The following is a 144,179-nucleotide window of genomic DNA, read 5'->3' on the forward strand; positions in this document are numbered from 1 at the left end:
ATTCTAACTGAAAGCAGATGCCCATAATAAAGTGCGAGATAAATTATATTACCTTTCCATAAACTTGACACATAATGTGCTCATTAAAAAACGTTTAACTTGAAAGAGATACACAATCACTCAACAATCTTGGCTGTTCATAAGCCCATAGAGTGAAGGAAAGAAATTAGAACTGACATTAAGTATTTGTCAGTATTCTGTTAACAGAATAAAATAATATACGAGGATTTGAAATGAGATTAGAGGTTATATGATATATTATACACCAACAGAAGGAGGTATATATATAAAGCTACTTCAGCCGACAAGTGATTCGATGGGCTAACAACATTATAATAGGAGATTTGACAACTTCTTTATCTATGTTAGTGAATTACTGTCAATCTCATTTTAATGTTATAATTGATATCTTTTTCCTATGTATATCTTAGACAATTCTGTCAGTATAAAAGCCTTGGGCATTCCTCGATCGTCACTGGTCCGGAACGGGAACTTACAGCGATCAGCTGTTTAACCACAGAAGGGAAACATGGAACAGATTTCTTTCTTTTGTTTTAGATGTTTAACTTTATCCGTTCTGTTTAAATTATATTTTTGCAATCCTGCTCGAGTGGATTTGAGAGACCATGATTTAAGTCATATATCTAGCGAGCAGCTGAGGCGAGTTGTGCATCAAAACGAGAACCAAGACATTACAACAGATGACGATAATTTATTAGAAAAATTATACAATCAAACACAGTACCACCCGACGAACGACGAATCGCGATGTATTTCATGCACGATTCGAGAGGATCAGAAAAAACACAGAATTGAATCCATTAAAAATCGGATTTCACATGCACTTCGTATTGACGTTTTGGGAAAACCTAATATGACAAATACTAAGCTCCCTAAAATACCACAATTTCAAAAATTAAAGGAGCGTTACGAGATACGTGAGGCACTTGATATGCAAAATGACCAGTACCGTGGTGAACGGGAAGACTATGAGGATGAGTTTGGGCAATCACACAGGACTTTTACATTTGCGCAAAATCGTAAGTACAATGTTTTCACTTTACGTAAGATGAGTACCATGTATCTTAAATTACAGGATTGTACTCAGTTTCAATACGACTGAGTGCTACTGGCGGAGCACCTGATGTCCCTATCAGTTACTGCATAATTTCATGTTGCTACTGCTTTTTTTTTTGTGCGATATATTTGTCTCCCTTATCTCCACTTTTCATTATTTTTAAGCTACGTATATCAAATTTTCGCTACAAGTTGCATTTTAAAAAACTTCTCTTAAAGTAATGGAAATCTTTAATAATCAGAAATTTTGTTAAATAGTCAACGCTGTATTCAGTGATGTTATTTGAAACAAAGTTTTAAATGTTAGTGGTGTTAAGTACAGTTAAAAATCTGTACATTTTTCAAAGATCGGGTTTGGAAAAAAACTAACACCATTTAAAACGGTGATTTTTTTGTTACAATTTTCCGATTATTGATATGTTTTGTAATAAAAAAAAATATATTGCCTTCCGAAATCTATCTCATTCAAATAAATAATAAGACCAATCAATAGCTGTGGTAGTATTTCTACACGAAAAAATGTTTTTACCTAGATCTGTTTTTTTTCCCGTAATGTACAATAATAAGTTAAAAGCATTTCTTTTATGTTCATTATTCAAAAAATATAAGAACTTTAAAAATCGTAAATTCCATAATGTGACTCAGTTATCAAGTTATTCCCCCTGAATCCACTTCTGCATATTCGGATCTTTTGAAAAAAAACAATCGGGTTTTCTCGAAATGAAACTTAGCTTTACATGATACGAATATCTTTTGCAAATCTCGATTCGATGTATACGTGTATCAAGGAGTCACATCAGTAGCATCGTATTTATACATATAGAAGATCTAAATCCAAAAAATAGTTGTATACAAGTGGTGTTCAAGATCAAAACTATCGAAATAGGAAGCCAAATCCACCACCGTTTCTAACATGTGCTTTACAAGAAATTAAGTCTCAGTGTTAGTTAATTTTTTTTAATTAGTAAAATACTGCACCACAGTGACGGAACATGATGTTAAACAATAGATACAAAAACCACAGAGTGTCAAAGGAAAATATTAAAACACAACAAGCAAAAACAAATGAAACAACATCCTTCCTACTCTTGAACGTTCTATTTTATCTAGTTACAAGAACTTGATTAGAAAAGTCTATAATTAAACCAATTAACATTATGTTACTGTTCAAGCAATAATATCCTTTTGGGGAAACCCGATTTTCTACACAACTGTATATACACAAGTGGATTCAAGAGGAGAAACTTGATTGCCAGCCCCTTATAGAAAAAAATGTAAAATTGATATTTAAAACTAAAATCAGTTTCATTTACAGTCACATACTACAATGTACTTAAATCATTTGGTGAAGGACTGAAAAACTCAAGGCATTTGATTATTTTCTTGATTCTTCGTCATATATAAATGTTGTTTTTTTTCCCCGTTGAACCGCTCAATGTCATATCTAATATCGTTTCCATAACTGGAAACTTTATATTTGAATTGCCTGTCCACATGCACGTTTATATTAAATTACACTAAAAGAAAACTTTGCTAAGGAAATCACAATCCTCAACATATATGATATTATTTATTGTGTTTTTTTTTAATCGTAACAGAAATTGGAGTTCATTTATACAATCACATCTAACATTTTGCAATAATGAACCTATTTATATTAGAAAAAAAAACAACTGTGTGGACTCTAGGCCTTAGTTATCGATTTACACCGAAAAAAAGACCGTAGCTTAACCTTGGACATACTTATATGTTTGAGACTTGTATTAGTCTTAAATTCGGTTATTTCTTTTTTGTTTGCTTCATAGTAGCCGACAGTTCTCCTCGATTGTCATGGTTATAACCCATCAAATATGTCACAGAAGTTTCTCTTGTACCTATACAAAATTGACGTGGATTAACAACACAAAAATATTCAAATTATAAAACTAATAATAGGCATATGAACGAACGTTGAACTTAAGAACGTACTTTATCTGCAAAAAATCTAAATTAAATTGAATTACTGCTTTAAGGGAAACATCTGTTTCCGTACATAATAATTTTGGACAAGATGATATCTGCAAAATGTCAAAATTCTTGTATTACTTGTTAAAATTGTGTTCTAATTAAGAGTTCTGTGGCTTTATCAACAACATAATTACATCACAAAAGCCTCTAGAGTGCAGAGTAATTGTTCACCAAATGAAAGTTAAAAACAAGGCCTTGTTATGGTATTCATCAGTTGGTACATATACGCATGTATGCCATGTATGTCCTTGCACAGATTACACATGTATCAGTACAAACAAATTAAAGTAATAATTGATAATGTCGGCATATCTTTTGGCAGGTGTGTCATATTAAACACCTTAAATATTGCCTAAGCTAGTTACCTTTGGTATTGTAAAAAATAAATTCGTAACGTTTTGGTTTGCCTGGTAGATTAGTTTTCAAAACAATTTTTTCTCAATTCTATACCACGTCCTACATAACCAAATTACAACAGTATGTAAAATTAAATTATAAAATTGTACAATATATATTTTCATAGTATGTGGAATAGAAATTTCACTCCATTATCTGACTTAATTTAAAAAAAAGTCAATTTAAGCAATCGGCTTTTTCTTGTTTTTCTCGAGGAACTTTTTATTCAAAACCATACCAAACCATGTCATAACCTATACATGAACTACAATTGCACTTCAAACTCTTAAACAAAGTACGTATTCATTTAATCGTTTAAGAAGCAAGATGATTTCGTTATTATAAACAACAATTATCATAACAAACGTGAATTAGCGTTACACTACCCTCCGGCAGAGATATGACGCTTAGGCAACAGCTATACTATTGTAAAAATTAATGATATCACCTAATCAAAGAAGATAATATTATCAGTTGTCATGTAGCATTATACAACTGGGATTGTAGTGTTATTATAACGTCATTATCGCTGTTAATGCTTGACGTTGGTTGGAAAATCCTTAACATCATCACCGGAAAATACAACAGTCAGAAAAGTGTCAATGTGTCTTTTTTAAAAATAAAAATGTAAATATTTCGTTACGATAGTGACTTGGACGTCGAAATCGGAGTTATTGATTTTTCATGCATGTGAAGATATCCGAAAAATAATATTTGAAGTATATTTGTAGATAAAAAGTAATAGATAAAGCAACTGCTCAGCGGTTAGAAAGATTGATTCCGTGTTTGGAAATTTTATTTATCTAAAGTAAAGAATCATAATAATTTTTTTTAAATGAATTAAGCCGAAATTGAAACATTAATTATAATACACCAAAATATATAAATATACCAAAAAGATTTTACTAATGAATTTTGTTCACTATTTAAACAGCCATTATTTTCTCTTCTTTTACTGGGTTTACAATAATTGACAGTAATTTTGATCATTTCTAACAAGAAAGCAGGCCGTGACATGAAACAACATGTGTTAACCTGACAAGGACACGATCATTAGAATATAGCCTCACACCCGTCAAATTAGGGACACGAATCTTGTTGATAGCAAGTTAACTCCCATATTCTTGTCGCAATTAAATTCAATAAAATATGTGATTCACTTTAAACATTTCAAACTTTGTCATCTCTAAAGCAATACATCTAAGACAGTTATGATAATGTCTAAATTAAAGGTATATTAATTAACTAAATTACCCCCGGTAAAAGACATACAGTAAAATCCGTAAAAAGTTCAGCTGTAATTATTTGGTTTCGTGATTCGAACATCAAAATTAACAATGAATTAGTAAACCGGTCTAAATATACCACTACGTTAAAACGTCTGTTGTTCTGTCCAATATATTCGCCATACATGTGATGTGAAGCAGAGCTGTCAACATGTTAGAAATACATGTTAATAATTACTTGCATAAAATAAAATAAAATATTTTTTGTAGCATACCCTATAATGGCATATAGGTATTACAATTCATGCATGTACTACAATTACTGATATCAATAATGCATTTGTAACATATGTTAATAAAAGACGCATATTAGGTCGAAATGATTTATAAAAAAGCAAACTTTCGCCGAGTATATGTAGTAATACAGCATTTGTATCGGGTAAACTATATATATTTATATATTGTATATTGAAGTGCATATGGGGAATGATGATAGTTATTGAGGAATGGGATAGTTCAAATTTTTACGACGGTAAAAATATTTGATCATTGAAATATTTGACGTTTTAAGAAAATGGATTCTATAGTGACGGGTGTGGGGATAAGGACAATGGGGGAGGGATGGCTGGTGTATAGTACGAATGGGAAGTTTATACCATTCAAGGACTGTATGCAATTTTCAATTTTCTTTGTCGCTACTGTTATCATTGGTGATACCAACTTATTCGTACAATATATATTTACAGCACCGGAGGAACTCGGAATACAACAGCCTAACGCAATATACTTCGATATGCCAGATCAAACCGACAGATCTCTACAAAAAGCTACTTTATGGGTTTATGTTACACCTTCCGATCAGCAGCATGTCACAGAAATATACCTTTACACGCTTGTAAAACGATCAAAATCTAGCGACACTATAATAAAACAGTTTCTTTACCGCAAAAAGAGGACAAGCCGCGGTTGGCAACAATTTAACCTACTGAATGAGGTTGAGAAATGGACCGAGGATCCATCATACAACAGAGGATTGGTTGTAGAGGCTGTAGATGAGCAAGGGAGGAATGTGGTGGTTATGCCGTCGTCGGATGACAATGGATATGTAAGTTTTAAATTAAATGTTAAACAGGAAATGTAAATTACAATGTCACATTAAACAGGGTCATGATGAAAGTAGTATCACACTCTGAACATTGAGCATTATACAAACCACAAGCAATTGCATTGAATTGGTCCAACAAAGATTGATTACTTTTTGACCTCATAAAATTCACATCAGATATTACTTTCGTAAGATCGGTGAGGTCAGCAACTTGGTCTTTAAACATACCAACAAATAAGGTACAGCAAATAGCAAAAGACAACCAAATTATATAATGGTTTTAGTATAATCAGAAAAGCAAATGACAAAAAGTAAGAACATTTTAAACTCGCAAAATGTTGTATGTTTCCTTTCATCTGTGGCAACATCCCTTCAGCACCTGCGTATGGAGTGTTCATATCACAACTCATACGTTATGTCAGAGCTTGCTGAAACTACGCCGACTTTTTATATCGCGCTAGAACTCTAACAAATAGGCTTCTGGAACAGGGTTATGTTGCTACAAGATTAAAGTCATCACTACAGAAGTTTTATGGTCGTCATCATGAACTCGTGGATCGTTATGGTGTATCCATCTGCACCATGAAAACTGATTTATTCAACGGGTCATTGTTTTCCTTTCCTCGTTTGTCTACCCCGGACTTGACTTTTTATGAGCAACTGGGTGGGTGTTTTTAGAAAAACAGAGGACGCTTACCCTATCGGTGCACCTGGTCCATGCTCCCAGTTTTTAGTGGAATCCGAGTTGCTCATTTGCTTGTGTTACTTTGTAAATATGATTTTAGTTACTGCATGTTCTTTGTTGTGTATGTCTGTTTTCCATGTCTGGTCTTTGTCACTGGAATACTCTTTTTACATTATTTTGATTACCGCTATAACCTTGGTTCCCTTGGTTACTCTTTGACTATAAATAACAAATCAGAAATTCCTATTTTTTTTATCATGATTCACTGCAGAATTCATGCATCTGTCCCCATTCAGAACTGTTGGTCATTAATGTGCCTTTTCAGTTTGATTTTGAAAAATTGTAATCGTCCTGTTACCGTTGATTTTATTACTTTAGTTGCCGGGGTATTGGCTATATAAAGGTCTGTTTACACTTGTTGAAGACCTTTAATGATATTTGAAAGTACTATTTGCTATTAATGTTACACGATGGTGCATTTGTTACGTTTTACCATATCCAATCTTTCTTCTAATGTTGATGAATGGATATTGGCTTAACCATGGGTTTTTTTAGTGGTGTATATGTAAACTTAAAAGTGAAATTCAAAAATGGGACAAAAAAATAAACGTTTGTATCTAAATACAACAAATGAACATTATTACCAGCATGGCATATAAATAAACTGATACTTTGGAACATGTACAAATTTACTAATTTTGCACCTGCAGGTCAAAAGTATAAAATTTATATCATACGGTTAAATCAACAATCTTTTATTCGAATGTTACTTTTCTTAATACAAAATATGTGCATTCAAAGTGATATATTGTACAACAATTTATAAAAGACTGAAAGTAGAACTACATGTTCTGTTTGCATAAACCTGGTACTGGTTTTCACGTGAATAATATTACCTTTTAAAATTCTTAATTGCATGATATAAATCACATACAGAGGAAATATTATTTTTTGGTAAGCAAAAAGTGGAAGCATTAATAATAATAATAATAATAATAATAATAATAATAATAATAATAATAATAATAATAATAAAATTAATAATGATTATAATAATGATATACATGTGAGAATAAAACGTGTACTTTACTACGGTATTACGGATAAAAGTTTAAATTTTAATATCAGGTCGCACATTCGGAAGAATGTCGCATACAATTATATATATCAGTACATATTGCAAATGTATATATGCTTTACACGTGTCTAATCACGTGTCTAAGGAGTCTAATCACGGTGAAATAATTGTTGAATTATGTAATTTATCTTTCCCAACACGGTGCACCACTATGGTTTGCGGTCAGGTTTTCCGTATTATAGCCTGACAACCCCAGCATGTAACATGCCAGGGGTACCCCATTCCACCACCTGGGGCACACATCCCAGTTGCTCTGTGGGCAGAGCGCCTAGCCCCCGGATAGGTTTCTGAGCACTATTTAGTCGCCTTTTACGACAAGCTTAGCGCTGCTGCAGGCCTATTCTTTTGACACCCGGACCTGCACGGGGCAATTTGTCCGGTAAAGACACGTGTTTGGTTTACAGCGGTTCAAACTACATAATCAATGACAGAAAGTGACTACAGAAATTGTCTTGCTATACTGGTGTTGGATTTATTCTGGGTTTGGACAGTACACTGTACAGCTAAATGCCAATATAGATTTTAAAAGAGTAATCAAGGGAACCAAGGTTATAGAGTAATCAATAGAATGTAATCCAGGGACAAAGACCAGGCATGGAGAACAGACATACACAACAAAGAAAATAAAGTAACTAAAATCATTCATACAAAGTAACAAAAGCAAATGAGCAAATCGGAACTGGGAGCATGGACCTGGTACACCGGTAGGGTACGCTTCCTCTGCTTTTCTAGCATTTATATTATTATATTAAATTATATTAATTGCATTGCAATTGGCTACTGAAATTGAAATTGTAGTTATCAGAGTGCTTTTTAGAAAAAAAGTGTCCCAACTATCAAATATAAGTACAAATGCATCTTCATATGATAGTAAATGACAGAAGTATTACTTATTTTGTTGAAGATATTTAATACAAAAATGTCAAATGATGCATTTGGTATAAATACCAGGTATCAAACATTTCTTTGACACAGAAAAGGGTGCATTAAAATATTTTACACATAATAGTATAGGGCATAATCGCATTTAAATGCGTCTTGCGTTCCATACATCAACCTACACATAGTCAATCCTTTTCTAGATATGGTTTTGACATGGATATATAAAACCTAAACTCTAGGAATGTGTCAAAACGGTAGAACAATATAAAAGATACGGAAATCTGAAGATCAGTTGAAATACAAAACATGAATACAGCGTTCGATTGATCTCTACATCGTATGATATGTATTATTCAAAGGTATAACATATGCGAAGTCGATTATCCCATACTATAACACATTTATAACTGTCAAAACAGTCGTTAAGAAATTTGATTTTACATTTAAAAGTTGAATTCACGTCATATTAAATTGACATCAGCTTTGGTTTTTTATTTGACAGGAAGATGAAAATTTCCTACAGCTAAGTAAATATGAACAGCTTTACTCAATACATATTAGTGATCTTTTATTTGAGGTACAAGCATTCTTATTACTTTTTATATCTTTGAAGAAAAAACACGTTCTTTTTATTTGTGTAATTGATAACTTCTTTTTGTTATTACAGCAACCAGTATTAGAAACACGAACGTCTCCTCACCATCAACACAGCAGAAATAAACGCTCAATTTATCTGGATTGTAGTGAACAAAGAGCCACAGAAGCGTGTTGTCGATACCCACTAACTGTTGACTTCGTAGAATTCGGTTGGGACTTTATTATTGCTCCACTAACATACTCTGCATATTACTGTGCCGGAGAATGTCGCAATCAACACATGGACAGCGGAGCTCACAGCTATTTACAACAACAAGTAGGAAATGTACCTACAGAGCACGGGCCTTGCTGCAGTCCTACACGAATGGGCCATTTGTCTATGCTTTACTTTGATCATTCGATGCAAATTCAATTCACAACCTTGCCGAGGATGAAAGTGGAGAGGTGTGGATGTGCTTAGTCTCAATACAAAAATAAGAAGAGATGTCTTTCATGTTGGGTACCATTGTTTTAATGGTGTAATTGTGTGACTGAAAGGCTGATTGTGTGTGTTTGTGTTGAGTATGAGTAAAGTCTCGATGAAATCCTCCCATTGATCTCGCAAAAGAGAGGTACAGTCGATTGGTCCACGTCTTTTATCAGGGTTTTTTTTCTCTGGTCTTTTTTCAAATACTTTTATAGGTACTTGATCATATATATAATGATACTTTGCATATTTATGTGTAAAGCTTTCGAGCCTTCTAGCGCTGTCCATGATTGACAAGGCCTAATTTGACTGCTTCTAGCACTATCCATGGTTGATTAGACCTACTTTTGACTGCATAACAGTGTGTCATAGGTACATATTACGAAGTTTAATTGTATACTTTTTCATGAAATAACTATAGATGAAAAAAAAACTTAATTTATGAAAGAAAAGACAGATATATAGGATAGATATAAGAACAAAACACATTATGCTAAATGAGAAAAGAAATGTATTTGTCCCCTTATAAAAAACGTATGAACCAATGAAAGTTTTTATCATGCAAATTTAATTTATATCTCAGAGTCGTACCTTTGTTCAACGAGAGTATTCAAACACTCCTTATTCTTAACCTTTCGACTGTATCTCGTATATAAGTATTTTTGTTGTTCATTGAGTGTTCAATGTTGTATATTGGCAGTATGGTGCTTTAAAATGACCCGACGACCGCTAAAGCGGTAAAATAAATATTCTATAGATTTATATAGGCTTAAAAAGCGTTAAATGCAATTATTGAGTATATGTTTTCCTTTTGTTATGAAATATTACAAACCGAGAGTAAATTTCAAATGTTGTAAATAAAAGCATTGCGAAAGTGTTCCTTATTTAAGGTTCTTTTCTTGTAAGTAATTCCTTATTCAAACGATTATGAGTACCACTCTAGGGGGTTCTGTGACAGGTCATATTTAAACTAAAAACGTATTATTAAAATCATGATCAAATTTGAACATTTAAAAATGTCAACGTAACAATAACTTAAAGTACCTCAAAAACCGATAATTTTAATCGTACTTAATTTTAACATATGTAACCCCTATTTTTTATCTTTTCATAACAGAGACAATATTTGTTTGTGGTTAAAAAACATTACAGACAGATCTTCAAAGTCGCAAACAGAAATAAATAAATAAATGGATATATATATATATATCGATCAAACGATGAAGAGGACGATTTATCGATTAAATCGAACGAATCCGAAATGTATTCATGTAAGTCTCTAACGCAATCACAAATTGATAGTAATAGATCTAAGAACGACCGACAATGTAATGGAAGAAAATGAAGATGTAGGTTTCAATAGATTGACGGAGGAGAACACTATCATGCAACAAAGTTGCACCATAGACAATATAGGGCACTAAACTGTTTAGGTGTGATATGAGTATTATAACAGTCAAGAGATATGAGAATTCTCGTTTTGTTGATTTAATGTATAATGACTTTTAACTTATTTAAATCAAGTCGGATTTGTTTTATTCTTCAGTACATTTCTGTCTTAAAACCAGGCAGAAGTTTTTGATATGTGATTCATGCATTGTTTAATCCAAAAATTGTGTTGATTGGAAATCTTTTAGTAGGCATCATAGAAACATTAATTGACAATAATATTGCAAAAAGAAGTTGTTCACTGAGATATTAACACTTAAAATTTGGATTTGGTTGCATTCTACTACAGAAAAGCACTGGAAAATTTCAATCGATTGTCTTGAGATGTAATAAACTGGTTTTTAACACACTGCTACTTAATTCCTTATAAACACTTAAGTTGTCTAAAATACATTTATATTGGTCATTGTCATTTCTTACCAGTGCTGAAAAAATGTGTTTTATAAAAAGAAATAATCAACATTTTAATTCTCCTTTTAAAAAACTTAGGTAGTTCGGCCTTTTATAAATGTGAAGATGAATGTACGTGAAATATTCCTTGCATTCCATGTGTAAGAACTGACACGAGTATGAAATTAAGATAATCAATTAGTAATTAAGTCTTTCAAAACAGTTTTAAACATTTGAAAACGTAAATTTATCGATTGTGTTTATTTTATTTTTTAATTTGTTTTCTTCGTGGCATTTTGGTAAGATTGTAGGTCTTGATCTCTTTTAAGCGTAATTTCTTCAAAAATGAATCATTTGGCTTCTTTTTAGTAATGATATGTGGATAAAAACAATCTGTATTGTAGCATTGTTATACATTTTATTTTAATATTATATCCTGAGATGTTATATTTTTATTTTGAACTATTGCTTCAATTTATTACAACACCAATCTGAATCTGTGATAAACTAATAAATCTATTTGTCTGAACATGATTTGTTTAATTCGATACGAGCCATTAATTATGCTTAATTAGAGAAACACAGGTAATCCAGAGGGGCATTGGTACTCCTTCACTCTACCCTTTTTATTTGTCACCGTCAATTTGAGTACCTCCTTTTCATAGATCCATATCCATTTAAGAATTTCTGGACCTGGTACTTGAACAAAAAAGTATCTTATACTGATGTAGTATAATGATATGACACCAGGAATACAATACTGCATTTGTCACTAAAATACATACCATACAACAGAATGTATACAACTACAATTACAATACAACCGTGATTATTATAGTAGCTCTTTAAATACTAAACATATTTGATAGGCAGTCAAATCGTACACATGATAACTGTTACAAATAAGTTGATGTTGTGACCATGAAAATCTCTGGCAAAGGTTGGCACAAGCTAAAGTATTTCTATATGTCTTTTAATATATAAACTCACATTGAAAAAACCAAAAGTTGGTTGATATCTTAAAAACAAACAGATATAAATCATAATAGAAATTTAAAAAAATAAACAATTTTTTTGATCTTTTCCTGATTAAATTGACGTTGACTTTTCAGGGAATTTAGAAGTGTACTTTTTGGACAAAAACCCGTTTCATTCAATTTTGATATTACATCAGCAACAAAACAGTGGAATAAAACTGTGACGCTCTATTCATACGATTACCTCGTTTCTACATGGACAGACACTTAAAACCTTATACAAGGGTAAAATATTGGAACAATATAGAGGATTTCTACGTTGCTACATGTACAGTCACTTAAACCCTTATACAAGGGTAAAGTATTGAAACAATATACAGGATTTCTACGTTTCTACATGGACAATCACTTAGACTGTTATACAAGGGTAAAATATAAAAATAGGATTTCTACGTTGAACATTAGTGATAATGAAACAACAAAGAATATGCGGAAAATACAATATGTTTCATTCCTATCTTAAAATCCTGTTTTTATTTCAATTATTATTCCTTCAAATATTTTATTCAGAATTGAAATAATTCTTTCAGTATTTTCAAGTACAAAGATTAACCAGCGCTTGAAACAAAAGCATATTTATTTAATAGTTCCAAATCATAAACGAACAGTGAATGAAACAAAACAGGCAATATATATCAAGCTGATTAATTATATCTGTATAAACAAACATGGCATTTTTGATAACCTAAACTGTACATCAAGGCCTACTGATCAATATCAGTGAAATGTACACTTATTACATCAAAAGAATATATGAACAATAAACAAAACAGTGTTTGTACTTCAAAAGGGGTGTTCAATATTACACATTGTTTATAGATATGTAAATTACAACTTTGACAAGTACAAATAAACATTTTCACATGTTACATTGATACAATGTGCCTGCAGCGATTTATCTTACATATGAGTTAATACGATGATCTAGATGAGATATCTAGGTAACAAAGTTTTTTTTTTCAACAACTAGTAGGTTTATCAATTAATATAACAGTAATATATTATTAAAAAAAACTGAAATAGAGAATTTTTTAACGTCCTAATTTTTCAGAGTGTATTAGATGCAAGTATAATTTACAACAGACTGTTGTTTTTGAAAACAAAACGATGTAATCAAAATGTTATAAAACGCTTTATGTTTCCTATAAAAATACATTATTTGCAATAGAGTATTCAATTGTACTTTATGTATAAAAGATAACTTAAAAGAAAGATTTGTGAGCGAATGCCCTTTAATGATATCTTCTCGTCTAACTTTTAGAACAAATAGGCTTCTGGAACAGGGTTATGTTGCTACAAGATTGAAGTCATCAATACAGAAGTTTTATGGTCGTCATCATGAGCTCGTGGATCGTTTTGGTGTATCCATCTGCACCATTAAAACTGATTTATTCAACGGGTCACAGTTTTCCTTTCCTCGTTTGTCTACCCCGGACTTGACTTTTTATGAGCAACTTGGCGGGTGTTTCTAGTAAAGCAGAGGATGCTTACCCAACCGGTACACTTGGTCCATGCTCCCAGTTTTTAGTGGAGTTAGAGTTGCTCATTTGCTTTTGTTGCTTTGTATGTGCGATTTTAGTTGCTTTGTGTTCTTTGTTGTGTGTGTCTGTTCTTTATGTCTGGTCTTTGTCCCTGAATTACATTCTTTTGATTACCCCTATAACCTTGGTTTCCTTGATTACTCTTTGATTACCGCTATAACCTTGGTTGCCTTGACTAATCATTGATTACCGCTATAACCTTGGTTGCCTTGATTACTCTTTGATTACCGCTATAACCTTGGTTGTCTTGATTACTCTTTGATTACCGCTATAACCTTGGTTCCCTTGATTATTCTTAGATTACCGCTATAACCTTAATTCCCTTGATTACTCTTTGATTACCGCTATAACCTTGGTTGATTTGATTACTCTTTGATTACCCCTATAACATTGGTCCCCTTGATTACTCTTAGATATAAACAAAATCTTCAAATTACCACAAACAAAACTAACGAATGGCATACCTACAAGTGTTAAATGGCTCTAGCAAGAAGGTGCAGAGAATACCACTGAGGAATAAATGTGACGGACATACATGGACGGACACACGTAAAATAGTATTACATTCAATCCATTAAGCGGAGGTAAACAAATAAGACAGTTTTTAACAAATATCCATAAAACACCTTTATTAAATTGTACTGTTTAAGCAATCTAAATAAATTGTGCAACCCTCAAAATATTAACGTAAGAGGTAAATACAGTAGTTTTTTCTTCGTCAGTTAAAAGAAAACCCAGATTGAATCAATCTCTCCTGAAGCATTTTTTTTTTCGAAAATTTGCCTAGCATAGGCAAATATGGCATGACTTTGTTGAACTAGAGAAGGTACATAAAAGTAATTAATTTGGATGGCATACGTCAATCAGTGAAGCAGGGGGTACGTTACCTGGATATAACAAAGCTAACATCCAAGTAAGAGCTGAATAAGATAGCTGACTCAGCTATCTGTCAAGTATACAAATTATTAAAAGTATCAAATGATCAAATAGAACACATTGAAACAGCTGGTAGCAAATATTTACAGAAACCTAAACGGGGTCAGATCATCAGAAATCTGTGAGGGGTATTTAAATTGATAAATAATGATAAGGAATCCGTATCGCATGTCATGTTTTATTTTTGTGAAGTAGCTGACAATTGTTAATATAAAGAATATAATCAACTTTTCCCTCTCATGTATTTGTATTACCATTGACGTAAGTACGAGGGTGGACAACATTTATACGACATGGGGATTTTAATATGGATTATCTTTTTGTAGGATTATTTATATTGGAATACTTACTGAAATCGAAGTGGTCATTCATACATGTGTTCATATGACATGTAATGTAGTCCAAATATATGTCCTGAAAGATCGTTTCATAGACATGTACTTATATCTTCTATGTACGCAAAGGCAATGCACCTTATATTCAGAACATGGTGGACGGTTTTTGATGTAACAAAATTTAAGGTTCGGAGCATTAAAGCTGGTGACAAATTTCATCATTAACCCATAGTTCCCCCATAACATAAAAAGTACTAAGACAAAAATATCCTTTGAAAAAAAAAACAAGTACGACTTTATTCCGTACATCATATGAATGGTGAAAACAAAGTAACCAAACTGATATACTCAATAGTCGGAAAGAAATTCCGTATTTCTAACAAACTGTAATATCAGGGTTCAAAACCAGGAAGTTGGAAAGAATCGCAATGGTCCTTGTCCTGTACTTGGTACGGGTATTTCCGATTGAAATGACGTGTTCAACCAAGTTTTGTAGCGTTTCAAACATTTATATGTTAAATTGATCATCTAATTTCTTTTGAAGATGGATCTTTATTGATTCAATTGAAAATTAGAATTACAGTAAGCTCACAAAGAGAATAACCTTGATTAAATGTTCAATGTAAAATCATTCAGCTTTTGGGAGTCTTGAGACAACAGTCATATTCCATCATGCCCATCTACAAATAATGCCCAAACTGCCTACAAAATGTAATCAAAATCCTTTTGAGTCTTGTAAGATAGTTGTGATTACCAAAAAAATGATTAGGTGTACAGACAGTCAGACAGGGTGATTCCTACACACCGCAAAACTTTGTTTATTGCTTTCATTGGCGGTAGCCATTTAATATATAATCAAAATTAATCTGCAAGAGTAAAAAGTAATTGTAGCACAATAAAAATCAACTTTGATGGTGCAGTATCAATGACATAAACAAACCAGCAAATATTACTCATGCCGTCTTTAATCGTTGTACAAAATCTCAAATCTGGAACAAAAATTTAAATACGAAAAAAAACGGTGATATGCAGAAAACGGATAATTTCCATGAAAATCAACACAACCCTCTCAGTGTTTTGACTATTTATAGAATCATGTGGGAGGACAAACTAACAACGGTGTGCAGTAAAATTTTATTCCAAATGATAAGGAATAAAAATGACAAAACACTTTTTATCTATGTTATATTTAATGTGTATATCATAACATCAATAAAGAAGACGTGTCAACGGATACATTGATAAAACTATGCAACAAAAAGCTACGTCTTTCAAATCATGTATCATTTCTCCCTATATGTAACAGAATGACACAAAGATGTAGAGCTGGATGTATCATTCAAATTAATTACATTCCAGTATCCCTAAGTACCGCCATACTTGTTTTCCTTTCATTTCTCAAAACGTATACATGTAAACTTATCATGTTCCCACAGTATTCTGTTTTCTCCTGGCTCGATATTCTGTCTCTGATTTTAACTTTTTCATAATTTGGTCATACTCTTTCAGTTTCGGTAGCACAATAGCGATGTAGCCCTGTGTTTGTGGCTGGAAACCAAATAAAAAAAAAATTATGAATATTTTTATTTAGCTGGATTCGTAATAGAAAGGAGGTGTATCTACTAACATATATATACCTTTTATGATACTTTGGGTGTAAAGCCGTTATTAAACAATATGTATAAAGTAGGTTGCCCCTTACGCAAACGTTTAAAATAATTGGTGAAATCGATATTAAAACATAGATAATAGAAACTGCAAAAATATGTTGGCATCAAGTTCTACGTTTTTCTGCGTGTTCCAGTTCAACATCTTCGTTTAATGTCCCTGGGTGTTCTTGGTAATGTTTATACAAGGATTCCCTTTCGTTTGTAATCTCGGTATTGATACGGTTTCAATTGTCATGAACAAACACTTGGTTAATTGAATATTATTGCTTAAATTGAGATTAAAAGTGTTCTTGTGCTGCATTTGAAAGTTGGCTACAACATTTAATGTCCATCCTTGCCGCGATCTATTCATGCGTTAAGACATTCTTTGGATAGATCTCAAAGTAACTTTGGCCAAAATTCTTAACTAATTAACAGAATTGACCTATTTGTACGTGACTATTTATGTGGACCGATTATAATTAAAGAGGCTAAGGCGTCCTTGACATAAAACAAGTAATTGCATCCGATAAACAGAACAAAAATAAATGAAGGGATGGATATAACGTCAATTGCGATAAGTATTTGTTCTGCATCTGAATGCTGAAAATGTTTCTATCGTTATTATTTTAATCTCGTTTTTTGCTAATACTCAAACATAAACTTTATATAGCAACCGATCTAACATGAAATTAACCATTTAATGTACATATTTATCAAATAAATGGCATCCATCACACCTTCTCTCAACATCGAAACAAAATGTGAGTAGTTACCTTACTTGTATTGGAATCCCAAACTTCGTAAAAATTCGTACAAAGAAAGAAAAGTATAGCTGAATCTTCATCTTACTTTGCGGAGGAGATGTCAATTCACCTTACAAAGCTATTATCCGCAGTGAAGGATGGCCAGAAAGCTAGGTGCAGTACCACCTACTCGCGTAGTGGCATTAATCATATGTGGATACTTAAAACTTCTCAATATAACTTTAAAAATTAAATCCCGCAGCCTTTCGGAACTTAATTTTCTCCAATCTTTTTGCTTTTTAACTCTTTACACTACGTTGCCATATGATAAATTGAAATATGGTTTGAAAGGAATTATTCGTAAATCTTTTTGCGATAAATTATGTTGTGCTTTGTTAAAACCCACATGTTTTCTAAAACATCGCAGAAGAGTAAAATGGGTTACACTGAAAAGCAGGTTTGCAATATGTTTGATTTCCTCATCGATAACATATTTGCATAAACGCTAGAGCAAGTACCAACTACTCTGATTTCTTTAAACCGCATAAATATCTGCAGAACAGACTCCTGAATCCTGAAAAAAGTATGAAAAGGTTTTTTTACCAATTCTTTTTTAGATATCAGACCTTGGTTGAATAATACTCAGTTTCGTCTAGAATATTTTTTGGGTTTTTTTTTTTTTAATTGTTTATTTATTTATTTTTTTTTATTTTATTATTTTTTATTTTCTTTTATTACTTTTTCTTTTATTTATTTTTTTGATATATTTTTTTGTTAATTGATCTTTGTGCTGATGTGGCCACAATGGAAGGTGGAGGTTTAGCGCGTTGTAAAACCTAGATTTAACCCGCAATTTCGTTTGAAATGACCGTACCAAATCAGGATCATTGCGGTACCAGCTGCTCCGGTGGTGTAATATCTTTTTTGCCAGATGACTTGATAATGAATCGGATTAATGTTATTTTATTGTTACCCTATTTCATAATCATTTAACCATGATATTATTTGATACATTTAGCATAACATCATACAAATAAATCTCCCATTAAGAAAAAGCTCGTGGCTAAACACTACAAACGATAAAACCTTTCTCAGTAAAATCTGTCTAAATAGAACACTGAATATTCCGTTCACCTTTCTAAAGCAGACACTTTTAAGTCGCCTAATTCCTATTCAAATATACGTTGAATCTCATGCACCGAACAAATTTTCGAAAAAATCCAAAGATGGTTCGGTTTAGACGGGATTCATTGTATTGTGCTTAGTCATGTCTATAGTGTCGCTATAGCTTTATTCAACAGATTTTCTGTATTATAATTAGAATAGCATTATCGAGCTGTCAAATTAAGCCTACGGAACAAAACACCAACCACCAATACACTGCTGCCCTGAAACTGAAAATATTCCCGTCACTTTCTATTTTACCGTTAGAAGGGACACAGAGAAAAACAAAACTATTATTCCTTCCACGACGATAAATGTTGTACCCCTTAAACAATATGTGACGTCAAAAGGACTGTGTTTCATGGATACCAAAATAAAAAGTAATTTTATAAATCTTCCATTAACGACATTTGATGATAGACATCCTACTTTGTTTGCATTTCGTAGTCTTGATAAGAGGTGAATATAGAAAAATGTGGCTAAAGGGCACTAGTTTTGTAAGCGATATAAACCCAAAGAAAAGACATGGAGCAAGAAAATTCACGATCATTATTTTCAAACCGCAAAGAAATAAGCACAGAAAATTTCTCTAACACTAAACATAAATCGAGAAAGGTAAATGTATCATAATTAAAACCATAAAACCAGGCATATCTCAATCCACAAAAAATCTTTTGATTTACAATCCTTTAGTAGGCCTCATAGAAAATAGATACGACAATTAGAGTGCAAATAAAAGTTGGTAACTAGAGATATTTACAAGTTTTATTACGTTCTACTATAGAAAACGACGGGAAAATTTCCCGCCAGGGATTTTCATATTATAACAAATCAACGTTTATTTCACGAATTACAGCAGATCTAACGAAATGAATGCAAAAGATGTTTTGTGGACAAAATGAAACAAGAAAACAATAAAGAGGACAATTGGAAAAAAATATTCCAAAAAATATGGCAATAATGGAACAATAAGTGATACCTCGTCAGTTAATGGTGAAAAAAGGGTGATGGCAAAATATTAAAAAACTACATTTTATATTTTGTTTAAAAAAAAAACTAAAATTAACTACTGTGCAAATATATCATCCGGAAAGCCGTCAGAGGACGGGTAGACGGACGAACACGCAACTTATCGGAGGATGTCAAAACTTATTTCACGATGTACAGAAGGTTTTAACAAACCAATGACAAAAATTCGTGTAGCAGGGTATGAAAATTAAAAAAAAACAAATACAGCAGGAGCAAGCAAAAAGCGGGAACCTCACTAACAACAAGTGGTGAAAATGTTACATTCTCTCCTCTTGTTTGAATGTCCAACCGATCTCTATAAACCAAGATTCAGTTTAATTTTATTCTACATAAAATAGACATGAACAACTCGGTGCAAACGCCTATTACCGTGTTTATAATAAAGGAGTCTTCAAGTTAAATTGTTTACCACAGCGTTTCTTATAATTGCCAAAACTGAGAACATTAGGCTATTATATAGTTTTAAAAAGTTACATAGCGACTGACCGCTAAATAAATATTCTTCACAGAAATAGAATGAGACTTTCATGAACTTTAGACCTCTAAAATTGAAGTAATTTCAAAATAACCGTAAATAAGTTGTTTTAGGGGGAATTCATGACGCAAATATTATTCTGTTTTCAGAAGTCAGAGAATCTGGCTTACTATCAATCAACAGACAGAGCATATTCTTGGCATTAGAGAGTAAATTACCCCAAGGTTAAACTTGGTATATGATAACCTGTATTTAATAGCAACCACTTAATTATTTCCTTGCTAAAAATGACCAGAAGATAAGTGTCATCAGCTGATTCACAAAGGTATTTCTAGAAACTATTTCAACAATGTATTTCAGGTGTAAGTACATTTCATTAGCAGTGATTGATGGTTTCTCTGAAGCATATTGAACTCTAAATAAACAGATGTTTATTGTTTCTATATCTGTATTCTATCTACAGCACAACGATTTTATTATCACTGTTAAGAACTGTTATACAAAGCATTTAGCGCATCTGAAAATCTTTCATTAACATGTCAGCTCAATATCGTTTAATATGAAGATGAGATATTAATGATAACATGTTACTAAATCTAATACAACTTGTGATTAGTATAACGTTCTTTATTTAAAGGTTATAAATACCACATGTAAAAAAAAAAAACATTTTAATAGTCCTCGCAAATTATTTTATGTTTGTTTGTTTGTTGGAGTTTAACGTCCGAGCAGCAATATTTCAGCTATATTCAGACGATGAACATGAAATGATGATGAAATGAAAAAAGGGATGGGACGCAAGGATAATGGGGTCGACAAATTTTGATTGCCACTGGAAATGGGGAGAGGTGGGTAGGGTCGGGCAATTTAGCCTCCTGTGGCGGAGCCCTATGGTTCCTACTCCGGGAGAATACCACAGTAGGGTTCTTTAACGTGCGAGGAACGTGGCATCTTTCCCAACACCGTGCACTACTATGGTTTGCGGTCAGGTTTTCCGTATTGTAGCCTGACAACCCCAGCATGTAACACGCCAGGGGTACCCCATTCCACCACCTGGGGGACACATCCCAGTTGCTCTGTGGGCAGAGCGCCCTAGCCCCCGGCTAAGGTTCTGAGCACTATTTAGTCGCCTTTTACGACAAGCTTAGCGCTGCTGCAGGCCTATTCTTTTAACACCCGGACCTGCACTGGGCCGCAAACTATTTTAAAAAGGTCGAAAATGATTAACAGTCAGCTAGTCTTATCTAAAAAAGCAATAACTCATTAAATCAATATAAAAATACAAATCATATATATATATATATAGCCTACCTGGTCGAGTGGTCTAGGCGCTGGACTTTGTGGACGCGGAGTGCCATAGATGCCACAGCGGTACGAGGTCGAGTCCCGCGGAGGGAACAACCAAAGACCAAAAATCTGCATCGCAAATTTGACAGTCCTAACAATGTTGGGAGTTTTTCAGACCTTCTATAAGTTTACAGTATCTTCCCTGTATTCATTTGCACTAAGTCAAGCGCCCTAGACCACTCGACCAGCTAGGCTTTATAAAAAATATAGCTTTCGCTGGCCGGGTCATTCCTCCTCGTAGGATTAATCTAGGGCTGTAACTTAGTACACGATGTATGGTAGTACGGGACAGTTCATCTAGGTGTTATTATGTAGGATAGCTATATTTGTATATAGCCTAGCTGGCCGAGTTGTCTAGGGCGTTGGACTTAGTGCAGGCGATGTTGCCACAGATGTCACAGCAGTACGAGTTCGAGCCCTACGGAGGTAACGACCAAAAATTTGCATCGCAAATTTGACAGTTCTAACATCGTTGGGAATTTTTCAGACCCTTCTATATATATATATATATATATATATATATATATATATATATATATATATATATATATATATATATTGATGAGTGAAATGATTCAATTACGCAAGGCTTGCCGAGCTTTCTAAACTATAATATTTATTTCACGAGATGTGAGAAATTCATAATCAACAAACTTTGAGTGTAGATTCTGTTTCTTTAGTGCCCTAAAAACCTTAAAAATACCCAAAATTGAAAAGCGCTCGAAACGTTATGATTCCGATTCGTAGGAAGCATGTTGACGTCACAAAAACGCAAACATTCCAAACAAATGAAACCAGACGATTTCAAATGTTTTTTCACTACAAATCTTCCCGAGTCCCTTCATAATTTTTATTTAAGGTCAGAAAAAAACAAAATTATCTCATTTGACTGAAATATAACTACAATGGCAATCGAGGCGATTCAAGATGAAGTCCAAGACAATCGAGTTCTAAGCCAATCGAACTCTGAGAACAAAAAAAGTTACTAGTGACGAGAACATTTTTTTCCACACCGGTCAAGCGGTATGAAACTTGAAGCAAAATTAGAGAAACGAAATTTCAGGATTCTTATTTTGAAGTTATAGATCATCACGTACAGACAGTCAAAAAGCTTAAAGTCATACTGAATTCTTTGATAGATATAATTGTTGTTAACAGTTCAACGTTTTCTTATGTTATTAGTAACAAATACTGACTACTTGTCATTAATTTTGAGCAACTTTTGAATTCCTTTTTATAAATTACTTTTACATAAAACTTTAATAAATGAAAGGAAGGAGTATACACAAAAGATAAGGACCTGTTGAGGAATAAGTATTGGTCGTAGTTGACTAACATCCGTGGTTTCGTTAAGTTAAACCATGACTCCAAATTCAAAACCAGATAGCAAAAATATCAGAAATTTGATGCCCTATCGAAATTCATTAACGACCGATGATTATTTATTTATTATCATTATTTTGCCACTTTATCACAAAACTTTATCCAAATGAAAAAACATCATTCTTCAAAGCCTCTGATAAATTTGTTTGGGTTGTCACTCATTGATGAAACCAAGACGAAAAGTGTAAACTCTAATGTAGCCGTGAGCATACTTAATTAAGTGTGAGTGTAAGCGTAACTCTTGTAAATTACATAATATAGCCTAGTTTTGATTCAAAGGAAAATCATATTAGATGTAATGGGATTGCACTCATCTTTGTTAAAGATAATAACATTGAACAGTAAAGGGTAATTGCTATAATTTTATATAATCTTGTGGTTTTGTATTGATAAAAGAGATAACAGAAAATATGATAGATTTTTAAGCATAAAATGCAATCTGGAGCTCGCTTTCCATGACACTTAAAATGTTTACACGTACTTTAACGGCTTCGTTGTTTTTGCAGCGTTGGATTTATTACGCAGTCTTTGTTCTAAATATTATATATTATCGGGCAACAATGTCAATTAATCGTATTACATGTACATGATATATATGACAAACATGTAGTAAAGTTAGGTAGGAGAGTGCATTATTATCTTTGAATAAGATTTAGGACATTATAGAGATGCATTTACGCATAACCCTAGTAACATGACAACCACGATGGTTCGAGCAAGGCGGTCCTTTGTTCCCAAATGTTTCCAGTCAAACTGCGAAGTCAGAATCCGTTCAAAATTAATACCGACCTCCGGTCGAGGATAAGGCACCTTGATCAAATCACTTTTACTAAAGTTATCAAACAGAAATAAGAAAATATAGTGCTTCATGGTCCCTTTATGACCTCTTATTCTTTCTTGGCCCAAGTAATAACCACAAAATTGACCCGTCTTCCTTTGTATCATGACATCTTGTAATAAAATTTACAGGAGATAACTTCACTTCAACTCAAGTTATTGTCGTACATAAAAAAGCTTGCAACTGGCCTTATTCTGGCCCCTAATTCCTACACTAAAAGTCAGACCCCCAAATCACATGTATGGCACTTTGTTACATAATTTTAAAGAAATTCAATCATCAACAGTAAAGTTATTGTCTGAACATCAGTATTTTTTTTGTCCATTTTGGTCCCTCATTCCTACAATATTCAAGTCATAACCATCAGAATCATTCCTCTCTGTATCTGGTTGTATGCCACTGTTATACATTAAAAAAAAGATCCATTAGTCAAGATATTGTCCATAAATATTATTAAGATCAACAAAATAATATAATTAAAACTATTTAAATTAGTTGCATGCAAATGACAGCTTGTTTGCGGTCGTATGAATACGGATAATCATTCGAATGTACGGGGAATACATATATGAATACTGAAGGATTGTTGCCACAGACACAGAACGAATATGCATTTCAGCATTTGAACGTTTTTGTCACTTTTAGACAATGGAACAATAACAAACACAAAAGTCAATTATATTGTTTTCCCAGAAATAAAACTTAAAAATTCAAAGAACATTTTAATGTTAAACATACATAGTTATTATGAGATGTGTTACGAGTCAACTATAGAGCTCCTGAAACATTCAACAAATTAATTACAAAGATCTACAAAGAAGCCAACAAGATGCATTTAACATCAGTGTCATATACCAAACACCTGTTGGCTATCTAAATCACCATTCTTATATATGTCATTTTCGATATGTTTATAATGAAAGGTTAAAGTGGCATCATGCAAATTTTCTCGTACCTGTACATGCCGTAACTCATCATTGTAAATTATAAGCAATCGTATTCTTCTGCATTCTAATAACATGCCCATCACAGTTCAGAAAATTGTGAGAAAACAAATTAATTGATTATTTTTTTTAATGTACACTCCATTCCCTGCTTTACAGGAGGTTTAAAGTGATTATGGTGTCTTCCGTTCGTTTGTCCGTTCGTTCGGTATCAGCACGTTTCTCGGCAAATACTTACAAATGTATCATAGGAACTTGATACTTTGAAAGAAACTGTATATAAGACTTAAGCAACATCAAACCTCCTGGTTGACGACATCTATATTTGATCATATGATTCCTGGGCGGGGAGCGGACGCATTCTTTATTATTCACTTTTTTCCGAGTATTGATTAGTTTTCATACAGTACCGTAGATACTGTATGCACTTCCAATATTAAAAGACCATCAGAAAATATTTTATTACCAAAACTTCAAGTCATATATCTTTAACTTTAATGGAGTTGCATGCTTTACACTTAAATTTTAATTTAATAATTCAAACATTGTAAATCACTGAATAGAAATGATATCGAACAAGGCGTTCTTGGCATATATACATGTAGGACATAAGCAAACAAACTGCACTGTAGACTTTAATACACCTGTCCTCGAAAGGATTAGGTAAATTGATGTTTTAAATCTTTATCCTGCAATGATCATCGTCTTCCTATACAAATACAAGGCGTCACATAGAGCTTTGCTGATGAACATCTTTGTCAGTAAGTTACGACTTTATCTTTCCAAGATTATATGCAGTGGATTTTCCAAAAGTCGAAAAATTCAGCTTATTATTACAGCAAATTATATAAACTTAAAATGTTTGGTTTTTGTGAAAACAGTTTAAAATGGTTCAAATCTTATTTGTCATTTAGACAACAATGTATTGGTTGGAATGGTACTTTATCAAAACCAAGGGACATTACTATAGGTGTACCTCATGGATCTATCTTGGAGCCTTCATTTAGTTTTTATTCTATTTGTTAACGACTATCCTGATTGTTTGGTTCATTCTCATGCAACTATATATGCTGACGATACATCTCAAGATGTTGCTGATAAATGTATTGATGTTATTGAAAAAAAAATAATTCAAAGAAGGTCTTGCTAACTCAATTAAATGGATGCAACGTAATAAACTTACAATAAACCTTAAAAAGACTCAATGTACGCTTATTGGTACTCAACAGAAATTAGCAAAATGTCGCAAAATTTATATTAATATAGACAATTTTGTATTAGAAACTGTTGAGCATTCATATCATGTTGATTTTTTCACCAGAAAGATATGTAAGAAAATTGGTTTACAACTCTTACAATGTATGGTCTAATTCCAAAAATGTGGCAAATATAGATAAGATTTTTAAATTACAGAAAAAAAGCTGCACGTATAATTGTAAATGTGCATAATATTATGACACCCTCTAGTGTATTATTTAACAGATTGAGGTGGATACCAATGCCTGATTATTTTATATACAGAAAAGATATTTCAGTGTTCAAGTCACTTCATCATGTTTTGAAATTTGTACATAAGGTGAGCTCTAGAAACACCAGACAGAGCGAAAGAAAATTAATACATATATATGGAGGAATGACCCGACCAGCAAAAGCTATATTTTTATATAGCCTAGCTGGTCGAGTGGTCTAGGGAGCTGGACTTTGTGCAAGCGGTGTTGCCATAGATGTCACAGCGATACGAGTTCGAGTCCCACGGAGGGAACGACCAAAAATTTGCATCGCAAATTTGACAGTTCTAACATCGTTGAGAATTTTTCAGACCTTAATACATTTATATATATATATATATATATATATATATATATATATATACACCAGAATATCTTCAAAGATCCTTAGTTATGTCAGGTAGCTTGTTATGGAATAATTTACAATTGAGCATAAGAAACTGTTCTACAATTGAATGTTTTAAAAGGACATACTTAGATAATTACTTTAACATGCCGACCAATAAAGGACTTTATTATTATTATTATTATTATTACAGCATGTGTGGCGTTAGATTCACCAGGGGCGCCCCTCATTTAAACCCTTCAGTAAGTTTTTCACGCATACAGGTTGTATAATTGGACAATTCTCAAGTGTATACTTGGGGTTTAGTGAAAAAACGGAGAGCTGTCTTATAACAGTGATGCATTATTTGTTCAGTGTGGTGGACGTGTTTTTCAACAAACGGTCGGCATTCCAATGGGAACAAATTGTGCTCCTTTACTTGCTGACCTATTCCTTCACTCTTATGAGGCTGACTTTAAAGCTGATCTGATCCGGAAGAAAGAATATCGTTCAGCTAGATCCTTTATTCTCAGTTTCCGCTATACAGATGACGTATTATCTTTAAACAATCCTAACTTCGGGGATTTGATACATCGCATCTACCCCAAAGAACTCGAGATAAAGGATACTACAGACACTGTGAAGTCAGCCTCGCCTCATATCTTGACCTACACTTAGAAATCGATGGTAAAGGAAAACTACTGACCAAACTTTACGACAAACGTGATGACTTTTCATTCAACTTTCCTTTCATCTGTGGCAACATCGCTTCAGCATATGTGTATGGAGTGTTCATATCACAACTCATACGTTATGCCAGATCTTGCCGAAACTACACAAACATTTTGTATCGCCCTAGAATTCTAACAAATAGGCTTCTGGAACAGGGTTATGTTGCTACAAGATTGAAGTCATCACTACAGAAGTTTTATGGCCGTCATCATGAACTCGTGGATCGTTATGGTGTATCCATCTGCACCATGAAAACGGATTTATTCAACAGGCCAAAGTTTTTCTTTCCTCTTTCGTCTACCCCAGACTTGTCTTTTTATGAGCAACTCGGGGGGTGTTTCTAGAATAGCAGAGGACGCTTACCATGCCAGTGCACCTGGTCCATGCTCCCAGTTTTCAGTGGAGTCCGAGTTACTCATTAGCTTTTGTTACTTTGTATGTATGATTTTAAGTTACTTCATGTTATTTGTTGTGTATGTCTGTTTTCCATGTCATGGTCTTTTTCCCTGGATTACATTCTTTTGATTACCGCTATAACCTTGGTTCCCTTGATTATTTCTTGCCATTCCATGGTCTATTGGGGGTGGGGCAGTGTATGAGGATTTTTAATGGGGATGATGAGGAAATTAGTTTTTAAAGTAATTATTTGTTTGCAAAATATATTTAATCTAAATAACAACTATTTAGTGTTGAAGAATTTAAGAAAATATAAAATTTAATTTAAAACATTTGATAAAGAAATGCCCACTTGGTGGATACCACTGTTGTAGGCCAAATATACATATCTGGATTTATTTATCATATTTATCCAAATTTGCAGTATTACAAATTTCAAAATAGATGAAACACTCAGTGATGTGTTTGGCTTCCCATTTTGATTATAATGCTCTGATGAACAGTTTCTCCATAAAACACGTGTACGGTATTTCGAAATTTGCAATATATATAATTGTTATCTTTGTATTTAACATACAAAATGAAGACAAATGAATAAAATACAGTTGCATATAAAAATAAATATAGAAAAACTATTACTAATCAGGTGATAGCATGGAAATGATAAATCAAGACGCTAAAACTTTGGTAGACATGCAAAGGGATTAATTTTTTTCAAATGACGATGATTTCAATCAATGCGTACTGAATGGGAATGATCGTCAATGCGTAACATGATATGACATAACAAGCAACTATGCAATCCCTTCTAATTCTTTGAATAATCCACAACGAAGATCCCTATATAGATATAAGTGGTAGAACCACACATAAGAACCAGGCAAAAAACACTCCGTGATATGCAGAGATAAATACAGCCTTTTGATGAAACCAAGTCATTTTTAAAACTAAATTTCTAAATTTAGTTTTGTATAATGTTTCAGATTAGAAAAAATAACCTCTCATCAGACCGACTGTAAACCATTGGGTTTTTTCTCTTTTTTAAATATTTTAGCAATATTTTGAGCTTATTTTCAAAGATCATTTTACTAAGTTTACCAATCAGCTTACAGACTCATCGAAGATAACCGTAAGGATGTTTAGTGCAATGTTATGTTCAAAACCCAATGCTTACCCTACCGGTGCACCTAGTCCATGCTCCCAGTTTTTAATGGAGTCTGAGTGGTTCATTTACTTTTTTACTTTGTATTATATTGGTTATTTTATGTTCTTTGTTGTGTGTGTCTGTTTTCCATGTCTGGTCTTTTTCCCTGGATTACATTCTTTTGAATTCCGCTAGAATCTTGGTTCCCTTGATTACTCCTTCAAGACAAGCCTGTCAGAGGAATTTCAAAATGAGAAATTGTTCTTTCTTAATAATGCTGAGTGAAATCAAATCAATAATTAAAATTTAAGAATTGGAGCAAGGTTCTCTTGCCAAAAGACTAAATTCATCATGTCAAAAATTTTACAAGCAATATTTCTTCTTTTGTAACAAACCCAAAATTTATAAGATTGTACAGTACTGGTATGTATACAATTATTCTATGGTATAGAGGGGATGGACAATGGGGAGATAAGGCATGGAGATGGGGAATGGGGAGATAAGGCATGGAGATGGGGAATGGGCAGATAAGGCATGGGATGGGGAATGGGCAGATAAGCTGTTTTGTGGATGGGGATTTTTACAGAGGAGTGTAGGGAAATAAGCCTTTAAAGTATTTACCTTTTAAGAAAAAAACAGTATAAATGTTGAAAACAATTAAAGATAAAAAATTAATCAGATCAAACAATGTTTGATAAAGGAAAATAAAATGGAGATTGTATGGATGATAGGGATTTTTCAATGGGGACAATGGGAAATGGGGATGGGGACATGAGGAATGGGGGACGGTAAATAAGAAGTTTATACCATTTAAGGGCAGTACCTGGTATATACTTCCAGTTTTGTTTTTGTGTAGTAAGTCCAGTAAGCTTATCTATTTTTTGATTTATGTATGCACTCATCTGAAAATTTGGAGTCATTTATGGGGTTTTGAATAAAGATTCCTAATAATTTGAAATGAAGGAATGTTCGACTTGTCATAATTTAAAAACAATCTTTAATTCAATTTATATTCTTATATGACATACTTAAAAGCTATTTAGACCACAGGTAAAAGCTATTTAGACCACAGGTAAAAAAAGTGGCACAAGACCAACATTTAGGCTGTGTTTATTCAAAAATATGAAGAATATCAGAACCTATATAAATCACAAGAACTCCATTTAATCAAGCAGCAATATTTCAGCTATTTTCAGGTGATATGACCTGTAAAACAATGAAACATAAATGGCCAGCCCGTGGTAAAACAATGATAAAATGGAGTTACCGCGATTCATTTCTTAAACCAATTCCAGTCAAAATAAAGATTTGATCTTTAACAACAACCATTATTTTTTCTTTGGGTTAAACCTTTGGGAAATGCAGACAAAACATACAAAAATACAAATTATATAAACATTGCAAATCTGTATCCTACACTCGTTGCAACAAGTTTCAAATCGACATTAATCAAAGCCCAAATTAGTTTCAACAAAATGAACTAATTAATCGGGAAGAATTTTTACAAATTAAATCCCATTAAACAGAAATGGAAGAAATGAGCTTTTCCAGGTTTGATGCCTGATACTTCTGTGAAGTTTTATTGAAGATAAAATAACCATGTGTAGGTAGATTTAATGTTAAGAAATATAATACTGAATCATTATAAATTAAAAGAACACAGTACTGACATTTCACACATTTTCTATTCTCTGTCATTTCAAATTACGTAATTTCAACAAACGTAGGAGTTAAAAAGAGAACAAGATCTGATATCCAATGCGTGCTGGTTAAATTAAAATAATTTAAAAGAAAGGTATGGATAACTCAACATGAATCAGTTCTACCTTGACCAATCTTACAAGAAGTTTTTAAGTAGCACTCAAGATAAGATTCATGCAAAATGTGACTCATGATTGGAAAGCCCACATATTTTGATTTTTGATATTTTGTTTAACACACTACAGACATGCCTATGGCTATTTTTAAATCTAAATAAAGGTAAATGTCTCACAACAAATTTTGTTTGAATATCAGAAATCTTACATTTAAAAACTTATAATGATAAATAAAAAATTTATGAAAACAAATTTCATATCTTTATAAATCGGATTAGTGTTTGTTGTTACCCTTATTTAGTTTAGGATTGTTATACAGCACCTTTCTGGATCAGTAAGTTCTAATGTAAATTTATTCACTCCATCATTTGAGACTTACACTTGATTCCTGAAGATTATTAAACTACCTAGACCAGGCATGCCTCTTATTCACGTGTAATGATAGACTGCTATATAACAAATTGCCTTGAATATCATTACACTATAATTATATTATTATCTAAGTATTTTAAATAATTGATCATAAAAAAGATGTAACATACTAAAAAATTTTGAATTTCATTAATAAGGTCCCTGCCATATACAGTACCTGAACTGGTTCGTGCAACAAAAGTTGACATCAGTCATCGATCACTGGTCATTTACTGATCAGTCATCGATCTGTCAAACCAATCCATTGAACCGATGATCGCATCATGTGACCAAAGTGCGGTCAATATATTTTTCGGATTCCGGTTCTTTATGTGTCAATTTCACACATATTATAATAATACAACATATATTATCATAATGCAGTAGATATGAATATCAATTAATACTTTTATTTTATTTCTGTTTTACTTTTAATAGATCATCCATCATTCAACTTAACAAAAATGTGATTAAATTGGTCACCAGTCATCTGTTATTGATCCATCAGTGATCAATCAGTCAGCAGTCATCAATCCGTCAAATCGTTGAGCAAATCGGTTCAGAGACTGTAGCTGCAATATTTTAACCTCTTACATATTTCAACATTCCCTATTAACCACCTACTGCAATATTTTATTCTTCCTCTTGTGATAAACTAACCCTCTTTATTCAAATTACTGTGCCCAGCCTCAAATTAGTATTGGGTCATTATATCTAATATATAGAAAGGAGGTTGAATTATCATAAGTGGTCAAAATTTTGATTTGATATTTCATCCCTGGGGTCAACACTTGGAAGGCATTAAAATACAATGACACTTAGTCCCACTTTGGGTTCGCCTGCTCATACCTTTCTAAGAATAAGATCAGGTTGTTTCATTAAGTTTTCATTGACTTCAATCAGTTGACCTTTGACTCCTGAATAAACTGTGAACTTCTCTCCATCTTCACATGTAATCAAACACAGAGGTGACCCAGCAGACAATTCCTGTGCACCCTACAAAAGAAAAAAATGTGTCAAAGACAGAAATGATCAGGTTTTTGTATTAAAACAGGAAATATAAGTACCAAAGACCTGAAATTGCATCCAATGATATTGACTCAATACTGATGTTGTGTACAAAATAATTAGAGGCTGTGATGAATAGTTGTTGAGAAAAATGTTACTCAAATATGTTTGCAAGTGTAACCACCCAAAATGCTCCACAGATAGTGACAGTAACTTAATAAGATTTTTAAGGTTGAATTATTGTTCATGAGGTTATAGTGGTCATTTGCCAGTGTTTCAGCTAGAAGATGTAGGCAATATATGAAGAATTTCATATCGGAGAAAATTAAATAAGCTACAATATTTTTATTGGTTAAAACATGGTCATGTGGTATTCATTCATTTGCCAAAACAAAAAGGCAGGTTAATTCAGGCTTAATGGCTAAGGAAGTAGGAGGTGAAATGCTACTCCCAACGAATATCCCTACACTGCAGAGAATTACATACCCTTTTGCCTTTGCCAGACACTTTATTCCTCAGTCTGTCCACATCACCTATTTTAAAGCTAACCTCTGTGATGGTCTTTTTATCTCTCAAAATAGGATGAGTCTCAGCCAGCGTTACAATGCAAATTCTTAAATCATATAAAAAATCAGCTAGGTTACAGAAAAAAATGGCATTTTTGTATAAATCAGGCAAAATGAAAAACATCAGGAACATACATGTCAAAACCCCACCATTCTGACAATATAGTTTCACTCATTGATCCTTTCTCTATTTGAAAATACCATTATTTGATCTCTGCATAAATGATTTTTGTAAGAAATTTTTAAATAGGATGTTAAAAAAATGAGGTTTTTGACAGAGTTATCAACCCTCAAAATCTTCATTTTCAGTGCATTTTAATGAAATTATAACTCAAATTACCGAAATCTTGTCTTGCTTTCTTTATTCTTAGGGTGCAAAGAGTCAAAATTAACTTTCAAAGCTGTAGATTTCAGCCACTGCCTGATCCTTACAGAGACTGACACATAAGAAATGGTGGAATGGCTTGTTCACCTTTTCCATTTTACTCAAATTTACCTAATGACATAGACTGAAACATAAACTTAATTACTTTTCTGTTTCATTTGCTTTTTTAAGTGAAATACAAAATGCGAACTTACTATTTTGGAATCAAATAAAATTGACAATAGCATTATATTTCAAGAAAACACAAAAATAATTTGATAAATCATCCCTTATTTTAAATAACAAAACTGTTCAGATCAGTTACCAGTCATTTATTGTTTCATCAGTAATCAGTCAACAATCAATTGATGGATTGATTATTGCTTAACATCCTATGACATATATTTCATGGATTTCAGGAAAAGAATGATTGCTTTATACCAGTCTGACATGCTGAGCCAGATTTTTATTGTGCTAGCTCACTGAAGCGACAGCCATCAGCCACTTGACCCATTATTCTGATTCTGAGCTAATCAGCCCTCACTCCCCTTAAATACCGGTACCATATGCTTGACCAAGACGCAGTAGTCAATAATTGATCAATGAACTGTCAAACAGTTTAGGACAGGTTAGGAGACAGATAACCTTTCCTCAGCCTCTCCTCTTAAATACCATATGCTTGGCCAAGACACAGTAGTCAATAATTAATCAATGAAATGCCAAACAGTTTAGGATAGGTTAGGAGACTGATGACCTTTTCTTAGCCTCTCCCCTGTCGGAATACAGTAAGTTTTTTTTTTTTTTTTTTTTTAGGGGGGGGTTAAAGTTTTTTAAGGGGGGGAGGGGATAAAGTATGCACTTTTAGCTGTTTTATATCTATTCACCTGTTAGAATGAGTAAGTATGCAAAGATCTTCATCTTCGTTGGCTTGACAATCTGTAAAGAAAAAAAAAGCTGTTTTACAGATTCATAAGCTCATGAGCCCAGCAACCATTATATTGCCCAATGCAGTCAATGATTCCTTAAGCAGCAGACTTTAAAACATCAGAGAGGAGGTAATATATGAATATAAGAAATCCCCAAAAATCACTTTTATTTCTCAATCAGAAACTTTTTAGACCACAAAACCTTTGTCGTTTGGTTGCACTTTTGAGAAAAAAAAATTATAGATTGTATATGATATTGCCACTTTGCAAAAACTACCATTCTTGATTTCTTTGATTTAAGACCAAATTGAATATATGGTGTCTCCTTTATAAAAATTTGTTGTGTCAATGAGGAAGAATTAAAGTTGTGTAAAAATATGGTACATTTAAAAGTATGTAGACCTAATAAGCATTGTTTGTTTGGTTGTTTTGTTCTGCATCTAGCAGGGGCAGGTCCAGGTGAGGGCATCACGGGCATGTGCCCCACCCCTTTAAAAAAAATAAAAATCTATCGTAATCTGCCAAATATTGTATTGTATATGGCCATTTATCATATTCTTTCATTAAACATGTCATAATTGGCCCTTAATAAAACCCTGGATCTGCCACTGTCTAGTGTATTATCCAGCTGTATCATTACATTGTATATGTATTGGTACTTAGAAGTATCTTACTAAATGTTTCATTAGTATTTATTCAAGTCATTGTAAGAATGTGTAGAAGGGACATCTTCAAATCAAAATTTAAAACAAAAAAATATTTTTTTGTAATTAATCTTGATTTTCCAAATATTTTAATGGTAAACATTTCATTTCATGTAAAAATGGATAAACTTTGAAAGTTTCAAGATCTTAAAACATTGTTTAGTGTTTCTTCATAAAAATTTGAGCCTATTTAATGCATGACATTAATGCCCAAGGAAAAATTTCAAGTTATAAATGAACAAAGAAAGATAACTCTAAAAAGAATAGTGGTCTACCACAAAATTTCTAAGTATAATTCAGCTATGCCAATACAATATGCTATAGCCATAGCTGCAAATCATGCAACAAAAAACTGCTGGCTGTTGACTTTGAAAATGGTCATTGACTTTGAAATTTGATTTAGAATAAATAAAACAAAGATGTTCACAATTTCTTAATAAATGAAAAATCATTCATAGCTCTTTAAATCATTTCCTGCTGCTAAAATATGCAGTGTCATTGACTTTTGCAAGGCAGGATATTCACTTCATCCTTCTGCGTCAGACAATATTCTGAGATTTCTAACAAGTTACTAGTTAGTACAATATATAATGAGAATAGGTATAGTGTATATATCAGAGAGACAACAATCCCATTGGGATGAAAATATCAGCCCAATGCCACCCATTGGCCTTGATTGAACGACAAGGATATTTTCGTAAATAAAAAAAAAATGAAAATAAATAAATGAAATAAATAAAAAAATATTACACAATTAAACACATTAAAAAATGCACGAGTCCCTTGTTACTAGGGAAATAAAGAAACTGACTATCAATTACACAAATGTACAAACTAAGGACTACTAGTAATATGCATATAACACATCACCTTACTTGTCTTTTACTTCAGAAATAGAGTGTAATAGAGTGAAACCTGTCTAAACCAAATGACTTTTGTAATTTAATATTGGTTCAGTTTAAACAGGTGTTTTTAATACCAAGGGACTTGAAAATTGTTTGGTTTAGACAGGTTTTCTGATTGTTAAGGGTTGGGTTCGGACAGGTTTTCTGACGATTCATTGTTTGGTTTAGACAGGTTTTCTGATGATTCAGGGTTTGGTTTAAACAGTATTTCTGATTGTACTGTTTTAGTACTGTATTGTATTGGTCTGTTTTTAGAACGACTACCCTACCGGTACACTTGGTCCATGCTCCCAGTTTTAAGTGGAGTCCAAGTTGCTCATTTGCTTTTGTTACTTTGTATGTAATACTTTAGTACTTCACGTTCTTTGTTGTGTATGTCTGTTTTCCACATTTGGTCTTGGTCCCCAGATTATATTCTTTTGATTACTGATAGAACCATGGTTCACTTGATTGCTCTTTTACTATACTTTATTTTGTTATGTCACAACATCAGACTTGAATTCAAACTCAGTGCAACAATGACACAGACTTTTGTACTTAAGACTCCTTTATTTGGCCTTTTAAAAATCCTTTGTTGCTTTTAAGGATGAAGAGTCTACATTGTAGACCTAGGGTAAGAGACATACATGTAACTCTTGAAATCAGTGATATGTTTAAATCATATTCAATTTCAATGAAATTTTCAATCCGAAACAGAATGAAATCAGTTCAAGTTACTATGATGCTAACAAGAGATTGATGTAAAATGCTGAATAAAAACGTGCTTATGATTTGTGAGAGTTGTGTCCCTTACCTTACGTCTACCTTCTTAAGGTACCTTTATTGTTTTCACCTTTGTGCTACTAACCATTATATATATATATATGCACTGTATATTTTGTTTTATGACTAAATGAAACCCTGAAGATTTTTTAATAACAGCAATTAATAGACATTAGAAAGAAGACATGGAGGAGTAATCAAGGGAACCATGGTTCTAGCAGTAATCAAAAGAATGTAATCCAGAGACAAAGACCAAACATGGAAAACAGACATACACAACAAAGAACATAAAGTAATTAAAATCATACATATAAAGCAACAAAAGCAAATGAGCAACTCTGAATCCACTAAAAACTGGGAGTATGGACCAGGTGTACCAGTAGGATAAGCGTCCTCTGCTTTTCTAGAAACACCCGCCGAGTTGCTCATAAAAAATCAAGTCCGGGGTACACGAAAGAGGAAAGGAAAACTATGACACACTGAAGTAATCAGTTGTAGTGATGACTTCAATCTTGTAGTAACATAACCCTGTTTCAGAAGCCTACTTGTTAAAAGTCTAGCATGATACAAAAACTCTGTGTAGTTTCAGCAAGCTCTGGCATAAAATATGAGTTGTGATATGAACACTCCATATACAAGTACTGATATGAACACTCCATACACAGGTACTGAAGGGATATTGCCACAGATGAAAGGAAAGTTGACAATTCTGAATGAAAAGTCATCACATTTGTTGTAAAGTTTGTTTAATAGTTTTGGAAAATTAAATAAGATATATCATGTATGTATAAAATGTTTTTGATTAAATACAACCTGTAAAAAATCAGTATGATTTTTGCATCGTAGCATGAAATCCTACATTGTATGTGTACCCCATGATGAATGGAGCCATGCAAAGATAGAACAGGTATACCTCACAATGATTATCTGAATATTATCCCTGTGTTTGGTATAAAATCTTAAACCAATTTCTACGTACATGTTAATGTGAAAGTTGTGTATTAGTAGAGGGCAAAGTCCTCATAACAATATTTAATGCAAAATAATCAGTCTGACAGGATTAGTCACATCTTATAGAGCTTCCCATACAAAGTTAGATATTTATATATCTTCTTAACTAGAAGCCTTTATCATTTGGTTTTCAACAATTATTTAAATTCAGATTCTTTTTTTGTTTCTGACATGCCAAAAGAGTAGGCCTTTCGCGCTTTAGCCAGAAAGTTTGAGGTAAAAACACTACATAATACCTAGCACCTTTATTAGTGACAAGAAGTGTCTAAAAAAGAGGGTGAAAATACATATAGTGACTGTGAAGAATTTTTTAAAATACATTTTAATATTCATTTTCGTCCTCTTACAGGTTACACCTGACTCATATTAATTTATGGCAACAAGAAAAAAAATTCTATTAATTACAGGAATATCTCTGCAGGAAAATATAAAATTCTTACAGTAAAATTTTTCATATTCCATGTACGCTAAAAAAGTAGCAGGAAAAAAGTGGTAACATTACGTTAACTTTCCTGCAACTGTCTTGCAGGAATCCTGTGAAATTTTTCGTAGAGTAGGGGCAAGAATTGTTTTAAAATATATTTTAATATTCATTTTCGTCCTCTTACAGGTTATACCCGACTCATATTAATTTGCCAATCAGAAATAATTAAACATATCTAAAGACATTTTTCCTTGCATTTTTGGGATAACAATTATTTGGATTGTTCATGAAATAGGCAAGTGCGATCATGACCATGTCCATGGGCCCGTGACTTACCCAAAACAAACTTGGGGGTATAATATCTTTCCACTACACTCCGATGAGGGTTATTCTTGATGTTCTGATCATGACTTTCACTTGAACTTAAAGCCTCTGTACTAAAATGGTCATCCATTCCTTAAAACATCAATTGAGACAGCATGCAAAAAAATGAAATTATACTTTCACTTTGAACGGAAGTGAGAAAACGTAAGTAAAAATACCCGAATACGGATTATCCATATTTCGTCTTGACCGTGCCTCCAAATCTAACCATTCTAATTGGTTGATTTTTATTGACGTTCCCTTGACCTTTACATTTTGTATTATTACAGAAACTGTAAGAAACCTACGTCACATCTAAAGTAATGAAGATCGATTTGCACACGCACATTTTGCCCAAAAATTGGCCTGATTTGAAACAGGTAAATGAAAAATGCACCCACAGAGCAGCACGAATTTCGGTCTGACCGACTGCCCTTGTAAACATTGCATGGTCTGCTAAAGATGTCACAAGGATGTTCAGTGATTGTATCTGCAAATTATTTCAAATCCAATGTGTCGTAGTTTTCCTTTCGTCCACCCTGGATTTGATATTTTATGAGCAAACCGGCAGGTGTTTCTATAAAATACAGACGCCCCTTACCCTACCGGTGCACGTTGTCCATGCTTAAGACAAGTCAAGTTTTTGGTGGAGATCCAGTTGCTAGCTCATTTTCTTTTAATGTTTCTTTGTACAAGTTATTTTGGTTAAATTCTCATGCTCTTTTTTGTATTTGTCTGTTTTCTCTGTTTGGCCTTTATCCTTGGATTATATTCTTTTGATTTCTGTTAGAATCTTGGTTCATTTGATTACTCTTTTTTGTGATTAATAATGCTCACAACAAGTGGATTAACTTAACTATCTAAAAATATATGTACAGAGCTTGACAGGGTGTCATTTAAGCATAATTTAAAAGTGTTAAAGTTGAAGTATTACATGTAAGGCATATATCTAAACCACCATATTAAAATTGAGATATGATGCTTCATGTGTTTATTTCCATAAATCTATGAAACAGCGATGTTAAGTTTTTTTTTGTTTTTTTTTTACAAAACTACAAAACATCAGAAAAATCCAGTGAATACAATACTAAACATGTAAATTGTGTGTAGGCATATTCAATCAGAATTTTTTTTTTTTAATAGACGATCAATATATTTAGAGTATTTTAACATTTTCACAATCAAATTTTCACAATCACATTTCATTAAAAAGTTTCTGTTGATAAAATTATTGGAAAACATCTTCCCTTTTTGATTTTTCCTTAGCACTGTAAAAAATTGTCTTTGAATGGAGTATTGTTCTACTTTCATTATACAGCATATGAATGGCACGTTGCATGGTAACAAAGAATGTGTTCCTCAATTGAATGTTGTAGGCATGTGCAATAAAATAAAAGCAGGCACTGTGACTTGAATTCTCATTTTAACCTAACAAGCAGCTCTAGCTATATTATTTTAAGTTTTAACAAGTTTGATTCATGATACATACAAATTCTGGAAATATAACAGTTCTTTACAGATGGTGGAATATTGTACACTTAAAATTGTAGCCTGTGACCTTAGAAAATGTTCATCAGCTGAAGCAAGTGGATTTATGACGTTGGTTACTTCAGGTGGAATTTTGCAATTAAAAATCTATATTAAGTCCTGGACCCTTCAAAACTGATAAACAAATTGAGCCCCTGTTACATTGTACATGTACATTGAATGTCTTTTATGCTGTGATCAAAGTCAGAAATAACTACATGTAAATATGTGTTTTTCAAATTTTGAGAATTGGAACAGAAAATGGGTAGGAGGGGTATGTGTTAATGAGAAAACAATCATACTAAACTAAAAAAAAAAAATGAACAAACAAACAAACAAAACCAGGCACTATGATGAGGGGTCATTTTTTTCACAAATGTAGTATGTATTGAATTAATCATTGTTAACTCTTTTTTAAAACTTTTTTTTCTATTTTGATTGTGTTCTTTTTCTACATTTTATGAGCAACTTGCAGGTTTTTTCTAGAAAAACAGAGGACGCTTACCCTACTGGTGTACCTAGTCCATGTACCCAGTTTTTAGGTTTGGGTTACTCATTTACTTTCGGTACTTTGTATGTGTTATATTGGTTATTTTATGCTCTTGTTGTGTGTGTCTGTTTTCCATGTCTAGTCTTTGTCCCTTGATTACATTCTTTTGATTTCCACTGGAATCTTGATTCCCTTGATTACTCTTTGCAGAGGTATGGATATGGAGGCTGGGTCCAGCTAGATCACAAATGTCCAGGTGTTGCTGACATGATGAAGGATGGAAAGTTTTTCAGGAAAGTTCAGGAAAACTGTTGGTCAGCTGAGGCTCGTATCAAGGACATGAACGATACAGGTAATTGGTTAGACTTGCTACAAGTCTCTCTCTTTATATTAAAGAATATATGAAAAAGTTTATTGATTGCACGTACATGTATCCCTCCGATGGCAAATCTAGTCTACCAATTATTATGGGAGCCTCTTGCACAGAAATTATTACTGGCATTATATGCGAGGTTAATTGCATACATTTTCTGTGTCATATATATAATAAAGAGGGACTTGTAGTTAGTGTAACAATCCCAAAGATACATGTATTCAATGATTGAGATTAAAATAAAGGTAATGAGCCATTCTTTAATTTTTTTTTCTAGAAATTTGTGATTTTAATGACTTCAGCTAAAATATGATAACTGGCACATGAACTCATCTAATCCCACTTACTGGTTTATAAGTTCTTAACTCCTATTCCAAAGTCTTGGAACTTTTTAAAGTCCAAAAGAATCCTGAACAGATGTTTCTTATATTCCACTGTAACATGATGATTTTCATGCACTTCAAGGAGATAGACCTAGGGTAAGGGACATAATTCATGAAGTCAGTGATATGTTTGTATCATATTCAATTTCACCAAAGCTTATCAAGCTGTCATTTGAAACAGAATGAAATAAATCCAAGTTACTTTGATGTTTACATGGCATTGATATAAAATGCAGAATACAAATGTTCAAATTATTTATAGGAGTTGTGTCCCTTACCCTAGGTCTACCTCCTTAAACCTCTTTTCTACCTTCTTGAAGAATTAATTTGGACAGTTGTATATCAGAACCAATAATTAAATGCCCTTGGGGATCTGAATGGTTTTCTCTAGATCATTCAGATCCCTAGGAACATTTAATTATTGGTTCATAGCCTCTTTCAATATGATGCAGATTTTGCAGAGTTCTCCATGGATGAAAATCTAACCATGTATTAAAATTTTACAGCACAACAAGATATAACAATTTGCTGTTTTATTATATCACATGCAACAAAATTGCGAAGGGTATAATGTTTTTGACCCATCCGTCAGTCTGTCAGTCCATCTTCAGTTTTCCAGACTTTTTTCCTAAATGCTTGCAGATATCGACATGGTTTTTGGTATATAAGAACACCATGATAAGTTACAGGTCAAGTTTTACTTTCATTCCGCTCCGATGATTTTTATCAAAATTGCGGGCCTTGAACTTTTCAAAATTCACAGAAATAACAGTTTTCTGAACTTTTTTCTAAACATTTGCTGATATTGACATGATTTTTAGTATAGAAATTAACCATGATAAGTTACAGTTTGTAGTTGGTGCTACTCCAATGATTGTCACCAGAATTACTGGCCTTGAACTTACCTAAATTCACGGAAATAACCGTTTTGCAGACTTTTTTTATAAACGCTTGCAGATTATGACATGATTTTTGGTAAATTAGTTCACCATGATAAGTTACAGGTCAAGTGTACGTTTTGTTCCACTATGATGATATTTATTTTGGATTAACTAAAACTCCAAGAAATCACAGTCTGGAGATTGAAACTACCATTCTGAATAATAGAATTTAGTTAGAAGATAAAGGTCTAAGGCCTAAAAAACATTCTTATTCCTCTTTTTACCCGGGTTTTTCCACATGTATTTCTTTTACAAACAAATTTACTTGAGTATCCAACATGGGGACCCATGGGGTATGTGAATGCGCTCACTAAGGTTCTTTAATTGTTTTTTAATTAGTTAGAAAATGATGTTTATTTCATTAGTGCATTCTTCCTGAACTTTTTTTCTACTCATTGTAACTTTCATTTTTAGCATTAAAATAATATCATGTACATGAATTACTTTGGCCTTAAAAAAAATATGTTGCCAGAGATAGTGAATTAGTAATTGGTATGTTTCTTAGGCATAAAATTATTGTGGACCAATAAAGGTAAAATTAATCATAGCAGATGACAATTTCACAGTGGTGCTGATTTTTCAACCATGGCTGAGAATATTTTAACCATGGTGGCCCACCATGGTAAATTGGAGAACACTTTGATCATGGTTGTTTCCGTGTTAGTCGTAGAAGGTACATGTATGTAGCCAAATGCCAGTTAAGCTTGAATGTGGCTAAATTAAAGTTTGAGGATGGCCTGTTGAAATACATTGGATATCAGCCATAGCATTTGTCTATGCCTTTATTTCCATAACATTGTGGCTAATGTGAATTTTCTATTATACCACTATAAAACACAGCATTTTGTAACTTTATTCACTGTACTCTGATAAGTCCCTGTTTCACAGGGAGGGATCGTATTCAAATCTGTCTTTCAACTATAATTCTACTGGAACAAAGTTTTGGGGTATACATGAGTATACATAAATATTTTATAGCATAAAAAAGTTATGAATTACAGCTATTTTCGTAGATTTTTATGTTAGAACTGTTATGTTTCTAGGAGTTTGTGTACAAGCTTTGTCTACGGTACCTGTAATGTTCAGCTATTGGGTAAGCATACATGTGAATTGCATGTTGAATGTTCTCATATTCTAATATGACATGCTTCAAAGTTCTTAAGACCACAGTCATTGTAAAAAACTGATAAATACACGACCAACATTATGTGTGTCTATTAAAAATATGAAGAAACTAGTCCTATTAGAATCCAAATAAATCATGGAAATTCTATTTTACCATTGTTTTATATTGTACCACGGGCTGTCTATTTATATTGTACCACAGGCTGTCTATTTATTTTGTACCACGGGCTGTCTATTTATTTTGTACCACGGGCTGTCTATTTATGTTGTACCACGGGTTGTCTATTTTTATTTTACCACGGGCTGTCTATTTATGTTGTACCACAGGTTATCTATTTATATTGTACCACGGGCTGTCTATTTATTTTGTACCATGGGCTGTCTATTTATGTTGTACCACAGGGTATCTATTTATATTGTACCACGGGCTGTCTATTTATTTTGTACCACGGGCTGTCTATTTATGTTGTACCACAGGTTGTCTATTTATATTATACCACAGGCTGTCTATTTGTATTGTACCACGGGCTGTCTATTTATATTGTTATTTAACCCCTCAGGGCAAACCAATGCAACATAAATAAAATGGAGTTTCCATGATTTATTTCTATTTTTACCTTTTAGTTTTTATCAGAATAACTTTTTGTAGGTAGTTGTAGACCTTTGTATTACCTCTTTTTTCTCTGAAGTCTAAATTTTCCATGATTTTGAGTTAATGTAAAGTGATCATTCTTTATATGATTTTTTACCTGAAAAGACACTAAATTTTTCACATTATCATATTATTGAAAGCTACATGATTTTTAGCAATTTTTGAGAAAATGGTTATATTGGTTACTTACTTTGTTCTGTTTCCCAATTAAGAAAAAAAATCTTGATAAATTTCAGTATAGTTTTCTCTACCATCAAAAAGTTGTAAGGGGCAGAATCGGACCGACCTAATAGTGTACTAAAGCATTAGCTTTTGTATAATATGAAATGCTTGGAGCCTTCTTAGACTGAAATACAATGTATCACAAGTTATCTTATCTTGATAAATTACAGGCAAAGCCAGAGGACACATTAGATTTATGTAGACTGGTTAATGATGATTTAGCACAGACAGTAAAAGCTCATCCCTCACGATTTGTAGGTCTGGGGACTTTGCCCATGCAGGCCCCAGAACTGGCCATAGAAGAGATGAAGAGATGTAAATATGAACTAGGTCAGTGCTCGTAAATTTTAGTTACTCCTTACAGTTGATAGAGAAGTAACTGATAATCAACAAGAAGCAATACTACACCACTCCAAAAATTATCCAGGATGCACATTTCAATAATGGTACAAGCTCTTGTTAATTTGTGAAAGGTTAACGTACGATAAGGCCCATATATGGCCCCTTGCATGACTTGAAGTCAGACATTTGACATGGGAGTTTCTTTTATTGCTTTTTAGAATGTTAAATGAATGATTTAGCATGTTCATTCACATTTATAAGCATATCATGTTTCAATGCTTGAAATTGTGATGTCAAAATTTGGGAAATCTGCTAATTTTCCATCAAATATGCAGAAATTAGGCACTTTTTGGAACATTTCTTTCAATTTTTAAGTGTCTCCGCCAACTTGACCCAAAATAATTGTTTATGATTTCTAAATAGACCTTTATAGGAGTCCAAATCACTTCAAACATCCCTCGGTCACAATGGCAGAGATCTTTGAAAATAACAGAATTAGCATTGAAAAAGGCATATTTTCTAATTTTGTAGTGTTTTGAAAGTTTAAAAGAGTAATCAAGGGTACCAAGGTTATAGCCGTAATCAAACCAATGTAATCCAGGGACAAAGACCAGGCATGGAAAACAGACATACACAACAAAGAACATAAAGTAACTAAAATCATACATACAAAGTAACAAAAGTAAATGAGCAACTGGGACTCCACTAAAAACTGGGAGCATGGACCAGGTGCACCGGTAGGGTAAGCGTCCTCTGCCTTTCTAGAAACACCCGCCGAGTTGCTCATAAAAAGTCAAGTCCAGGTTAGACAAACGAGGAAAGGAAAACTATGACCCGTTGAATAAATCAGTTTTCATGGTGCTGATGGATACATCATAACAATCCACGAGTTCATGATGACGACCATAAAACTTCTGTAGTGATGACTTCAATCTTGTAGCAACATAACCCTGTTCCAGAAGCCTATTCGTTAGAGTTCTAGCGCAATACAAAAAGCATTTTTAGCAAATGTAATCATCCATTCAACAAGGCATATCACATGTTTGTCGTTTGCTTCAATTTTTTTTTGGTAAAATAGGGACCAAAAATGGCCCTTCTTGTACCTTATCTTTTGTTCAAATATTTCTTTGATAGGGTGCTTATAATATGTAAATGACAGAAGACATCAACACCATCATTTAAGCCAATTTATTGTAGAAATTATTGAATTATTGGTAGAACCATTGTCATCATATTTTAGTCATGCACTTCTTCTTTCGATTAATTTTCTTGTTTTTGCCGTGCTAGCTCAGGACAGAAAAGTGGATCTTATCGAGAAGAAAAAATATTATATAGATATTGTTTGCCAAAGCTGAAATTTGTATTTATGAAGATTCTATGAATTGATGGTTGTTGGCATTGTTGAGGCATACATTACTCTAAACACTAATTTTAATATCTCCACTTTTTACAGTGGAGACTTGTTGACTGGAATCACAGAGTCTCCAACTGACATAGTGGAGTCACATTTTCAAAACATGCTTGTAGTTGAAATCTTTCATTTACATGACAAAATGTATTTAATGATTCTTTTAAGTTAAAATTTTTTGAGTTATATACAGAAAAATGAATGAAAAGTATTAGAATGAATCAACTACATTTGTTTTTTAATGTAGTGGAGACGCAGTGGAGAAAAATGGTTAATTCACTGTGAGGAATGGAGAAATTAAAATTTAAGTTGATGATAGTGTATCCATGTCAGTCTATTAGAATTTCTGGTTCAATGCACGTCCAACTTAAGACTTATATTTACAGGATTTAAAGGAATTCAAATAGGATCCCATGTGAATGATTGGAATTTGGATGCCGAAGAGCTGAGACCTTTCTTTGCTGTATGTAAATATAGGTAAAATTGGTTTCATCTCAAACCACAACTTTTTCCATTGACCTTTTAGTTAGCTAGTCAAATATCACTCATATTGGTACAACATTTTTCTAACAAAAAGTACATAGAAATCTGTTTAAGTCAGACCCCAATTAAACTGAAGAAGGTAAGGGACACAACTCTTCCAAATCATTGGAATGTACGTATTCAGCATTTTACATCAATATCATGTAAGCATCAAAGTAACTTGGTTTTATTTCATTCTGTTTCAAATGAAAGCTTGATAGGCTTTGGTGAAATTGAGTATATAATACAAACATATCCCTGATTTCAAGAGTTATGTCCCTTACCCTAGGTCTGCCTCCATAAGGGTGTGTTTGATTAGTCTATAAGCTCAAATGAACTAAAAATGAACCCCAATGGACTCAATTGTCATTGCTGTTAAAAAATATCCTAAATCTTGATAGACCAGTCGAGAGAATACATTTTGACAGAAATAGAATCAAAAGAAATTTCACATTAATAATACATTTTTTTGTGAACTTGGGTTCAATTTTGTAAATGGTCCCAACTGTAACTAGGTTGGAAGTTGCACGTATGATGTCAAAGTAGATAATCACATTGTCCCATTACTTAGTTACAATCACTTATAAATCGCTTGATGTGAAATTGACTACTGACTTCAGATTGTCTGATTTGTGTAGGGTTTCACTTTATTGACAAATTTTAACAATTACAAATGTTAGTAGAAAGTTAATACTTATGTCTAAAGCAATCTTGGAAATTAGTGTTAGACCGATAGACATTGTCTATGGAAAACTATTTAGGTCTCTGCTGAAACAACATTTTTTTATATACATTTTATGTTAAAATCTCAAAATTTTGGTGGTAGATCTATGATACTTCAAGCTTAAGATTCAAAGACTGCTGAAGTATTCTATATTATTACAAAAACAGTTTTTTTTAGAATTCTGGTTAAAAATAGTAACACCCTTGACATCATTAACACCTACACTGTATTCTTAGAAAATAGAATAGTTCGCTTGTATCATAGATTAAAAAGACCATTATTTGATCTCTGCATCATTGGATTTGCTAAGAAATTTTTCAATAGAATCTTAGAAAAATGAGGTTTTTGACAGAGTTATCTCCCCTTGAAATGTTCATTTTCAGTGCATTTCAATGAAATTGTAACACAATGGTCCAGCATGATATGGAAAATCTTGTCTGTTTTCCATGATTCTGATGGTGTAAATAGTCAAATTATACTATCAAAATGATGGTTTTTTTATTTTTCATACCATGTTTCACCTACTGCCTGATTCTTACAGAGAGTGACACTTTAAACTTCTTTTCTGTTTAAGCAAGTAGCTTCTTATTTTTTCTGGTGTTAAAATAGCACCAAAAATTTTAATTATTTCTGTCAAGGAAAGCATAGTGCACTCACATTTTAAAATAAATGTTTACTTTAAAAATGCATTAATATTTTTTGTTTATTGTCTTTTTTGTTTGTTTGTTTTTTTTTCATTACATGTACCTTTTTTTTTTATTTATCCCTTTCTGTGTAGAATGGAAATAACAGTGTATCCATGCAAATCACAAAAATAAAGTATTTTAACTATAAGTGACTAATGAAAGTATCTTCTACTGGGTAATTATTTTTCTAATTAATGCAGACATAGATCCTTCATCAAAACATATAGATTTTACCATATCTTAAAAGATCTTCAACTAAGTTCTATCAATTTTGATATGCTTTAAATTTAATAGTCTGAATTTAAAAACATTCAGGTTTAGCCAAATTCTGACATAGGATAAAATGTTCAACATGATGAGGTCTATCTGTGGTGAAATATTCATGTGCTTTACTTTAAAATATCTCCTCTGAAACTACTGGACAGAATTTAATGAAAGCAGGGATTGAATTTCAGAATTTTTTCCACTAGTTAAAATTGGCAAGTACTGAAAATCTACACTCCCTAAATTTAAGATTTTGAGTTATTTCTGGACTATACCTTTACTACCTGTAGAACTCCACTTGCAAATTTTAGCAAGTGCTAATAATTTCTACTAGCAAAATTGAATCTCAGCTTGCATTTAGCAAGTATTTACCTTTAAATTTGATCACTGGGAAATTGATATGATTGTTCCTTAGGTATGATTGTTAGGAATTTTTATTCGATAAAATATGTGCCACTTTAACAAAAATTGAATATTGCATATCAAACCTGGTGAGCAATTCAGGCTCTTTAGAGTTTTATTCAAGCATCTTGCGTCTATCTACTGCTTTTAAAAGTTACTTTTACAAGTTAGGCCTATAATAATGACTTAACAGGGATAAATTTTTTTTTTTTAATTGAAGATCATAAGTTTGGCAACAAAAATAGAATATTGCTTATCGAGCCAGATGAGTGAATCAGGCTCATAAGTTTGACATACATTTTTAATTGACAGTGTTTTATAATATTTTACTTTGTTTTTTTATCCCCAGGCAGCAGAGAAACATGAAGTGTCTATATTTGTCCACCCATGGGATATGGAACAAGGGGGAAGAATGAAGAAATATTGGTTACCATGGCTTGTTGGTAGGAACATGTTAAGGAGGTAAGGGACATGACTCTTACAAGTCATTGGAACATTTGTATTCAGTATGTTACATCAATTTTATGCAAGCATCAAAGTAACTTGGACTGATTTCATTCTGTTTCAAGTGGAAGCTTGACAGACTTTTGTGAAATTGAATATGATACAAACATATCACTGATTTCAAGAGTTATGTCCCTTACCCTAGGTCTATTTCCTTAACTCGATAAAACAATTAGCAACATTTAGCCCTAGTAATGGTTAAAAAAACAGCAATCAGCAGAAAAAAATGGAAAATGTCTGCCATTTAATTTCTTGATTTTTTATGCATTTTTTGGCATATTTCAGTCAAATATCTATCGTTATTTCTTTTAAAACTTCCTGACTTTAAATCCCCTTACATTATATAAGAATTATTTTTGACTGGTGTCATTTATATGATGCATAGTCATCTATGACCCTGTAAATGACCTCTCCACCAGACTTGTTGAGCACATATTTTAATTATAAATCTATTATATTTATTATTAATAAAATTACTGAACTGATAAACTCTAAAATAGTCAAAAAATGAATAGTTAAAACAAAAGCCCATGGAACAAATGGCAATATTTAGGTAAAAACCAGATAGCTGGAAACAACCACAATGGTCTTGACTTGGATTAGGCATTTCTAGGGGAATAGATCAAAGTTTTCAGATCGATGATCCTTGTATCAACTTCAACCAGTGATCGCTGATTGTTGTTTGGGAGTTTGATGAGAATGGCCCTTCAATTTCATATTGCCAGAATGCCACCATTTACAAATTTGGATATAATTATATCTTGTGTAAATGTGTGAAATCATAATAAAAAAAAGTCATGTGTTGACTTGAGGCCTGTCCACCCCCTGATGACAGAAAATGAATATTATCCTCCAATGTTACAGTTGAAAATAGAACAAATTGGTTGTCTACAGACAGATAAAATGTCTGATCAGACAAATGATGACATGGAAAATAATCTTCATATTGTAAAGACATGAACTAATCGATTTTGAAATCAATCATCAAATCGGAGCTCCCCAAAAGACTGATAACTAGATGTTCCCAATGATTAGTGCTTCAGTAGGTAGACCTAGGGTAAGGGACATAACTCTTTAAAACAGTGATGTTTACATCATATCCAATTTTTCCAAAGCCTTTCAAGCTTTCCTTTGAAACAAAATCAGTCCGAGTTACTTAGATGCTTACATTAGATTGCTGTAAAATGGTAAATACAAGCATTCCAATAATTTGTAGAGTTGTGTCCCTTACCCTAGGTCTACCTCCTTTAATCAAGTTCTAAACTACTTTCATAAAATGTAGCTTGAACATGATATTTCTTTTTTTTATAACTATACTACAAAAACATATGTTTAAGTATAAAAATTATCAGATGAATATTAAAATCATACGTAAAACATTTACAAGAGTAATCAAGGGAACCAAGGTTATAGCGGTAATCAAACCAATGTAATCCAGGGACAAAGACCAGACATGGAAAACAGACATACACAACAAAGAACATAAAGTAACTAAAATCATACATACAAAGTAACAAAAGTAAATGAGCAACTCGGACTCCACTAAAAACTGGGAGCATGGACCAGGTGCACCAGTAGGGTAAGCGTCCTCTGCCTTTCTAGAAACACCCGCCAAGTTGCTCATAAAAAATCAAGTCCTGGTAGACAAACGAGGAAAGGAAAACTATGACCCGTTGAATAAATCAGTTTTCATGGTGCTGATGGATACATCATAACGAGTTCATGATGATGACCATAAAACTTCTGTAGTTTCTTTCATGTAGCAGTCAATGCCCCAGCAGAAAAAGTTCAATATGCAGTTCTACTACTTTCTTGGAAATTGTGAACTGTATTACCTCCCTTTGTTTGTATACATATAGCCCAGATACAGGAAGAAATTCTATAAAAAAAACTATTGCTTTTAATGTAACCCCATTATTTCCATTGTTTGCATATATATATAATGCGAAAATGTGCCCAATTTTGACTGAAGTCCCACCACTGTTTTAAATGATGTCAAACAAAACTCTGAAATGCAAAACCATAAAAAAAAAAAAAAGATTAGCATTTTTTGAAGTGCAAAAAAAATATCTTTCAAATGATATCAAATTGAAAAAAAAATACTCAATTCTATGGAAACCAGTCTTCACGGTGGAGATGTCCTCATGAAGTCATGCATATATTCTGTATTTATACACTGCTAGCTTGCTAATATTACCTTTATTACCTCACATCTGAATGTTCTGTCGTGTGTTTCTTTAACTGTTAATTACCTCTCTTTGAAAGTAGGCCAAGTGAAACAGCTTTTGCTGTATGATAATGGGAGATGTTATCCGACAGTTCCCTATTGTGCTATCAGTTGTTTATTTTATTACCTCCTCTTTGAACATTATGAACTGTATTATCTCCCTTTTGTAGGTATGCCTAGTGAGACAGCCACTGCTATTTGCTGTATGACAATGGGAGGAGTTCTCCAACAGTTCCCTAAACTTAAAGTCTGCTTTGCTCATGGAGGTATATATGGTTTTTTTTTTACCATATTTCTATAGAGTGAGTTTTTTGCTTTGTTTTACATGTATTTGTTACAGGATGCTTATACTTGTGATACTTGTGCAGAATTCCTATTTTACACCAAAAACAATTTGTCTTATTTTTATTAGTCACCTACTTGCAACTTTCACCAAAGGAATCTTCATGTTTGCAATTTTTTCATCTGTCAGTCCTACAAAACAGTTTTCCACACTTTTCCTCATCATGCTTGCAGATATGCAATTGATATATGGTACATGACTTTATCATTATAAGTTAAGAGCGAGTTTAAATTTTGTTCAGGTCCATTGATATGTTGAGTTATTGCCCTTGGACTTACAAATTTCATGCGCTATTCAGTTTTCTGCACATTTCTTGTCATACTTGCAGATGAAAAAATAATATTTGGTACATTGTATTACCATTACAAGTAACAGATCAAGTTCGAATTTTGTTCATGCTAATTCCTGAATTTTCCAGAAAAAACTCCTGATTTTGAATATTTGCACCCCCAAAAAAATGTTGAAATATTTATATATTTCATAGTGTGATACAAGTAAAACTGAATGTATATTGTGAAGAATGATGTTGTGTATTTATTGGGTTGCTGTTTTACATTCAAATTGTGACTTTTCCTCAATAAATGTCACATCATGGAAGCAGCTTTAGTTGGACATTTCTTTTGTTTTTGTGTCTCTGTTTTATATATTTGCATGGAAAGCGACCTTTTCCATGGACATTCGTATTATAACATTACTTTTTATGTTAAAAAAGTCCTGATAAGATCCTGATTTGTAAGAGAACTATTTCTTTGACCCAAAAAATGGTTGACAGGCTGTATGAAAAAATTATTTTATTTCCCATGGCAGGTGGAGCTTTCCCTTTTACAGTTGGTAGGATAGAACATGGCTACAATGTCCGTCCAGACCTGTGTGCCACTGACTGTAGTGTTGGGCCACGGAGTTTCCTTGGAAAGTTTTATACTGATGCTTTAGTCCATGATCCTGTATCTCTTAAACTATTGGTTGATGTCATAGGAGAGGTAGGTAGTCATAGTAACTAGAATATAATTTTGTGGTATAATTACAAGATTTGCTTTTCTGACGTAGTAAATATGGGTAAAAAAAAAGAATTTACATAAGTCTGTAATCAAAAAGACTTCAGAAATAAGGCAAGTTTGACAGGTAGACATAATTGTAAATAGATAGATGTACCGGTAGTACAGAAGACTTACAATCAGGAAATATTGCAACGTATGTTTTGCTTAAATACAGAATAATTCATGAGAAATAAGAAACTAAAAATTATTTGACACTCTGATACTACTTTTATTCCTGGATACCAATTTGTATGGATCTGGGAAGAAATTCAAGTTCATGGAATTTTTAATTAATGGTTTTGAAGTTATACACACCAGTGGAAATCAGCTATTCATCCAGTAACATCTCCTTCAGTATTAGGATCGGTACATAGTTTTTAGCTCACCTGGCCATAGGCTAAGTGAGCTATTGCCATCACTTGGCGTCCAGCGTCGTCTGTCATCATTAACAATTTCTTCAAACATCTTTTTTGAAAGTACTTGATGGATTTGAATGAAACTTAAGATGGTTGTTCCTTAGAGTATCCTACACAAAATGGCCGTTTGGATGTTAAAACATGGCCGCTGTTACTAAAAATAGAACATAGGGGTCAGACAGCAGATTTTTGCATATATCTAAAAAATGAGTTGGTTTAATCAAATGCTGATGGGGTAAAAGTATTCAGCACAATGAAATCTATCTGTGGTCAAATTTTGGTGAACATCTGTTGACCCATGTTGGAGTTATTGCCCTATTTGGATGTTTTTTTGCTGTTGTTGATGTTATTATTTTTAAAAATCTTCTCCACAGAAACTATTATACAGAATTCATTCAAAGTTGACATTTTTGTTTTATAGAGTATCCTTAACGAAATGAATGTTTGGATTTTTGATCGCTGAAAAAGATGGCTGCCATTTCTAAAAATAGAACATAGGGGTCAGACAGCAGATTTCTGCATATATCTCCAAATCAGTTAGGGTTGCCAATAGCTTTCAATTGCTGAAATGATCCTTATTATAAGGCTTACAAAAGTCTCCAATGAATCAAATGGAATCAAAATTGTCTGACAACTCCTTGTTAGAGTGATGCCCTTGAAAGGCAGAAATTGAACCAGGTGAACGATTCAGGCTCCTGGCAGCCTTTTGTTTTCTTCTTTTTTTGGGGGGTCGGGAATTTTGAACCACAAGAGCAAGGCGATTCTCATAAAAAATCAATGTCAGAATTTTTTTTTTTGACACCATATAAAAATTTTGTATAGCTTGCAAAAAATAGGTTTGTCAGACACCCTTGTTATCATTGTATCATACTCTGGCTTGATAGAATTTTTAATTTAATCTGTTACAAGTGTAAATCTTTGCATACTGCTTTCCTCAATGACTTGAAGTTTCAAAATTGTACATGTCTTTAAGAGCCAATCATATTTCAGGACCGGGTTATAATGGGGTCAGATTATCCTTTCCCGCTCGGAGAACACCACCCGGGAAAATTGATAGAGACCATGGACTTTGATGATGCTTTAAAGGTAGATTAATTGTTTGCTAAGTATTCAAGATTTTAGTAGAAGTACTTGTAAGTATCAGGCAAAATCTGAAAAATGCTTTAGAGATAGATTGATTGTTGGATAATTAATAAAAATTAAGGGTACTTTACGCTGAGTGGGTGGTATATTTGAATCACCTTGTAAGTCCGTTTGACATTCCATCCTTCCATTTGTCGCATATATCTCAGCCCCATTTTATGGTTTGCTTTCAACTTTGGTTTGTTGCTTTGTATAGGAAGGAACTGAGTTGTAAGTGATTTGGATGCTGTCCAATGTCAACTTTCTGTTTTGAAGGTCTTTGCCATTTTTCACGATATCAGACATGATTTTTGTTGGCTTTTTAGGTGAAATCCGCTTTTTCAAATTCGGATTTTACTGTTACCCATATTTTTTTAACTGTATATTTACTTCTGATTTTGCCAATTTCTGTTTTGTTTGTAGGCCTCGTAAAATCATGTTTGCTATATGGACTGATAAAGAAAATTTTCATCACAAAAATCTCAGCTCTTAAAGATTTGTTTGAAATTTGGTGTGTTGCTTTATATAGATAGGGCATAGGTTGTAGGTGATTTTGGGTGCTGTCCCATATCAACTTCCTGCATAAGATGGGATATCCCTAGCTGGACAACACATGCAATGTTTGTAAGTATTGGAAAAAATCTGAAAATATATGTCAAAAACCAACTGCCAATACAATCAAGAAGGTCATCTCAATTTAGGAATGATCACCATAAGATCTCTGTCCCACTGGATAAGTATGGAAATGTTTCATTAGAACATTATTAAATTAAGGTTTTTGACAGAGTTATTTCCCTTGAAAAGTTCATTTTGGGTGCATTTTCTTGAAATTATAACTGGAAAATTTTATCATTATTCCTTGATTCTAATGGTACAAATACTCTAATGACACCAAAGTGTTGAATTTGGTTATTTTATACCATGTTTCAAACACTGATTGATTCTTAGTAAGTGATATATTTACATTTAAAATACTGTGAATGTAAAGTTGTTTGCCAAAATAGACAAATTAAGGTTACTTAGTGGCAGATTCATGAAAGAAGACCCTATTGCAATTATTTTGTTATCAAATGTATTGGACCATACACTTTTACCATACACTGACAATAAGTAATTAACTTATTGATTGATAAATAATCACAAAAAGAATTGAATACATGTCTTTCTATAATTTTACTGACAACAGGTACATGTAATACCAATACTGGTCTGTAGTTATTGACCATGTGGTCATCTCCAGATTTAAATTAAGTCTCTAATTGTTGTGTGTTTATTGAGGCCTCATTTCACTTTTTTGCAAATAACGTAAGTTAAATGATGACTTGAGGATCTTCAACAAGTTACTTGTAGTTGTTTGCATTCATTAAGATGTTCAGTTTATTATCCCTTTGTTATTTGATATTGAAGTCTCCCATTATGATGGTATTTTCTGCTCGGGTTATTCGATATTGAAGTCTCCCACTATGATGGTATTTTCTGCTTTGGTTTAATCGATATTGAAGTCTCCCATTATGATGGTATTTTCTGCTCGGGTTATTCGATATTGAAGTCTCCCATTATGATGGTATTTTCTGCTCGGGTTTAATCGATATTGAAGTCTCCCATTATGATGGTATTTTCTGCTCGGGTTATTCGATATTGAAGTCTCCCATTATGATGGTATTTTCTGCTCGGGTTTAATCAATATTGAAGTCTCCCATTATGATGGTATTTTTGCTCGAGTTTAATCAATATTGAAGTCTCCCATTATGATGGTATTTTCTGCTCGGGTTTATTCGATATTGAAGTCTCCCATTATGATGGTATTTTCTGCTCGGGTTATTTGATATTGAAGTCTCTCATTATGATGGTATTTTCTGCTCGGGTTTAATCGATATTGAAGTTTCCCATTGTGATGGTATTTTCTGCTCGGGTTATTCGATATTGAAGTCTCCCATTATGATGGTATTTTCTGCTCGGGTTTAATCAATATTGAAGTCTCCCATTATGATGGTATTTTCTGCTCGGGTTATTCGATATTGAAGTCTCCCATTATGATGGTATTTTCTGCTCAGGTTATTCGATATTGAAGTCTCTCATTATGATGGTATTTTCTGCCCAGGTTATTTGATATTGAAGTCTCCCATTTCCTGCTCGGGTTGCTAGCTCTTCTGCAACATTTTCAAATTTTTGAGTCATTGAACATATGAGTCGGGCAGTCTGTAGACAACTCTAAGTTGTATGGTTGGTGAATTTAGTCGTTTGATATCAAGGGTAAGCACCTCCAAAATTTTGTGAGATGTTACATTAGTCACAGACCACTTGTCTTTTATATAAAGAAGAAAACCGCCACCATGCCTATTTCAATCTCATCTGTAAATTCTAAATTTTAATCTGAATTTCAGAATCATCAATGCTGTTGTCAGGTTTAGATTCTGTTATTCCAAAGACATCAAAAGTTTGTTTCCGCAATATAATTCTCAGTTTGTCTAATTTATTCATAATACTGCACACATTAATATGTCTTATAGATATTCCTTTAGGTAAATTACTAAGTAGTTGATCTGTTGATTGGTTTAGATCATAGTTCATTGATATAAAATTGATGCAATCATCACATATCCATTCTGATTCATTGAAATATGTTATTCCTTTAAGCAATGGTGAGTCTTCTTTACAACCAAGGCATTACAGCCCGGGGTTCAAAGAGTAACCAAGGGAACCAAGGTTATAGCGGTAATCAAAAGAATGTAATCCAGGGACAAAGACCAGACATGGAAAACAGACATACACAACAAAGAACATAAAGTAACTAAAATCATACATACAAAGTAACAAAAGCAAATGAGCAACTCGGACTCCACTAAAAACTGGGAGCATGGACCAGGTGCACCGGTAGGGTAAGCGTCCTCTGCTTTTCTAGAAACACCCCCGAGTTGCTCATAAAAAGTCAAGTCCGGGTAGACAAACGAGGAAAGGAAAACTATTAATTTATATAACCAGATAGCAGTAAGCACATCAATACACATAAATCCAATCAGGAGTGATGTTTTCATATTCCCTTTGTATTGTTAACTGATTTCACTTTTTGAGCTATTTGAAATTAATTTTTGCAAAATATCTTTTCCATAACACAAAACTTTTGACGTATGAATTGGCCAAACGTTTTTTTTCTCCACTTAGAAAATATCAAAAATAAGTACACCACAAAAATTAATAGGTTTACAGTATATAAACTAGATATGGGTGGGGTTTGAACTATAATTATTCATCCTGGAGGGATTGTTTTCTCTATATCATTTTCACCATATTCATTCATATTAATTTTACTGCTTACTATATCAATTGTTTAATTTGTGTTTATATTACAGGATAAGCTGCTAACAAAGAATGCATGTGATTTCCTGGGAATCAAGAGATCAGATTTCAGTCCACACCCTGTGTTTCATTAACATTGCAAGAAAAAGAAAATAGAAGACATGTACCGTGCCTCTGTGAAGTGAAATATTTTGTATATAAAATCTGTCAATTCCTATTTGAATCAGTTAAAAAGTATTGAAGTAAATAGGCATGGGTGATGATATATCTTTTTAATGAATCTTTACCTATCCAATGCCAATGTTGTTTTGTTAATTCAAGTCTTGCTTTAGATTTTGGGCTTGCTGGAGGCAGGGTTCAGTTTAGACAGGTTTTAAGTCATTCAGTGTATGGTTTAGACAGGTTTCCATTTTATCCAGGGTTTGGTTTAAACAGTGTTTACTATATAGTGTATAAGTGCCTAATTGCCACGCATAATAGTTATCATTGCCACTCACCTAAGGGTGTAATTTTCCCGATGATGAATTGTTTTTGCCAGTTGTAAATATTACTGTTATATATTGAATAAGAATCATGCAAAATGTGATTCATGGTTGGAAAGCCTACATATTTTTATTTTTGATATTTTGCTTAAAATGTCATTAAACAGAAAGCAACATGTGGCTTTTCATATAACCATTGTTCGTAGGAGATAAAAATGATATAGAATGAACTGTAGAATTTTAAATTAAGGGAGATAACTCTGTAAATGACACTAAAATACAATAGAAAATATTGAATTCTCTATGTTGATTATCTCCTAAGAGCAAACAGATTGGAATGAATAATTATACATTTCATCATATAGACACATAAAGTACCTAATTTTATAACAAAAAATTCAAATGTGTAGCCATTTTTTAGGTGTATCACATTTCACAGAATTTGCATGATTCTTAAAAAGACTGATAATTTATTGCGAAGAACAAATATATCACAAATATAAATCATTACAAATTATTGTACTATTCATACGGTAAGGCAAAAAAAAAATAATATGTCTGTTTTCTGCTACCCTACGTACCCTACTTTTTTGGGGCCTTTCCTGAACATTTTGTGGCCATGTAGGCTCAAGTGTAGATGTTTCCAATATAAAATGTTACATTTGTTGTTGGTTAAAATTAATTAGTTTTCTGGGAAAAATACTAAAATGTTGAATTGTTACATAACAAATTTGCTTTTACGTTAATATCTCCCACAAGACACAGTGACAATGGGGGGAGAATCTCCCACATGACACAGTGACAATGCGGGGAGAATCTCCCACATGACACAGTGACAATGGGGGAGAATCTCCCACATGAACTTTTCCAAAGGTTACCATGTATGTGTATGTTCATGAAACAGTTTTGGTTATACTTCATTGATGTGTTATACCTTAGAAAAGGTTTTTGTGTTCAGTGTCATATATAATGAGTATTGTGTATTTCATGTCTGTGTGTCTGTAACTTTATTTTTAAATCCCACCCCAATTGCAAAGTTAATGGGTATAAAGCAATCAACAGTCTGTTTGTAAAGACTAATATAACTTACTCTGTCCAATTATGAATCTCAAAAACTTGTATTTACATGTACCAAGGATCTAGTTGTGTAGCAAAAAAAATAATATGTCTGTTTTCTGTTACCCTATCTACCCTAGTTTTTTTGTGCCTTTCCTGTAATCAAATGTGAGATTAGTTTGTGATGAGTTAGAGCAGAGGGTTGCATTATTTTTATTTTTTTGACATTTTCAAGTACCCAGGTAGTACTGAATTAATACTAGTAAAAAAAAGCATGTAACATAAATACAAATAAATGTTGTTTATACTTTAGATCATCAAAAGGTCTTCAAGTGGCTTCGACAATAAAAGTAATAAAATCCATGGTAGCAGAATGAGGACACTTTTTCAAAATCAAACTAAAAGTAGATAACATGAAAATGGTTAATATGTGATATGAACCCACCAGGATGAAAATTGTATATAGTATATTATAAAGTAAAATTAAAGAAATCTAATTTTATTTTCATTTATTTTTATTGTATCAGAAACGATACACTGTATATAAACATTTACTGACTTTATTTTACTAACATTTTATTTACAGAAGTGTAATGTTTTATAAATAAGGTTTTATTTGCTTAACGTAGCAGGTTTTTTCTATATATCTTGCCTTAAGGAGGTAGAGCTAAGGTAAGAGACATATCTCTTGAAATCAGTGACATGTTTGTATCATATTCAATTTTACCAAGCCTTTCAAACTTTCATTTGAATCAGAATGAAATCAGTGCAGGTTACTTTGATGCTTACATGAGATTGATGTAAAATGCTGAATACAAACATTCCAATGATTTTTATGAGTTTTGTCCCATACCCTAGGTCTACCTATTTAAACATCATTAGAATATCATAGAAGGCTTAAAGATTTTTGTGACTTGATTACTAATATTCACACATAGTATTCTTTCCTCAGTCATTTGTATGAATTATCTGCCATAGGATGTTAAACTATATTCAAACAATTTTTATTTTCTTCTTTTTTTGTGGTAAAAAAGCTTTATAATGTAGGCCAAAAAAGTAAAATGTCAGTTTCCTGCTCCCTCACGCAACCAATTTTTTGGTTTTGGTCGTTCCATCCATGGGACTCAAATTTGTAATGCTGTGATGTCTATGGCAACTGGCAACATGGCCTGCACAAAGTCCAGTGACCTAGACCACTTGGCCAACTAGGCTATATAAAAATGTAGCTTTCGCTAGCCGGGTCATACCTCCTTGTAGGATTAATCTAGGACCGTAACTTAGTACACCATGTACGGTAGTATGGGACAGCTCATGCAGGTTATATTGTAGGATAGAGATAGACATTTATATATACATATATATTTCTATATACATCTCTGAATGTGACGACTCTATTTGGATCAAATTGATACAGGGAAAATAACGTAAGCATAGGTAAGGAATTTTTCCGACCCTTTTATTTTTACGTTATCTTGCCTGTATCAATTTGATCCAAGGGAGCAATATATATATATATATATTATTTTTTTGCCAGATTGTTTAGATTATTAGTTTAAATATAGATATTATTATTTACATTAAACACTGTATTAAATTATATTGGTTCTTGTGAATTTTGTCAAATGAAAATATTCTCATGTGTCAGATTTCAGTGTTTCAAACAAATTATTAGTGCTATTTTTATAGCGTAAAAATCTCAATTTAACAGGTACTGTTTTAAACGTTTTTCTGTTGTCACGGATATAGCCTTAATTTGAACCTTGTATAATTGATACAAAAATAGGAGATGTAGTGTGATTGCCAATTTTTATAGAAATCAACACTACATGTACATGTATGTGTTCTTTTCCATTTTAGTAAGTTTACATGTATTTGTATATTTGAAATGTACTAAGAAAGAGTAATCAAGGGAACCAAGGTTATAGCGATAATCAAAAGAATGTAAACAATTGATATTTTATCCACATTTTTAAATAGACTCACTGTGAAAAAAGCAATTCATGGGTGGGGTCCAAAACTTTTGGAAGGGTTGGGGTTCATTTTTGCATAAAGTTAACTAAATTTTCCAGTAACAGGGGGATATCAACCCTTGCAAATCCCCATTTGGATGTGTTAATGCTTTTGTTCATGGGGTACCAGTTTTCATACTCCTCCACACAAAAATACCATTGAAAATGTGTTTGTCTGTCCCTGATGGTGTCCAGATAATAATAGCATGAGAACAAATCAATGATTTTTTAAACTTGCACAGTTATTTAGTACTATAATATACACGTAAAGTTTTATATTCAACAAAATCCAAAATGTAGTTTTTGAGTTAAGCCATTTTCCAATTCTTATAGGCACGCACCAATCGGAGTTTCACAAATTGTGTCTGATTATACAGGATGTATATATATATATATATTTGTACGTATATGCCTTATAAGGGAGCAATCATTAGATTTTTATTGATGTGGGAAGGGCTAGGATTAAATATGAAAAAGGGCAAGATGCTAGCATATGGAAAAAACTCCAGGATGACCATTTATTTAAAAAAAAGGCAGGATGTTTCTCTTCAAAAATTAGGATATGTTTTTTTTTAAACGCTTAAATGTTATAATTATTTGTCAAGACAGGTTGGATTCAAAAATGAAAAGTCAGGATAGTCTTAACACCAAAAAAATATACAGGACGAAAATTTTAATCCTAGCCCCAAACCTCCCCCACCATAAACAATCAAATGATTGCGCCCGAAGATCTGTCTTACTGTATCTGAAAGTCAATCATAGATGCCATATGTTCTGATAAAGATAACTACCACAAATTAAAGTTTTTTGGTATTTAGCCAAGTACTTCCATTATTACATTGCAGTTTTAATGGGATTTCTGTTGTTTGTACCCCCACTCAACATTGAATCATCTTGTCAGTCTGCAGATGTGTGTCATTCCATCTGTTCAGTCAAGTTCCGTCGCAACTATCTTGATTTTAAATTTGGTGTGTAGCTTTATACACATGAAACCTGTGTTGTAAGCGATTTTGGTTGCTGTCGAAATATCATTTTCCTGTACGTATAAAGTGTGGTATATCTAGCATGCGATATCATGTTGTTTTTGTTTTTGTTTTTGTGTTTGTTTTTTTTTTTTTTGTTTTATGTTTTATGTTTTTTTGTTTTTGTTTTTTTTTAGTTTTTTCCACTCTTGGTTTTACATGTATTTCAAGTGTTGTCCATTTGTCATTTTTTCATCAAAGGACGTTTTCCCTTTCTTAAACTTAGTGCTCATTTGTGTTAGTTACAATTCTATTTGATTTTTGACTCTTTTGAGCAACATAGGTTATTTTGTATACACTAACTTTGTTCTACATGTATGACGTCATTTATGTCATTTGGTTCGCAGTCCGGTATTCAAATAACTCAAAAACAAGTGAGTCATTGTTGAAGAAAATTATCTTAATTTTGAATGGAATCAAATAGAAATTAAATTTTGAGAATTGTGTTTTATGTTTGACCAAGTTATGCTTGTATAACCAACAGTGGGACAGTTTACGCTTCTTCAATTCATGAAGTGTAAATTCCCATTTTGCAAAATTTGATTTAATAAAATGAACCAGGTAAAGGTTAGTGGTGGATCCAGAAATACCACTTTTAGGGAATTCAAGAAATCTTCAGATAGCTGGCCAGCAATTCAATTTTATCACATCATCATGTATATCCCCGACACTATTTGAACCTTGACACTTTTGTTCAGAGACCAAGGCCTTCAATTTGTTGATAATCAAGTGACCTTGTTTATTGACATTGCTTTCAAATGATTCCATCTGTTAGAATTTCTGGGTGTTGGATTCTTCTTCGATAATTTTGGTTTTGAGTACTTCTTGGCTTCTGTTTATTTTTGTATTTAGAAAGAGTAATCAAGGGAACCAAGGTTATAGCGGTAATCAACAGAATGTAATCCAGACATGGAAAACAGACATACACAACAAAGAACATAAAGTAACTAAAATCATACATAAAAAGTAACAAAAGTAAATGAGCAACTCGGGCTCCACTTAAAACTGGGAGCATGGACCATGTGCACCGGAAGGGTAAGCGTCCTCTGCTTTTCTAGAAACATCCGCCGAGTTGCTCATAAAAAGTCAAGTCCGGGGTAGACAAACGAGGAAAGGAAAACTGACCCGTTGAATAAATCAGTTTTCATGGTGCTGATGGATACACCATAACGATTCACGAGTTCATGATGACGACCATAAAACTTCTGTAGTGATGACTTCAATCTTGTAGCAACATAACCCTGTTCCAGAAGCCTATTTGTTATTTTGCAGGAGCCGAAGGGATGTTGCCACAGAAAGGAAAGTTGACGATTCTGAATGAAAAGTAATCACGTTTGTCGTAAAGTTTGGTCAATAGCTTTCCTTTACCATCGATTTCTAAGTGTAGGTCAAGATATGAGGCTGCCTTCAGTGTCCGTAGTATCTTTTATTTCAAGTTCTTTTGGGTAGATGCGATGTATCAAATCCCCGAAATTAGGATTGTTTAAAGATAACACGTCATCTATATAGCGGAAACTGAGATTGAAGGATCTAGCCAAACAATATTCTTTCTTTCTGATCAGATCAGCTATAAAGTCAGCCTCATAAAGTGAAGGAATACGTCATTGCATTTGGTTTTTGAATTTACAATTTTAATATAAGTGGTGGTTTGTATTTAAATTGAGAAATAAAATAGAAGATAAACTTTCACTTTCGGCTATCCGGACTTGACTTTTTATCAGCAACTCGGTGGGTGTTTCTGGAATATAATAGGCCGCTTACCCTACCGGTGCACCTGGTCCATGCTCGATCCCAGTTACTTTTGTTTCTTTTTACGTATCATTTTTGTATATTTTATGTTTTTTGTGTCCATGGTGTGTGCTGTATTCCATGGATTGCGTTCTTTTGATTTCCGCTAGAACCTCGTTCTCTTGATTACTCCTTAACGCAGGTCTTTTCTTTTTGGAAGCATGTAATCTGCATTTTCTTTTAGGGAAAAATTGCTAGCTTTTTAATATACCATATAAATATTCAGTTATAAGTGGTTTTGTCTTAGAATTCTTGACTGTCTATCTTATAGAGTAATCAAGGGAACCAAGGTTATAGCGGTAATTAAAAGAATGTAATCCAGGGACAAAACAAGACATGGAAAACAGACATACACAACAAGGAACATAAAGTAACTAAAATATATATACAAAGTAACAAAAGAAGATGGGCAACTCGGACTCCACTAAAACTTGAGCGTCCGTTAACTACTACGTTTCTGAAACTACGAAGACTTTTTATACCTTGCAAGACATCTTACAATGAGGCTTTTGGAACAAGGTTATGTTGCTACAATGTTAAAGTAATCACTACAGAAGTAGTCTATGGTCGTCATATGGATTCATGTTTCGTTAATGTGTATCTATCTTCATCATAAATGATTTGTTCAGTGTCATAGTTTTCTTTTTCTCTTTCGTCTTTTGTAACATTTTATGAGCAACTTGGCGAATCTTTCTATCAAGTTGCTGGATATATGGCAACATACCGGTTGGTCGCCAAAAATCTATGGACATAAGCGAACCGACCGTACATATTTTAATTTGGCTCGAAGTATCATGAACTGTTTGCTTTATTATACTTTTTTTTCAATATAGTTTACTCTTGATCATTTGTGATAGAACACGTACACAACCCACAATCTCTTATGTTATGACATCACATTCTTAATTTGAGAGCAAGGCAGTCCATTGAATTTCCCACCGGTCGCTATGACATTATATGGACCGGCAGATATATCTAAAAAGTAACAGAATAAAACTCTTAAAAGTAAGATATATGTAAATGTTCAATTAAGGTCGTACAATGTTTATTGATGTGGCATTGTGATCATAATTGGTACAAGCAACTACCTTGATGTCCTGTAGGGAACATTTTGTTTTGTAGTGAAACGGATCATGGACAGCGTCTGCGTTTTGTTGAGCTAAGCATGTATCGAATACTTCGAATTGGTCAGACAAACATTTAAGTGCTCTGTAGGAAGATTAAATGAGACGAAAAAGTAGTCGTCATTCGTCAAACCAATCGTCACTTTTTTCCTACGTGCTGTTTGATTTGTGGAGAAGCAGTGCCTACCTAGTATAAAACTTCGAAGAATTATGCGACATTGGGTATCAAGACCATTAAGGTTCTGTGTTTAACATTCCAGGTTAATTTTATTAGCTTCCGCTTTCGATATTTTTTGTGTGTGATTAAGTATATACCATATCGCTTGATAAAGGGGATATTAATTTTCCGTGATCTTTACTTTTTCATGTTCATAATTAGTTGGAAATAAATTTTGTACCTCAATATCTTCATTCCTTCACTTGATATGCGTGTAACTTAGCTAGCAAAACGTGTTTATCGTAGTTTTTTATTGATGTAAAATATGTTAATGACCCGGAAGTTTTATAATGTTTAATCGATTGTGGAACGGATATGGTAGAATATCCGGATTTTGCATGTATGCATTTTGTATTTGTACATTGTTTTTGTTTTCTTCTTGATAAATTAGTCGTAAAATATTTATAATTTAATGAAGACATAATATTAAAACATGTTACATTTATTCATCACAACTACATTGTAGCACTAACACGTTAAAATGCAGAAATGAAATCTCCATTAGAAGGTTAACCCTGTATTCCGGCAGCACTAAATCCATTTCTGATGATGTCGGGCTTTGTGGATAAATAGTCACACGACAATCCAATTTTTTTTGTAAAATTATTTGATATTAGTAGATCTAGATAGTAACTGGTAGTCTATCAAGAGAACTTATTTTCCAACTGCACTGTTACTGGGCTGAATATTTTATCCATTTGTGGGGGATTCATAAACAAATTCCAGGTTTTGTAAAATCAATACCTTTTTTATTTTTATATTTTTGTCTCTTTTTTTATAATTAATTTAAGGTCTTTTAATTGTTTAATGTCTGTTTTATTTAATTTTCTTTTGTATTCTTTTTTTTCGTGTTCAAGACTTCTGGAACAGGATTATATTACTACAAGATTGAAGTAAAAACTACAGCAGTGTAATGGTTGTCATCATGAACTCGTGGATCGTAATGGTATATCAATCTGCACTATGAGAACCGATTTATTCACCTTATGGTTTTCTTTTCCTCTTTTATCTACCACGGAGGTGACATTTTACTTGTGGCTCGGTCTAAAGAAAAGCAGATCTAGAGGACGCTTACCAATACATTAGTTTTTTTTGTGAAATCCGGGTTGCTATTTATTTTTGTTTATTTTTGTATGTGTTCTTTTTCCTGCTTTATGTTCTCTGATTAGTCTTTTGTATGTCTTATCTGTCTACTTGTTTGTATGTCTTATCTGTCTAGTCTTTTGTTTGTCTATTCTGACTAGTCTTTTGTATGTCTATTCTGTCTAATCTTTTGTATGTCTATTCTGTCTAATCTTTTGTATGTCTATTCTGTCTAATCTTTTGTATGTCTCTTCTGTCTAGTGTTTTGTATGTCTATTCTGTCTAGTGTTTTGTATGTCTCTTCTGTCTAATCTTTTGCATGTCTATTCTGTCTAATCTTTTGTATGGCTCTTCTGTCTAGTGTTTTGTATGTCTATTCTGTCTAGTGTTTTGTATGTCTCTTCTGTCTAATCTTTTGCATGTCTATTCTGTCTAATCTTTTGTATGGCTCTTCTGTCTAGTGTTTTGTATGTCTATTCTGTCTAGTGTTTTGTATGTCTCTTCTGTCTAATCTTTTGTATGTCTATTCTGTCTAATCTTTTGTATGGCTCTTCTGTCTAGTGTTTTGTATGTCTATTCTGTCTAATCTTTTGTATGTCTATTCTGTCTAATCTTTTGTATGGCTATTCTGTCTAGTGTTTTGTATGTCTATTCTGTCTAGTGTTTTGTATGTCTATTTTGTCTAGCCTTTAGCCTTGGAATAATTTTTTTTTTGATTATCGTTTGAATCTTTGTTCCTTTGATTTCCTTAAATTTTGTAATCCAAAAAAGTATGTCATCTATCCAGGAGGCGTAACTGATTGTGAACACAAACGGTAGAAGAAAGGCTAATACATTTTTTATATATTTACGAACAGTATATGTTTAGGCCAACATTTCATCTATGCAGCTGGGGTGGTTGTAACGTGACCAAATCTTACGAACAGTGACTGGATGCTGAAATAGATGTAAGTAATGAATAATTATTCAAAGTTATTAATTTGAAAATGCTAAGTCTAAATTGAATTATGTTTTCATACTCGAAAATCCATTTATTTTGTAGGATATAGATAATTCCAATATACAAAGTAGTGAAGCACACTTTGCGGAAGTACATTTTTGCATGCTCATCGACTATTCCAAAGTGAAATCGAAAGGGTCTGTTTGACAATAATTGCAATAAATTAGTGTCTGGTGAAAATGGGACGAACAATTTACATAATTCAAATTTGGTGCTGTATATATATATATATTACCTTTTACAGACAAGGGGGCAACTAAATTGGAGAAGATTGTCGGCCTTAATCAGAACGTGGCATTCACTTTCACAAGCTTGTTCAGTGGCATCAGCTCCAAGAGTATTCCACATTTGATTAATGAAATCCTTGAAGTTTTCCTGATGAAGGAACGTATCTAAAATTAGAATTTTATTTCTACTTTTTAAACGAGGACAACATACAGTTTTTCTACATTGTACTGTATACACCAATAAAACCTTTCTATAATTTTGTTTTTTAAAAGTTTTTGATATGAAATTAAATATGAAGCTATCTTTGGTATACTTTTTTTCATTAATAATTTCAATTCGGTTCTAAACTTTTAAAATTATAGAATTAAAATCTTATTATACGTTTTCATTTACAAAATTGACAACGATGTTTTCATCGATTACTTTATCACCGGTATGTAATAGAAATTCTTTAAATTTATTTTTACCTAAGAAAACACGTTTCTGTAGTGGAACTGCAAAGCAGAAAGGTAGGACTGCCAGGATTACAAGTGCAAACTTCATGTTGATTGTATGGCACTCTTTGTAAAAGAATTATATAGAGCAATTTATGATTTTTATTTCTGAAGCAGATATGCATGATATCCAGCAGGTTTAATTTCTAAAGTGTCGATGTTTGTTTCTTATAGCTATTGTGCCGGTTGAGTCAAATCAAAGCTTAGCTTGTTAGTCATAATATTGGTTATTGAAATCGTAGTGCTTTAGGTCGGAAAGTTGTATGTACAACTCACAAAATTACTACAACTCATTAAGATATGACTTCGAAATCGCCTTACATACCATTATTATATTTTATATTAGAACGGTCTTTTATATCATAGATTTTCTGTTTGCAATGAAATTTAACACATACTATACGCTCGTAAGTGTTTTTTTTAAACAGGAATTAAAAATTATCTTATCATACTTTAATTAATACTTTTTAATTCATAAAAATGTTGAAAAAATAATAACGGTCAATAAAGTTAAATAAAATACAAAGTATGTTTTAAGTAATAGATGGGCAGTCTTTGTAAAAACTAAATTGGGGAATTTGAATTTGAAATAACCTCAATAATTCATTAATTTAATGACAAGTAAAAGTGTGCCACATGATTGAGGAAATTTCCTCATAGCCCGAACAAATATAACAGTCATTCCTTAATTTTCTTACAGGCCATATTCGATAGTTTTTGGTCCTCAAAGAATTCTATGAACAGTATATTCACCCGTTGAAAGTGAAATCAACTTACCTTTCAAATTCACGTTTAGCGTGGACGATTCGTAGGGGAAAAACCTTTTATATTGTAGTGCACTGTTATCTTCTTTGTGTCAATTGTCATACAAAGGTCAGCTTTGTTGTAGAAATTGTACTGGCAACGTGATTTGGGAAGGGTTTGTCGCAATGAAGTAAAATGAGATAACAAATTTAAGAACAAGCTATTCTGAGACTGCTCGTATATCTTTTACTTGTCATTGAATCTTATGCATTCATGGATTTTTTTTCTTATTTAAGGACTGTTTGAAACGGCGAGTAATTAAGTTCATTGTAGGGAATTCATAGTTGGTTTTCTATGGGTAAAATCATCATTGTATTATGAAGGTATTAAACTGGACAATTAACAAAGAGTTTTAAAAGTTTTCATCATTTCATATACATTTTAATCAATGTTTGATAGTTTAAACCAATTTGTCAAAAGCCCGTTTATCTACCCATGGAAGTTAATCAGATGATTGCTATTTAACTGAAGAAAGGCCAAACTAATACTCTTATTTCATATTCCTATACTTCACCTATTGCATCCAAAATTTTCAATTATAAAAGGCTGTTGCAAAACATCGAGATTGAGAACTTCAAGGCTAAACCACCTGACTGTTCTTGCAAAAACTCTCCATTCAAATATAGTCCTCTGATCACGTCGTTACGGGAGATTTAACCATCATCGAAAACGAATCTCTGCGTAATATCCTTTCTATAGGTCCCAAGTACCATGAACCACGCTCCATAAATTGCTGGAATTTTTAATCGACAACATATTTTTCCAGTGTGGTGGACGTGTTTTTCAACAAACGGTCGGCATTCCAATGGATACAAATTGTGCTCCTTTACTTGCTGACCTATGTCTTCAATCTTATGAGGCTGACTTAATAGCTGATTGGATCCGAAAGAAAGAATATCGTTTGGCTAGATCCTTCAATCTCAGTTTCCGCTATATAGATGACGTATTATCTTTAAACAATACTAATTTCGGGGATTTGATACATAGCATCTACCCAAAAGAACTTAAGATAAAGGATACTACAGACACTGTAAGGTCAGCCTCATATCTTGACCTACACTTAGAAATCGATGGTAAAGGAAAACTATTGACCAAACTTTACGACAAACGTGATGACTTTTCATTCAGAATCGTCAACTTTCCTTTCATCTGTGGCAACATCCCTTCTGCACCTGCGTATGGAGTGTTCATATCACAACTCATACATTATGCCAGAGCTTGTCGAAACTACGCAGACTTTTTGTATCGCGTTAGAACTCTAACAAATAGGCTTCTGGAACAGGGTTATGTTGCTATAAAATTGAAGTCATCACTACAGAAGTTTTATGGTCGTCATCATGAACTCGTGGATCGTTATGGTGTATCCATCTGCACCATGGAAACTGATGTATTCAACGGGTCGTAGTTCACCTTCCCTCGTTTGTCTACCCCGGACTTTACTTTTTATAAGCAACTCGGCGGGTGTTTCTAGAAAAGCAGAGGACGATTACCCTACCGGTGCATCTGGTCCATGCTCTCAGATTTTAGTGGAGTCCGAGTTGCTCGTTTGCTTTTGTTACTTTGTATGTATGATTTTAGTTACTTTATGTTCTTTGTTGTGTATGTCTGTTTTCTATGTGTGGTCTTTGTCCCTTGACGGCATTATTTTTATTACCGCTATAACCTTGGTTCCCTTAATTACTCTGTCTAAAGATAACTATATTATAAGCTGTAATAATAACTTTGCAAATTATACATCATGCAGTTTTTAAAAGTCTTTATAAAATTCACATTCAAAATGATGCATTAGTGCAATCATGCAAGAACATAACACTGAAAGTGATGTTTTGCATCACCGTATGAAGGATGATACAGCTTTTATTATAACTACACTTTTTAAACATATAGATAAGATTTATATAAAACTGAAATTTAAATATGTCGTCAATTTTATTTGATTAATGAATTCTTTCTTTTGTAATGCAATGCATTATCTTAGAATTACTTAAGAGTTACCAATCCTTTCATGAAATAAGTATACAAATGTTTGGAGAGAGACACTTTATATTCTAAAGGTCCGTCAAATCACCACTAAAAACTGGGAGCATGGATCAGGAGCACCTGTAGGGCAAGCGTCCTCTGCTTTTCTAGAAACACTCGCTAAGTTGCTCAATATTTAGATATGCAATATAACATGTATATGATTGGTACCTTTGATACGTTTGTATTTATCAGTCATATCGTAGGATAAAGTTTGAGTCTTTTTTCACAGCCAATATATAAGAGTCATATAAAGTGTAGAATGCGATTTCCGTAATAATCGAGCGTGATATGATTAAATAGTTACATAAGATAATCGCATGATTTTCATGATTTTATATCTTTGGATGATTTTAGTATTTTAGCATAAGATTATAATATGAATTGAGCAACATATGAATATTATACCGCATAGCCGATAAATTTTGCTGAGTGCTAATTATGGCGTATTTTAGCGTTCTGTCTAAAGCACACACAAAAATTACGCAAATATTTACTGCGGGCTTAAGTACTTAGTGCAACATTTGCCATCCACCATAATCAGAAACTTAAAAAAATTCTATATACTTTGTTACTTCCAAACCGCTAAAATTTTATATCCACCAATATAACTTAGTAGAAGGTATGTGGCACTTTAGGTCGTGGATATAACTTACGTATGCTTAGAGCTATACCGGTTTCTCTGTGATTAAGCAAATAGATCAAGCCAGTGGATTTTCCAGTTTTATTATTTGCATCTGAATGGATATAGGCAAAATACTATTAAATTACTTGCCAAGTGAACTGTTGTAACAGATTTTATAGATTTGTATTGAAATATGTTGCTTTTGACAACATAACAAAATAATATTTCATGAAATAATACAAAAATCATATTTTTCATATGAGGTCCTTTGAAAAAATATTCCATTATGACTATATTCACATGTTTTAAATACTTAATTCTGTCAGTCGTTAACGTATTATTTCATACATTTTTCTTGTTGGCCATTAACATGAAAATCACTGCTTATGCTTCGGTTTTTATCCAGCAACACAATTATATGACGAGCATATGTTTTCAAATTTCTTTACAAAACATTTACACATGTCACAATTCTCTCAGTGTATTAATATTTGAGATTAAAATTGCGTGTTATGATTATTTAAATTTAAACGCTTTTATTTGTTTCATTTCTTAACAAAACCTTTAATACAAGGTACGGTGACGGATAGAAAAAACATCGATTGAATAAGGGGGGAAATCGACATTAAACTGTTTTTTTTTTATTTACATATCATTTGTGAAGCACTTTTTTCCTTATGCAGAGGCCGTTGTTGTTATGTGACCAAATCTTACAAACAGTGACTGCATGCTGAAAAAGAAATAAGAAATACATTACTGTTTAGCTTGATGTTATTAATGGTTAACGAAAAAAATGGATTTTTACTCCATTTGTTTTGTATGATATAGAAAATTATTTAACATTAAAGTGAAGCCATCCTCTCGCACCCTCTGTCGTCGACCGATCTTTATTATTGATATCTATTTTAGCCAGTGGCAAAATTACAGTAGAGCAATTTTGATGAAAAGACGTTTTGGAATACAGTTGTATAAGAAAATGATAGTGTCTAAGGAAGAATAGACTAACTTGCTTACCCGTATGAGGCACTTGACGTCACTCTGATGTGTTTGGGGAAGTTCACATTGCAAGTGCTTTTGGTTTTTGTTGATGCCCTTATTTAACTATGCAGTTTTTACGTTACCGTATTTTAAATGTTTAACCGCTTCTTTTTTGTTTTTTTTTTTTATTCGATATGCTTTAGATGTATCTGATTGTCTGCGCTGTCCGTCTGTTTCGACATTTTGGATTTTTTTCCTGCTACTTCATAAAAGGTTCCTTTTATACGTGATATAGCATCAAATTAAATACTTTTCGAAATTCGTAAATCTCTGACTTATAATTGGTACTTACCTCTTACAGACAAGTGGACAGCTAAACTGAAGAAGATGATCTGCTTTGATTAGGACGTGACATTCCTGTTCACAAGCTGCTTCTGTGGCGTCACCACCGAGTGTTGCAAACATCTGATCAACAAAAGCTTTGAAGTTTGCTTGATGAAGGAAGGTATCTGAAGAAAAGGTTCATATTTCAGATTTCAAAGTACAAATTTAGCTAATATCATCTGTGAACATTAAATTGATGCCTTTACTCCTCTAATTGATACCATGAACATTTTTACCTTCAAATTTGGATCAAACACTCAAAATCAATATCATGTAAACGTCCACTGAATCAATGGAATCAATGTTTGCTATATTATCAATTCTGTAAATGTATTATTTAATTTCATTCAGTGGTGTAGAAGGAAAAACGGATAAGAAATGGTTACCCCTCAGTGTAACATAAGGAATGAAGTACGGACGAACGGAAGTAATGAAAGACATCCCCATTGCTATTTACCACCATTAAATAATCAGTTCCAAAGATACAAGCCAGGTTTCATCCGTAGACAAAACAATTCAGAACCTAAATCGTAGTCAGCAGTGTTGAGTTATTCATATTAATATTTTAACTTGTAGAACCAATGAAAATACCACATACCAAAACATAATTTACTTTGTTTTATTCAAGACTTAACACTCACTGTCTTATGTTACAACGTTATGCGATGCCATTATTGAATGCTAATTAAATGCAAAATAAAGAGAATGTGCTTTACATCTCCAAATTTCGACTTTACCTAAGAATACTCGCTTCTGCACTGGTACTGCAAAGCACAAAGGCAAGACTGCAAGGATTACAAGTGCTAACTTCATATTTTCTGAAAAATAATTTTATTTCAATTTTGAGAGTACAGTGGGTAGAATTCACTAGTGCTAATCCTCCGCTCCTCTCCCCTGAAACTTAATATTATACCCGAAAAGATATAGCACATGAATAAAAACACCATGTGATTTAGAATTTAAAGTTTCATCAATTTTCCCTTTGCGGTTGTATAGTTGTTTTTGATTAGATATTTGATTTGGGACGCACGGACGGACAATAAAAGCATTTGTCAAAGGTTGTTTGATATATTAGAATTGGACAGTCGATCCGATTATTGTGACGATCGGACAAAATTTGGAACGAAGAAACTAAACTCTCTATAAGTAACATGTTTTTGTCCTAGTGACTTTTGCGTAAGCTGCTTAGCGTTATCTGTATTTTGTGGGAAAACCAATGTCGTCTTCTCTAGTTTAAACATACTTTATTAGCAAACAACAAAATGGATTGGACAAAATAAATCATACTTATTTGGTCCTTTCCTAAATACAATATACACATATAGAATACATATAGAATAAAAGAGCATGCTTTAACAATATATGAAATATACATTACTATAATGTGTTTAAATGCAATTCAACTGGAGAGAAAAACAGTTTGGGGAAGGATTGTGGTGGTGACGATCTATAACACAGCAAAAACACAAAAAAATATCGGCTTGAATTACAAATCACATAACAAGAAATCTGTTTGACACTTTTATATACTGAAAAACCTGCTGAAAAATACAAGTGTTTTCTTCATATGTTAATTCAGGGCTTCCAGATAGTAAAATGTTTGCAATCAGTGGATAAGTACATCAGAGCCAGCTTATATTATCAAACAAAGTTTGTCTTTTGAATATCTATGAAGAACAATGAAAGAAGTAGTGGTCAACATCTTCCATGTTAGTACCACATCTACATAGCGGATCTGTGATGATATTTACTTGTCTTCTCTATGTTACAGAGTTCAATTTCAAGCCTTTCATTTTTCATCGATACGAAGTCGATATGATGGTTTAGGAACAATGTGAGAGGAAGACATTAGTTTTCCTTTAGTTCTTAATTGTCAGCCTTTTAAAATTTAGGTTTGACAAAAAGTCAAATTCAATTTTATCTACAAAAAAAGAGTGACAATTCGTTTCGATAGTTTTAAGTACCGGTCGATATAACTTTCAGGCACTGCTAATGGTCAAGGTTTAGTTTGAACATATTTTACGTCGAATAACGTACAAAAAGGAATAGACACAAGTGCATCTTACATATGAAGTCTTTTCTCGTTAAAGAAATATACAATAATCTTATGAGCATGCTTATACAATTTTTTTATATTACTCGTATAAAACAGATGAAGAAATGAGAAAAATGCTTTAAAAGTTTAAATATGGAAGACGAAAGATAAATAAAAGGAGACGTGTGCTTTTGTGTCATGTTGTGCCTGTTCAACGGAAGTAATAGATACTTAAGCAACAAGGAATCTCTTTGAGTTTTTTATTTATTCAAAAATAGACTTCAGTAATAATACGTTTTATTGGTTGGATAGATCCTCATGTCCATATAAAAATAGTTCTAGATTAATTGGCAAATCTCGGTGACCACGTAAGATCATTCATTAATTTCTGCCTCAAGAGACTGTATAAACGACATTGGAAAAAATAGTGGTATTGAGTTTCTACTTTGAATACACATCTGCAAGTTGGATTATCAACAATGTTTACTCCATGAAGATCATAATTAAGAAATGATGCTCCGCCTTTCATTTGTGTAAGATTAATATTAAGTCGTCTGGGTCCAAAATCATAGTGTTTGGGGATATTGGTTTTTACTGTACGTTTTAGTTCGCTTTTGAATTTTGATTACGAATCCAAATCTCTTGTTGATTGATCAGGTTTATTCCAATGTCTTATGGAAGAGGGAATAAATGATTCTGCTGTTATAGAAAGTCTACAGAATTATTACATCTGAACCATTTCTTAAGGTATAGTTAGTAGTACTTTGAATTGTTTGAGGAAGTAAATTATACAGAAATTGAGGTGCAATTTGGTTGTTAATTGTATACATCATTTGGAGTTTTCTTCTCTCGCGTCTAAATTTTAATGTTTCCCATCCGGTTCCGCGGTAGATTAGATCTATCTTGGTAAAAATAGGTAATCCAGTTACAATTCTGGCAGCTTCAAGTTGTTCATTTTCTAACTTATTCGAATGAACTACACCACAGTTGTCCCACTTTCGTAAACTAGATAAAAAATTTCTAAAGTATTCCTACAAATTTTATATTTAAGCTTTCGCATCACGTTGATATGTTTCATTGCACTTTTAATGATGTTATCAATGTAAGTATTCCATTTGCCATTTTCACTAAATGATACACCTAAGTGGTAATGAGAGTCAACAATTGGAATTGCTTGATTATTGCAGTTAATGTTAATATGAGGTATACTCATATTCGAGATCATTAAGACTTCCGTCTTTCCCGGATTAAAGGACATCAACCACTTTTTAGAGCAGTCGACTAGTTAAGCAAGATCATGATCTATGATAGATTTAATATGTACAAGATCGGGTCCAGAAACTCCAAATGATGTATCATCTGCAAAACGTTTTGCCAATGAAATAGCTTTTCAGATAAATCGTTTATAAAATGATAAATAATAGAGGACCTAGCACAGACCCTTATGGAACTCCAGCTGAGATACCGCAAACGGGGGACATTGTATTTCTTATTAAAAATCTGTGTTCACTGTTTTCAAGTTAACTTTTAAACTATTTTAAAAGATCACCAGTTATGCCGTATGATTTCAATTTATGCAGTAAACCTGTATGCCACACTCTATCAAACGCTTTTGAGAAGTCACAAACAACGAAACCGCTTGTTTGTTTGTTTTTCTAATCCATCAAGAACAGAGTTATAAAACTCTAATAATTGGTGCGCTGTTGAGTATCCAGGGAGGAACCCACTTTGGTATTCGTACAAAAATTTATTTTCAAATAAGTGATTGAGGACATGTTTATGAATTATTCTCTCCATCACTTTACACACACAGCTAATCAAATAAATGTTCAAGGTGATGTGGAAACCCCCACATAACAAATTATGCATTTTCGGTCTACATATGCTATCATTGTACGTAATGATAGTCATTTCAACATTTAAATCTGTACATGTTTAGAAAGAATAATCAAGGAAACCAAGGTTATAACGGTAATCAAAAGAATGTAATCCAGGGACAAAGACCAGACATGAAAAACAGCCATACACAACATATACCATAAAGTAACTAAAACCATACATACAAAGTAACAAAAGCAAATGAGCAACTCGTCTCCACTAAAAACTCGGAGCATGGACCAGGTGCACCGTATGTTCTTTGTTGTGTATGTCTGTTTTCCATGTCTGGTCTTTGTCCCTGGATTACATTCTTTTGATAACCGCTATAACCTTGGTTCCCTTGATTACTCTTTCGATAATTCACACTGAAATAAATTCACTCTCCTCTCTTCCTTCTCCCGCCAAAACGTCACAACTTTTATATCAATGCGTCAATCACAGAATTCAAAATTCTGATTGAAAATATATATTAGAGAGTAATTGTCTTTTGTATTAATTAAGTTTCAAATAAAAACTACAAACATTTTAACCAGCTTGGACAAACAATTCCCATCGTAATGAAGAGGTGTGGACCGTTTTGTTCATTTTCATATGCCATAACTTTGTTCTTCTACTCTGAACCCACCGTCACCTGGTTCAATATTTGTAGAATGAATGAAGAAAATTATGAAGCTGCTGTACGTATGGTAAAAACGGTATGTATAGAACTTATATTTAACAATTTAACAAATAGAGACTTAAGTTACCTCATTGTCGAAATCCATCGACAATTGAAAAAAAAAACACTGTTTATTAAGAACTCAATATAATACAAAGATGTAACTGCTATCAAGTAAATCATTTATCAACATATGCAAAATGTAATTGTACCAAACAGTATCATACGAACCCTTTTGTATCTACGGTATAAGCAAAGTTTTCGTTTTGTTACGTGAATATTTTATGACGGGCTTTTTAGTATTGGAATGCCGGCAGATCTATTGTTTAAACGCAAATTATCTTGATCATTTGTATCTTAAACAGTTTGTTTCAAGACGTGCATACAGGCTGAAACGAAAATCGATCGGCTGATTATCGTGTATTATGTGTAATAACATCGTGATTTTAGATCATCTGACTACTTATTAGTATACAATTATCCACAATCACAATTTTTCCATTACACAAACTCCAGTGCCAAAGAGTAAAAAACTATTTTAATGGACATGTCTGGAGTAAAGTTCAAAGGAATTTTCTCATTCATTACAGTTGCGTTAAAATACAAATCATTGATTGTCTTAGTCACTACGTTTCTCTCAAAATCAAACCTAAAATGTTCACTCTTACCTTACTATTTCGATTTCGCAGCAAAAGTGAAAAGTCCTGAGCCATCCAATTTTTTTATAATGGGCCGTTTTATCTTTCTTGCGTCATAAAAAGGTCAATATCGTTCTTGTTACCAAATTTTGTCATGTGGTTCGAAAAAAAAAGACACAAAGATCAACTAGATATGTAGATAATCTGAATGACTGCAATTGATTGTATTTTTGTCGTCCCTTTTGACGTTTTGACTTCCAACTTACAACGATCAGTAGGATATTCTTTCGCTGCTTTGAAATTTATTTTTTTCTGAATGAAGCTGTCATATGTTTGATAATTTGATAAATATATTTTATTCGAAGACTATTTTAACAATGCTTTATAGTGATAAATATGTTGAAGTATATGGTTACAATTGTTGAAAAAACATTGAATTCAAGACTTCAAATGGAAGACATATACATCATCACTTTATCTCGGTTGAATGTATGTCTTTGTACCGGATGATATTAAGTGTAAGTATTTGTAAGAATTAGACAAAATATGAAGTAGAAAAAACAGAAACATGCATGTCAAAACCCCACCGATTTAACAATAAAATATCATTCAGGATGCTTTCTTCTCTATTTGAAAAGACCATTATTTGATGTCTGCATCAGTGGAGTTGCTCAGAAATTTTAAATAGAATCTTAAGAAAAATGAGGTTTTCGACAGAGTTATCTGCTCTTGAAATGCTCATTGTCAGTGCATTTCAAGGAAATTTTAACTCAATTGTCCAGAATGATATAGAAAATCTTTCTTTAATTCCTTGATACTGATGATGCAAATAGTCAAATTAAACAAAGTGAGGACAATCGCTTCCAGGTCATGACTTTTTTCCATACCATGTTTGCATGTACATGTAGCCATCATGTCTCAACAACTGGTATGTATCAAATGTAATTTCAATAAATGCATAGAGAATGTACACAAGACTAAAACAATAACAATAAGAACACCCACAACAAAAAGCATGAGTGACATCATGGGCTCCGAACAGTAAGCATGTCTTCCTCCGCCAGCTGCACCGCCATATTTCAAATGAGTATAATCTGCTAATAATCTATCAACAATACTGCAATTCCACGACACGTGTCAAAATATGTTCGACATTAAGGCGTTATCATGCACTTTAAACTTATTATCATTTCGAAGTGTAGCAGATCACAAATATCTGAAATGGACACAATTGGTTCTGGTGAATCACCATAAAACATACACCATTAACAATTATGTTTAAAATTTAAGAATTTGATCATAAATATCACAAAGCAATTAATCAAAATCAACATAGGGCTTACATACTGAAGTATTCACAGGAAATAAAATTAATTTACAAAAAAAAAACATGTAATCGAAAATATCATTTTTCAGCCTGACCTGCGTATGCATATTCGGGTACCCCGAGTATTGGACATGACATGCGTACATTGTATTTAAAGAACATTTTAATTTAAAAGTATAGGAAAAAACTCAAAATAAAAAGCGTTTTGAAAATGCAAAACCATGGTATTGTTACACTAAAGTTTTCATTATGACCTATACTAGATTTAAAACGCTTTCACTTTATATCGAACCATGCGAATATAGCGAAAATTAGAACTTCGCTAAAATTTCCCGCCATACAATGCAACATGACCATGTAAATGTAGACCTGATTGTTCAACTTGTGACATGCATATTTGAAACACAAATTGAATTCCATAATTGAAAATAAAGATTATAAAAGTGAAATCTTTTGGCAGATAACCTACAGGATAGAGAGTACGTTTCCAACATGATCATTTATGTTTGTTTACTTTCATGTGTTAATTTGGTTGTTTCATGTTCTTTGTCGTGTGTGTCCCTACCTCTGTATCGTTTTTATACTTGAAATGTATTGCTATATATGTTATATTTGAATTTGACATCTGATTTCTTTCAACCTGATTATAGTGAAACGGGGAAGCTTTGGAATAAATAACCCTATCTATGGGCATTATATCCTTCGCTAATAGCCTTGTGTATACCGCTGTTTAATTTATGCAACTCCAGTCGAGGCGTATGAATTAGAAGACAAGGTGTCAAATACCCTGGAGCAGCGGTTATTAGGACACTCATGCTGTCCTGCCTTTTTCAGACTCAATTTTTTAGCGATTTTGAGGTTAAGGTCATGATACTATATAGGGTGTCATGTTCTTAACTTTAAGCTTATTAGAAATTGAGGTTTGATAAAAAACCAACTTTAATCTGCTGTATAAGAGTGCTTTATTTGTTGACAGGGAAAATATAGAAAAAACTGTTAGATTGGAACCAAAGTATAAATAACAAACCGAAAAATGAAAACAATCTTAAAGAAAAACAACAATAATCAAAACAAAAGAACAATATGATTCGTCTAAATCATGATTATGTACCATTCTCTGCAAGAATCAGGCAATGGGAGGCACATCAGAATTCTGAATTTGGCCTTTGTTGCCTCAAATATATTCAATGCATCTAGAAAAAAAACTGAAAATCTATTCAAGTTTATCCTGCAGCATCACTGATGTAGATCTTTTTTACTGTTGATATAATGGAAAATTACGGGAAAATTTCCACGCCAGTTTTCGGTAGTGCACTTCAACTAAATTTGACCCATTAATATCTTTAAAAGGCAAATTTTACAAACACTTTTATGGTTATTTCTTCGAATTATAAGTTTTAAATACTTTGTTAATGCGATGAAAATTCAATTTTTTTCCTTCGTGTATCACACCGCATTTTGCCCGATTCATAGACGAATTGGTACTTTTCATTTAATTTACAATCTGAGTACGAGAGGGTTTATATTACCAGTTTCATTTACTGTCTCGAAACAATTAAGCTAATAGGATCCAAAAAATATTGCATATGTAAATTCTCGATGAACAGGACTAAAAAGTTGATACCAGTTTTTTTATCAAAAATAGATAGGGCGCCTTGATATGATTTATTTCTTTTTTAAGAAAATAAAAAACAAAAAAATATTTAACATAATCAAACTATTCAATATGGAATACGGAGGTAGGAATACAAAAATACCGATTATATATATTGTAAATAGACACGTTGTACACATGTTTCAAGAAGTAATCTGTCAACAGCAGCAAACTATTCAAATATGTAGGAAGATATCAATCCAAAATATAATTGTATTATGTAGGAAGATCATAATCAAAATATTAGTTGTATGCAAGAATTACTCATAACCAAATCTATTGAAAGAGGACGCCAAATCCATTACCGGGAGGTACTACCATATGTAATGCAAGGAATAAAGCCTCGGTGTTTTGCGTATTTTCAAATTTGGAATACTTCAAAGTTTCATAAAAAGGGTAGATAATTTGTGATATTATTCGGGATCAGACCATATGTAGGAAAATATCAGTCCAAAATATAATTGTATTAATGTACTACTCAAAACTCCAATTATCAAAATATGAAGCCTAATCTATCGGCGAGAGATTCTACCATGTTCAATGCAAGGAATGTAGCCTCGGTGTTTGGGGTATTTTGACATTTGTAATATTGCAAATGTTGAGAAATATGATAAATAAGATCTGCTATAAATATGGTTCAGATGAGTGGCTACCTTGTTCATTTTAAAACACAACAAATTCGGTCTTGTTTGTATTCAAATAAGACAGGTTCAATAGTGGTATAGTAAATAAAGATAATTATGAAGCTCTCGTTTGAAGGAGGTATAGCAAGGATAAGGGACAAATCATTGGTACGTATATATTAACCATTTTACACCAATCTCACGTAACCATCAAATTTGAATTTATTTCATTCTGTCTAAAAGGGAAGGATGAAAGGCTTTCAATATGATACACACATGTACATATCAGTGATTTCAAGATTCATATTCCTTTCCCGAGATCTACCTTCTTACACAATTTAATTAAGTTATCTGTATAGCCTTAGATTTAAAACTTCTTTATTTGTTTATTTCTTATAACACAATAACACAAAAAGAATGTTCACTATTAAACAGAGATGTTCTTATAATACACAACTTTGAATCAATATCATATGCTAGGTTTCTGTAACCAACCTTATCGAACAAACTCTTGGTTTCTACGATATATAAACAAGGTTTGTTTAGTTACGTCATATCGGAAGTTTTACATGATATTGCTTAAGTGTAAAAATGTTGTTAGACCTATGGTTTCAACATAAACTAAATTGATGATCTGAAAATAGATTTTCATAATTAAAGTATTCAATCAAGGCCTTGTCGATCTCAAAAATCTGTCTATAACACATACGCCAGGGGCCAAATGAGAAGATAATAACTCATAATGTCCTTTCTCTCACTGCCCCCTCTCTCTCTCTCTCTCTCTTTCTCTCTGTAGATTTAAGGCGGTAATAAACATCAACCTTAATATTCCACAGTGAAAGTTATTTGTCTGAGCCATCCACTTTACATATGGCATCGATTAATCTTCCTAGCGCCAATAACAGGTCAACAATGATCTTGTAACCAAATTTGTCACGTGGTTTGGAAAAAAGGCACCATCATCAATTCAAATGTTAATAATTTAAAAGAAAGTGCAATGGATTGTTTTTTGTCGTCACTTTCCACACCTTGCATCGTTTAGTGAGATATTCGCTGCTTTAAAAGTTGAATTTTTGGTAAATGTCATATTTCTGCATATTGTTTTAATTATTTCATGTGTTTTTCTGTGTGTGTTTGTATTCCCTGTCTAGTTGTGATCCCTGTATTACATTGATTTCCAATTAAATGTTGGTGCTAATGTCTGCTTTTTTGAACACTGTAAATTGATTATCATTTTTATCAAGTCTCACCCCAGAGCTATATTCAATTTGGAGTAACCATGTCAAGCAGAATTTGAACAAATGAATATTGTATTTTATTTTTATTGTTTCTTAGGTAAAAATACTGTATTGTTGTATAAAAAGTTGAAATATACAACGTGACTATCTAAATGTAGACCTGAGTGCTCAAGCTGTGCATATTTACAGTGTATGGAAGATTGCATAACTGAAAGAGAGTTACAAAGGTCAACTCGTTTGCAGATAATCTAAACGCAGGTAGTTAGTTCTGATTTTCCCATTCGGTCATTTACTTTCGTTTCTTGGTACGTGTTTTAGGTTATGTCATGTTCTTTGCTGTGTTTGTCTATAATCAATGTCTAGTATTTATATTTTTAATGCATTCTTTTGATTTCCACTATGAATCTTGGTTTCATTGATTTCCCTGTCAGATGTCATGTAAAACAAAATGTCGGAGCTGGATTATAAATGATGATTTGTGTGTGTTCATTATGATCATTTGTAGTTAAACAGAAAAATGAGATAAAATGCATTTACTAATTCTGCAAAGTCAGAATAATAACAGTTTACACTTTATTTTATAAGACTTGTAGTCATGGCTACAATCTTGTAGCAACATATCTCTCGAAGTAATCTCCTGTTTTGAAGTGTAGTTCATGCAGATTCTCATGCAATATGACTGCCCTGATCTCCCATGTTGACAATTACTTTATTTTAAATATGTTTTTCGAACAAATTATGATAGTTAACACGAAGGAACTATAGGTATATTTGTTTATATTTTCACAATAGAGAGATAGGAAGATTCCTATTATTAGTTGTGCAAAAAATCCTAATCTCACGCACGAATTAATAAAGAACACGTGTGCTTTCCCCACTAAAATGGCACAATTTGTAAATGGTCAAATCGTACAAATATGTGTTTGAAAAGTCATTCAAATTGTCAATTTTAGCGAAATTATTTGTTGTTTGATTATTTCATGCAGTTTGTTTATGCATTAACAGTTTTCAAGCAATCTATATTTATACCTGGTCGTGAGTTATAACTGTGAGTCATTTTAATTTTGAAACATTTTATCGAAAGACAAATTCGAAGGAGCCTCGTCAGAAAACGATTAAATCGTCACGTCAGGTGTCTGAGATGTTCCTATCTTGCAATCGCAAAGGTTGCAGATTCTTAACATCTTTCAACTTGAAGTTCGATATACTGCAAGTGTAAATCACGTCTAAGAGACAGACATGAAGACTATTTTTAAAAATCTCTGAATGCACAATCTAGTACGACTAATGTGACAATAAGTATTTCCTTTAATATGATTTAGCCAGGTCAAATTCATCTTTAAGTACCTAAGGACGTATCTTTTGTGGAAAGTTGTTAATTCGTCGAATTAGGCGAATGTTCTAATTTTGGAAAAAAAGTGAATTATCGAAAAACATGTATACCCTTATAAATAGCAAAAATGCAGCGATAACGATTTTTTTTAAAAAGTATGAAATTTAAAAATCAGTGATAAATAATTGAAGTATCTCTGTATTACGGACTAACTATATCCCATGAAATAAAATGAACTTGCTGTATATTGTAGTTGACGCTTCTGTCTCCTATCTTTTATATTTAACATTTTAACTTTGAAGGTTTGTTTGCTCAATTTAACATCTCCGCTAACACGGTTGATGGTATGGTATTCAACACTGATGTTATGGCATACCGTTGTCCATATTAATAGCAAAACCTTTTTTTTTTCGTATACAAATATCAATAACGATGACAAATATTGTCATCTACATTATACAAATATAAAGAAAAGCATAAAATAGAAGATTTTGCATTGTAATGCAGTTTCGAGATCCCGGAAGTATACTGCAAAGTGCAGATCGGTCTTGGGATTCAACACGTTCTACATAGGAAATACCGGATAGGAAATGGAAACTAAAACCAGGCTTACAAGCCCTATACGTTTGTAAAGTGTTAACGTTACGGTTGAATGAGTCTTTACGGTTTACAGATATTCAACCTTGAATATCCGAAAGCTTTAGCTGTGTATAATGAGGAGGGTGAATTCTTAAACGCTCCCGAAGAAACATAAAAAACAGAAAAAACACTTTTTATATTTTTTGCCAGGCCTGATATAATGCATTATTCTTATTAACTTCCAAAATGGTAGAATTTGTTAAGGTAGACAGTTATGTTTATTGTTTTAATTAATGCATTCTCCAAAGTGTAATGGTCTGAATTCGCAATGGACCGAAGAATCCGGCATTCGTACGAACCTATGACTTGTCATGGTCCAAAATGTTTTGTGCCTAATCGAAAAGCTGGATACGTCATTCTCGTACACATTCGGGTGCATTGTTTTGACCATTCATATCTCGGAAAATACTAGATTCGCTTTGTATTAAATTATCGAAGCTAGCTGGTGAGGTTCTCATTACATTTTGTATTTATCGAAAATGAAGCTGCCATAGCTATTGTTCAGCTACCGATTTTACAAACCGGATATTGATGGTTCCTCTGTCTATAGGTATACCTAACCCAGTTGATAATACAACATTTTACGATCCCTTTGTAAGTGTATTAAGTGTGAGTACTAAACCGAATCAAACAAAATGGGAAAGATAAAAAAAAAAGCATGTCAAAAACCCATCGATTTGAAAATATAATTTCACTTTAGGATGATTTCTCTACTTAATATCTGCATTACTGGATTTGTTCAGATTTTATTTCAATAGAATGTAAGAAAGAGTAATCAAGGGAACCAAGGTTATAGCGGTATTCAAAAGAATGTAATCCAGGGACAAAGATCAGACATGGAAAACAGACATACACAACACAGAACATGAAGTAACTAAAATTATACATAAAAAGTAACAAAAGCAAATGACCAACTCGGACTCCACTAAAAACTGGGAGCATGGACCAAGTGCACCGTTAGTAAGTGTCCTCTGCTTTTGTAGAAACACCCGCCGAGTTGCTCATAAAAAGTTAAGTCCGGGGTAGACAAACGAGGAAAGGAAAACAATGACCCGTTTTCATGGCGCAGATGGATACACCATAACGATCCACGAGTTCATGATGACGACCATAAAATTTCTGTAGTGATGAATTCAATCTTGTAGCAACATAACCCTGTTCCAGAAGCCTACTTGTTAGAGTTCCACGCGATACAAAAAGTATGCGTAGTTTCGGCAAGCTCTGACATAACGTATGAGTTCTTTGGTATCGTTGGGATGTATCAAAATCCTGAAATTAGGATTGTTTAAAGATAACACGTCATCTATATAGCGGATCAGATCAGCTATAAAGTCAGCCTCACAAGAGTGAAGGAATAGGTCAGCAAGTATAGGAGCACAATTTGTTCCAATTGCAATGCCGACCGTTCGTTGAAAAACACATCCACAACACTGGACAAATATGTTGTCGATTAAAAATTCCAGCAATGAATTATCTCTTCTTTCAAAATGGTGAGGGCTTTTATTCCATGTTCCATTAAGTCCATGATCCTCACAAAGATTGACGCTGAAATACTTAGTATCAGGAGAAAGTCGTGACAAATAAACAATAGATACTGGAGGTTACGAAGTAGAACGAAAATTAGGTTATGAAAAAGTGTTATCAGTATTATATTAAAAACAACTTGCTCTGCTATATGTCATTCAAATCTTTTTAAAAATTAGGCAAGATTATTGGCTTCGCCAAAAGAGTAATCAAGGGAACCAAGGTTATAGCGGTAATCAAAATAATGTAATCCAGGGACAAAGATCAGACATGGAAAACAGACATACACAACAAAGAACATAAAGTAACTAAAATCATACATACAAAGTAACAAAAGCAAATGAGCAACTCGGACTCCACTAAAATCCGGGAGGATGGACCAGGTGCACCGGTAGGGTAAGCGTCCTCTGCTTTTCAAGAAACACCCGCCGAGTTGCTCAAACTATCATTGCAGTTACACGGGTATCAAATGCCCGATGTTAAAGATCGTGTTTTAGTTTGTTCGAGCTGTTCCAATATTCTTATTAAGTTATGTTTATCTAGTGGATTCCTTATAATAATCTTTCAATCAGATTACAACACACCCCTGAAAACTACTTTTTAAATTATGCCCCGATTTCGATTTAATTGAATTCTACTACTATAATGTCTCCAAACCATACAATGAAAACAGATGCGATAAAAATCCAAAATACTATTTTGCCTCCGGTCATAATTTCTCTATGAATATATGTATTTATAATTTATTATCTTGGTAACAACCCCTCATCATTACACAAACGGACACAAAAATGCCTTAAACTAAACACCGATTCACCTAGAACATGTAAATGGAATAAATATAAAGTAATGATCAAGTGGATAGCCGCACGACAACGCCGCTGCTGAATGACAATATCCAATCTTAAAAAAAATGAAAACAAACTTTATTTTTTTGCTCCAGCAAATTGATTACTACTAACCGTGGAATATCTTATCGTCATAACAACTTGGATTAGCTTTTATCCCAAAAATTGAAATTCTGGATAGTAATTCTAAATCCGTCCGAAATTGGTCTGGGAAGTGTCTGAGACGTAATTGTTTTGTAAATGTGTACCGTAGAACTTACAAAAATTTGAAAACTTTGATTTTTACTATATAGTTAATTATGTGCTTGAAAAAAAGTAATTAATTGTTTCTTTTGTTGACTAGTGTTTTATATCTGAATGATTCTGAGTTACATTTGATATAACCTAATGAACTTGAAATTTAATAATAAAACAACATGATACACTCTTTCTGCTTTTTCTGCTTCATAGACTTCAACCTACTCAGATGGCAGAGGACGTTTGAAAGCATTAATCATTAATTATATCACATGTCTCAGAGGTAAAATAGTTTTCTTTTCATCTAATTACCTTCTCGACTGGTTTCGTTAAAATTTAGTACAAGTTCAAATATAGTCAGGTTTGTATTTGAATGAAGCATATATGAGCTTCGTCTATTCAAATGATTGGAATAACAGTGATCAAGACAGAAGATGTATAATGTACAAAAACATTACCCATAGCTATCAAATTTGAACACAGAATAATTTCAATGTAGCAAACAAAAGAGAAGACATTTTTGTAAACATAGACATCTGATCTTTGAGATTTAATGCAAGAAAAAGGAATAAGGAGTATTCAGTATAATAAAGTGAATAACATATAGATTAAAGGTTGATAGAGAATTAGTTAATTCCTCAGCGCGTAGTGATTTAGAATTTTTGTCTATATTAAGTGATAAGCGATTTCGTGCTGAGCAATACACACTAAATTGTTGAACAGTTAAGTAGCACTCCATTTAAGAATCATGCAAAATGTAATTCATAGTTGGTAGCCTACATATTTTTTTTTATTTAGTTTAAAAACGTTGAACTAAACAAAAATTAACAAGTGGTTTTCCTTATAACCCATGTTCATAAGATATATAAATTATATAGTATGTACTGTATAATTCAAAATAAAGGGGGATAAATCTGTAAATGACACTAAAATACAGTAGACACCATTGGATTTTCAATGTGAATTATATCCTAAGAGTAGACAGATTGGAATGAATTATTATACGTTTCATCATATAGACCTCTAAAGCAACTTAATCACAAAAATTAAAATATGTAGCCTTTTTAGGGTCTATCACATATTACAGAATTTCATATCTTGAGTTCACTCAAGTCCTCGAGGCATACAGTTCAAAAAAATACATGTAAGAATGTTCATTGGAGCGAATTTGTTACTAATAATTTGATTCCGGAACGATCTTCCGATTTGTTTATCATCTTCTATTATGTTACATTCACTTTCTGTTATGTTACAGGTGAGTTATTGTAATATTGAGCGATAGGAAGACGATTTGAATCATGGGTGATATGATTTAAGTGCTGATCGCAGGAAAAAATATACCATAACCGCTCTTGATTGTTGTAACTGTAACAGTGTTCGTTTGCACGACAATGTCGATCGAATGACCTTTAAAAGCGGCAATCAATTCTTTTTTTCTGACTTTCAAGTGCCTAAATTAATCATTTATTTTAGTGGCACGATGACTATGTTAATAATCTAGATGTTATATAGTGTTTATAGTTTATTTGATTAAGTTCAAATCATAAGTTCTGAAATAAGCGTACCTACATAGCTCAAATGTGGATTATTTACATAAAAAAAAAATTCAAACGAAGCCACACATAAGTATAGGCAATTTTACATTATTTTTTTACAAAAATGTATCGATGAACATTTACATCTCAACGTAACACAAAACGTATTATAAAAACGTTACAATAAGAAAACTTAACAAACTCATACTTATGAAGTTTCAACTTTATAACTACCAAAAACATAACAACAAAATTAAATACAAACATTATGCGATTTACAAACAGTATATAAGTGCAATCTAATGAAATATAATCAAAAAAGGCACACAACCCCTAGGGCTTAAACGGGGGTAGGGTTATAGACAAATATTACAGATTCCACACGATAGAATACAAACATTGTTTAAAATCAGAAAAATGGTAAGAAAGGTCATAGTCATGTATTTAAGGTTAGACACAAGGAACGTCACTACTAAATTCTGACTTAAAAGAAAGACACAAATTGAAACACATAATCTTGAAAGGAAAGTTATCAATTCATGCCTGACGTCTGTTTCAGTTGGCCCTTGTTCTTTTAATTACCAATTCATTAGCTGTTTGTTCTCGTTTTAAGCCAGTTTTGGGTCTTTGATGAATTTCATCCACTGCTTTTGTTCCAGACTCAAAAACAGTTTGACGAATAGCAGTACCCGGTCGGTTTTCATTCGTGTTGTAACTTATATCGAATATTACAGTTTTTGCATCATCTTCAAGTGTGTCGATACCGCAATATTTTGCTTCTGACATCACATGAATTAAGGTAGAGAACCGATGGTAAATCATACAAACGAATTGAATAAATAAAAGAATTCCAAACATTAAGGTAAATAATATCGACAGTGGTTCTATGGATATATTTTTGCCTTCGTTTCCACATTCTAAGTTCAACACCAAAGATGTTTCAAAGGCATCGACACTGGTGATAGCAAATACCCCCACAACAAGAAATGTGTTAGTAAGAAAAATGAAAAGTACTGATATATTTCTAAGTTTTAACAAGTCGTTTAGTTGTTCCATCTTTTCCTTTTGGTTATAATTAAATGGGAAAAGATACGTCTTCAGCAGTACTTCCCAAAATTCTTTTTCGTCGTTACCTATATCTTTGGCCGCTTGTAGTTTCCAGGACACAGATATTTCATTATCTATCACAGAAAATAAAATAAGCAAGAAATGAAAATTTCCTTATTTACTCACTTACAATATGATGGGTGCCAGGAGTAGGTCATTCATCGGAGCACCTAATTTTGCTCTCGATATTTTGTGGTATTTCATATTGCTAGTGCTTGTGCGTGTGTGTGTGTGTGTGTGTGTGTGTGTGTGTGTGTGTGTGTGTGTCTTTTTTCCATATCTTTAGTCTCTATGTGTTAACGTATTTATTTGGTTCGCTACATTGTGTGTGTAGGAGAGAGCAATCCAGGGAATCAAAAAAGTGATCCAGGTAAAAAAAAACAGACATTGAAAACAGACACAATAAAGAATATACAATAACCAATCTAATACATACAAAGTAACATGAGTTCATGATAATGACCATACAACTTTTGAATTGATGACTTCAATCTTTTAGAAACATTTCCCTGTTCCAGAAGCCTAATTGTAAGAAGTCCAGCGCAATACAAAAATCTGCGTAGTTACGGCAAGCTCTGGCATAACGTATGAGTTGTGATATGAAAACTCCATACGCAGGTGCTGAAGGAATATTGCCACAGATGAAGGAAAAGTTAAAATAACTGAACGAAATGTCATCAAGTTTGTCGTATAGTTTGGTCGTCCCTGTTCCATTTGATCACGTTTAGGCCGTGTTTTTTTTATCTTTACCTACTTGATGCGCCCCATTGATGATTCTTTGGTATTTTTGCCGATATCTACCTGTTGTTCTGTCTTTGTCATTTGGAAGACCATGCTCTTCATCAGATGCTACATAATCACTTGATTTGTCATTACAACAGCGTCTAAAACAGTCAAAACAGTGATGCAATACAGTCATTTATTTATGTTGCCAACACGAAGGAAATTCAGAATCCAACTTTTAATCTTTCGGTAGCCCTTTAGTATATAAAAAATGATACCGAAACAAAACACTAACACGATGGTTTGTATTCACTGTCCTCTATTACCACAGGATAAACAGTTTTCGTGCAATATTCATAGTATGGGGAATTCTATTAAAATCCATATAAACGATTAACAAAATGAAATGTTTTGCCCGTATAACAATTAATTATTACAACGATATACATTGTAACTATTTGGACATAAGCTGGTTCACTGAACCCTTATGCTGTGTGTTTGAAAATGTTGGATTTCTGATGAAACGTTCATTTTAAACGAACATTTTCCATTCAGTACAAGGTGTCAAGGTGGTCGGGTATGATCACCTAAAGTCGCAGTAACTGGAAATATTCGATTTTCCGAAATAGTGGTAATTTAAAGTGGTTTTATTGATGGTGGACAACTAGACCAGGAGTGGCTAATTTCTATCAAGTTTCGTTTCGAACAGTTTGGCTGACATTAGAAAGAAATAAAGCTTGGAGGAAAGCGGGAATAAAGAAAAAGAGAACCAAGCAAAATTGTCTTCGAATTAACACACATCTCACTCTGTGAGATTGTAATTGATTTCTTAGCCTTTTACAGAGGTAAAGTTCAGTTTATGCAGAAAACACCGGCAACACATACAAAAAAAAGTTATCAAATTATTATTATTGAAATTAAAAAACGACTATTTTTGTTACATACTTCAACCAGCTGCGAACTGTTTGGAATCTTTGGTTTGTTTCCTTGTTGGAACTTTGTTTCTTTTTATCTTTTGGTTTTTCCCTGGTTCCCCAGTTTACATTATTGAGGTTTGCCACTGAATACAGGAACATGAGCATCGATACTGATGGTACAGCAATGAAGAACAGGAGCCCATGCAATATGCACGATACTTCCTTAAGGTAGAGAAATTAATTTTCTGAATATATTTTGTTCAAGAATATTTGAAATTAGTGCGATTTCAAGACAAATAAAATCAAATTAAACTGGTCCGTTTGGTAAACTAGCATCAGTGGGCTTTAGTTATACCTAGGAAAATATTAAGGATTATCGAGTTTTAGATGTCATTTAATGTTAGAATCAGGCACTGGTCGACACTTGGTATGAAAAAATACCCACCATTTTGAAAGTTTAATTTGACTATTTGTACCACCAAAACCCTGGACGAAGTGCAAGATTGTCCATGTTATTTGGTACTGGGTTATAAGGTCATTGAAATTCACTGAAAATTGACAATTTAAGGGCAGATTACTCTGTCATAAACCTCATTTTTCTAACATTCTATTGCCACATTTCCTAGCATTCCAGTGATACAGAGATCAAATAATTTTATCTGCAAATGGGTTCTATAATCATAAATAAGTTCACTTGTGCATAATTGAAACGCGACTTGGTTATCAAATCATTAACAAAAACAAAAAAAAAAACACTTGTGTGGGAGATAAATAGTTTCTTTGTGTTTGTTTAAAAAGTATTGTAATCGATATCAGAAAATTACTTTTACACAAAAACAAATTTAGAAACAAATGCAATTAGGAACTGAAATAGAATATTTTGAAAAGTATGGGTAATTGTGTATGTTTCTACTATACCTTGGGATGTGCTAGCGCCGAAATAATGAAAACAATAGCAACAAATACTAAAATAATTGTTGTTGATGAACAAAAGCCTTGGTCAATAGACGTTTTCAATAATCCTAAGATCACAATCAACATCAGGATAGCATAAATAGCAGATAAAACTGCACCGAAGGTTAACTGAAATATAAGATCGATTTGTGTATAGTTTCTAACATTGTACCAATTTAAGTTATGTTTACTGAGACAACCAACATCATAAAGATAAACCATTTCTTTTATTTTTTTCCGTTGCAAAAACATAATTGCAGAGAATTGAACAAAATTCTAATGTGAGATTTCCATGTGAGCAAAGGGCCGGGTGATAATAAAATTTGCGGTGAATTAGAGAAAACACCCTATAACTTTAAGTAAATGTAGTTCATAATGTTCAAGCTGGTGTTTTTATCTAAATCGGTGAAAGGGATAGGTGATAGGGAAAAAGAGTTTTTTAAAGAATTTATTTATAAAAATAAAAACGAAAAATTTAATTTACATCAATTTTAGATGTAAAAGTATTTAAAATATGCAACTAAAATATTTGATAAAAATGATTGCAAAGGGGATTCCAAGGTGTTGGGGAATTTTCTACTGGCAATTAGGAATTCTGTACGTGGAATAGGGATTGGGACAATGGTGATGGGGAATTGTAATTTATGATGTAAATGGGAAGTTTTCACCATTCAAAAGCTGTATACAAATATACCTATTTATCTTCTTTTGCAAATAAACATGTTAACATGAACAATGCTACTGGAACTAAATTAATGAAAAAAACCAACATTGGAGACATGTCGGGAAATCCAATCAGAACTGCTCCGACGACAAGCATAAATATCGTCCCTGGAGTAAGTATCGATGAAACAAACAAAATAATCTGGTATATAATGTAAAGTAACGAGATATCATGGTTTTCTCTACGTAATTGTGCATTATCAGTCAATATTTCTAAAATATTTGCCATTGTGGATGGAGACCATCGACGACGTTGTTTCCAGAAATCATAAAAATTTTCAGGTGCATAGGTAAACGCATCCGCCTCCGCAACATAATCAACTCGATATCCTCTCTTGAGTAATAGTGTACATAACCAGCGGTCTTCACCTAGAGAAAGTAAGAAATGATTAATGGAGACTAAACTCCTTGGCAGATAACTCTGTCAAAAACCTTATGTTTTCTAATACCCTTTTGAAAAAAAAAATTCTATCAAATTCAATAATTGTCTTTTAAAATAAATAAATAGTCCTTGGATACAATTATTTTGTCAGATCGGTGGGATATTGTCATGCATGTTTCAGAATTTTCCCAATTGGCCTGATTCTTACGGAAAACTTACATTGAATATTGATAATGATAATAAAGGCAAAATATACCTTGATCATATTGTACGTGATGTCTGGCTTCACTAGGATTTTTTGTGTAAGATTTTGCGACATTTTTGTCAATTAAAGCTGACGCCCTAAACAGACTAAAACAACCTGGGCTGCACAAAACACATCCCGTCACGTGTTCCGTTGCTTTCTGTAACCAATGACTAACAGCATATTCAAACTTTTGATACCAGACTATTGGCCCTGGAAAATTTGCATCAACACAGACAATAAACGCTAGTTCCTATGATATGAGAATAGGGAAGGCAGATATGAGTATTGTACATAATTCAGTGTAAATTTGTTTATCAAAGTTTTTTTGTAAAAGAAGTTCACTTTTATTTCGCACTGCTAAACAATGTGTCATTTATAATATCACAATCTATAGTTATATTCAGTCGGTTATAATATATATGTTCTCTTTTTGATACATCTACCCTGAAGAATTCGAGATAAAGGATACAACAGACACTATGAAGTCAGCCTCATATCTTGACCTTCAGTTAGAGATCGATGATATTGACCAAACTAAACGAAAAACGTGATGACTTTTCATTCCGTAATATCACCTTTCCTTTCATTTTTGGCAACATCCCTTTAACACCTGAGTATGAAATTTTCATATCACAAGTCCTACGTTATAACAGAGCTTGTTGTAACTACGCAGACTTTTTGTTTCGCACTAGACTTCTTACAAATAGATTTCTGGGACAGAAGTTTATGGTCGTCATCGTGGATCGTTATTGTATATCCATCTGTACCACGAAAACTGATTTGTTCAACGTGTCATAGTTTCCTTTCCTGTTTCATCTACCCCGGACTTGACTTTTAATGAGCAACTTGGTGGGTGTTTCTGGAAAAAAAAGAGGGCGCTTACCCTACCGGTACACCTGGTTCATACTCCCAGGCTTTAGTGGAGGCCATATTGCTCATTTACTTTTGTTACTTTGTATGCATTATTTAGTTATTCTATGTTATATGTTGTGTTTCTTAAACACACTGGGTTAATATCAATCCATGTGTAGCTTACCTGATCCAATCGGATGAATACGTCCACAAACTGCCCCTACGTTACTATTTTTTGTCATTCGTTGAATGAGCTGATCAACTGCTTCCGGTTTAAAGTCTACATCGCCATCAAGGGCGAGAATAAACGTGTTATCGACCTTCCCTTTTTCATAATTATTAATTCGAGGGTCAAACCCACAGTCAAAACTCAGCAGATAATACATGTACATCACCTATGGAAAAATGAATTATGGCCTGATAAAAAAATCAGCTCAATTTCAAAGTGCGTGTAGGTGAAAATAACATTCTTGAGATAGTCCCCATTGATATTTTTCAGTCATACTGGAAAGCGTTCGTTTAGTAGTCAGCAGACACAGGCTAACAAGTGAAGTTCCGCAGCAAGAAAATAAAAATAAATTCAATTATCAGGATCAATATATAAACATGAATGTTTTTGTGAAAATGTGTATTACTTCAAGTTCCTTGTCGTTAATTTTTCAGATTGTGAATATGTATTTTTTTCTATTTTTATTAAGATGTCTGTGGTTTAGCATTTGAAATACAATGCACAATGACCTTAATTTGCACGTTGAATCGTTCAAGTAAATCTATGCTATTGAATTATAGTACTAAAATTACAGTGTACCTGACTCCATCGTTTTCTGGCTCTGATTTTTGTCTTATCTTTCAAATGTATCACACATTTTGTCCAAAACGGAAGTCGAAATTCAATCCTGCCACCGAATGGAGTGACGAATGACTCTATTTCCTCTATACCTATACGTTGATCATACAATCTTCTATAGTTTTAAATGGAAAAGAGAAAAATAACTTTTAAACATAATTTTTGTTTAATAACAATTTTGTTCTGAAATCCTTGTACAGCAGTTTGATATTTATAATCGAACTTTCAAGATCACAATGATGATATTAAAGTAAGAAATAAATTATATTTTACAAACCAATTGTGGCATCATGTTTAATGTTTAAGATGCTGTTCTGATATGAGTGGCACAAAGTAGACTTGATCATACTGAATTTTTTGTTCCAGTGTAATGCATTTATTATATTCTACATATGTCGAAAACAATGGAGTTTGTTTTAAATCGACAATGGATGGTCGATAAGATTTTCCTAACAAAGTGCCAAATTTTGCTCAAATTGAAGAGTTATCCACCTTTTTCAATGCATGTCAATGCTTTCTATGTAATTTATTTCTCTTTAACCGATACATTATTAAATAAACAACATTCAAAGAAAATATGTCTTTGTGATATTAAAACAAAATCTCCCAGGAGCCTGAATCGCTCACCTAGTTGAATTTTTCCTTTCAATGACACTAAATTAAATAAAACGTTGTCTAACAATTTTGACTCGAGAAAACTTTGATAGGACTTATCGTAAGGATCATTTCAGTAAATGAAAGTCTAAATCTATCAGTTTTCAAGACATTGGCTTAAAACTGTACAAAAAAGCCTGTCATTTTCCCCTGTCAAGGGCAATAACTCTTATGAGAAGACGTCTCACAAATTTTATTCCTGAAGACTTTTGTAGTCCTAAAAAAAGGATCATTTCAGCTATTGAATTAATTTGGCTAAACCTAACCATTTTGGAGATATGTTAAAAAAAACTACTGTCTGACCCCTATTTCTATTTTTAGTAACAACGGCCATGTTTTTAGACAGATCAAAAATCCAAACGTCAGTTCTATGCAGGATACCCCAAGAAACATTCATACCAAGTTTGGTTCCAATTGGTCGAGTCGTTTTTAAAAATTGTTAACGACGACGACGGACAACAAGTGATGGCAATAGCTCACATGGCCCTCGGCCAGGTGAGCTAAAAATGACATAATTGATGTGTTTAAAAATCAGCCATGTATAACATTTTACCTCTTTCCTTCTTCTATAGACTTAAAAAGTGTCTTAACGTAGTCATTCACATTCAACTGTTTCTTGTCAAAACCTTTTCCACTAACTTTAGATTTTTGCTTAGAATCAGATTTCTCCGTAGGTGTCTCGAATGCGTCATCAAAAAATATGTGAACTGTAGACAAAAGCATTCTTCATAAGATAAAAAGAGAGAACGATTGGCTGTTAACCGCAGCTTTTGAAATACTGATTACTTTAATTTCAAGAAGTGTTTTGATCGCTATTTATAAAAAAAATCATATATCGTCGTCTAAGTAAAAACAGGTGAGAAATAATTACTTTTTTTTAAGAATTAATTTATGATGTGAAAGCCAAGGTTACGTGTCTGCTACGTAGTAAATAAGACAAACTTTTTTGTACTAGATATACAGATTCTTGCGAAGTCAAAATCAAGGACGCAAATATATGTTTATAATCTTATAATTTTATTGAAAACATGGATGGAAACCTTTTAAACCGTTTGTATACAATAGTACTATATTTCTTCGTTTACACGTAATATATGAAATATGGTTTTGAGGTTCACTGTTTCAAGAGATGGATGTTTTTTTATTTCCCCAAAAGTTCATTTTTAAAACTTATGCACATTTCACAGCAAAATATCACTAAATCGTTTCCCTGACATCGTCTTGGGGTCCTCTAAATTCATTTCCCTATAAAACTAAGATTGGAAGAAGCATATCAAAAGAACATGTGACAATTTCTAAATGAAATGAATTTTCCGTTGTCTCTCTATTTTATTTAAATCATGAACTTACCAAAACGTATTTGCATGAAAGAGAAATCAAGGCGACCAAGATTCTAGTGGAAATCAAAAGAATGTAATCTAATACAGACTTGGAAAACAGACAAACACAACGAAGAACATAAAATAACCAAAATAATACATACAAAGTAACAAAAGTAAATGAGCAACTCGGACTCCACTAAAACCTGGGAGCATGGACCAGATGTACTGGTAGAGTAAAAGTGTCCTCTGCTTTTCTAGAAACATCGCCGAGTTGCTCATAAAAAGTCAAGTTCAGGGTAGACGAAACAGGAAAGGAAAACTATGACAAGTTGATCAAATCCACACGAAGAATCACATCCTTTAGACAGTTAGAATTGCATTGTGATGTTGGCAAAGTGTGAAAATAATCCAAAACGTTTCACCAAGATTCGAGCAGAAATAAAAGAATGCTTATGAATATATATTAATATCATTTCATGAGTCTTAGATTTTATGGTTTACACGGTATTTTTTAATTTGAAAAAAAATGTATCTTACCAACCTTCTAAATCGTACTTTTTCTTTACATTCTTTTTCATACTATTAAGATCTTTTGATTGATCTTTAATTTTTACTTTTTCTAAATAATCATTTATGTCGAAAATGTGTCTGTCAAGCCTGAAACAATATAATTGTTATAATTGTTATAAAATATTTAGAAGCTCACATAGACTCGAGAAAGATTATATTGCATTTGTACGGAAGTTGACTGAGATTTTCCCTTCAGTACCTGCGTATGTTCATATCATAACTCATACGTTTTGCCAGGGCTTGCCGAAACTACGGAGACTTTTTTTATCGCGCTAGAATTCTAACGAATATGCTTCTGCGCCAGGGTTATGTTGCTACAAGATTGAAGTCATCACTACAGAAGTTTTATGGTCGTCATCATGAACTCGTGGATCGTTTGGTGTATCCACCTGCACCATTAAAACTGATTTATTCAACGTGTCATAGTTTTCCTTTCCTTTTCGACTTACCCGATCTAGATTTTTTATGAGCAAATCGGCGGGTGTTTCTAGAAAAGCAGAGGACGCTTATCCTACCGGTGCACCTATTCCATGATCCCAGTTGTTGCTTTTGTTACATTGTATGTATGATTTTAGTTACTTTATGTTCTTTGTTGTGTACGTCTGTTTTCCATGTCTGGTCTTTGTCCCTAGATTACATTCTTTGATTACCGCTAGAACCTTGGTTTCGTTGATTACTCTTCCCTTTCTGCTCAGTTCTGAGAATGCATTTTAATAACAGTAACTCTAAAAAGGTGGCATTCCTTACCACATTCAAGCTGAATCTGTTATAATAAACTGGTTCTAAGGATCACTTTCGCAAATTATCGAGTTTTTTTAATCTTTGAAAAGAACAAAGGCCTTTTTTACTTTCAATGAAAATAAATTGAACCAGGCTACATCCTACAACTAAACCAAAATAAATACTTCCGTAGGCTTAATTTTAAGGATCATTTCATCAATTCAAATTATCTTTCTATCTAAAATGGTTTGCAATGAATCGACTTATCAAAGTACAAAGAAGGTGTCTTTCAAGACAAAAGCTCCGAGAATAAGCATCAAACGTCTTCCAAATCGAGGGTTTTATTTTGTAGGACTCATAAGGATAATTATTCTTGTGAGGCTGATTTTATGGCTGATCTAATCCAAAAGAAGGACATCGTAGATATATCATTTAATCTTAGTTCCCGCTATATTAATGACGTATACTATTCGACAAACGCGATGACTTTTCGTTCCGTATTGTCAACTTTCCTTTCATTTGTGACAACATCTCTTCAGCACCCGAATATGGAGTTTTCATATCACAAGTCATACGTTATGCAAAAGCTTGCCGTGCATACAATAGACTATGTGTATCGCGCTAGACTTGGAATAGGGTTACATTGCTACAAAATTGAATTCCCACTATAGAAGTCGCTACGGTCTATCTATCTGCACCATGAAACAAGATTTGTTTGACATGTCATCATTTTCCTTTCCCCGTTCGTCCTCCTTGGATTTGACATTTTATGAGCATCTCGGCGGTGTTTCTAGAAAAGCATAGGACGCTTAACTTACCGGTGCGCCTTGTCCAATGCTCCCACTTTGAGTAGAGTCCGAGTTGTTCATTTATTTTTTGTTACTCTGTATGCTTTTTTTTTTTTTTTTTTTTGTTATTTATTTTCTTTGTTGTGTTTGTCTGTTTTTATGTCTGATTACAATTACATTTTGTTCTTTCAATGGCAATAGCTCCTACAGCTGTGACCTTATGGAGACTAATGTAGGCCTTATCTTCAGGATTACTTCAACAACTGAAAATTTTCCTCGATCTACAACGGTTTCTGGATCATTTTTGGTCTTTCAAGGCCTTGTCATACTGACATTTAAAAAAAAGTTTTTTACATATAAATATAGGATAAGCTACACAAAAATCGTCATGTTTTACCTTTCTTAACGCAAAAAGAACAGCTATGGTAAAACGCAACACTTGCATTAGGGTCTAATTTAAATCTAATAAAACAATAAATACCTTCAGAGGTCACCAAAAAGTCTTCAACAAGAGTAAAACCTTTAAACAAGCTCTGAGAGGCCTCGGAAACAAAAGTGAAAACAATCACGGCAACAGTATGATGATTATTTTCAAATTCTTCAAAATAAGCAAACACTAATTAAAAAAAGGGTAATATAAGGACAACAAGGCGCATGAATAAGTATAATTCTGGGTAATATAAGGACAAGAAGGCGCATGAATAACTATAATTCTGGGTAATATAAGGACAAGAAGGCGCATGAATAACTATAATTCTGACCGTGGACAGGCGCAAGAAATCTGCGGTGTGATCAATAAGCTCAAAAACTTGGTTTTCTTGATTATTCTATTAACTAGTCTTAAATGCAGTAACCATCTGCCTTTAAATTTGGATTTGGAGATAATCTGCTGAGCGATTTCAGATGAAAAGATTCCCAAAAGAAAACTTGACGATTAGCGAGGACGACCGACGCAAAATGATGCAAACAGTTCATATGGATATTCAGTCCTGATGAGCGAGCTTAAATTGGCCATGACATAAATGTAGCTTATAATAACTGACACTGTAAAGTAATTTGCTTCATTCATTGTGGCACATTCAATTAATTTTTGTGTTATAACAAAACAAATTACTTGAATATTGAAATAAGCAGCTGAACCATTTCATATTGTTCTTCATGCCACATTGTTGCACAGGCATACAGTTTTATCTTGTCAGCAGCAACTGAGTCGTTTTCTTCCTTCTGAAATAACCGATCAGAATGAACTTCATAAAAAAGTTGCAAACTCCGTCTATCTTTTAATCATTAAAATGTAAGTCTTCTAGGAGTCAGGCAAAATGGGAAAAATCAGAAATATAACGAAAATAAACCAACCGATCTGACAATAAAGTTACACTCAATGAGACATCCACTACTTTCAAAAACTTTTTCTTGATATCTGCAACACTGACTTTCCTCATATTTTTGTTTTTTTGATAGAATGTACAAGAAATTATATTTTTTATAAAGTTTCTTACAGAGACAGTCATTTTTATAACACATGAACCAGCGAAATAATACATAAACCGGCAAAATGAAAATAGCCACTAAGTTTTTAACCTACTGCAGAGTACCACTCCAGCTTAGAATCATACAACATTTGACTCAGTGTTGAAAAGACATATTTTTTAAATGTTGTAGTGAACAGAAATTAATATATGGTTTTTCATATAACCCCTGTTCATAGGAGATAAACATTATATAGAATGTATTGTAGAATTCAAATTGAAGGAAGATAACTCTGTAAATGACACTGGAATACGATAGAAACTACTAGATTTGCAATGTGAGTAATCTCATAAGAGCAGACAGATTGGAATGAATGATTATACATTTCATCATAAAGATCTTAATAAGTAACTTAATGACAAAAATAAAAATGTGTACCCACTTTTTAGGTGTATCACATATTACAGAATTTGTATGATTCTTAGCTGGAGTATTACTTAATTACTGGATTAAAACAAGTTTTATGTTTAACATCCTGCTTCCATAGTGGCCATAAGAGATTTCGTTGTAGAAGAAAACCGATAAGGCGAAAATTATTGTATCCTTGATTAATAAATCGGAGGACAAGATCATAATGACTCATATCTTGTTTCACTAAAAGGCTCAGATGTCTGATTGTAACATTTTCACTTTTACTTAATTTTCGTATTACAATACCCTATTGACAAAACTATCTGCGCGTATTGAAAACGGTATCAAGTAATATTATCGACTTGAAGCATCAATGATGAGGAGTTACTCCTTGAAACATGAGGACAGCATATCTAAATTAACAATAGAATTGGTTGTATATTTGGTATTAAAATAAATACTGAGTCCATGCTTCTGCTGGTGGACCTGTCCCCTAAAAATTTAACAACCAAGTAGTCAGACTTGTCTGACCCCGAATTATATCAGATTTTATTTATCAAAGTTATCAAATTTTGCAGTATTACAAATTTCAAAATACTAAAAACTCTTAGGATTTATTCCTTTTATTACAAATGGTAGAAGCTCTCTGAGATGGTTTTTGGTTTTCAGTACGTCTGGTTAACACCTAAGATTTGGATTATGTTCCTCACACATATTTAATTGTAATTCTGCTGTTGAGAGATTACTTTTGAAACAAGTGTACAGCATATCGAAATTTACAATATACATGTATTTGATTGTTATTTTTTTGTATTTACAAACTAATAAATTAAAATTAAAACACCAACCATATCTTTTTAAAAAAAATAGGACAGTTAAACAGAATAGATTTATGCATTTACGTACCGGAGTTTTTTCGTTGTCAAATCTTCTCCGATTCAGTAACGTTCCAAAGTCTGTGAAGACACCACAATAAAACGGCAAACAAAAGATCCTGCAGATCAATTTAAGACCCTTTTAATTTATTGATCAATATTCACAAAATTATGATATTTTAAGTTATATTTCCTTCGTCAAATGTTACAACATTCAAAGAGTAATCAGGGGAACCAAGGTTATAGCGGTAATCAAAAGAATGTAATCCAAGGACAAAGACCAGACATGGAAAACAGACATACACAACAAAGAACATAAAGTAACTAAAATCATACATACAAAGTAACAAAAGCAAATGATCAACTTGGACTCCACTAAAAACTGGGAGCATGGACCAGGTGCACCGGTAGGGTAAGCGACACAACAACCACATATTGTTTAGTTACAAATTGATTAACCAATCAAAATACAAGGTCAGAAAATGTATTAATTTATGTTAAGGTACCTTTTTTAAACGTTTTGATATGGAAGACTTGCCGGACGCATGGGGCAATGGAGAATCTTGAAGGTTGATAAAAGTGACAGGCTAACATAATTTTGTATTACATTTAAATGTGAAATATCGATTTAGAAAACAAAATGTTTATCATTAAGATTCTTGTCGTGTATATAATAAGTGTTTGACACATCAAGACTGGAAATTTGGAATTGAGAACTTGAACTTCAATAACTGCGTGAATCGGAAGTTAAAAGCTGTTGTAGCTGATGCTTTACAAAGATAAAAAATATTAAAATAATATGTAAATATCTTACCTTTCGGTTTTTCCTTGCTTTAAGCCGTTGCAAATGAGCGAATATCTACAGAGGCAGGCAAATGATATAATGAGGAAAACAAAAGCTAAAATGATCTCCCAGCTTGACATAAATGAACCCGTCCCTATACTCCAATAATCGAACATCACATTACATGATCCAAAATGCAACGCTTCTGGATTTCGTAAGAGCTGAATTAAACAAACTGTAGTCACAACAGGTATAAGGGTTATTGTAGGAAAGCTAAAGCTAAATATCTGTGCTTGTATTGCACATGCCGTTCTCGCACACTTAAAGAAAAGTAAGCTGGATATAATGTTTATCAAAGCTATCACAAACGGCATGTGATTTGAACAAAACGGGTCTTCACCAAATTCTATAATGTCAAACTCCGTACTATAATTCGCCTCTCCTTTGCCAAACATGGCATTGGCACAAGCACTAGAAGGACTTGAACATTTTAGGGTTACTTGAACAATCAACCCAACGAAATATATCACCAATTTAATAATGTTTGTCAGTAAAGCAGTTATCCTTCTTTTGTCTTCAATTTTTTGGCTATCGTGTGTGTTCTGACTTAATTTTTTTGTGAAATTTTTAATGTATCGAAAACCAATTAAGAAACAAATAACCAAATTTAAAGTATTGAAATTATATATGGAAATAAAGACAATCCCAATGATTCGTGATATGATACCTGTAATTACTAATCCTAAATTAATGCGGTGTGAATACTTTGATGATATGTCTTGCAAATATTTCGCAGCGGTTTTAAACAAGTTTTGATCGTCATCCGCATCTCCGTAATTTTCGGTATTACCAGTGTGTTGTTGGCTGCCATGCGCAACACCTTTGTATAGGTTTGAAACACTGTTTACTGAATTAACTTTTTCTGACTGATTGGTTGTGGTGGTAGACACTCCATTAGTTTTGTTACCTAGATTGTTGCATCTACTGAATTTACAGATATCTATGAAATCTAAGAAGAAACATGGTGTTCCAATAACCAGATATATAACTGAGGCTGTAGCTGGGTCGTATTGTGGTAAAACTTCAAATATCATTATACAAACTGCCACTGCGTCGATTACTTCTGGCAAAATCTAAAAATATTGTATCAAATCGAATTATAGTTTTACAGATACATTTTGCTATAACCGTTTGCGAAATTGATTGCCCACTATACAATTAAAGTTCTTTTTAGAAATTGAGATTAAATTTTATAGACCTGTGATATTGATATTCATCGAACCGGTAGTATGTAATTATAAAGTCTGAAATACAAGTTACATATGAATCGCATACACTGATATATGTATGATGTGCACGTGTTTCAATGACCTCTATAACTAATTTATAAATTTCCTTACCGAAGCATATTTGTTCACCAATATTATTTACATGGGTTCATTTGTCAATATGTTTTTTATCAGTGTGTTCTTTGACTTGTTCGCGTTTCGGTTACGTCCAAGCCTGAACTAGTTGATATTTATGTGATAATATATGTTGTAATCACTCTGTGTTTTTATGATTTTAAGTATCTAAAAACGCTAGTTTTTCTAGATTTTGTTCTGTGATTGCTGATTGCTGCTTGCAATCTAGTTTACTTTGCTTCCAGACCTTGACTTTCAAAACAGGTTAACAAAAAAGTCTTTGCATAAACTCACGTGTAATAAAATATACTTTATAAGCGTAATGACATTCCCTTGTCGTGTGTCTTTTCCGTCCACAGAATTTGTTTGGTAAGCATTATTTGGTCTGCTCTGGTCACCTCTACTATCATATCCGACCTGCGTTGTTTCATTTTGCGTTTCGGATGAAACTTTAGAACAAAAGCTTCGTAGAGATGAAAAAATTGAGAAAATACATGGCAAAATCATTGCAATGAACAAGGCCCAAAACCAGTTTTCTCCTAAATACTGTGTTTCTTGGTAACATTCGTAAAGAGAATGTTCCGGACACATATCTGTTTTGTACGTCAGTTGGTAGTTCATCGTTGCTGATCTACTGGTACTATTTATTGTCGGCGGATGTAAATGCCATATCATTATATGCAATGTAACCCTAGATATAACTCCTGTAACAATCGTAAAACAAAATAGTAAGATGACGAATGGAAGTTTGATGAATCCTTCAATCGTCTGGCAAAATCCTGTGAAGAAGAGTTTGTCTTGTCCTTCTTCAAATACGTCCCAGCCACCTTCTTTCCTAAATATATCCAATAACAAAAATTATCACAGAGAGCGTTATCTGCATCCTATAGAATAGAATATCTTATAAAACACGAAATACAATCCCATTCAGTGTTTAATAAAAATCGATACACTCCCAAAACAAGCAAAGATTATTTACCGTACCGATGACTTTGATAAAAACTCAGTATGCGGGGGATAAAGGAATATTGGATATTACTTCTATATAGAAATGCATCAAAACAAGATATTTCTTCAATTTAGGTTAGGACCGAGTTATATCTGCTGAATATGTCTAAAAACATATAAAAGAGTAATCAAGTGAACCAGGGTTATAGCGGTAATCAAAAGAATGTAATCCAGGGACAAAGATCAGACATGAAAAACAGACATACACAACAAAGAATATATAGCAACTAAAATCATACATACAAAGTAACAAAAGCAAATGATCAACTCGGATTCCACTAAAAATTAAGAGCTTCGACCAGGTGCACCGGTAGGGTAAGTGTCCTCTGTTTTTCTAGGAACACCCGCCGATTTGCTTATAAAAGTCAAGTCCGGGGTAGACAAACGAGGAAATGAAAACTATGACTCGTTGAAAAAATCAATTTTGATGGTGCAGACACCATAACGATCCACGAGTTCAAAGCGTCATACAGAAAATTATATGTTAACACACAGACAGTTGGGAAACAAATAAAAGTATATTGTATATAGTACTTTCAAAACCGACAGTATTAATTTAAATGCGTATAATGACGCTGCTCAACCAGGTATGTTTTACTTACTTCTCAATATCGTTCTCCGTTGCAGATCTGATATTAATTTCTGTCTGAAAGGGACAAAAATGTGTTTAATTTGGCAATTTGACATAAATAAAATAGACCTATGTATATGTAACTACAATGTAAAAAAAATAAAGATTACGATCAAATGAATTTGACAGTGTATCGAACTGCAGAAGCATTTAATGCAATTCTGTAATTTGAAATGTTCAAACGATTTGAATTTTGAAGGTTTCAGACAGAATCTCGCATTAATAATGCATTATACAAGTTTTTTTTTCATCTTAAAATAAGTTACTAATGTTTTTAGTTGCGGTTAAAATTTTTTTTTTGTAACATGCTTATAACAAATTAGTTTACGGCGACTGTTGAACTAACAGTGTCTTTTTACTCCAAATCACTAACTACTATTAAACGTTATTTGAATTATCCACACGGGTTGAAAATAATCGTGAAGAACAAGAAGTCGGAAATACACCGTTTTGTATTTAAAGACACAATAAAACAGACACACAAATGGATGTATAAAGTCACATCTTTCCTCTCCTACCGGTTTCACCGGATCTGCAGATAATCATGGTTGAATACGTTGTTAAGAGTTACTTGGCGATGTTGCGTTATAATTAAAAAAAAAACATAGTACAGCTATAAATAACGTCTTGATGACAAAATATTTACCTGTTTTTTTTTTCTAACAAGCAATGCCAAACAGTTAAAATTTATTTTTGGACCCTCCACTTGAAACAGTAAAAATGATTACGTCTACGACAGTTTCTGGACCAAATAAGGACGGTTTTAAATAATTATTCGGAATTTCAGAGACCAAATTTGAAAAGGGATAGATACCATTGATCCTTCAACTGACCAGAAATACTTTTGCAATGACGATCAGGTATTCTTTGTATGGTCAGTGTGTGGTTGAGCAAAGGTAAAAGACGTATCCCGGGTTCTAGCGTTACGACGTCTTACAGGGTCTGAGTCATCATTTTGTGAACTAGTTGCCCCGTCCGGATCCAGGTGTTAAAATAATAGGCCTATAGCAGCGGTAAGCTTGTCGTAAAAGGCAACTAAATTAGTCCTCAGAAACCTAGCCGGGGGCTAGGCGCTCTGCCCACAGAACAACTGGGTTGTGAGCCCGTGGTGGTGGAATGGGGTACCTCTAGCATGTTACATGTTGGGGTTGTCAAGCTATAATACGGAAAAACTGACCGCAAACCATAGTGGTGCACCGTGATGAGAAAGATGTCGCGTTCCTTGCACGTTAAGAACCCTGCTATGGTATTCGATAGGAGTAGGAACCTTTGCGCTCCGCCACAGGAGGCTAAATTGCCCGACCCTACCCATCCCCCTTTTTTCTTGTGGCAATCAAAATTTATGGACACTTTTATCCTCGTGTTCCATCCCTTTTTTCATTTCATGTTCATGTTATCATCCTTTTCATGTTCATTTTATCATTCTTTTCATGTTCATCGACAAAATATAGCTGAAATATTGCTGCTCGGACATTAAACTCCATCAAACAAATTGTGAACTAGTTTGGGTCAGATGTTTCACCAATCGTAATATTGTTAATGTCCCCATTAAAATTATTTACGATGTCAGCAGACTTCCATTCCTACAGTCTGTTCACGCTAATTTTGCTGTTACCGTGGTATTCAATTATGAGTTTGTTGTCAACTTTTTAAGATTACACGCCGTTTAACTATTACAGCAGCCCAGATATTGACCCAAATAATTCAAATCACTTACTGATTAACGGCGAACTCGACGAGCAAGCGGTCACATTTTGGATTTTCCTCGTATCCGTTTTGGAACGTGTAAAAATGATAAAATGATTAATAGATGCTTTTTGGTCTTGGTGATAGAAAAAATGTGGTAAAGAAGTCATAAAGATATTTACAGATTGTATTTCAATTGTTTCTTTTGTTGACTACTTTATATATTTTGTTTTTTTTAATGAATGTTTAAAATTCAAAGATAAAGTTAAAACTTATACACTTGCTTTTGATACGACAACTTCTAACTCTATGAACAGCTCCCGTTTTAAAATACTTGTCTATTTGATTAGAGAGAAAACAAGGCAACTTAGATTCGAGCCAAAATGAACATAATCAATAGATAATCATTGGACAACACACCAAAGAAATAATCATCAGGGGCATAGAAAAAAAACTACATAAGAACCCTCACAATAAGAAATCTCTCTCAAGTTGCCTTAGAATCGTACTTTACTATTCTAGAAATACCCAAAGGAGTTCCTGATAAAACGCAACGTTGGGGTATACGTACTACGAAAACTATGAACCGGTGAATAAATTGGTTCTCATAGTGCAAATGAGAGACAAATCACGAACCAGGGTTCAAAGGGCAATTAAAAGGAACAAAATCAAATGCTTCTGACTTTCCATTAGTGTCAGTCGCTGTAAGAATCAGGCAGTGGGTGAAATTTTGTATAAAAAGCACCATATGGAAAGTGTAATATGACTATTTGCACCTCAAAATCAAGGCAAAATGATTTTCGATATCATTTTGGTAATTTCAGTTATAATTTAATTGATATTGCACTAACAATTAACATATCAACCGCAGACAACTCGGTCAAAAACTTCATTTTTCTAACATTCTATCAAAAAATGTCTGAGCAAATCCAGTGATGAACAGATCAAATAATAATCTTTTCAAATTGAAAAAGCGTCGTTGAGTGAAATGATATTGTCAGGTCGGCGGGGTTTGACATGCACATTTTTGATTTTCCCATTTTGCATGGTTCTCACAAAAACTTACATTTAAATCCCCTTTTTTTAATTGCAGTATACCAACAAAATCAGCCAAAGACGCCTCGTTACTGTCGAGCTTGGGATATGTACTCGGACTTTCTATATAGAGCATTAATATTGTAAAAATAATTCCATGTTTTAACGAATTGACTACAGGCCGAACTTGATACTAAGTAGCTGAAGTTGTGCAGCACCTTGACATTCATGTAGTAATGAAACCGGAGCTATTAAGTCAAAGGAGCTAGGTCATATGGTGCACTACGGTATTTTCTCAATTACAATTATAAATAACACTGATTGTATATGCAATCTATTTTATATGAATTAATACATTATGAATGTAAATCGTATATGTTTTCAGTTTCTGTCCATTTATTTCTTTGTTTTTGGGATTTTATTGCTAATTGTTTGTTTGTTTGTTTGTTTGTTTGTTTGTTTGTTTTTGTCACACTTCGGTACTTTTTGCCGATATATAGATATATAGATTTTTGTAGTTCAAATCACAAATAAAACGTCTTAAGACATCGATACTAGTTCAAACTGTACCAAAAAGGCTTAAAGAGTTTCCTTTATTTAGATTTGAAGAATTTTATATCATTATCTAATTATGAAATTATCAAACAATACAGGTAAATTAATCATCAGCAATTATCAAATCAATAAATTTACCGGATTTTCTGGACGCAATATGACGGGTGGCGCTTGAAAAGCAGGACATGCCCACCCATCCCGAACACATGATGTCACTTCATATCGCAACTGCTTAATTTGTTGTGATGTAATTTGGTTTTTATTGCCTTCTATTTTTACACTCGATATTTTTGCTGGCATTAAGTAATTCTTTGAAATTTTTATTTATGTGAGAAAGACCATACTCGATCGATCTTTATAATAAAATACACAAACATAGCCTGAAACATTCGAGCAACGTAAACCAAAAATAAAGGATTATACTTCGCGCAAAATCATATGGTCAAAATGTAAAAAAAAACTTCGTCAAAGAGAAAGTTGATGTCACTGTAGTTTGACATCACATCCCATGATATAGCATATGTGTATATAAAACTTTGTTTTGAAATATCATGTGGCTTTGATAGATGGTTACAGAGAAAAAAAATTATATTCAATCCACATAGTCAAAGTACTTTAAAAAAGATATAGTGATCAGAAAAACAGTTTTTTTCCCAGTGTGTCTGAAATCTATCTCTAAGTTCATACTTACCTATATCAAGCTCCTATTATTTTATCACGCGGCTTATATTAATAGATGCAATAAAAAAGTAACGGAAAATTAAATGTGCAAACAAGCGAACAGACGGACTTTTAAAGTTGGAGTGTATAATGATAACGTCCAAGGTAATTTCCGTAAGTGGGACACTTAACTAAATGAATCAAAATTCAAATAATCAAAATCCTCACCATAATGTTAAAATCTTTCCCAAATATGTAACAATTCTACAGAAAACCATGTACAGAACCGACAAGTCTCCTCTACAGTGATACAGGTTAAATTGTCCACGCAATAAAGAACATGTTCATAAGGAAGTTGCTTATATTTTGGTCTTTTAAATAAAGAAATTCTCGGTAATAATTTTATTTTACAAGTAATATAAAAAAACATGATTTCATGACCAATTGAACATGAATGTATTTGTTAGTATTTCAAATACATTCAAAATTTAAATAACAAGAGTCTATATCGGGATTTTATAATAAAGTAAGTTACTGGATTACAATAAGAGATTATTAAAGGTATTATCATAAGCATCTAGTTACCTTTTATTTAATAGAGCTCAAATACTTCGTCATATTTAATTTCATGCAAGTAAAATCATTAACAATTTGTGTTTCGGTTTTTTTTCCGGGGGGGGTCTTTCTTTACTATTATCTTATTTAATCAATTTATTTTTTTTAGCTGTCATAAACTTCCTGCATGATGTCAAGGTAGCAATTTTGACACTTTGCTGGCGTGGATTGAAGACTTAAGATTTAAAGATTGCTTCTCACGTGGTATTTTATAGGACAGAGTGACGTTTGCTTGGCTGAAAGCCTTAAATATGTTCCCGAATTTTATGGTATGTTCAGCTGTGGCCTGTTGGTTTTGTTAACACAAAGACGTGTTGGACTAATACAAAACAGTATTTGTTCCATTGGTCAATCTTTCTCGTTTTGCAATGCATGAATTATCCCAGTTTTTAGTGGATTCCGAGTTGCTCATTTACTTTTGTTACTTTGTATGTATGATTTTAGTTGCTTTGTGTTCTTTGTTGTGTGTGTCTGTTTTCCATGTCTGGTCTTTGTCCCTGGATTACGTTCTTTTGATTACCGCTATAACCTTGGTTCCCTTGATTACTCTTATATAAATTATGACGTTGAACCATAATCAATCAATCAATCAATCAATCAGTTTTATAACAGTATGGTTTTTCACTTTTACGCACAAGGAAAATCAATGTTTAAAGTAAGATTTTTTCACATCAATATAAATGTATGTCTATTTTGGGCTTTTTCATGTACTCTCCTCTGTTAATGAGTATTCGTGATTGATTAAACAAATAGTCCAAGGAGAAATTTGTATTTGTTTATCTTTTTTTTTAATTTAATCACCTTCTTTTCCTTTGTAATAAAGGCAAACTGTTTTAATTACTACCATCCTTCCCCATACCTGCAAAACAAAAAACTAACAAGACTGATTTTGATGTAAAATCATTAATTATTAATCATTAATGTGAATAAGGTACACACATTCAACTCACAAAGTCTATATGTACTGAGATGGTTTTCAAACAAAGTATATTATCGTTCGTATCTACTCGTTTGAATCCCTGCGAATTGTATGTATGAAATTGATAATTAAAAAGAGTAATCAAGGCAACGAAGACTCTAGCGGAAATCCAAAGAATGTAATCCAGGGACAACGACAAATGAACGACATAAAATAGTAAAGTAGGAGCAGTTTGTGGATGTATTCATCCGATTGGATCAGGTAAGCTGCACGTGGTGTGATATAAATCCAGTGTGATTAAGAAGTTAAAATGACAAAAGTTAAAAAAATGATAAAAATCCCTGAACAAGGTGAAGTCAGAAAACCAAAACACTCGGAGAACGAGTAATCAAGATTCTAGCGGAAATCAAAAGAATGTAATCCAGGCACAAAGACCAGTCATGAAAAAACAGACATAAACAATAACGAACATAAAATAACGAAAATAAAACATACAATGTAACAAAAACAAATGATCAACTCGTACTGCACTAAAAACTGGGATCATAGACCAGGTGCATTTGTAGGGTAAGCGTCTTCTGCTTTTCTAGAAACACTCACGGAGTTGCTTATAAAATATCAAGTCCAGGGTAGACGACAGATAAAAAGAAAACTACAACACGCTGAACTAATCAGTTTTCATGGTGCAGATTGATACACGTAACGATCCACGAGTTCATGATGACGACCATAAAACTTCTGTAGTCATGTCTTCAATCTTGAAGCAACATAACCCTGTCCCAGAGGCCTAACTGTAAAAAGTTTGCGTAGTTACAGCATTCTCTGGTATACATATTAGTCGTTATATGCTGAAGGGATGTTGCCACAAATTAAAGGAACGTTGACAATGAAAAGTTATCGCATTTGTCGTTGTTTTTAGGCGTACCTCCTATTTGAAGTGACAAAGAAATGTATTTTTTACGTCTGTATTTTAATTGAGTATGGGGAATCGATGTATAAAGAGTTGACAAATCATAGGTAATAATGCTTTTGTATTCTGATAATATCTTGGATTGAGGTTTCAAGCAAAAACAAGCAAACAAACTAGTGAAACTAAAATAGACGACACATTCAAACTGACGATAATGACGTCTTACAAAAGAACTAAAGCACTAGCAATATGACTTCCCACAAAACAACTTATTTTTCATGTGTGTGCTAACGCCATGTCATTTGTTTTATCGCCTAAATAAAGGACTAATAATTCATGTAACTAGTTCATTCTGTATCATTGTCAGAGTAAAATTGTTCTAACTGGTACACGGTCAAATATACATTCCAGAAAAAAATAAAATAACAAAAATATCAGGAATGCATTTCAGTTCATTATGAACAAAGCCTTCTCTGTTATTGTGCGAGTTTAACGAAAACAAAATAGGTTCTGTCAGTTGTTAACAGATTCAATATCAGATGTAACGATTTTATTTACGGCACCAGTTATCATTTGAAAATTAAAAAGACAGAACTGTTATCATAATTTTGGTATGAATTAAAAAAGGAAAGCTTCATTACTCACTCAAAACACTATCATTTGGATGATAATATTATGATTATTTCTTTAATCATGATTATTATCTTATAAACATAAGGCAGTTAGCATGGTTGTTCTTCGATAAGCCGTTTTTGTACGATGATTTGTTCTGTATTTATCCGATTTTTTTTGGTTTTTTGCCTATGATGATTTGTATTTTATATCACATCGATCATATCATCTTCCAAATTAATGACTTTTGGTTTAACTTTTCGCTTGTAATTACTTCGGTCTGTAAACGAAAGAATTCCCAAAAATCTGCGTCCTGGAAGAACTTAGCAAATCTTCTTGTTTTCTATGATGAAGCAATATCTTTTCTTGTGTTTATCCGATGTGTTTAAGTCTTATACACTCAAATGTAATTCAAATATATCTACTACTTTAAACAAAGAAATTTAGATGATAAAGTTCGGTGCATTCACTATACAGTGGCTACAGTTGATGTCATTTATTAATGGAAATAAGGTCTGTAAAACACATTTTTCAAACACAATCTGATGACTTTATCAACTGCCCTAAATGGATTTATTCGTCAAGGATATTTAAAATACGTTTCTAATCTCTGAATCTTGTTTTTTACAAAAAGAGATATTTGACCGTTAATAAAAGATTCAATAAAATGTGAAATGTTGTGTTGGCAAAACGGCTGCAGAAAGCGGAAAGGCGAGATCTGGCAAGACGGTACAAACTGCCGAGAAGTAAATTGGCTAAGGTAGGCGTTTCGCTGGTAACAGCGATAACGGAATTTCCTCCGTGCATTACTTAATGAACATGGAGCCCGATCCTCACATACGTTAGGCCACATGTAAATAAGTCACCCTGGTTACAGAGGACGATAAATTCCGACTGGTACCATTCGTGAAACGGCCGCTTTGGTAACAGATAAAGCCTTTTTTAAACCCACCTTCCTACGGTACCACAGAAAGGTATAAAATAATATGGTCCAACCCAGAATTATAGGATCCTGGCCCCCTCTCATATTGCCAGATTCCGCCCGCCATCACTGCAACAATTTCATTTTATTCACTTACATAGCAATAAAATACAATATACAAAAATTGTGTTACTAATTAGAAAAGAGATTCGAAAACAGATTTGCTGCTTTTAAAATTCGGTCTTCTGAGAAAATGTTGCTGGTCATATGGTATTCTTTACATATCGTTAAGAACAAACATGTACATTTTTCCATTCATAGGCCATGTCGGGTATTAAATGAACATCATAATGACAAATACTACTGCAATTGTGGTTACACTGTAAGAGTCAAATCTGTAATATAATAAACAAAAATGTTTGGCTTTATAAGTTTGTAACTTTGGCGTTCTGAATGACAAATCCAACCTCACAAAAAACGCGAAAGTTGCACTTTGCGATTCTATGTATCAGGGTTTTAAAAGATAGAAACGATAATACGGCATCTTGCTAATCCGTAAATATTGAATATCGTACCATGCATCATTAAGATAATACTCCACCTTGTGATTCGTAAAATATGAGCATTTTGGTGACAAATCCAGCATCATAAGATGATGGTGCGCTATTCGAGTCTGTAAATAATGGTGCTTTGAATGTACCATGACGTAACAGGTTACTGACGTATGCATAATAAAGGCTTGTCGAAAACCGGACACAACTCTGGAATCGGCGTTACATTAATTGAACTTTCATTAAACTCGCTTTATCGTTTACCCGATAACCAGTACTTAATAAAAAATTCAATAAAATGTGAAACAAACCGCCGAGAAGTAAATTGGCTAAGGTAGGCGTTTTGCTGGTAACAACGATAACGGAAGTTCCTCCGTGCATTACTTAATGAACAGGGAGCCCGATCCTCACATACGTTAGGCTACATTTCAATAAGTCACCCTGGTTTCAGAGAACGAGAAATTCCGAGTATTACCGTTCATGAACCGGCCGCTCTGGTAACAGATAAAGCCTTACTTAAACCCACCTTCCCGTGGTACCACAGAAAGGTATAAAATGGTCCAAAGCAGAATTATAGGATCCTGATCCCCCTCTCATCTTGCCAGATTCCGCAAATATGGTCACGTCCAAACGTATCCATCCCCAAAAGTGTGGGACGAAAACATTTTGTTGTTGTTTATTTTAGATATATGTAGGCTACTGTCGTACTGATGTATATGATCGTTTTAATATTCATTAGCAAATGAGTTTCGCACTTTTCGATGTTTTACTACTGCTACAGTATATATTTTGTGTTATATGTTTTATGTGATGCATCTAATTGTAAATAATTGTAATTCAAGGTATTCGAAATATTTCTGTCCCCTCTCGTAATGTTCTCTTTCCTAAATATAAACGGGTTAACTTAAGGAACTTACCATGCATCGGAAACCCTTGTAACCTGGTATCGGTTATATATAATATTTCCCTCAAGTGTCAGGGTTACATGTAGTTCAATTTCTGATTTTGCAGTCACTGTGTTCCTTTTCCTAGGTCTGTCAATACCTAGCTCCTTGGTCTGATTGTTTTCTTGCTTTCACTGTTTACTTTGGCATACCGTCTCATTCGACCAACTTGCTAGTGTCCGACTTTTTACAAAACATTTTATGTGTGTACTTCCATGAATTATTATACAAATTTCTTCATCATGCCTCTAGGGAGAACTAGAATTTTCTATTTGACAGCAAAAATTGGCCTACTGCACAGTGCCTCCCGGAAGGGGGACTGGTGCGGGCCCAAAAGTCACATTTCAGCAGTACAATAAAGCCGTAAATGAAACATACATGTATGTACGATAATAGAAATTCCAATTGCTGCTTTTAAGAGTAACGCCAGCTTATCATATATGTAGATGATTCGTTTGCATAGTTTACATACCCATCTAATATAGAAAAAACCCCGTTGCACTGTCCTTGACGGAGACAAACTAGCCGTCCATAGACATAGTTTACCTATACAGTAATATTATTGCAAATGTTGAAGGTGATTTAACCTATGAATATAATGTCATACAAAACGGCTACAAGTAAAAATGATTTTTTTCCCCTTTACTTCAAAACATAAACAAAATAAAACTCTCGATTTGAAGAGCGAAGTAGTTAACTTACCGAGATTTATAAACAGAACTGACAGAGTCCACAAAAAGACCTTTTATTCAGCTCGAGCTTGAATCAACGTACACTGAACAGTCGATATTGCGCGTTCTCCTCGCTTCTCTCCTTTTGAGCATTCCGTCTTATTCAGGCCGAAAATGTTGAATTGCATGCATTTCATTTTGAGAACCGTTCGCCATTCATGAACGCTGACAATAACGTAACAGGTTACTGACGTAAGCATTATAAAGGCTTGTCGAAAACCAGAATAGGCGTTACACTGATTGAACTTTCATTAAACTTGCTTTATCGTTTACCCGATAACCAGTACCTGATTGCATCCCTATACGTAGAAGTAATTTTTGGGCACGGATCCAAGGACATGCGTTTCACTTTAAGTTAAGAACAGATATTTTTGTTTGCATCAATCTTGATCTTTCATAAAATTTGCTTCAAAAACATATTCTTGCATCGTTTTGCTCGGAATTCATTCTATGATTGCTTCCTTACATGAAATACTAGATCAGTCCCTGAACTACTTAAAATATTACTTGACGTTAACAATTCCAAAACCAGTGAATTTGAATTGTAGTGCCCGATTATTTCTCATGCTGGTAGTTTTATAAAGTATTGTCATTATCAGACATGTTCTAAACTTTCTTTCAGTAACTTTGAAAGTTCTTTTAGTAAATATCTTATTTTGTCGATATGATTTTTAGAATTAGGTGTTCCACGAAAAGAACTAAAAGTAGTATTTAGTGAATTTAATGGTGTGCTTGTTTGTAGTGTTAGTCCATTTTACGACCTTACATTAAAGGGGAGTGGTTAAGGCCTTATCAAACTGGTTTTATCCCACTGCAGATATGCGCCATCATGTCCACAGTCAGGAAAACTAGGTCATTAAAGTGTCGCTGTACCGTTATTATACTTTTTTTAACCATAACAATTTTGTTCTGTGTATTTTATGTGTGGTTTTTGGCTTTATGTTCTTTGTTGTGTATGTCTGTTTTCCTTGTCTGGTCTTTGTGATTTATGGTTTTCCACAATTTCTTCTTTGGAGAGTGCTGTAGCAGTATAGTATTATCACTGCTATTATTTTCTACGTCTGCCTGTGATAATAAACATTGGATGTAAAACGTTTTGCAGACAAAAACAGTTCTGTTTTGAGGTTTGTCTACTGGTGCGACAACATTTTTCAATGTTTTTGCTACATCGGGGTCCTTGAAAACTGATGTAGCATTGCCACTCATTGACCTACTTAAAACTTTCATTCGTTTCAAAATTAAAGACATCACGGCCTTTAACCACTCTGGCAGAGAATCAATGTCCTCTTGTTCTCGTTTTTCCATTTTCTGGCGTAGTCCTCCACGGCATTCATAAGAACTTATTAACATGTTATGGAGCGCGATTCACGGTACTTGGACCTTTAGAAAGGATATTACGCAGAGATTCGTTTTCGATGATGGACAAATCTCCAGTAACGCCGTGACGGGAAGGACCTTAAATGGAGAGTTTTTGCAAGAACAGTCAGGTGGTTTAGCCTTGAAATCCTTATTCTCGAGGTTCCATCAAGTACATGTATATAATTGCCATATTATATGAGCGTTTATTTTTTTATCATGTTCCCCTAATGTAGTGGGGAACGTATTGTTTTTTTTTTTTGTTTTTTTTTTTTTTTGGTGTTGACACTAACAATTTTTCTTTGATACCAGTGCTTTATCCGTAACTCCTCCAAAATGGCTGGAGTGAAATAGAATGAAACCAACTTTGCACAAACAAAGGTCATCATTAGGATATGTGCAAACACATATTACAATTTTAATAATTGCTGCCGTATAAAGTAAAAAAATAAGGAAAAATCTTAGAGACTTCATGTTTGGTTGTGAAATAGATCACTACTCCGGATTTCAGTCGGTCATTTTGAAAAAATTCCAAAATGCCAGCCAAACATTTTTTTCTCAATAAAAAAACAGAATTTGGGAACTCATGTGACAATGGGAAAGATTGGTGAACATCTATGACAGTGTCCAATGCATTTAAACTGCCTTTCTTTTGTTTTTGCAACGATCACACATTTTTACTCATCATAACTCATTTTGTGCAATTCCCGTTTTGTTTTTGTATTGTTTATTTTTACTTTGATTGAGTAGATACATCTTCAGATAAGTTAACTGTCGAATACGATTATATTTTTTATTGAACAGATCCCTCTGTTGTATTTATACAGATCTTATCGTCCCTCTGTTGTATTTATACAGATCTTATCGTCCCTCTGTTATACAGAAGCTGCTGTTGTTACATGCCCAAAGTGTTGTACAGCTTGTTGAAAACTAAAATAAAAAAGAATCCCTTAAACCACGGTAATGTAGTAGCCTTGAGTAAAATAATTTAAACATTAGGTTCAATTATTTTATGAAAATTTAGGCTGAGTTGTCTTAATTCTGTTATAATTCGTGAATGCTAAGGATTAATGCTTTTGTGGTGTTATATAGTAAACATAAATAATGGGTTTTAAAGTCTAATAAGTTTTATAAATTCGGGGTTCTAAAAATCTTAACAGTAAGTTGTGTATGTTAAACTTTATATATTACCCAGTGGAACATCAATTTTTTCAAGTCCCTGTCCTCGACAATGGGACATTTTGACAAATAGTTGTAATGTTTACATCAGCAAAAATAATGATGCGTCAGCACTAAGATGACTCAAAAAAAGCAGGACGACGGAAATAATTGGACAATCCTAAGATCAAAATAAGTATGATCATTTTCAGTGGTTTTGCTAAAGCAGTTAATAGGTAAATCTATTCAAATAACCTAATGGAAAATGCGGTCGGGAATTGAATCATGTGGGCTGATATAACAAATTGAGATATTGAATGCCAAACTTTTTTTTTCATGCGCATATTAGTCAACTGTTTTGCTTCAATAATGAAGAAAGATATTTTAACAAAAATTTGAAAAATATTGCATTCACTATTCACAAAATAATGACTTTGCTCATTTTAAAATATTCCATTGCTCGACACATCATGATTTTTTGTTTTTATAATTTCAAATGCCAAATTTTGCATTCTTTTGTATTTCTTTCAAAGTGATTCACTTCTTATAAATTGGGCATGGTTTATATTGTTATTAGTTGGGCAGGGTGTAATTGAATGAAAAATGGCGAATGAGACTATTAGTTGATGATTAAAACGTTAGAATTATTTACAAAAGTAAGAAGACTTAATTGTATGTAAATTTGATACACTTTCTTACCTTTTACAGACAAGAGGACAGCTGAATTGAAGTAGATTGTCGGCCTTGATGAGGACATGACATTCCTGTTCACAAGCTGCTTCTGTGGCATCAGTTCCAACAACTGCAACTATTTGGTCAATTAGTCCTTTAAAATGTTCCTGGTGCAGAAAGCTATCTACAAAATGTACAAACAGATTCAGATTTACCCTGCAAGTACATCTACCCTATTTATATAAATATATAATTGGAAATTAATGCGAAACAACCAACATACAGTAAAATTACGAAAGTATCCATACTTAATTAATGAGTCTTTTTTATACTGTAATCTTTCTTTTTGAGCAATCAAAAAGAATTGACAGTATATTCATTAATGGTATATGGTCACTGACAGTATATGACACTTCGGATACGTCTCTTTTCCTACCTATGCACGACTTACCTATTTATCGAAGCGTCAATATCAGAAGTGGGGAAGAAATTGAATGTCGTATAAAAATGAAACTCGATTTAAGATATGATTAAGGTTACAGAATGAAGACAATGCTGTAATAGTTTATTGACTGGAAATAAAATCGATACTCGATTTTGAAACGAATCGGAAATTCTAAGCGCCAACCATATATCGTTTTTATTTCAAAGCTTAAAGTACATATTAACGGGTATTTGCTTCCGCCAAAAATTACTTTTCTTGAAATTCGTGGAAATTGATTTAGAGCAAGAATATGTACAATTACAGTAATTTCACACAAGGTCCTATGTACTTACTTTTCAGTTTAGCCACATATTCCGTAAAAACTTACCAAGGAAGACTCTCTTTTGCACTGGTACTGAGTAACACAGAGCTAGTGTAGCAAAAAGGAACAGTACACACTTCATGTCTATCTACGTCTGTAAATAGCAAACAAGTATTGATTAGCATGAAGTGTCAGCAAGGTTATAGCGTTAATCAAAAGAATGTAATCCAGGGACAAAGACCAGACATGGAAAACAGACATACACAACAAAGAACATAAAGTAACTAAAATCATATATACAAAGTAAAAAAAGCAAATGAGCAACTCGGATTCCACTAAAAACTTGGAGCATGGACCAGGTACACCGGTAGGGTAAGCGTCCGAGGTAGACGAAATAGTAAAGAAAAATCATGTTACGTTGAACAAATCAGTTTTTTTTTGGCGCAGATGGATACACCGTAACGATCCACGAGTTTATGATGACGACCATAAAACTTCTGTAGTGATGACCTAAATCTTGTAGCAACATAACCATGTTCCAGAAGCCTATTTGTTAGAATTTTAGTGCGATACAAAAAGTTCGCGTAGTTTATTGCAAGCTCTGAGCATAAAAGAGTGGGAACTGATGACGCATGGTTGCTAGACGATGAAATATGATGGTGTTTGATATTGATTAAGTCTAATTAAAATTGTTTTAGTAAAATGAAATAAGAATGCAGAACGTGTTGCTACTATATTTGCGTTAATTTTATTTATCGATAATTTGTGACATTTTCCTTAGATTTACACAGATTGATTATTCTTGTCACAGCGCTCCTGGCCCTGATAAACATTACAGGTCAGTCGACACCATGACATGAGTTTAATAATCGTAACGTCACAGTGGGGTAAAATGACGATAGCTCATCCTGACAAAATAGGTCATTCGAATGTATTCGTTTTCAACGTCAAAATTGTGATTTTTGTTGTTTTTTTTAACAGTGTAAACGAAAATAAAATGTTACCTATAAATTATCGATTAACAAAATATAATGCAATTGGTTTTTGATACTGGCTTTCTAACAGGAATATCAGGCTCTGACGGGTTCTGACGGGTTCTTACGGGTTCGATACCTATGATCAAACACCAATGACCTAATATTCTAGACATAACGTTATGTTGGTTGTTTGAAATGCTGTAAATTCAATCTCAAACCTGTAAAATTTGATTCCTACTAAAGTGATAAGAAACGTATTCAAAGTTATTTTAATCTCAAATACAGTCTGTTATAAATTACGTCCTTGTCTTTGATAAGAAACGTATTCAAAGTTATTTTAATCTCAAATACAGTCTGTTATAAATTACGTCCTTGTCTTGGTGTCTTATCGTTAAATAGTGCTCTAGAAAAGATCCCTAATTCTAACCTTTTGTATATTTTGATTAAGCAATGCCACTTTTGTTTTTGTTCCTAAGAACGATTTATATAAGTAATATGGGGTAGGCATTGCCTAAATCAGCAAGCACCATGAGCTTTACCATGCATGATGTATCGTCTTTGCGAGACTCGTAAAATTAATAAAGGAGTTTTATTTTCAATAAATAAATAACTTGAACAAAATTCAGTTGCTAATTCTAAACAAGAAAATGATTGCCTTTCCTTTTTTAGAAAAGCTATGCTTCAATTTTGATATTACAGTCGGATTTTTATTTTTTCCCAAGGCGTGTTAGGTTCTTGACAACAGCTATAGTGGAAGAGCGGTGATACACGTACATACATCCTCGTATATAAATAAGTTTTTAAAAACATAACATTCACTTCTTTAAATAAGTAAAAAAAAATAGAAAAAGACTCGGTTTGTTTGCTTGTTTGTTGGGGTTTAACGTCCGAGCAGCAATATTTCAGCCATATTCAGACAATGAACATGAAATGGATGATAAAATGAACATGAAATGAAAAAAAGAATGGATGGGTCACAAGGATAATTGGGTCGACAAATTTTGATTGCCACTGGAAAAAGGGGGGATGGGTAAGGTCGGGCAATTTAGCCTCCTGTGGCGGAGCACAAAGGTTCCTACTCCTATCAAATACCACAGCAGGGTTCTTTAACGTGCGAGGAACGTGGCATCTTTCCCAACACGGTGCACCACTATGGTTTGCGGTCAGGTTTTCCGTATTATAGCCTGACAACCCCAGCATGTAACACGCCAGGGGTACCCCATTCAACCACCTGGGGGACACATCCCAGTGGCTCTGTGGGCAGAGCGCCTAGCCCCCGGCTAGGTTTCTGAGCACTATTTTTAGTTGCCTTATACGACAAGCTTAGCGCTGCTGCAGGCCTATTCTTTTAACACCCGGACCTTCATGAAAGACTCGGAAACTATCAGAAAAAATCAATTTATTTTTACTGAAACGTAATCTTAACCTATATTTTTCTATTTGTTTGATTGAAGGAAATGATTAATTTTCTCCGTAAGGACAGTCACCTTTTGTTATTTCTGGGACATGATTTTTTCTCGGTAGTATATCAGGGAACCTTAAGAGAAAATAAGAACGTACACATAATAACCGTAGAGCAAACACCGCTTCGCGGCCCTCGCTATTAAGCGGTAATGTCCTATTGAATGTCTAAAGTAGACCTATCTTCCTCTGGTAACTGTTCAATTTATTTCTTGGCAGAAAACAATGTAAGTAGATCGTTATAAAAGACTTTGTGCACACGGCATTCTTCGTTCTGTGTACTGGATATCATTCACTATTTAATGTGATCAGGGAACATTTTATTTTCCTCTTGTCAGTGCGCTTGTTTTCATCTTTATACTACATATCTCCTTAAAACTTTATCTATTTATTTTGTTTGACTAATTTAACAAACTACGTTCAGATGTTGAAGAAAAAATCAAGGGAACATTGGTTATAGCGGTAATCAAAAGAATGTAATCCAGAGACAAAGACCGGACATGGAAAACAGAACAAACAATATGAAGTAACTAAAATCATACATACAAAGTAACAAAAGCAAATGAGCAACTCGGACTTCACTAAAAACTGGGAGCATGGACCAGGTGCACCGTCTTAACTCGATTAGGATGAAGGGTGGCCATCTTAACTTGATTTAGGTATGGGTTTGTCAATTTTCCAACAATCTGGCTTACGTATGTTTACCTGTCTTTTACCTCCCAATTGTATTTATTATGCTATCGCAAAGATGTACTTTGAAAAACAAGTACAGGTTTTTTTTCTTCTGGAAACAATCATACAAAAGGACAAAATAATAATTGCTTTTTCCATAATGTAATTATTTCTTTCAGTCATGTGTCTAATAATACAACTTATTTATTTAACTATATTGGCAGAAAACTAGCCATGTTCTTCTACACCGTAAGAATTACTCGTTACTGAAAAGATATGGGTTATTTTCTGCAAACACTTTGAAAATGTACCACAAATCAGAATATCATAAAGGTCCTTTTAACAATTGCACAAAGTTTACGACCTTTTGAAGACAAAATGACAATTCGTTCGTCTTGGAAGCTTCAAAGCATACGAATAGCGAGTTCAAAATTAATCTCTCTTTGATGATGAAATTGCAATGTATTTCATATGATTCAAACCTCAAGTCTAGTAACTGACACAAGATACAGAAACAAATGCTATTTCTGACATTTAGACAATACTTTGAATAGAATTTCATTTAAAGATTTCTGTGTTTTCCCACCCACTGTCTGATTCTTACAAAAATAGCATTTAATAAGATCTTGAAATAAAAAGACATATTCACATAACATTGGAGAACAAGAAATATAAAATAAGAAAGTTAAATATCTAACACAGCCTTACCCTTCTTCTCAAGAATGAAAGTGATCAGAAGTTCGCCAGAGATCGCTTTAAGCATGATTGTTCTCTGTTATCACTGCTGACCCAACATATCTTAAAAATCGGGGTCCAAGATTTAGTGCAAAGTACCGCCTGCAATATTCAGTGTTACGGACACATGAGTATTTTGAAATTAAGTAGAACCTGGCGTGATCTATTTATTACGTCAAAGTGACAATCAGAATATTGTTTTGCTTTTTTTTTAATTCCGCACTCACACAAGATTAGGTTTAAATTACAAATCAATTATCCATATTTAATCTGTTTGTAAGCAATATATTGTGAATGTATAACGATAATGGAAATGGTGAATATTTCAAAGAGACAACAACTCCACCAGGATGAAAAAAGTCAGCTTAAGGCCACCGATAGTCTGCAATGACTTACGACGAAACCCTCACACCACAGTTCTGTCTGCAGCTTGCACAGAGACATTATACATAGGTTCAGCGAAAACGTTGTCCCTATATACTCCATCAACATAAATGTAAACTGAAAGTGAAAACAAAACAATACATACAGAGGTTTGAAACTTCTGACTTGGGACAGGCTCAAATAATTTGAAACAACATTTTTTTAATATGTACAGCCTGTGCATGTATATTTGTTGTAAATAACTTGGATACAATTATTCAGAAATAATGCAGATATTGAGGTATATAAATTTCAGGTAACAGTATGGTTAAGTTAATGTGTCATGGCAGCAAGTTTAAATGATAACAATTACACTCAAATGTAATCTGAATAAGCCAACCATCACAATATCTAATTTTAGGACCAGCAGTCCTTTTCACAAAAAATCGTTAGTGTAATATTTGTCGCAATTTATGACGTTATAATAGGTTGCTCATTTGCTTAAGTTGCCTGATTTGCCTCGGATATATTCAAAATATCTAGAAAGCAACTGTAAAAATATTTAAACATATCCTGAAGCAATTGTGGCGAATATAATATTATAACACACTAAATATGACCTTTCATTATCTTAAAAGGTAAAACTTTACAAATACTTTGAATCATTTTCGTTATATTTGATAGTTATTTCACAATGAGGTAAAAATACATGTATAATGCAAAAAAATATCTGCGGGTTTTTTTCCAGTATTACTAACATTTTGCCTGATTTTTAGACAAGAAGTACTTAAACTTCAACAATTCGCCACATCCTTGGGTAAAAAATGTTAATGGTTTTATTGAAATTGTCTTTTTCTAAGATTTAGATATATATAATTAAAATATGGTCCATATTTTAAAATGAATATAGCAGACAAAATAGCAAAAATGAAAGCAACAACAAAACGCATCAAACTGATCAACATACAAACACAACATACAAACAACTTATACAAAATTGGTATGTTTTTTACTGTCTTCTGTTGTGTGTAGTAAGTCTAGATACATGTGTAATACAAGGAAGGAATGACTCCTCAGCGTTGTAGGTGGTTTGAAATTTGTAATGTGCAAATTTGCACTGTGATAGTACAAAATAATTATCATGGTACAGTATTAGGGCTGTACATATAATACCATATAGAAACTCTAAAATGATATATATATATAAAGGTCTGAAACATTCCCAACGATGTTAGAACTGTCAAATGTGCAATGCAAATTTTTGGTCGTTCCCTCCGCAGGACTCGAACTCGTACCGCTGTGACAGTCCAGCGCCAGTTGGGCTATATGAAAATATAGTTTTCGCTGGCCGGGTCTTTCCTCCTCGTAGGATTAATCTAGGACATCTAAAGGAGCTGTCCCGTACTACCATACATCGTGTACTAAGTTACAGCCCTAGATTAATCCTACGATATATTGTTTTTATTCGATTCGCTTTATGTACGTAGATCGTTTCAGTTTAATGTGTTCACGTTTAGACGTTTATTTTTATTTTCTATAATTAATTTATTTTTACGTATTCGAAGCATCCCAATGCCGACGCTTTGGTATTTTTCCCGATATCTATACATTTTGAAATAACATGTACTAAGATCTGACTGAATTGACACAATTTTAAACTTAAGATATTAATTCTTTAAATATTCTGTATTGTGACCAACAAATGTTGTTCGAACACTTCAAGGGCATTTCGGACTTGTTTATCTCTGGTCAAACATTGTAAAATGACATACAACATGTAGACAACTTTACTTGATACATGACTGAATGTACTTTAATTGGAAAAATGGGAACTTGATTTCAATCTATATCATTTAATCTTTTTTTTATTTTAGTATATCAATATGCTTGAACGTAAATTTTGGAAAGAATTTATTTTACCTCTTGAAGCGTGAAGAAAATATATGCATTTTTTTGTATAATATCAGCAAATTTTACGATGGTTGTTTCCAGTTAAAATAATGTGTACGATTTGGGTTACCCGTGGGATGTTGCATTTGTGAGCTAGAAACCTTGCGTATAGGGTTTGAAGTCTCGTTCTAGTTTTATTATACTTATTGGAATTTTCGATGTAGAACGTATTGAAATCCAATGACTGATCTGCAATTTACTTCCGGGATCTCAAAACGTTTCATTACAATGCAAAAGCTTCTATTTATTTCTTTTCTTAACTCGTTTATTATGTAGAAATATAGTTTTTAATATTTATTGGCTTGTTTACTTAAAAAGATGTTTTATTTTTAATTCTGAACCCATCCTCTGTAAAGGATAGTTTCCATGCATTCGAATGGCAGATTAGGACCCATTCTCGTAAAACACTAGGTCACGCGACGAGACTTACATGACCTATTGGATAAGTGCAAATCGTATTCGTCCTGCAATGCTTGAAATATTTGCTATAGGAAGTAGAACCACTACATACAAAAATGTTTGTGTCATGAGGTGGCGTCAAACAAACATAGTTACTTTATTTTCGGGGATTTAGCTGAAATGATTTATTTAGAAAAGGAACCTTTTTTCAATAAATGTATTTTAAGTCACAATCTGTGTAGTAATTCTTCCAGGTGATCTTCAAATGGGAAATTCAGGGGGATTATTTTCTTCTTATATTGTCTTTGAATAATTTATATTAAATCATGTGTTCAAGATGTAAAGATTTGCAATAAAAAATATTAAAAAATATTTGTGGCTTTCACATAAACGCGTGACATGAAATTCAGCCCTTTTTTACTTTTTAAATGTCCTTCACAAATTTATAATTGCAATAAATAAAATGCGGATTTGAATATAACGCACTTACATTCAAATTCGTAAAATAATTCACGTTAATAAAAGAAAGTCTTTCTACAACTGATAAATCAGTGTTTTTTGCAGTTTAATCAAAGTGATTTAGACAAGCCAAATTAAACATAGTTTCTTTACAAACGGTAAAACGTTTCAAATTCGTGTAAGTGAAATGATGACCAAATCAAGGTAATGAACATAACATTTATAAATCATTGGAACGTTTGTTTAAAGCATTTTTCATCAATCTCATCTAAGCATCAAAGTAACTTGAATGGATTTCATTTTATTTCGATTGAAAGCTTGATAGGGTTTGGTAAAATTGAATATGATATAAACATATCACTGATTTCAAGATTTATGTCCCTTACCCTAGGTTTACCTTCTTAGGTTAACATAAATACTAACATTCTTTTTTACAATTGTTGCCCGCTTTAAACTTCAAAAATAATCAAAGGTCATCGTCTTTGTTCCTAAGAAATCATGTCGGATTTTCCAAACTATCAGAAGATAATCACCTGACTCAGATTTCGTTATGTTATTAGACGTTCTACATTACGTACTTCAAGTACAAGTCCATATAAAGGACTGCCAATGATATAGGGGATTGACATTTTAGAAAAACATTTTCTTTTCAAGCTATAAATACTATATTTTTACATAGCGATAGTCCCTTCTGTATTTACATCTGCGCTTTTGAGTAGACTTTACACGAATCTCCTACACAAATCAACCGAACCAAGAACGTTAACTCTTGCAAGGTACCAACGTCATGCACATTATTATTATTTATATCTCAAAAGTGTAACAACCGAATAGAAAAGATTGGTCCTGTGGTCTGTTACTAATTCTGAAAACAAATAATAATTTGGAAGGGTTTTGACATGCTTGATTCACCTGTCTTATTGTTATAAATAATGCTCCTTAAAATACATATTTGCAATAACGGTGGTGATATTTGCGACATAGGCGTTTTTGTTCATATTTCAAATAATTTATGTAGAGGAAGTGTTCTTCAAAGTTTGACATCTTTTGATTGAATGATTAATTTCCAAGATGGGTATCTTGGCAATAAGCTAGGAGATTTCAACTTTCAATAGGAATTTGCTTCATTTCTTACAATTAGGCTACTGGAGTTGTGTTGCTACAAGATTGAAGTCATCATCAGTACAGAAATGTTGTTGTCGTTAACATAACCTCGTTTTTCGTTATGGTGTATCCATCTCCACCACGAGAATCGATTGTTTAACGTGTCATAGCTTTCCTTTCCTCTGTCGGCTATCCCGGACTTGTTTTTTCATGAGCAAATTGACGGGTGTTCTAGAAAAGCAGAGGACACTTACCCTACCGGTGCACCTGGTCCATGCTCCAAATTTTTCAGTGAAGTACGGGTTACTCATTTTTTTTATTTTATTTATTTTTTTTTAATTTTTTTTATTATTATTTATTTTTTTTTAATTTTTTTTATTATTATTATTTTTTTTTTTGGTTTATGTTCTTTATTGTGTGTGTCTGTTTTCCGTTTCTGATTTTTGTCCCTTGATTACATCCTTTTGATTTCTGCAAGAATCTGGTTTCTTTGATTACTCTCGAAAACATATTAATTATGTGTGTCTCACTAAGTTTTTCATTTCTAAAAGTATTTTTGTGTTTATTTCAAAACAATTTTTTTAACGATCATATTTGTAAATTTCTATTCATTTAAAATAAGAATGTACTACGTTAAGTATGATTTTTTCTAATTTGTCACCATCCTAATGCCAATTTTGCAACAGAAATATCAAAAATACTTAAGGAATCTTATAAAATTTCTGTAAGTCTAAGTACATCATTCTTATCAAGTTAATAGTGCTATATATTTCACATAAATGTAGAAGTTACTTTTGTGCTAAATATTTTAGTCTTCCAAATAATGTCACCGACATCCAAATTTTTCATTTTATTTAAAATCAATTTCGTTTGTTTATTGTTAGAACACTTATCGTTTAACAAAACTTGTGTGCCCAGTTAAAGAATGTTGCATTAACAGTCCTTGGGTTTATATGCATTATTTCCCTTCGTAAGTATTTGATAACGATTTACAGTTTCCGTTTGCATTTGTAATTATTAAGAAGATTAAAAATTCATTTAACCTGTAGTAAGAATTTAGATTCTACATTCAGAAAAACCATCGTATTTTCTGTATCTACAGAAAGCAATTTAGCTCCCCTTGCTATCTACATAAAAGCAAAAAAACAAGGGAAAATGTCTTACCTACGCACCAATGTCAATAGTGTTTTATACGTAACGCGGTGTTGCATTATTGCTGAAAGATTATTACCTGATTAAACTCACATGCAATATGGCGGGTGTTGCTTGCGGAGCAGGACATGTTTATCATTCACTTCTGGAGTACCTGATGTCACGGTTTTTTATATTCCCAGAGTTCATAGTGCTAATGCTTTACTGTTTCCGATATCTTCCGTTTTTGTATCTATTATTTTTCTTCTTTGGTACGTTTTATTTGGTACGCTTTATTATGTATATGGATCATCTCTGTTTCAAGTGTTAACGTCTGGGCCATGTTCTTTAAAATTTGGATTTTGAAGTTTTTGAATCATGCCACTGCAGACACGTCGAAATGTTTTTCCGGGTTTTAACATTAATAAACCGATAAGAACTGTTGATATTTGGAATTAAGGATAAAGCAGTAACAATATTTTTACCTTTTGTGGCAGGTTTGCATTTTATATGACTAAGCAAATGATACTTAGTCTTATTTGACCGTTTTTGTAGTTGTCATAAGTTCGTGTGAATACGTGTATACTGTTATATATTGACTTCTCTGCATTGTGTACCATGTTATAATGCTTTTTGAAATTATTTATCTTAGTTGTTTTGATTTTGTTTTGTTTTGTTTTTCTAGAAACATTTGGGTTTTAATTGTTTTGTTATGGTAATTAATTATCTCAGTGTAAAAAAATTACAATCCACCCCAACACTTTGGCAGAAGAAGACATTTCCGTTTAAGATAACAAGGGGGGTAATCCATTACTAATAGATTTGTAGATTTATATCAAATTTTATTTCTCCCAAACTATTACGAACATACAGATCATGCTGTTGTGGTCACTTCAGGAGGAGCACCTGAATAGTGGACACCAAGACGATGTACCAGGGCTTGGAAACTGTAACGAAATAATAAGCTAAGTTAGAGATTTTTTAAAAATATTTGGTTAAGACAGGTTTACGGATTATTCAGGTTTCGGTTTAGAACAGTTTCTCTGTACTTTTATTCTTTCAAATATTTTAAAAAACAAACTGAAAAAAACAAATCTTAGGTTTTTAAATCTAAAATAAAATTATATGACATTACATAATTCTTTTAATCATTTTGATGGCACCTTTTTTCGTTATAGAAATTGTTCTGATAAAAATAAACGTTTAACCTGCTTATAACCTTGAATTCATTTGTATATATATCATATTTGTTGCATTACATTTTTTATACAAAATCATGATTTATTCATGTTTATCTTTCTGGAAACCTATTAAATAGTTGTTACAAAATGTATCTTTGAGTGGTGTCTATTCAAAATGAAATTTAAATTACATTACAGCATTTAGTTATACCTATAATGACTATATATACCTTTTGCAGACTAGAGGACACCCAAACTGAAGAAGATGATCTTGTTTTATTAGATCGTGGCATTTATTTTCGCATGTTTGCTCTGATGCGTCTGTCCCAATCGTGTTTACCAACTGTTGTACCAAACTATTGAGCTCCGCTCCCTCAAAAACACTACCTGTAAAAATCAAAGTTATGTTACATAAATGTACTTTAGTATTCATCCTAATACTTTTGCTAAAGTTCATGTTTGACATCAAATGAGAAACTCCGTGTTTTAATCAAGTAAAGCTGAGCACGCAGACCCTAACGATGGAACTTGACCGTACTCCAAGCTTCAGATAAAGTCCTGCTGCTAATTTATTCTTTATTTTCTGTCTGTTGTTTTCTTTAGAATTGTGCATTAGCAAATGCGGTACATTAGCTAAAACTTCTCATATAATAGGCTACGTGCCAAAATGGGAAATAAAGAATTGAAATTCATTCGACAAATTGCTTAAATGGAGCTGTGTTTTATGATTTAAAGTAAAGGGTTTAGATGAAAAGACAGTCATCCTGCCATATGTATAATCTGTGACTGAAATATTGGCATCGGTGATTATTATCGGGACTAAGGGATACAGATAAGGTATTGGAGTATCAACCGCGAAAGGGTCGAGCTATATTTTCAACTCATAGCAGATGGTATTACTTACCAAGTACGAGTCTCTTTTCTGCAGGTTTCGATAGTACCACGGGTAGCAACATCAACAATACAAGAGCAAACTTCATCTTATGATGTATCTCTGGATACAAAAATACCAATTGTATCCAATATCAATTTTGTTAAAATCTAATGTATAACCATATCTTAACATTATTGACATCTGTATTAACCCTATATAACTCGTGAAAACTAAACATTATATGGAGTATATAGGCCTTAATAGAAACAAACATGTTTATTTGTAGATTATTTCGAAAAAAATTCAATTGAAATTGTTGATGAAATAGAATCAATTCAAGAAATACTCAAGTTAGCATATATAAACAAGAGGCTATATTTAAATTATAATTAAACTAAGTACATACATAAAACAGGAACCTTTAGACACCAATTGAGAGCTAGCAGTGTCACTTTCACCATTGCCTGAGCTAATCAACATTGTTTATCAGCTGATTAAACGCAAAAATGAAACACCAAACTCTGTAAAAACTGACTGACAGCTTTCCTTCACCTCTGCTGATGCACATCAGAACTGCCAACTAAATAAACATAATGCTTAAATGAAACATTAGTCTCCGCTATTCAGTTGGCAGCTTTACCGTAACCCTTGCTAAAGCTCATCAGCGTTGCCAAAGGTAAATCCTAATGTATAAATGAAATCATATACTATATATAAAGCTGAAAGCACCTAATCTTAATATTTCATTAGCAAAAACCAAACGGAACCTTCTTCCAATTAGAGATAATTGTAGTGTACCTGTTCGTCTTGGTAGGACCTTCTGTGATGTTATCCAAAAAGTGCCATCATATATATACCTGCAGACTAGGGTTATCTGTCAGTGTCGGTGGTTCTGTCTGCTTATTGCTGTCAATGAGTGATCAAATGTTCAGCTTGACGTATTTGAACATGAAGTACACGAACTCCAGTCAGACATATAGCGCTGACATAATCGTTAAGAACACTCGCAAGAGTCGTGTTACACGAATACACACTATAATTACTTGGTTGTTACCGCTTCCATTCACTTTGATAGTTTGTAACGCATTTCTTTCTTACCGTATGAAAAGTGCATACAAGATGAAACAAAAGTTATCGAAGTAATAGTCTAGTACTAGTAGCGATTTCTTACAAGTATACTTCTTGTTGCATGAAAGGTTGAAGTCATCACCACAGACGTTTTGTGGTCGTCATCTTGAAGTTATGGACATTTACGTTGATGTGTCTATCTGCACTATGAGAACCGATTTGTTCTACGTATAACAGTTTTTTTCTTTCCTCTTTTGTCTGTCCCAACGTCATATTGTTAGAGCTACTTGACTGGTGTTTCTAGACAAGCAGAGAAAACTAACCCAACCAGTGCACCTGGCACATGCTCCCAGTTTTTAGTCGACTTCGAGTCGCCCAGTAACATTTGTGTCTTTGAACGTTTTTTCTTTTTTATTTGTTTTGTGTGTCTATTTTTCCTGTCTAGTTCATATCTTTAGAAATTATTTCAATTTCCACTCGAATCTTTGTTTCTTGATTAAATTGACACTGGTTAAACCTTTATTGACCTGTGAATGTATTGACTATTTTGTATATAGATTATACGTTCGTGAATTTGTTTCACTTTATCCGTTTTTTCTGTGAATTATCAGTTCGACTATCATATACACATGAACACTGTTGTTCCCATTATAAGTTAATCACACGAATATTAATTACACAGCCATTGCACATAGTTCGTCTTTAAAGGAAATCGTGTATTTTCTAAAAGAGTAATCAACGGAACCAAGGTTCTAGTTGTAATCCAGGAAATGTAAAAATAATGTAATCCAGGGACAAAGACCAGACATGGAAAACAGACATACACAACAAAGAACATAAAGTAACTGAAAGAATACATACAAAGTAACAAAAGCAAATGAGCAACTCGGACTCCACTAAAAACTGGAAGCATGGACCAGGTGTACCGGTAGGGTAAGCGTCCTCTGCTTTTCTAGAAACACCCACCGAAGTGTTTATAAAAATCTAAAAATATAGGATAGATTAGGACGAAAGGGAATTGGTCTTATATAGTTTTTTTTAAAGGTTTCCCTACAGGGATTTGTTCTATCTAAATACAAAAACAAAGAAATCAGTTTACAAATCAAGAAATTTCATTTCAATAGATATGGTGGATATGTCAATGAGACAACAACCCCACCGTGATGAAAAATGTCAGCGCAAGGTCTACCATGGGTCTTCAAAGAGTATGTTCTGTAAACATAGTAATTTTAGCGGTTGCTGAAAATCGCGGTTACAAATGTTTACGGTATAAAAGAAAAAGATTATAGTTTTATAGAATTCGAAGTCAATACACATGTATCACTGCTTCTTTCTGTCCATCGCAAAAATAGGGAAAAAATAGAAAACCGTGGAAGTTATCAAAATTAGTATACCGCGAGAAAAGAAACGTTTTTAAGGCTTGGAAAATGAAGTTTTCACAATGAATATAAGAAAGGTGCAATAACAGTTGATTTTTAAACAAAATTTAAATGAATAATACTAAAATTCCACATGTTTACCATCTTTACAAACTGGCAGTATGGAGGCAAATTATTTACATATAAACAATACTTTGCAGTAACTAATAATACAATTTAATGGTATATATTCTCAGATGTCTATTTTTATCAAAATACGCCCATATTATGTACTTACAATATATATATATCCAGATTCAGTTGGGAAATTCATAGAGGGTGTCCTTTTTACCCGCAAGTGCTCGGTGAGATCGTAGGGGAAAAGTGAGTTATATTCCGTTAACGGTTTAACTGTTGCAATTCATTTTATAAGACTTATTACATCGAATTACTGAAACTTAAAAAAAGTGGTAGTATGTATTGAGATTTTAATAGTCTATAAATTGACTTTGCTATTAAAGGGATTAATAATTCGGCCGAATCCGTTTGTCGCTGGCTTGTCACCTGGCGATCCTCGGTGGCGGAATATTATTTTGTGTTGTGAATCATGCTCTCCTATTAAAATTACAATATTTTTTCTGTACAAATTATCACTGAGTATTTTTTTTTTTTATCATTGTCAAACAATTCTTTCAAAATTATTTCATTTATATTAAACTTTGAAACGACAATTTGTTTATGATTTTTTTAGAAGATAGCACAATTAAAATGAGTTGATAATCACTTTTAAAAAATCGACCCAGTATTAAATGCATATTAGAATGCGAATTTAATTACTCTTAGATTCACCATATGTTTTATATGTCGATTTCACTACGTCATTATACCATCTGTTGCAACTTTATTATTTTTTTTTATCATATTTTTACCTTAAACATTGCATTAGCTTGTTATCATATGGTGATGTCACGTGGTCGTACATCAAACATTTAACACATAAAACCTTTATGATATCTAACATATGATAGTCATGTGATTATCATATGATTCTCATATGTTATTTTTGGCTTGAAAACATATGACAATCATATGTTTGTGAGAAGCATTTGATTATCATATGATATTCATGCAATTATCATGTGTAAAGCGAATCATATGATTATCATATGGTGCTCGATTTATATGATAATCACATCGTGCAAACCATATGATTCTCACATATGGCACATTTGCCTGTGTATGCAGTTGAATTAACTAATAATTTGACAATTTTCGCACCCTCTTTTAAAAATTTTAATATCTTGTTAATATATAACTCATTTCTATATGTCCATACTTTGATGAGATGACGGTAGATGATATAATACCCTACCCGGTAGGTACCAGAGAAGTGTTATCTTACGTTTAGCCTCTATAGTGTTTGGTGCGATATTCTAATGTCGTCATTCAAATCATATCTTGAATTGCTTATGCTGAGAAGTGACAACAAAATTCCACCATAACATTCATTTTGAAATGAGCAATGTCGTGATACATAGAGAAGGGGGCTGATAAGGTTAATCGCAACAAATTCACCATCGTATTGCCCCTATAAAATATTCAATAATTACAGTGATCACCAAAAGGTCTTCAGTAAGTGTCAATATACCTTCAAGTAAACTCCCCGGTGAAAAGTAATCAAATCCTCGGTAACAGAACGATGACATTCCCCATAAAAACTAAATCAAATAATCACACATTAATGATAATTTGAAATTAATTATGAATTATATATAACCAATATTAAGATGTCATAACGTTCAAATTCTTACCAAACTTTTTTTAATCAAGATGACAATAAAGTCATGAAATACATTCAATGCCAACAACAGGAAGAGGGATCATGAAACATCGTCCCGATAGCTGTGGAGTCTGACATATATAAAGTCATTGTTTAATACAAAGTTGGGTTGAATGTGCTCTTTAGTACCACTCCATGGAAAGGTCAAATTTCAAAGCTATTAAGATTTTTTTATATTAATAATTATGAAAAATGCTCCCTGTTTTTTAGTGGAGTCCGAGTTGCTCATTTGCTTTTGTTACTTTGTATGTATGATTTTAGTTACTTTATGTTCTTTTTTGTGTTTGTCTGTTTCCCATGTCTGGTCTTTGTCTCTGGATTGCATTCTTTTGATTACCGCTATAATCTTGGTTCCCTTGATTACTCTTTTTAATAAAATGAAATGAATAAATAATAAATGTAAATAGTTGTGGTAAGGTATAACTGATATGAGGCAGGTGTGACATGTACGGGGACGAAGTTGAATATGTCATATTTTTAAAAATGACCCTGACTTTTACTATTTTTATATCAACTAGGATTTAGTTTTCAGACTTCTGTCAAAGAGATGTGAAACTTAAAAAAAGGATCCTTGCTTTGTATTACTCTCGGTATTTCAAGTTAACTTCCTGTTAGACTGAAATCAGGCTCTACATATAAGTGCTTCTAAGGTAAAATTCCAAATTATTACTATTACCATTATGAAGAATTCAAGTCTTCTATCAAACATCTCAATTTTCTGAAATTCATAAATGAATACTTTCCAAACGTATCAAGTAATGCAGAGATCGCATAGTATTCATTTCATATATAGAAGACTTCCTTGTGTTAAAAAATATTGTGAGTTCGGTTGGTTGTTGACATGTATGCTATGAGAATTCCCTCCTTTTTATTGATATTTCAAAAGACTTATACTTCAAAAATATCATATATTAATATGTATTTATATTTGGGTATTTTTTTTAAATTTAGCTGTATGTATAAAACGGTTAAGTAATTCTAAATTCATTTTTGTAAAATTTATGTAAAATAGAAAAATGTCTATGCAACATGACGCACTTTTATTTCTATCAACAGTAAAGTACGTTTCTGTACAAAATCAATATTATAATATATTTATATAGTTAAAATTATACACGTTTAGTAATAAATTCAGTTCAATATAAAATTGAGAAGGTACTAACAAGAAAAAAAAACATTAGATGTATTACAGGCGACCAGATGCACACTGTCAATGATCCATTTTACGCATTGATATAAATATTAAATTTATATTTTGCTATAAACTTACTCGTATATATTATTTGTATGTTTAGCCGTTTAATATATAGCAGAAACAGTCAATGCAAATAATAAAAACGTTTTTTCACAGATGTGACACTTCAATGCATTAAAATGGCGTTTTCTAAACAAGAGGACTATGTTTTCATCTTTTAAGACAAAGACTTTCACGTATTTATGGAATCTTTCAAGTCACAGATTTGAGGAAGTGAAAGAGGAGAAATGTCTTATTCTTTCCAATATTCCGATCCTCAGTTGTGTCGCAAAGAATCAAATTTACAAGTACATCCAGGAAAGGTCAATGATTCTGAACAAAAAAGAAAAACATCGGTTAGAGTGAGCACTATGTGTACCGAAGAAATATGTTACAATAAGTTCAAGGATGACAGGTCCAAAAGTCATTCAAAAGAAGAGGAAGACACATTTTATTATCATTGTTGCAAGAAAGACCAGAAAACACACGCATTATGTATTGAAAATCAGGAATATTTCGACAGTAAGCAGTTTGGTGGTAGTTTGCATCAATTTGCTAAAAAGTCTACTGAAAACGGTACGGTCGACATGAGTGATAATCCGATAGATTTAAGCTGCCGTGTAAAAACTTATAAAACTAAAAGAGCTCAGCAAAACTTTGTTCTTTTAAATGGAGAAAACACAATATCAGTTGAACCAGGTAATAGAACATTTTTTCTGAATGACAAATCTGTTGGTCCAGAAGATCAAAACTCCCCTGTTCGAACTGTTTTTAATGACGACCCGGCGAAACAATCATTTGACCAAGATATTCCCCTCGATCTAAGTTGTACAAAGTATGCAGAGAATGACAGAAAGAATTCTAGATGCCAATCAGCTGCACTCGTTTCTAAAGACAAAAACGACCATTGTTTAAACGATGATTACAACAAAGTCTTACAAAAAGAAAATAATTTTCAGAATGTTTCATCTCAAACCAATACAAAAAACCATAGAAGTTATAACTCAAAGAAAAGATCACTTCGGAGGAACACTGACTACTTTATTTCATATAAATGTTCTGAAATACCGGAAATGTGTGATTTAACGACAATAAATACTTGTGACAGTAACTGTCCTATAGACGCTATTGCATATTTTTGTATGGAGCGACAGAGTTGTGAAAAGGACAATCTATCGAATGCTTCATATGGCAAACATACATCTGTATTCCAAGGAAATCTAACAAATAAATCAGGAAGTTTGCATTCTTCGAATGACGTGCCAAATGTTCCTGTTGAAGGTGCATATAATCAAATGAGTACTCAGTCCACCACTAAAGGACGCAAGCGTAAAACGTCTCGTAGTCTTTTCGAGGAATTGATAATCCAAATTGAAAAATGTTACCACGAAAACGAAAATAAATATCTAAATGGAGCCGACGAAAAACAAATAGGAATGAATTCTAACGATAAAGAAACATCTGTTCAACCCACATAATAATGGTAAAACTACTAAAAACAATGATTTTAGGATCTGTGCTAATAACATGGAAATAAGTCAAGGTCAAGGCCAAAAGATACAGAAAACAAAGAAGAAACGTTCAAGGATGTGTCTCAGTAAATTAGGAAAAGAACAAAGTTATACCATTGGCAGAGAAACCAGAATTTGCAACACGAAGAAAGGTTCATGTATGTTTTTTTTTCAAAGTGTAAAAATAAAAGTTAAAACACTTGATTTTTGTTCGGGGCCTATAATAATTTAGCTTATTTTAAAAATGCGGACTGAAATATTGTCGGCGAGTAAATATATATAATTCGGTCCAGCTCTTTCGAAAAATACCACTTTCTTATTCTATGACAGCAAAAATAATATTCCAGTGACGTCAAAAAAGCTAACGTCACATGAAAGAATAATCAAGGGAACCAAGATTAGAGCAGAAATCAAATTAATATAATACAAGTATAAACTTCAAGAAAGCACATTAAATAATAAAAATAGTACGTAAAAACAAACTACAAAAAGCAACTTAATGTAAAATTTTATGGACGAAATTTGGAGAATGAAATATATAAATACATTGTTAATTTTACATGTTAATTATCGAAATTTATCAGAGAGGGACCATTCGATTACTCAATGTAATGTTTAAGGTAGTAGATCTGGGGTAAGGGACGTAATACAAACTTTAAGGATTTTAGTCACTAGAACGTTTGAAAGACTCACAATTTGCAAGTTTCAAACTGACACTGATTTTGAAGGGAAATAGTTCCAAGAAGGGTTCAAATTCTAGAACAAATGTGTCAGCCTCCAACAACTCTGCCCTTTGTAAACTAGAAAATTGAAGTATTGATTAAATATTTCTATTGCCAACCAAGATTCCTTTAGATAAAATACTGAAATTTAAATACTGAAATATTCTGTATAATGAGACAGAACGTCTAACCTTGCCAGTGTTATAGCTCCTTAACATTTAGAGTTGAGAAATGATTTTTTTACAATTCTTTGTAAGAGTTCAAGATTTCTGTTTTCATTTTGTAGCTGTGACGCATGTGTTTGATATACGACTCTATCCAGCATTTAACTACCAGTTTTCCATATGAATTGGTCCAATTTTGCAGAAAACGAATATTTGTGTTACATTATTTTGCATCATGCTGTGCCTGGCAATGCTCATTATTCAATATTAGTCATTGTAATTTGATTTTATGTAACTTAGCTACATATTTCAATGATATTAGTCAACAATTTGACTGAAAAAGATTCTTTTTCCAATGTTTTACCCAAAGATCATTTAAACATTAAAAAAAATAAGTCAACAGTGAACTTTCTCAGACTTTGTTTATAGATTCAATTTGAATACTCAATTTGAAAATTATAATTTGTATATAATATCAGTTTTGTATGAAGATTTTTATACAGTTGTCTTGATATTCAGTTGTTTAATTAAATAATTTGAAAAAAACCTAAAATATCAAATATGGTCACTTTGGCCGATGATTCAGATTTGTGAAAATAACATTTTTTCAGACCTTGTTATTCCAAATCTGCATGGTGAAAAAATTGTCAGAAGATGTACTACAGTTAGTATTATATCATGTGTAAATTTAAAGAAAATTTTATTATGGGAAAATTATGGGGGTCCCCCAGGTCTACTACCTTAATATGTATTTTTTTCTGTATTAATATGGATATTATTGATCTTTTTTTCTTTTTCGCGTAGTTTTAGATAATACATTAACTTACATTGTTTTCAGTTGGATACCTGTTTTTTGAAAGGATCTTGCATGACGATTTAGGCGTAGCGAACCTTAAGTGTGGGAACTTTAAATGCCAAGATCAAGCAGCATACGGAAAGCTTAAAGTGATCTCTGATGTCATTCAGAAAGAATTTTCATCTGCTCACTGTGTCTTTTTGTCTCATGCAATGAATGGGTATCAGACACAGGTTGGTATGTAGTTATTTAAAGGAAAAAAGGTAATTTACAGAAGGTGATACCGGTATGTGTAGGCTTAAAATGATCTGAAAGAGGCTTCATCGATGGATATGACAACAATTTTGGATTTTTCTTAGGTCATAGTAGGATTTGGACGACTTGTCTCATATGTTTAACTTCCGTATTTCTTGGCACAGCTTATCACCTTCTGTCAGACTGAAATTTGACCCTTAGATATTCTAATAGAATAAAGAACAGGAAACAGGTGAAAAGCAACAAATCACTATAGTATAACCTTTATAAAAATAATAAATACTTACAAAGTTCACCAAAACGACGTCAATAATGTAAGCACACCTTTAAGTAAGCTCTGAAAGGTCAGACGACATAAGTAATTAAAATCAACGGTAGCAGAAGGATGCCACTACTTCAAAATAAATGGAATTCAGATAACGACACAAACACACATTAATACAAACAATCTCAAAAGCAATTGATATTAGGGAGAAATATTTCAGTTCTAACCAAGTGTCATGCTGAACATACTGCAAGACAAACATCCAAAATCAAAAAAGTTAGATAAAGGCAACGAAAAATCTCAACAAATCATGAATTCTTTATAAAAAACTAAATTGTCAAAAATTTAGAATGTTATCGAGAACATGATACCGCAAAGCAATAAATCGTGCGATAAAAACCAACGCAGGACCAAAGATAAGGTAAAATTCGTATAAACTGCAATTACACTCCTTTAGACGTTTAGGTTTCCCGCACGCACGATAACCAAATGCACGCTAAACGCTCATCAAACGCACGCACGATAAGCGAACGCTCCTAGCGTGCGTTTGAACGCATGATAAACGAACGCTCCTAGCGTGTGTTTAAACGCACGATAGACGAATGACGAAAAATAATAATATTGACATATAATGAAGACAGAAAAACAGAAAATAAAATTAATGAAACTATATAAATTAATAATTGCAAAAAATATATAAATAACATCAAAGTACAAAAATAATCGAACGCTTCTATCGTGCGTTTAAACGAAAGCTCTTATCATGCTTTTAAACGAACGCTTCTATCGTGCGTTTATCGTGCTTTTAAACGAACGCAAAACGAAGTGTAAACGCAGAATAAACGATACACGAATGCTACATTGGGAAACGTGAACGTCTCAAGGAGTGTGAGTGTATAGAGACTGTCTTTTATTGTTGTTTTGAATGATCTGTAGAAAACGTTAAATTGAACCAATTTTAAAAACGCATTTATTACATATGTATTGTTAAGGATCACATAATAACAACTGTGTAGTTCATTTGTATTTTTATATTACATTACATGTATCACATTTGAAACATCTTTGGGTCGCGATGATTACATTTGTCATATTTCAGGTCCGAGAGAAAGTGACAAATGAACGTCTTAGAAGAGTTTATGCAGAATTTACCAATTCGCTTATCGTATTCACAAAGAGTTTTGCAGAAAGTATAAAGCCATTTCGAATTTTGCCGGAAACAACCAAACAGATCCAAATACAAAATTGTTTATTTGAAATGACCATTATTTATTACATCTACTGGTACAAGGCATGCCGAAAAGATATGTTTTGGACTGTCTACGGTTTAGACACTGCATCCATAACGCTGAAAAAAATTGAAAAGAGCGAACTTATACGAACGATATACAAAGCAATGATGTCACTGAGTCTACTCGATCTCAGTACAGCAGAACTTCCTCTTCTTGCAGCAATGGTACTTTTGACTCCAGGTAAACAATACGGTTAATTCAGATGTTTTTATTCGTTAATAATTATATTTCGGTATTCCGAAACACCAAAAAACCACGTGGTTATCTACACTGTGCGACAAAACAAATGCGATTTCATATTGTTAAAATATCAACTATTAACAGGAGCATTTAAGGAGGTAGACCTAGGGTAGACCTAGGGTAAAGGACACAACACTTAGACCTAGAGTAAAGGACACAACACTTAGACCTAGGGCAGAAGACACAACACTTAGACCTAGGGTAGAGGACACAACACTTAGACCTAGGGTAAAGGACACAACACTTAGACCTAGGGTAGAGGACACAACACTTAGACCTAGGGTAGAGGACACAACACTTAAACCTAGGGTAAAGGACACAACACTTAAAAATCATTGAAATAATTGTATGCAGCATTTTACACCCATCTAATTAACTTGGATTTATTTTATTCTGCTTCAAACAAAAGCTTGAGGGGCTTTTATGAAATTGAATATGATACAAATACATCACTGATTTCAAGAGTTACGTCCGTTGCTCTTGGTCTACCAGCTCTGATTTACTGCACCTACGTCCGCAAAGTATATTATATACAATTTGCAAGCGGTTGCGAATGTAAGCAAAGTGTAATCAAGGGAACCAAGATTCTAACAGAAATCAAAAGAATATAATTCGAGGATAACGAACTGACATGTAAAACAGACACATACGGCAAAGAACATGTAATAACCAACATAACACATACAAAGAAAAAAATCAAAAGGGCATATGAATTCCCCCAAAACGTAGGAACAGGTACACCAGTAGGGTAAGCGTATTTTTTTTCTCTGTGTATTAATCAGATATCAGCGAAGAAAATATACATTAAGAACATTATTAGAGTACTATTATTTTGGTTTTAGACCGACCTTCACAGCTCCAAGAGTATGTACCCCAGCTCACGAACCTATCCGAAGTGGTATGCACAGTACTAAAATCGACGATGATGGGGGTTCACTCATCCAACGCCGCCATATTGTTCAAAAGGACAATAGAAAAAATGATTGCTTTACGAAAGTTAAATGATGAAGAATGTGTAGAGTTTTTTTACGCATTTCACTAAGATTATGTGTGCTTAATCAGATGTTTTACATATTTTTATTGCAGAATTGTCATTATAGACCTAAATGTATTTTCATTCATTTTATACTGAAATGATTTTTAATGAATTTGATTATTGTACATTTGTATTTGTGGTTTTGATGAAAAAAAAAATTGGCAATATTTTGTTTTATTTCATATCATTGACAAATCAGTAATATCAATTGAATAAAACCTTTTCACGTGGTATTATATAATACTGTCAACACTCAATACCGTTGGAATGTTCGATTGCGAGTTTAGAGTTACATCACCTTATATTCGATTTCATAAAAAAAAACTTAAATGTAATTGTCCACATTTATGACGTCACAATATTCTGATTTATTAATACGACAGAACTTACGACTAATTTTGCACTTAAATTAGTTGTTGAAATGCCTGAAGTTTACGACATTGACTACTTTGGAATATCATTAAACGATCAATCATTGAAAAACGGCATATTCTAAATCTAAAAGGAAACAGAACATTTAACAATTACAAAGTTTGAATATATTATTGAAATAAAAAATCATGTGTTTCCTAGCAGCATGTTTATTGATATTCTTGTATCAATTCATTTGCACATGTGGCATTTGTTATTCGGTTTTACATGTTTACTTTTTTTCTTTCATTTGCGCCAAAGTATGAAAAAATGTCGTTTTGCCCAATTTCATTTCGGGGGTTTCCCTTTCAAATCAAAATATTTGAACATCCTCCATCACAAAAAACGTAACCAACAAAATTCCCCCATATGTCAAGGACAAATAAATACCGATTATTTCATATTCCTGTACTTCACCTATTGGATCCAAAATTTTCAATAATAAAAGGCTATTGCAGAACCTCGAGATTGATGACTTCAAGGCTAAGCCACCTGACTGTTTCTGATCTGATCCGAAAGAAAGAAT

The 144,179-nt window shown here is 32.9% G+C and overlaps 8 protein-coding genes and 1 long non-coding RNA gene across 11 annotated transcripts; 2 read left to right on the plus strand and 7 right to left on the minus strand.

Moving 5' to 3' along the window:
• Positions 1 to 310: 310 nt before the first annotated feature.
• LOC148602323 (growth/differentiation factor 8-like) lies at positions 311 to 11,947 on the plus strand. The gene is made up of 3 exons (XM_088552754.1): positions 311 to 1,040; positions 5,453 to 5,811; positions 9,184 to 11,947. The coding sequence occupies exons 1-3, from the start codon at positions 530 to 532 to the stop codon at positions 9,571 to 9,573; spliced, it is 1,260 nt and encodes a 419-aa protein (XP_088408880.1). The 5' UTR covers positions 311 to 529; the 3' UTR covers positions 9,574 to 11,947.
• Positions 11,948 to 16,438: 4,491 nt separating this feature from the next.
• LOC148602324 (protein Abitram-like) lies at positions 16,439 to 38,391 on the minus strand. Of its 2 annotated transcripts, none has more exons than XM_088552756.1 (5): positions 38,182 to 38,382; positions 33,998 to 34,049; positions 32,670 to 32,796; positions 32,025 to 32,171; positions 16,439 to 16,815 (listed from the first exon to the last, which is right to left on the minus strand). In XM_088552756.1, exons 1-5 carry the CDS (start codon positions 38,297 to 38,299, stop codon positions 16,690 to 16,692), a joined length of 570 nt encoding a protein of 189 aa, XP_088408882.1. In that variant the 5' UTR covers positions 38,300 to 38,382; the 3' UTR covers positions 16,439 to 16,689. The 2 variants fall into 2 exon arrangements, with proteins under 2 accessions (XP_088408882.1, XP_088408884.1); XM_088552758.1 differs by lacking the exon at positions 16,439 to 16,815 and adding an exon at positions 19,875 to 24,297 and having other exon boundaries at positions 38,182 to 38,391.
• Positions 38,392 to 38,405: 14 nt separating this feature from the next.
• Positions 38,406 to 62,228, plus strand: LOC148602325 (2-amino-3-carboxymuconate-6-semialdehyde decarboxylase-like). 2 transcript variants are annotated; one of them, XR_015916597.1, is made up of 11 exons: positions 38,406 to 38,588; positions 40,436 to 40,577; positions 42,966 to 43,015; positions 44,092 to 44,251; positions 46,058 to 46,134; positions 48,619 to 48,712; positions 51,171 to 51,266; positions 52,151 to 52,323; positions 53,787 to 53,882; positions 57,269 to 57,585; positions 57,618 to 62,228. XR_015916597.1 is itself a non-coding variant. In XM_088552755.1 (10 exons), exons 1-10 carry the CDS (start codon positions 38,532 to 38,534, stop codon positions 57,347 to 57,349), a joined length of 1,026 nt encoding a protein of 341 aa, XP_088408881.1. In that variant the 5' UTR covers positions 38,406 to 38,531; the 3' UTR covers positions 57,350 to 62,228. The 2 variants fall into 2 exon arrangements, 1 of the variants encoding a protein (XP_088408881.1); XM_088552755.1 differs by having other exon boundaries at positions 57,269 to 62,228.
• A 2,134-nt stretch (positions 62,229 to 64,362) lies between these two features.
• LOC148602326 (uncharacterized) lies at positions 64,363 to 65,183 on the minus strand. Its single transcript, XR_015916598.1, has 2 exons — positions 65,095 to 65,183; positions 64,363 to 64,547 (listed from the first exon to the last, which is right to left on the minus strand). It is a non-coding gene; the product is annotated as an uncharacterized LOC148602326 (long non-coding RNA).
• Positions 65,184 to 66,818: 1,635 nt separating this feature from the next.
• LOC148602327 (uncharacterized) lies at positions 66,819 to 68,630 on the minus strand. Its single transcript, XM_088551714.1, has 4 exons — positions 68,496 to 68,630; positions 67,692 to 67,786; positions 67,232 to 67,388; positions 66,819 to 66,932 (listed from the first exon to the last, which is right to left on the minus strand). Exons 2-4 carry the CDS (start codon positions 67,765 to 67,767, stop codon positions 66,878 to 66,880), a joined length of 288 nt encoding a protein of 95 aa, XP_088407840.1. The 5' UTR covers positions 67,768 to 67,786; positions 68,496 to 68,630; the 3' UTR covers positions 66,819 to 66,877.
• Positions 68,631 to 71,785: 3,155 nt separating this feature from the next.
• Positions 71,786 to 77,890, minus strand: LOC148602328 (uncharacterized). The gene is made up of 4 exons (XM_088551712.1): positions 77,768 to 77,890; positions 73,266 to 73,346; positions 72,497 to 72,653; positions 71,786 to 71,896 (listed from the first exon to the last, which is right to left on the minus strand). Exons 2-4 carry the CDS (start codon positions 73,339 to 73,341, stop codon positions 71,842 to 71,844), a joined length of 288 nt encoding a protein of 95 aa, XP_088407838.1. The 5' UTR covers positions 73,342 to 73,346; positions 77,768 to 77,890; the 3' UTR covers positions 71,786 to 71,841.
• An 11,013-nt stretch (positions 77,891 to 88,903) lies between these two features.
• Positions 88,904 to 110,385, minus strand: LOC148602329 (chitin synthase chs-2-like). The gene is given in 16 exon segments (XM_088551704.1): positions 88,904 to 89,876; positions 90,604 to 90,686; positions 91,471 to 91,664; positions 92,361 to 92,525; positions 93,091 to 93,488; positions 93,758 to 93,958; positions 94,785 to 94,995; positions 95,409 to 95,562; positions 96,655 to 96,808; positions 97,965 to 98,080; positions 100,616 to 100,725; positions 102,289 to 102,376; positions 103,072 to 104,174; positions 104,739 to 105,279; positions 106,055 to 106,098; positions 110,248 to 110,385. Coding segments are annotated over 16 exon segments (4,191 nt in total). The 5' UTR covers positions 110,251 to 110,385; the 3' UTR covers positions 88,904 to 89,250.
• Positions 110,386 to 118,358: 7,973 nt separating this feature from the next.
• On the minus strand, positions 118,359 to 120,379 carry LOC148602330 (uncharacterized). The gene is made up of 4 exons (XM_088551713.1): positions 120,222 to 120,379; positions 119,437 to 119,593; positions 118,416 to 118,509; positions 118,359 to 118,384 (listed from the first exon to the last, which is right to left on the minus strand). Exons 1-3 carry the CDS (start codon positions 120,295 to 120,297, stop codon positions 118,455 to 118,457), a joined length of 288 nt encoding a protein of 95 aa, XP_088407839.1. The 5' UTR covers positions 120,298 to 120,379; the 3' UTR covers positions 118,359 to 118,384; positions 118,416 to 118,454.
• A 9,848-nt stretch (positions 120,380 to 130,227) lies between these two features.
• On the minus strand, positions 130,228 to 132,408 carry LOC148602331 (uncharacterized). Its single transcript, XM_088551707.1, has 4 exons — positions 132,260 to 132,408; positions 131,492 to 131,581; positions 130,818 to 130,974; positions 130,228 to 130,353 (listed from the first exon to the last, which is right to left on the minus strand). Exons 2-4 carry the CDS (start codon positions 131,565 to 131,567, stop codon positions 130,281 to 130,283), a joined length of 306 nt encoding a protein of 101 aa, XP_088407833.1. The 5' UTR covers positions 131,568 to 131,581; positions 132,260 to 132,408; the 3' UTR covers positions 130,228 to 130,280.
• Positions 132,409 to 144,179: the final 11,771 nt, after the last annotated feature.

This window comes from Perna viridis, chromosome 11 (genome assembly GCF_037379345.1).
Source record: "Perna viridis isolate PV_CMFRI_1.1 ecotype Kerala chromosome 11, ASM3737934v1, whole genome shotgun sequence".
Taxonomy (NCBI): domain Eukaryota; kingdom Metazoa; phylum Mollusca; class Bivalvia; order Mytilida; family Mytilidae; genus Perna; species Perna viridis.

Coding starts and splice junctions, on each gene's coding strand:
- LOC148602328 (XM_088551712.1), bottom strand. CDS start 73,341: ATGAAGTTAGCACTTGTAATCCTTGCAGTCTTGCCTTTGTGCTTTGCA. Junction 72,654..73,265: donor GCAGAAGCGAGTATTCTTAG/GTAAAGTCGAAA, acceptor CCTTTTCTTCAG/ATACCTTCCTTCATCAAGCA. Junction 71,897..72,496: donor TGTCCACTTGTCTGTAAGAG/GTAAGTACCAAT, acceptor TTTCTTTTTCAG/CATGCAGTCACTGTTTGTAA.
- LOC148602324 (XM_088552756.1), bottom strand. CDS start 38,299: ATGGATGACCATTTTAGTACAGAGGCTTTAAGTTCAAGTGAAAGTCAT. Junction 34,050..38,181: donor TACCCCCAAGTTTGTTTTGG/GTAAGTCACGGG, acceptor TTTTCTTTACAG/ATTGTCAAGCCAACGAAGAT. Junction 32,172..32,669: donor TGTCTGGCAAAGGCAAAAGG/GTATGTAATTCT, acceptor TTTCTTTTGTAG/GGTGCACAGGAATTGTCTGC.
- LOC148602327 (XM_088551714.1), bottom strand. CDS start 67,767: ATGAAGTTTGCACTTGTAATCCTGGCAGTCCTACCTTTCTGCTTTGCA. Junction 67,389..67,691: donor ACAGAAACGTGTTTTCTTAG/GTAAAAATAAAT, acceptor TTCTAATTTTAG/ATACGTTCCTTCATCAGGAA. Junction 66,933..67,231: donor TGCCCCCTTGTCTGTAAAAG/GTAATATATATA, acceptor CATCTATTTCAG/CATCCAGTCACTGTTCGTAA.
- LOC148602331 (XM_088551707.1), bottom strand. CDS start 131,567: ATGAAGTTTGCTCTTGTATTGTTGATGTTGCTACCCGTGGTACTATCG. Junction 130,975..131,491: donor AGAAAAGAGACTCGTACTTG/GTAAGTAATACC, acceptor TGATTTTTACAG/GTAGTGTTTTTGAGGGAGCG. Junction 130,354..130,817: donor TGTCCTCTAGTCTGCAAAAG/GTATATATAGTC, acceptor ATTTCGTTACAG/TTTCCAAGCCCTGGTACATC.
- LOC148602323 (XM_088552754.1), top strand. CDS start 530: ATGGAACAGATTTCTTTCTTTTGTTTTAGATGTTTAACTTTATCCGTT. Junction 1,041..5,452: donor TTTTACATTTGCGCAAAATC/GTAAGTACAATG, acceptor ATATATTTACAG/CACCGGAGGAACTCGGAATA. Junction 5,812..9,183: donor CGTCGGATGACAATGGATAT/GTAAGTTTTAAA, acceptor TTGTTATTACAG/CAACCAGTATTAGAAACACG.
- LOC148602325 (XM_088552755.1), top strand. CDS start 38,532: ATGAAGATCGATTTGCACACGCACATTTTGCCCAAAAATTGGCCTGAT. Junction 40,578..42,965: donor CAAGGACATGAACGATACAG/GTAATTGGTTAG, acceptor TTATGTTTCTAG/GAGTTTGTGTACAAGCTTTG. Junction 44,252..46,057: donor GAGATGTAAATATGAACTAG/GTCAGTGCTCGT, acceptor TTATATTTACAG/GATTTAAAGGAATTCAAATA.
- LOC148602330 (XM_088551713.1), bottom strand. CDS start 120,297: ATGAAGTGTGTACTGTTCCTTTTTGCTACACTAGCTCTGTGTTACTCA. Junction 119,594..120,221: donor GCAAAAGAGAGTCTTCCTTG/GTAAGTTTTTAC, acceptor TACATTTTGTAG/ATAGCTTTCTGCACCAGGAA. Junction 118,510..119,436: donor TGTCCTCTTGTCTGTAAAAG/GTAAGAAAGTGT, acceptor TTTTTATTTTAG/TTTTCAACAAGCTGTACAAC.